This window comes from Acomys minous, assembly GCF_964271855.1.
Source record: "Acomys minous genome assembly, chromosome: 10".
Classification (NCBI taxonomy): domain Eukaryota; kingdom Metazoa; phylum Chordata; class Mammalia; order Rodentia; family Muridae; genus Acomys; species Acomys minous.
In genome coordinates, this window is record NC_140491.1 from 61,763,056 (window position 1) to 61,900,630 (window position 137,575).

At 49.0% G+C, this 137,575-nt stretch overlaps 10 protein-coding genes and 1 long non-coding RNA gene across 23 annotated transcripts in view; 7 read left to right on the plus strand and 4 right to left on the minus strand.

Annotated features, from left to right (window-relative positions):
* Positions 1–3,991: 3,991 nt before the first annotated feature.
* On the plus strand, positions 3,992–15,927 carry REXO4 (REX4 homolog, 3'-5' exonuclease). The gene is made up of 8 exons (XM_084799138.1): positions 3,992–4,518; positions 6,836–7,161; positions 8,808–8,948; positions 9,155–9,348; positions 10,912–11,000; positions 13,270–13,344; positions 14,494–14,568; positions 15,662–15,927. Exons 1-8 carry the CDS (start codon positions 4,321–4,323, stop codon positions 15,779–15,781), a joined length of 1,218 nt encoding a protein of 405 aa, XP_084655264.1. The 5' UTR covers positions 3,992–4,320; the 3' UTR covers positions 15,782–15,927.
* Positions 15,928–15,957: 30 nt separating this feature from the next.
* On the minus strand, positions 15,958–36,481 carry STKLD1 (serine/threonine kinase like domain containing 1). Of its 4 annotated transcripts, none has more exons than XM_084799135.1 (19): positions 36,192–36,481; positions 34,542–34,628; positions 32,309–32,353; positions 30,199–30,273; positions 28,747–28,851; positions 27,068–27,138; positions 26,256–26,371; positions 24,897–25,015; positions 24,526–24,689; positions 23,739–23,869; positions 23,146–23,229; positions 21,061–21,177; positions 20,134–20,274; positions 19,616–19,744; positions 18,719–18,847; positions 18,516–18,644; positions 17,496–17,636; positions 17,240–17,319; positions 15,958–17,009 (listed from the first exon to the last, which is right to left on the minus strand). In XM_084799135.1, the coding sequence occupies exons 2-19, from the start codon at positions 34,617–34,619 to the stop codon at positions 16,944–16,946; spliced, it is 1,920 nt and encodes a 639-aa protein (XP_084655261.1). In that variant the 5' UTR covers positions 34,620–34,628; positions 36,192–36,481; the 3' UTR covers positions 15,958–16,943. The 4 variants fall into 4 exon arrangements, with proteins under 4 accessions (XP_084655261.1, XP_084655260.1, XP_084655262.1 ...); XM_084799134.1 differs by having other exon boundaries at positions 36,185–36,480; XM_084799136.1 differs by lacking the exon at positions 21,061–21,177 and having other exon boundaries at positions 36,185–36,481.
* A 370-nt stretch (positions 36,482–36,851) lies between these two features.
* Positions 36,852–49,907, plus strand: SURF4 (surfeit 4). Its single transcript, XM_084799309.1, has 6 exons — positions 36,852–37,048; positions 43,322–43,508; positions 44,433–44,509; positions 45,433–45,476; positions 45,893–46,079; positions 47,820–49,907. Exons 1-6 carry the CDS (start codon positions 37,001–37,003, stop codon positions 48,084–48,086), a joined length of 810 nt encoding a protein of 269 aa, XP_084655435.1. The 5' UTR covers positions 36,852–37,000; the 3' UTR covers positions 48,087–49,907.
* Positions 46,086–47,717, plus strand: LOC311607526. Its single transcript, XR_014782627.1, has 2 exons — positions 46,086–46,990; positions 47,046–47,717. It is a non-coding gene; the product is annotated as an uncharacterized lncRNA (long non-coding RNA).
* SURF2 (surfeit 2) lies at positions 49,765–53,995 on the minus strand. Its single transcript, XM_084799310.1, has 6 exons — positions 53,871–53,995; positions 53,519–53,673; positions 52,675–52,778; positions 50,949–51,131; positions 50,673–50,839; positions 49,765–50,241 (listed from the first exon to the last, which is right to left on the minus strand). The coding sequence occupies exons 1-6, from the start codon at positions 53,946–53,948 to the stop codon at positions 50,149–50,151; spliced, it is 780 nt and encodes a 259-aa protein (XP_084655436.1). The 5' UTR covers positions 53,949–53,995; the 3' UTR covers positions 49,765–50,148.
* SURF1 (SURF1 cytochrome c oxidase assembly factor) lies at positions 53,957–57,271 on the plus strand (the record flags this gene model as incomplete). 5 transcript variants are annotated; one of them, XM_084799300.1, is made up of 9 exons in its annotated part: positions 53,957–54,113; positions 54,353–54,413; positions 54,597–54,750; positions 54,834–54,916; positions 55,848–56,036; positions 56,453–56,525; positions 56,612–56,774; positions 56,992–57,073; positions 57,150–57,271. In XM_084799300.1, 9 exons carry the CDS (start codon positions 53,957–53,959, stop codon positions 57,214–57,216), a joined length of 1,029 nt encoding a protein of 342 aa, XP_084655426.1. In that variant the 3' UTR covers positions 57,217–57,271. The 5 variants fall into 5 exon arrangements, with proteins under 5 accessions (XP_084655426.1, XP_084655427.1, XP_084655430.1 ...); XM_084799301.1 differs by having other exon boundaries at positions 54,362–54,413; XM_084799302.1 differs by having other exon boundaries at positions 53,970–54,113; positions 54,617–54,750.
* Positions 57,272–57,366: 95 nt separating this feature from the next.
* On the minus strand, positions 57,367–60,353 carry RPL7A (ribosomal protein L7a). The gene is made up of 8 exons (XM_084799314.1): positions 60,256–60,353; positions 59,959–60,079; positions 59,530–59,679; positions 58,733–58,873; positions 58,464–58,543; positions 58,086–58,216; positions 57,791–57,860; positions 57,367–57,517 (listed from the first exon to the last, which is right to left on the minus strand). The coding sequence occupies exons 1-8, from the start codon at positions 60,256–60,258 to the stop codon at positions 57,413–57,415; spliced, it is 801 nt and encodes a 266-aa protein (XP_084655440.1). The 5' UTR covers positions 60,259–60,353; the 3' UTR covers positions 57,367–57,412.
* A 24-nt stretch (positions 60,354–60,377) lies between these two features.
* On the plus strand, positions 60,378–66,395 carry MED22 (mediator complex subunit 22). Of its 3 annotated transcripts, none has more exons than XM_084799313.1 (5): positions 60,378–60,540; positions 60,672–60,802; positions 62,199–62,279; positions 63,434–63,642; positions 65,653–66,395. In XM_084799313.1, the coding sequence occupies exons 2-5, from the start codon at positions 60,680–60,682 to the stop codon at positions 65,840–65,842; spliced, it is 603 nt and encodes a 200-aa protein (XP_084655439.1). In that variant the 5' UTR covers positions 60,378–60,540; positions 60,672–60,679; the 3' UTR covers positions 65,843–66,395. The 3 variants fall into 3 exon arrangements, with proteins under 3 accessions (XP_084655439.1, XP_084655438.1, XP_084655437.1); XM_084799312.1 differs by having other exon boundaries at positions 60,379–60,540; positions 60,627–60,802; XM_084799311.1 differs by having other exon boundaries at positions 60,379–60,540; positions 60,644–60,802.
* Positions 66,396–67,804: 1,409 nt separating this feature from the next.
* SURF6 (surfeit 6) lies at positions 67,805–75,213 on the plus strand. The gene is made up of 5 exons (XM_084799767.1): positions 67,805–67,998; positions 70,771–70,965; positions 71,358–71,446; positions 72,265–72,465; positions 72,637–75,213. The coding sequence occupies exons 1-5, from the start codon at positions 67,905–67,907 to the stop codon at positions 73,114–73,116; spliced, it is 1,059 nt and encodes a 352-aa protein (XP_084655893.1). The 5' UTR covers positions 67,805–67,904; the 3' UTR covers positions 73,117–75,213.
* Positions 75,214–121,405: 46,192 nt separating this feature from the next.
* Positions 121,406–137,575, plus strand: part of LOC311607741 (histo-blood group ABO system transferase 2) — a 17,065-nt gene continuing 895 nt past the window's right edge. The window contains exons 1-7 of one of the 4 annotated variants that reach the window (XM_084799768.1): positions 121,406–121,593; positions 129,386–129,455; positions 130,083–130,139; positions 131,050–131,097; positions 132,885–132,920; positions 133,416–133,550; positions 135,423–137,575. The exon at positions 135,423–137,575 is cut by the window's right edge and continues 895 nt beyond it. In XM_084799768.1, coding sequence (XP_084655894.1) covers positions 121,518–121,593; positions 129,386–129,455; positions 130,083–130,139; positions 131,050–131,097; positions 132,885–132,920; positions 133,416–133,550; positions 135,423–136,110 — 1,110 coding nt within the window. In that variant the 5' untranslated portion in view covers positions 121,406–121,517 and the 3' untranslated portion in view covers positions 136,111–137,575. Of the gene's footprint in view, positions 121,594–129,385; positions 129,456–130,082; positions 130,140–130,687; positions 130,757–131,049; positions 131,098–132,884; positions 132,921–133,415; positions 133,551–135,422 lie in introns of those variants that run through there. The other 3 variants (XM_084799769.1, XM_084799770.1, XM_084799771.1) reach the window with 3 other exon arrangements.
* On the minus strand, positions 131,248–132,459 carry LOC311606458 (ATP synthase subunit g, mitochondrial-like; the record flags this gene model as incomplete). Its single annotated transcript, XM_084797751.1, has 2 exons — positions 131,248–131,654; positions 132,394–132,459. The coding sequence occupies 2 exons, from the start codon at positions 132,457–132,459 to the stop codon at positions 131,349–131,351; spliced, it is 372 nt and encodes a 123-aa protein (XP_084653877.1). The 3' UTR covers positions 131,248–131,348.

Genomic DNA, 137,575 nt, shown 5'->3' on the forward strand with positions numbered 1-137,575 from the left:
TTCTTGTCAGAATGTGCATCGCCATGTGACTACAGGTGCCTAGAGGCCAGAAGAGGGCGTTGAATTCCCAGCGTGCGTCCTGGGAACCAAATACCAGCCCTACGCAAGAACAGCAAGAGCTTTTGCCCGCAGAATCACTTCTCCAGCTCCTAGATTTTTAATTTGTATTTTTAAATTATGTGTACATGTGATGTCACTCTGTGGGATTGTGCACGTGAGTGCAGTGCAGGAAACACTTGAATTGGTGAGCCAGTGTTGAGCCCCTCTCTGATGCTTTGCTCCTTTGCACTCCTCTTCCCCACCTGCAGTTTGTCTCCGCCCCTCCATTCCATTCACCCACTCCTTTATCTATATGACATCCATCCATCTGAGCTCCTGAAATGGATAAGAAAGACACTGTACTGGACTCCAAGGAAGCAGCTATGAGCAAATCAGGACACTGCTGTAGCTGCTCCGGGAAGAGAATCAACAGCAAACTAACCAAATATACACACCATACAGTACACATAAAAGACCTCGGGCTGGACAGATGGCTCAGTGGTTAGGGCCTCTTCCAGAGGTCCTGGGTTCAATTCCCAGCAGCCACATGGTGGCTCACAACCATCTATAATGTGATCTGATGCCCTCTTCTGGACTGCAGGTGTATCTACAGTCAGAGCACTGTATACATAATTAAAAAAAAAAAAAAGACGTCAATAACACCTTACACTCTATCTGACCACTAAGATTAAAGCTAGGTATCAACAACAAAAGAAATGGCAGAGAGCCCACATGCTAGTGGAAGCTGAGCAGCTCACTATTGAATGAAAGTCGGGTTAAAACAGAGTTCAAGAAGAAAATGTAAACACTTTTACACAACATACTCAAGCCTATGGGGCACAATGAAGGTGACCATAATAGTCAAGTTCCTACCACTAAGTTCCTACATTAAAAACAAAAACCTGGGTATGTCTTATATTAGTAACATTGTGATACATCTAAACATCTGAAACCTGTAAAACAAACCAAAATTCAAGAAGTAATTGCCAGGTGGTGGTGACACACACCTTTAGTCCCATGACTTGAGAAGCAGAGGCAGGCATATCTCTGAGTTCAAGGCCAGCCTGGTTCATAGAGTGAGTTCCAGGACAGCCAGGGCTACACAGAGAAAGCCTGTCTTGAAAAACAAAAAACAAAAAAAAAAAAGGAAGAAAGAGCGAGCAGATGGGAAGAAATAATCAAACTCAGGTTGAAATCAACAAAATAGAAACAAAGAAAAATAATACAAAGAATCATAAAATGAAGAGTTAGTTCTTTGAGGAAAATCAACAAACTTTTAGCCAAATTATCAAAATACAGAGAGAAGATTCAAATCAATAAAATTAGACTGGCTGGATATGGGCACACACCTTTAATCCCAGCACTTGGGAGGCAGAGGCAGGCAGATCCGCTGTGATTTCTGAGGCCAGCCTGGTCTACAGTGTGAGTCCAGGACAGCCAAGGCTAACACAGAGAGAGACCTTGTCTTGAAAAGCAAATAAATAAATAAATAAATAAATAAATAAATAAATAAATTAGGTATGAACCGGTTGTGGTGACCCACACCTGTAATCCCAGCACTCAGGGAGGCAGAAGTAGGTGGGTATCTCTGAGTTCAGGGCCAGCCTGGTCTACAAAGTGAGCCCAGGACAGCCAAGCCTACACAGAGAAACCCTGTCTTAACAAACAAAAAGAAAAAAAAGTTTGAAGAAGAAAATAGGATGAATATTGAGATTATAGTCCACAGAAGTCAACAATGAGTTAAAATCCCAGTTCCTAGGCTGGGAGTATAGAGCTAGAGAAAATACTTGCATAGTATGTGTAAAGCCTTAGGTTTGATATCACCAACAAAAAAATTAAAGTAAATAAATCCAAGGCTTCACTATAATAACTATATGACCCTGAACACATTATTTAGATTTTTCTGACCTTCTGTTATTCCATCAGCAAAATTTAGTATTAAACCAGCCATTTCTGCAGGGTGTGGTAGTATACACCTTTAGCTCCTGCTCTTAGGAGGTAAAGACAGGTCTCTTGAGTTTGTTGCCAGCCTAGTTTACATAGCAAGTTCCAGACCAGCTGAGCTACATAGTGAGGCCTTGTCTCAAAAAAGGCAAGGAGTGCTGGAGAGATGGCTCAGAGGTTAAGGGCACCTCTTCCCAAGGTCCTGAGTTCAATTCCCAACAACTACATCAGAACTGGGATCTGATGCCATCTTCTCGCCTGCAGGTGCACATGGAGATAGAGCACTCATACATAAAATATTTTTTAGGTTGCTTCATGTATAATTGAGATTAAATAAATCAAAGTATGTAAAAGTAGTTCATTACTACCAAGAGGTCATACCCAGAGAGCATTCTGTAATGAGAAATGAGTATGGTAATTGTGAACTATTTTTTAAAAAAAGACTGTGTTGTAGGCATATAATATCTTGAGAAAACAAAACAACCAAAAAACCCACCTGCTTTGATTCTTTTGTAAAAACATAATTATTTTTTATTTTATGTGCAATGGTGGTTGGCCTGCGTGTATGTATGTCCGTGTGAGGGTGTCAGATCTTGGAGTTATAGACAGTTGTGAACTGCCATGTGAGTGCTGGGAATTGAACTGGGGCCCTTTTGAAGAGCTGTCATAACCACTGAGCCATCTCTCCAGCCCCCTGCTTTGATTCTAGACCTCAGACTACTACAGATAACCAAGAAAGTGGTAAATTTGCAATTTACAAAACTTCGTTTCTCTCCTAGTCATTGAACTCATGTAGATTCCCTAGGTCGGTCGATTGGTCTGTCTGTCTGTCTGTCTATCTATCTATCTATCTATCTATCTATCTAATGGTTTTTCGAGACAGGGTTTCTCAGGGTGCCAGCACTGGCTGTCTTGGTACTCGCTGTGCAGCCTGGCCTTGAACTCAGAGGTCCCCTTGCTTCTGCCTCCCAAGTGCTGGGATCAAAGTCATATATCATCACTGCCCAGTAATTCCCTGGATCTTTAACTTAAGAGAGAGAGAGGGGTGCCAAAAGTGTGTGGCACATGCCCCACCCCCACCCCGGAAAGGGACTCTGGCCAGTTTGAACATGGCAAGCATGGCTCTGGTAGGTCTTGTCCTTCTCCCTTATTCCCTCTGCCTTGCTGGAAAACACACACACACACACACACACACACACACACACACACACACACACACACAACAAACAAAAACAAAAACAAAAAACAAAAAAAATTAGATTACAAGCCTAATGCTAGCTACTAAGGTCTATTCCCTTATTTGGCCACTTCCTCCTCCTGAGGCTGACTATCAAGGTCCAGCTCTCAAAGTACTCAAGTCCAGCAATCAAAAGTCCCCTTTGACTCACCTAATTACATTGCCCAATTAATTTAAACACCTCATGCTAATACGGAGTTTCCCCTTGTACCATTTTCCTATAGGCCACATCTCCTCTCTATTGGGAGGCATCCTTTGTCCCCTGGGACCCGCCCCCCCCAGTTCCTTTTCCCTTCTCCTCTTCCATCTCCTGTCTTTGTCTCCTATTTCCTGCCCTATGAGGCAAATAAAGCTCCTTTGTGCTGAGAATTTGCTCTTGGGGGTCCTGGGTCGATATTTCTCCTAACAACTACCGCCACCAAGTGGCTCCCTGATTTTCCTAGGTGGTCTATTGGCTTGGTGCATATCTCTATGCAGAGAAACCCAAAGGTAAACTATTCGAATGTGAAGGACTCAACTGTGTTAAGTATCGCATCATCAGAGTCAAACATGGATTGCCGGTCGTTTACTAACACTACGGTTAATAATCTTGTTTTATCATTACGATCGAAAACTGTTGACGCGCCTTTGCAACCAGCTACCCGGTCTAAGCATGCCTGGGGAAGACCTCACGGCTGCGCCCAGGGAACCTTGCACAAGTCCGGCCTGCGCCTCTTCCTTCCTTTTGCGGAGTGTCACACCGACAGTACTCTCCCGAACCTTTTCCGGTATCCCAGCTTCTCCTCATTTCCGCCCTTCCCAGACTCCAGATCTTAGTGAAGGCCTAGGGCTCCCTTTTGTCAAATTCTAGGTCGTCAGCCGAGGCGCTGCCAGCCAGACCGGGCAGCCGGTAGAGTGCAAAGTAGCCGTCTGGCCGCCGAGTCCGTGTACATGCGGAACCAAAGATGCAGACTCGGTTTCTAGCAGGTCGCGAAAAGAAGAGCAATCTGGGCTGCCTCACGCAGTGTGTAGGTACGCTTGCCCCCTGAGTTGTGATTCCGCGGTTGCCACCGAATCCGAGTCTTTCTTCCCTGCTGCGTCGGGCTGCGGAGAGCGAGAAGATGAAGACGAAGGCCACCGCGCCAGTGCCCCAACCTGGGCCTATCAAGAAGCTCGCTCGGAAGAAAGCCAGGAAGAGGTTCAAGAAGATCAAAGCGCAGGGAGGGAGCGGAGCCCCCGGAAGCCGCCCGGCAGCTGTAGCGGTCCGACCACCGAAGGCCCCAGAGAACTTTTCTCAGAATTGGAAGGCGTTACAAGAGGTGAGACTGGCAACATGCCCCCTTCATCCCCATCCCGGACTTTTGGCTGGGTAGCTACAGACCCCGAAGGAGGAAGGATGCTATGGCAGGTTTCAAAACGTGGAGGAAGGGCCAGTCCACACTGTACGGACACCTCCGTAGTAATTTCGGCCTCTATAGACACGGCGGTCTAGGCCTTTTGTCAATTTTAGTAGTGGCTAATGCTTCTGTATGCTCTAAAGGTCGCTCTGCTTACACTCACATTCTTTTTCTCAATCGTAAATCACATCTAGGTTACCACCTTGCCACTGTCTTAAACTATGTCCCTGAGTTCTGGCCCAGACTGCTCTGGAACTCATGTAGCCAGGGTATACCCCAAACTAGTGGTAATCCACCTACATTACGTATCCTCCCAAATCCTGGGATTACGTGTGTGTGCCAGTAAACCCATGCTCATTCATAATTTGTTTGTTTGTTTGTTTTTCGAGACAGGGTTTCTCCGTTTTCGCCTTGGCTGTCCTGGACTCGCTGTGTAGACCAGGCTGGTCTCGAACTCCCAGCGATCTGCCTGTCTCTGGCTCCCGAGTGCTGGGATTATAGGTGTGTGCCACCACCATAGAATAAATTCTTATATTCTAGTTAGGTGCTTTTACCTTCCTGCTTCTTAGATGAGGAAATTGAGACAGAGCTTAAGGAAGGTCACATAGCATGTTAACAGCGGAACTGGCATATTGACCATATCTCTGCACCACTGACCTCTAGGTAACCCTCTGGCGTGTATGTCATGGAGCCTCGGGTAATACAAAAGAGTAAGGAACTTCTTGAGTTCCATAACACTCCACCTTTGTGTGGATTTTCCTATCTGGACACACAGAACCAGCTAAACCCTGTGGCCATCCAGGCTCTGTAAGCTGGCTCTTGTTCTTTCTCCCAAGAAAGTACAGTAAAATTAAATGCATGGAATGAATATTTACTATAGGAAACTTGGAGTTGGCTCTGGTTTCTACAAGAATCTAAATCTTTCAGGTCTCTTAGCTCTTAACGGAGTGGGTAAGTAGAAATTCACTGCACCATCTCTCAGTTGGTTGCCATCTTGCTGGGTCTTAACTGGGGATTTGAACACAAGGAGGGATTGCTCTCCTGGACCTCCGCACTGCCTGGATAAAATCAAAGCTATGGCTGTGCTCATCAACCATCTCTGGTTTGACAGGAGTTTTTCTTTCCATTGAACTCCATTCCCACAGGCCTTCCTCAGGCTCTGACATTTAGCCAACCTCCAGCGACAGTGTAAAGGAAGTGATCATTATGTCCCAGAGAATTGACCCTGGAAGTCACTTTAAATGCAACTCCAAATTTAAAAAGTGAAAGTGGTCCTCCTGCCCTCCGACTCAGTGCAAGACTCTAGGCTGTTAGGGCATTCTGGTGCGTGTGGTATAGAATATGACTTTGAAATGTGGAATGAAGAAGCATTGTAAGAAGCAAAGGAAAAACATCTCAATGTCAGTGACTTAAAAGTATAAGCAGTTGCCGGGCGTGGTGGCGCACGCCTTTAATCCCAGTACTCGGGAGGAAGAGGCAGGCGGATTGTTGTGAGTTCAAGGCCAGCCTGGTTTACAAAGTGAGTCCAGGACAGCCAAGGCTACACAGAGAAACCTTATCTCAAAAAGCAAAAAAATTAAATAAAAATAATATAAAAATAAAAATTTTAAAAAATGTATAAGCAGTCGAGTGTGGTGGAGCACACCTGTAATCCCGGCGTTCAGGAGGCAGAGGCAGGCGGTTCTACAAAGTGAGTCCGGGACAGCCAAGGCTACACAGAGAAACCCTATTTCAAAAAACCATAAAAGGGGGGGGGGTTGAGGTGGGGGTTAGGATGCCCTTCCAAAGGATCCTGCTTGAATTCCTGGCACTCACATGGCGGCTCACAACTGTCTGTAACTCCTGTTGCAGGAGATCTGATGTCCTCTTCTGTCCTATGGGCACCAGTCATGCATGTGATGCATAGGCACACATGCAAGCCGAACACCATACATGTCAAAATCAATTTTTCTTGTGTATAGCCCTGTCTGTCCTGGACTCACTTTGTAGACCAGGCTGGCCTTGAACTCACTCCACCTGTCTCTCCCTCCCAAGTTTTGGGATTAAAGGTATGCACCACCGCGCCTGGCAAAATAAAATTTTAAATGGAAAAAAAGGCTTTTCCAAATAATTCCCTAGTAGTGATGGCGATGGGAAGTGTGTGCATATATGTACATGTTTGTATATACAAGTTTCTTTAATCTGTAGTATGTCAGTTCAAAATTTAAATGTGGCTTATATTTAATTTTGATTCCATTAGCTGCTGAAACAAAAGTCACAGACCCCAGAAAAACCTCTTGTCTCTCAGATGGATGACAAAATGCATCCTCAAATAGTCCAGCAGAACAGAAAAGGTAAACCAAAGGGAGACAGAAGGACAGAAGACCAGACCCCTGGGAGTTCTGTTACATCTGCAACTAAGAAGGACAGGAAGACACTAGTACCTCCCACAAAGACCTCTGAAACAGAGCAGAAGAAAGCCAAGAAGAGGACACAGAGTGACATCTCCCCTCATCAAGGGGATATCAGGCATAAGTGGAAAGCTAAGGAGGCAGCTGTCGCCTTGAATCAGTCCACGCCCACTGAGTGAGTATCAACTCTGCTGTGGTGACTGGTACATCCACTGCTACTGGGGCCACGGAAACAGATGGTCCTAAAGGCACATCTAGCCTCCCCTGTCTTCACCACCAAGAAGAAGGACCACGTAGTCTTTGGCCCTCCCTGGTGGTGTCTTCCTTACCAGCCCTGTGATGTTTATTCTGTTGTTCACCTGTCACCTGTTTCCTCTAGAGTGTGGGTTGCTGAAGGCAGACCCTATTGTATAGTTAATGCTGTGTCTTTGGGCCCCAGCATAGGGCTTGGCACAAGGTAAGTGCCAACAAAATGTGTGATAGATCCATAAGGGGTCCCTGTGCATCCCAGCTGATGGCTTTGAGCAGATTTCTGCTTCCTTTCTTTCTCAGTGTGGCCGTCTGTATGATTAGAGGTATTGAAGTGCAGCATGTGTTGCTTAGTGTCTTTGGCTACTGAGTGAGCACTGTGGTGACACCTTACCTGGAGGGCATATGCTTACAAGGCAGGCTGGCTTCCTGCTACCTGGGTCTTTCCTTCCTTCCCTTCAGCCTAAGTGCATTGGTGGACGTGGGCCCCAAGAGGAAAGAAAGCTTCTCCTTGGGAATCAGCTGTGTTAAGTCAAGCTAACTGAGCCCACGACAGACTACAGGACACAGCTGCTGAAGGGTGAAGGGACATGGGTTTGGCTGCCTCTTCTGAGTCATACAGCAGGCTGGATTGGAGAGGCAACAAGGCCCCTCTCTCCTAAGGCTGATATAAGCAAGGGAGACACACAGATGTTAGCTTTAGCATTTGTATGTGGGGTCAGGGTAGCTTAATGAGGAAGGCAAAGGAACACACAGCAAGAGGTCCATCAGTTGATCCTTTTTGAGTAATGACATTGAAGTCGGGCTAGAAAGCTGGAGTACCAGATAGGCATGGAGCGCCAGTCTCCACTCTGTCTCACTCTCACTCTTCCAAATATGAAGACAGTGCAAGCTACAGGTCCCTTCATGTCTCCCTGTCTGTTGTTTTATCTGTAGTTCCTAAGTCTTAGATAATAGATATATTTGCACATTTAAAAAAACAATGGTGAGGGGCTGGAAAGATGGCTTAGTGGTTAAGAGCACTGGCTGCACTTTTTGTTTTGTTTTTTAAGATGTATTTATTATATGTACAGTACTTTGTATGCATGTGTGCCTGCCTGCCAGAAGAGGGCATCAGATCACATTATAGATGGTTGTGAGCCACCATGTGGTTGCTGGGAATTGAACTCACGACCACTGAAAGAGCAGCCAGTGCTCTTAACCACTGAGGCATCTCTCCAGCCCCCAGAACTGGCTGCTCTTGAGGCCTGGGTTTAATTTCCAGTTCCCACATGGAAGTACACAACCTTCTGCAGCTCCAGGAGAGCCAATCCATGCCCTCTTTTGGCCATCATAAGTACTAGATATGCAAATGATAAGTATACTTACTGGCAAATTACTCAAACAAATAAAATATTAAGGAACGAAAGAAGAGTGCAACAGCAGGTTTATCTGGACTGAGTTTGCAGGGGGAGCAGTCCTGCCAGCCCTCACGTGCTGCCCCTCACCGCCAGCCCTCCTGCTTCTCACAGCCTCCCAGCTGGGCAGAGGTCCTTTCAGTAGGCATCCGGTGCTCTCATCTTTACCTCATAGGGAAGACATCTGGTTTGATGATGTGGATCCTGATGATATTGAGGCTGCCATAGGCCCAGAGGCAGCCATGCTGGTACGGAAGCGGCTGGGGCAGAGCAAGAGTACCACCATCACCCTGGTGAAGGAACAGGCCTTCAGCGGGTAAGCTGGGCTTGGGCCATGCCTACTGGGAAAGTCTTGCCTTGTAGGGATGGGATCTTAATCTTAGGGGAGGAGGAGGAGTAAGCACTGAGCCATGAGTGCCCAGCAGCTCTTAGGGGTGCAAAATGGTAACAAATGGGCTGACTCACTGGCCTGGAATCCCAGCCCATGATAGTTATTACACTGGGGCCTTTGGTTCCCCTCAGCTTGACAAAAGCCTTGGCCCTGGATTGTGAGATGGTAGGCGTGGGCCCCAAAGGGGAAGAGAGCATCGCAGCCCGAGTGTCCATCGTGAACCAGTTTGGGAAGTGTGTTTATGACAAGTACGTCAAGCCAACCGAGCCCGTGACTGACTACAGGACAGCGGTCAGTGGGATCCGGCCTGAGAACCTGAAGCAGGGTATGATGTCCGTAAGACTGGAGCGGCAGTGGAGATGCCGGAGGACTCGTTTCTCTCCTACTTCCCCTTGTGGGTTCCTGAAGACGGCAAAGCAGGGGTCCTGACACTTGTTAGCTCTTCCCTAGAGTTGCATAGTTTGCAGATACAAAAGGTCCCTTTCCTGGCTCTCGTGCTTTTGTGCTTCTTTGCCTCCTACCCAGGACAGTGCTCTCGGATGGCAGTGGCTAATAAAATGGAGTGTTGGGGATCGGGAGGAAAGCCATGAAGGGTGGGTAGGCTGCATGGTAGCTGGACAAATCACAGGGTCTCTTTGGGAAACTCTAGTGCAGTTTTGCCAGTGAGGCCTTTAGCAGGGTCCTTGTGATTATGACGTTGAGAACAGGGTGGCGGCCAGAAGACTGGTTCTGAGGCAGGAGCTAGATGGGGAGATAGTTAGAAGAAGTGACCCAACATTAGCAGAGGCTGGGTCTGATTTGTAATAGGAGAGGACATCTAGGATGCTCTGAGCCTGCCTTCTAGAGGGACCTTGAGAGCATAAGGGGTGCAACCTTGTGGTCTCTTCCCACTCCTCACCACTGGTGATGACCATGGCCAACAATGTGGCTCCTTGAACCATAGACTGGCTGGCTCTTGCTTTCTTTTCTTTTTCATATTTATTTATTATGTATACAGTGGTCGGCCTGCCATGTATGCCTGCATGCCAGAAGAGAGCACCGAATCTCATCATGGATGATCATAAACCACCATGTGGTTGCTGGGAATTGAACTCAAGACCTTTGAAAGAGCAGACAGTGTTCTTAACCTCTGAGCCATCTCTCCAGCCCAGCTCTTGTTTTCTGTCTCAGAGGGGAGGCTGGTCCTTTTAGCTCTTAACAGAGTTGGGCAATAGAGTGGTTTTAAGCCCTTTCTGGTAGGAGTCAGGTTCCCAAAGGATGTCTGCTGGGACAGAGCAGTAGAGCAGACGAGGGTCCATATAGCCATCCTTGCACTGTCTGTGGGAGAGATTCAGTCTGAGTCCACAAAGGCAGTCCTAAGTAGAAGTTGTATTGAGCGAGAAGGTGTCCCTGAGAAAGTCTAAATGCTCTTGTGCTTCTAGGGTTAGCAGTAGGAATTTGCTAACTGGTGCTTGGCTTTGTTGTTGTTGTTTTGTTTTTTGTTGTTTTTTGTTTTGTTTTTGGAGACAGGGTCTCTCTGTGTAGCCTTGGCTATCCTGGACTCACTTTGTAGACCAGGCCAGCCTCAAACTCATAGCAATCCACCTGCCTCTGCCTCCCGAGTGCTGGGATTAAAGGTGTGTGCCACCTCGCCCGGCTGGTGCTTGGCTTTAAATAAAGCTCTTGTCTTTTTTTCACTGTCCCCAAAAGTGGGAGCAGGCACGAGGCACAGTGGAGTCCCTCCTAGCTTTCCACGTCCTGGCATCCAGAGAGACACTTCTAGGGCCCTACCTCCCATCATGTGTATCATTAAGGGCTTGACCTGTTACATTAGGGTGGCTGGGCATGGGAGAAACTCAGAATCTCGGTGAGTTATGAGTTGTTAACCACTTCTTTGTCTGGTTTTCAGGAGAAGAATTTGAAGTTGTGAAGAAGGAAGTGGCAGAAATGTTGAAGGGCAGAATCTTGGTGGGGCATGCACTGCACAATGATCTAAAGGTACAGGGCTTGGGGCCACCAGCTCTTTGGTTTTTTCAAGACAGGGTCTCTGGCTGTCCTGGACTCACTCTGTAGACCAGGCTGGTCTCAGTCACAGAGATGCACCTGCTTCTGCCTCTCCGAGTGCTGGGATTACAGGCATGTGCCACAGCACCTGACAACCCCCAGCTCTTTTTTTTTTTTTTTTATCTTGACTTGGTAATTCTCTAGGAATAGTGTCAGGGTACCTGAGCTCTGGCTGTGTCCAAAAGACCACATGAGGTACATGTTTTTTGAGTCCTGACTACACTACTCCAGTGCAGAGTGTTGACAGCTCTGTGTAGGGGGCTTTGAGTGTCACCTATCTGACCTGGCAGGTGGCCTGTCTGTGTGTCTCATGACCAGAGACAAATTTCTTGACACTGTCAAAGCCCCAGGGTTCTTGTTATGTGTCCATTTTATATTTAGGCATTGCTGTGATGCTGGAAGCTCGGCCTCCTGTTCTGCCCTAGCAGCTGAGGAAGACCTAGCCGGGGTTAATTACATGGGTCACTTTAAGTTCACAAGCCAACTGCTGTCTGGTCCATTTGAAGGTGCAGCAGGAAAGGGGGAGCATAGTCTACTCGGCAGAAGGGACACCTCTGCTGTCTTCTAGTGTGGTGGGCTGGTGTTTGGTTTGTTTTTACCCCCAAGACAAGGTTTCTTTGTAGCTCTATTGTCCTGGGACTCACTCTAGACCAGGCTAGCCTAGAACTCAATCCACCTGCCTCTGCCTCCTGAGTGCTAGGATTAAAGGTGTGCACCACCACTGCCCAGTTAAGATTATTTATTTTTATTGGTAATTTACCTGTGTATATGTCTGTGAGTATGCCAGATTCCCTGGAACTGCAGTTATAGACGGTTGCAGGCTACCATATGGGTGCTGGGAATTGAACCTGGGTCCTCTAAAAGAGCAGCTAGTGCTCTTAACCACTGAGCCATTTCTTCAGCCTCAGAACTTTTTTTTTTTTTTTAAGATTTATTTATTGTGTGTACAGTGCTCTACCTGCATGTACACCTGCTTGTCAGAAGAGGGCACTGGATCGCATTATAGATGGTTGTAAGCCACCACGTGATTGCTGGGAATTGAACTCAGGACCTTTGGAAGAGCAGCCAGAGTGCTCTTAACCTCTGAGTCATCTCTCAAGCCCTCTCCTGAGGATTTCTAGTGCTAGACATCAGAGCCTTGCTGAGTGCCACCAGCAGTTACACAGTGTAAACAGATCTTATGTAATCCTTTGAATCCTTTAAGGATTAGGCTTTTGCGGGTAGCAATGCTGAGTTTTAAGGTGTTGGCAGCAGGTTTCAGGAGAGCAGTGGGTGTACACCCAGATGCCCTCCCACAGCTGCTCAGTATCTCTGCTTGGCAGAGTTAACGCTGCTGCTTCATCTGTCCCTACAGGAGAGAACTGGATGGGCTGTGTTTCCTCAGGGTGTCACCTCTTTCCAAGGCTGGCCACAGTCAGCCAGTTAGGCAGTTGAGCTCAGAAGACTCCACCTAGGGCATGTGACATCTAGTTTCTGCCTTTTAGATTCCTGATGATTAGACAGTGGACATTGTCCTTCCTGGGTGTGATCTGTAGTGTCACTGTGTTCGTGTGTTTCAGGAACCACTAAATGGGAGTTTAATTCCCCATTCAGGGTTAGGGATGTAGCTCAGTGGCAAAGTATACGCTTCATGTGTATAAGGCCCTGGGTTTCTCCCCAGCACCAAAAAGAGAAAAATAACACATGTTTAACAATTAAAAATGAACCAAAGTCACACATTCACTGATATGGTGAGTCACCTAAGAGAAGACTGGCACACTTGTTTCCTCTAGTGGGTCACTTTTGGGGGCTGTATAAACCTAGAAGTCTACTAAATTGCAGGGTGAGCTGTTAGATTTCACTTCTTGCTTTCCCATGAGCAGATCCAGCTCAGAGAAGTTGGTTGCAGGTTAATTAACTTTTTCTCAACATCTTTGATGTCAAGAATTTATTTTACTTATTGTTTTTTTTTTTTTTTTGAAACAGGGTCTTACTGTAAATTCCTGGCTGGCCTGGAACTCACTGCATAAACCAGACTTGTCCAGATTTTATGTTTATTAACGTGGTTCTGAATATTGGGCATCACTTTAAGTCGGGCAGTTAATTTGAGAAGCTCTCCCTCTTTTGGGGGGCTATACCCTGTGGTGCCCTGTGAGTCATTCTTTGGAAAGGGGGGTCCACTGCTGCAGATGAGATGAAGATGTTTGTCATCATTTCCTTCTAGGCTCTGTTCCTTGATCATCCAAAAAAGAAAATCAGGGACACTCAAAAATTCAAACCGTTCAAGAGTCGAGTGCAGGTACGTAATGACAGGTGCTGAGCCGTGGCTGGTCCCTGGCTAAAGGGATTTAGTTTGTTTTGGCTTCTCATTTTAACCTTTAAGAGTGCTTGCCACATAAATCTGACATCTGAGTTTAATCCCTGGAACTCACATGAAGGCAGGGGAGAACCAGCTCCACAAGCTTTTCCTCAGACATGGCTTGGTGGTTAAGAACACTTGCTACTCTTGCAGAGAACTCCGTTAAATTATCAGCACTCGTGTCAGGTGACTCTGTCTTTATTTTTTTTTAATTTATTTATTTTTATTTTATGTGCATTGGTGTTTAGCCTGCATGTAAGTCTGTATGAGAGTGTCAGCTCTTGGAACTACAGACAGTTGTGAGCTGCCATGTGGGTGCTGGGAATTGAACATAGGTCCTCTGGAAGAGCAGTCAGTGCCCTTAATTGCTGAGCCATCTCTCCAGTCCCGACTCAGAATCATCTATAACTCCAGTTCCAAGGGCCCGGATGTCTCTAGCCTTCTCAGGTCCTACAATTATGTGCACATACCCACATACAGCTAGACATACCTATTTATAACTAGTAAACATTGAAAAATTAAGCCTGGTGTGGTGGTGCATGTCTTTTATCCCAGCACTCGAGAGGCAGAGGCAGGCAGATCTCTCAGTTTGAGGCCAGCCTGGTCTGCAAAGTGAGTTCCAAGACAGTCAAGGCTACAAGGAGAAACCCTGTCTCTATAAAAAAGCAAAAAAAAAAAAAAAAAAAAATTAAGCCAGGCAGTGGCGGCGCATGCCTTTAATTGCAGCACTCGGAAGGCAGAGGCAGGTGTATTGCTGTGAGTTTGAGGCCAGCCTGGTCTACAAAGCGAGTCCGGGACAGCCAAGGCTAACTCAGAGAAACCCTGTCTCAAAAAACAAAACAAAACAAAACAAAACAAAAGCAAAACTTAAATTAAAAGCACTCCACCACACTTGTTCTATCTCCAGTACCCTCCTCCAGTGCTCCTCCTCTGTCGCAGATGAGCAAGTTGTAAGCTAATGGTTGCAGCCTTAAGTGTCATAGACACTCCTGGTGAAAGGGAAATTCAGGTTACCTGGGTGTGCTCCATAGCCAGTTTCATCCTCCTGCCTGTGGAAGCAGCACATTCAGTGTATCCTTCTCTCTACAGAGTGGAAGACCATCTCTGAAACAACTTTCTGAGAAAATTCTAGGGATCAGGGTCCAGCAGGCAGAACACTGTTCAGTAAGTATCAGTGGGTAACAGCCCCTGACTTAACCCGTAACCTAAACCGCTAAACACATGTCATTTGACCATAGAAACAGAAGAGAGGACCCTAGGCATAGTGGGTTTACAAAATGTTATTGTATCTTAAATATTTACGTTAAAAATGATTTATTTATTATAAATATAGTGTTCTGCCTATATGTACTCCTGCATGCCAGAAGAGGGTAACAGATCTCATTGTATCATTGTAGATGGTTGTTAGCCACCATGTGGTTGCTGGGAATTGAACTCAGGACCTTTGGAAGAGCAGCCAGTGCTCTTAACCTCTGAGCTATCACTCTAGCCCCTTAAATATAACATTTAACTTGAACTCAACACAAAGAATATACAGTAAGAATTTGGAACAAAATTTACCAGTCTATTTGAGGGCTATTTGTGTGCTTCTAGTTTTTTACTAAATACCTGAGGTTGGGGACTTTATGGTGATGAGGATTAGCTGATTGGAGAGATGCCAAGGAGAAAGGGATAGTTCACTCCTGGCAGAACTGACTGGTGCCCCAAGAATTACCTCGTGTGTTTCTAGAATCCCAGTGCTGAAAAGTTCCACTATCCTACACTGCCACCCTGATGACATAGGCTCCAGCACTTGAGGCATATGGGATGGAGCCTTTCCAATGAGCAAAGGTGCTAACGGACTTTGTGGCTTGGAGTTCTCAGTCCCAACAGGTCCTCTTGGCCAGACAATCTGCTTAAGGAGAACAGGTTCTCCTGCAGTGCAGCCTGATTCTTTGAGCCCTTGTGCCCGACTCAGCTATGTCTGCTGTGGTGCTCCAGCTTCCTCCTCCTAAGGGGTTTCCCTTCCTGCCCCTGTGAACAGAGTGGCTGAGTCTGAAGCACAGGAGTAGCTTGTGCTCTGATGCCCCAGCCATTTTTCATGGTTTTCTCCTTTACTGCCCCACCCTAGTCACCCTGTGAGGTGTGTCTCCCTCTTAGCTTTACAGCTTCAGTGCTGTGCCTATCATGAAGACTCAGGAGTCATAGGGTTGCTTCTGTGGCCTGTGGTCATGTGTTCTCACTAGCTGGGTGGTTATTATTGTTGTCTGTCACTCAGGTCCAGGATGCCCAGGCAGCAATGAGGCTTTACATCATGGTAAAACGTGAGTGGGAGAGCATTGCTGCAGACCGGCGCCCCCCAGCCACCACTCCAGACCACTGCAATGAGTACGCTTAGCACCATCCTGCTGCTGTCACCACCACCCCTATCCTTCATGGACTCTTCAATCCAGTGGCAGTTGGGATGGTCTTATGGAGGCCCAACAGGTCTTGGGACAGAAAGGACTCCCTCTGGTGAGCATTCTCAGAGCCACGGCTGCAGGGGTGTTGCCTGTGAGATGCTGGAACTTCCTCCTTGACTCTGCTACCACGGCCTGTCCTGCACCTGTGTGCTGAGGTGGACTGGTCAGATACGGGGCACAAGTCAGCAGTGTGCTGTAGGTGCAGAAGGAGAGCGCTGGAACGGATGGGTGTACCACAGAGTGCCTGTGACCACCTGCGCTGCCATGCCTCTTGACAATGAGCAGAGCTGGATTCAGCCTGGGCACTCAGCACCTTCCCTTAAGGAGCAAGCAGCAATTTCTCCTCTTACAAGTAAGGGGATAAGCTCTGCTGGACCTAAGGGAAGCTGGAGGTACTTTTTCACTCATGTCCTTTGCTTGGCCCAGAGTCATCTAAAATGCCAGTGTCCAGTATGTTGTTTTCCACACAGCCCTTAGGGTGAGACTTAGGGCACAGGGACATCTGGAGGGCAAAGATCCTACCACCTGGGGCAGTGTAAGAGAAAGACCATCTGCCCACTGTGCTGCCAGTAGCTTTTCTGGCTAACAACGAGTACAGAGTGGCGAGTGAACTTACAGACCTGACAACCCTTTGAGCAGGTGAACCCAGGTGTATAATGATGGATGTCTGCTTTTAATGCTGCTGCGGACTGGAGCGACTCAGAGAGCACTTGTTCACTGTGTGTGAGACCCTGGGCTCCATTTCCAGCACCACCAAAAATAAATGGATGGATGAAAATGGAGTTTGTGGGAGCTCAGTTTCTTCCCGTCGTCTAGAGTCTTCTGAAGCCCTGCAAGGCAGGACCAGTGGTCCCACAGCCAGGCATTCCTGCAGCAGGAAAGGCCAGGCATGCCAGGAGCAGTCTTAGGGCTTCTTTATTAGTCGTGTGGAATGCAAAATAGAACACTGGTCCTGGCGGTTCTTTCCCTTACCCCAGGATCAGAAGGGCAGCATTTCAGGGCTGGAAGACAGGATCTTCCTACAGTATGTGTGTGTGTGTGGGGGGGGGGACGGACCTTGGGGACTTCCGGCTTTGCAGCAGGTTCAGGCTGCTACTCCTAGGGGCTGAGGTGTGCAGCTGCCTCCAGTGCCTGAAGTACCACGTCAGCATAAGAAATCAGCTCCTGGAAGGAGGAAACAAGTAAGCCGTTGGTTACAGTGACTAGGCTCCAGGAGCAATTACTCTGATGCCATAACTCCCTGACTAATGGAATCTTTGAGGGGGTCTGGCTGCACCTCCTACTTGGCATTGAGTTCAGCCCAGTCACAGGGGTAGTGTAGTAGAAAAGCATCGTGCGGAGCTCTGGGTCATTGCCATGCAAGTGTCCTTCATGGAGGTGTCACCATGACTTACCAGGCTGGAGGTAAAGCGCTCCCGGATCACTTGGACTAGGTGTTTGATGCCTCCAGACTCCAGCTCTGGCAGGATCTCCTCTGAAGTGGAGCAGAGAAGATGGTGAGGCTCAGGATCCCTGCCCACCAGCCACCTAGGCTGGTCAGGTGTCAGTTAGGCTTGGTGTGAATGAGTGGGAAATAACAAGGCTTTGAGACCAGGCTCCAGGGCTCCTTCCCTTTCTGCCAGAGAGAGAGGACAAAGTAAGGGTCCTCACTGTAGGAGGCCAGGTGGGCCAACAGCATGCAGATATTCTCCACCACCTCAGGGTCATCCTCATAGAGCTGGTAGATATCTTGGAGCACGTAGAGGCCGCTGCTGCCCTCTTCCAGTACTACCACTCGGAAGGCCGCCAGTTCTGGAGGAGGGGGCAAGGGAGTTTGTGGCTATAATAGAGTCTTGTATAGCCCCTTTGCAGCTGCCCCTCTCAGCCCACTGTGCCCATTGTCCCTGTGGTCATAGGGTTGCTGGGAGAGTACGCTTCTGCCAGGAATCCCAGCCTTCTGTGAAGGGAGCTGCTGAAGTCAGAGCTGTCCCCTGCTCTGTGTAAGATGTGGAAGAGGTGGTTTTATCACTTTGCATTTCTACAGCATAGCTTTGCACCTATTGGCAATGAGCACCATGCTCAAAGGGAACTACAGCACCTAACTTCCTCTTTGCCTCAGAGAAAAGGAGGTCCTGGTGTGGCACTGAGGAGAAGAGCCTCCTGTACAGGTGGCCCTCTCACCCGGCATCAGTTAACAGGCCCCCAGAGGGGCTGAGCCCTCCTTCACCAGGTACTTAAGTTAGGAGAAGCTAAGATCCTCAACCACCAGTTTGAGTAGCCCAGTAGACTGGCATGAGTCTGAGCAAGAGTGAAACCAAGGAAACAGCCCTTGGAGCAAGGGACGTGGGCCATTGCAGACCAGGAGTGGGAACATCCCTACCATACACTGCTGGTGACCACAGCCTGTGCCTGGGCTCAGGGTTCTTTACAAAGGACTGGTTCAGTGCTTAGTGTGAGACCTGACCTAAGTCTGGACTTGGAGACAGATCTATATATAGGAAACCATGTAGCTGCGGGGTGTGTATAGGTGAGGAGGAAGTGGCACCAGGACACCAGACACGGAGGAGTCCCAGTGATGTTCCTGGAGGCTGGGTTTTCCTATTCCCGTTTGGAGTCACCAGAGAGACATCACTGGAGGGGACTAGCATGTGTCCCACCTCTAAGTAGCGGCTTGTCTTGTCTCGGACTTACCAGACACCTTTGCAAGGCTGGCCAAGCCACGGCATACGTTGTTCACCAGCAGCACTCTGCCAGGGAACAGCTGGATGCTTCTCAGGAACAGCGCTACCACCTGCTCAAAGTGACTCTCCTTTGTGCAGCCTACGGAGCACAAGCCTTGTTGTCTTATGTGTACAGGGTCACCCTCCCTGTTACCAAGGCCTTAGCCTGCTCACCCAACAAGGACAGCAGCCAGAGCACCCCACAGCCAGCCTCAGCGACTTCCACGTCCTCCAGATGAGTAGCCAGCACACAGGTGACTATGGCTGCGAGGTTCTCCAAAGGCTCTTTGTTCACTGTGGCAGCTAGAGCCAGGACAAGGACGGTATGAACAGAAGCACATGCTGTATATGTGCACCCCTCCCCCCCAACAAAGGAGAATGGGGGGGTGGGGGGGGCAGATGTCCTCAGACATGGAAAGTGGGGTGTCCGTAGCAGAGTCAATAGAGATGGAGACTTTCTGCATTTGTGGTGTTGGCAGGGTCTCTGCGGTATTCTGGGGTTATCATGACTTGGAGCCCTCTTTTCTTGGACAAGACAGTTAACTAGGAGGGGAAGGACAGTTCTGGGAACCCCCATTAAGAAACAAAAACCAAGATACGGCACCAAGTTGTCTGGCTGACCTGAAGGCCTTCCTCTCTTACCCCGCTTGTGTCTCCCTGTGCCTATGTGCTGAGCTCCCAGAAGAGCCCCACAAACAAGGCCTGTGGTTGCTCTTCTGTGCTTAAGCAACAGGATAGAGAGCAGCGATTCTCAACCTGGGTCATGGCTGGCTGGCGAGAGCTGCTGCTCAGAGGCTCTAACACAGTGGTTCTCAGACTTCCTAATGCTTTAATACATTTCATCCTTTAATACAGTTCATATTGTGGTGACCCCCAGCCATAAAGTTATTTCTATTGGTACTTCTTAACTGTAATTTTGCTACTGTTATACATTATAATGTAAGTATCTATTTTCTGGTGGCCTTAGGCAACCCCTGTGAAAGGGTCGTTTGACCCCCAAAGGAGTCAGGACCTTCGGGTTGAGAACTGCTGCTCTAACGTGCACTGGGACTTGCAGAGGGAGGGCCTCACCATCCACCAGGAGGGACCAGAGCAGGCTCAGGATAGCGAGGCAGATGTCCCTGTCCTCCTGGAAGTGGTCCAGATGCTCTTGGGCAAGCTGATACAACCCCTCCTCCTCCAGCTCCTCCGACACCAACCCTGTGGGCAGCCATAAGCACTTTGGAGGAAAAGTCTCCAAGAAGCCTTCCCCACAACTGCCTTTTTCCTGTGGGCTGATACCACACCTAGTGTGCCTCGCTGGTCTAGTTTATGCCTATTCCTAAGACCCCTCTCACCCAAGTGGGCTTAGGGGGGGGTGAGAAGTCAGAATGGCCCAGTGCCTAGCCTTGACTTAACCCGCTAGCCAGCCATTCATTTCTCGGCCACTGTCCCTGACTTCCAGGCAGCGCCCATGGCTGCCATTGAGAGCAAAGAACTATGGCTGTCCGTCTTGGGAACGAGCCCTTCTGCAGCCCAGCTCCCAAGGCCTCTGTTCTGTCCCTGGCTTTTTAACGCAGAAAGGAAGGGCAGAAGGCCAACACACTCACCTTGGCTGGAGATAATGGCGAGCAGGTTGTAGACCTTGGAGACGAGCTTCTCGGAGTTGGGGTGGCTACGCAAGGCACTCATCAGGAAGGAGATGACGGATCTGCTCCTCGGGGTCTCAGCTTCTGAGTCTTGTGTCAGTGCTGATTGGGCCAGGGGAAGAGCATGGGCTAACCTCACAGCCTGGCCTCAAAAGTGGACAAGTACCTCCCTCCCCAGCTGGGGATAGCATCACCTCTTTGAGTTAAACAGATGTGCCTGTTCTCTAGGCACTAGTAAACATGAGGGCCTTGCTCACCAGCACAGCTAGCCTAGAGCATCTTATTCCAGTTCTGGCCTCCAAGATATTGCTGGGCCCTTCACAATGACTAGACGTGAACGTTTAGTGTAAGTATTTGAGGGGTTTTGCCCAGTGTTAGTGTTTGCCTGCCATGCAAGACGGCCTGGATTTGACACACACAGACCCTGGAAAAAGACCCAGTCTGTTAGGTGGTTAGGCCCTCAGGGTTAAGACTGAGAAAGGTAAAGGAGTGATTAGATGCTCCAGGCTTAAAGATGGAGCTAGGTAAGTTTCCTTCCTGTTTCAGAGAGCTGGGGCAGCTCAGCAGCAGAGCCATCTATCTCCTAAAGACTTCAGTGCTGTTTCCTGCTGGCAGTCACACCCTCCAAGCCTTTCCTGGTCAGTAAAGCCCAGAAGACTATCCTGCCCGGCTCCTACGACATAGCACAGGAACTCATCCAGGGTCCCAGCAGGCTGGTCAGGCCCCAGGTAGACCCGATATATGCAGACTTGTAACTATGCCCTCTGTCACTCAGGGATGGAGTCATATAGGCAGGGAAGGGAGCAACAGACTGGAGAGGCAGATGCTGGGGATGGCTGGGAAGGTGAAAGCTGGTGAGGCAGAGGGCCTGGGAGGGAGGGTGTCCACCTTGGCCCAGAATACGCAGCAGCAGGGAGCAGGTGCTGAGTAGAATGTCCAGGATCCTCTCGTGCTGCCTCATGATGTTGACCAACTCCTCCACCAGCTCTGTGGGCCATGGCAGGCCTATGGAGTACACAGCCCAGCTGAGGCACAGGAGCAGCTGGGCTGTGTGACCCAGATGTGCCCAGAGGCTCCTGGGAGTCCACTAGTGAATCCATAGGATCCAGGTAGGTGAACATAGGGGCAGAGAAGGATGACCAGCTCACGTGTTCACAGAGAGTGTGAAGTTAACTGTTTGTTTTTTGTTTTTGTTTTTTCGTGACAGGGTTTCTCTGTATCCTTGGCTGCCCTGGACTCACTTTGTAGACCAGGCTGGCCTCGAACTCACAGCGACCCACCTGCCTCTGCCTCCTGAGTGTTGGGATTAAAGGCGTGCACCACCACACCCAGCAAAGTTAACTATCTGACAAAGTCTACATTCTGGGTTGCCCAGGCTAATTTGGAGTTCCTGGGCTCCACCGGTTCTCCTGACTCAGCCTCTTTTCCCATGACACCATGCCCAGCTCTACCGAGGCATATACTTGGAGCAGCTGTGTGAAGCAGGTCTTTCCTTGCAGCTCTCACTTTCAGACGACAAAGCGGAGAGTCCGTAATGAGCACCTGGCATTGAATGGCTGTGTAAGCTCAGCCTGTGTAACCCCAGGGCCTGTGGCTGTGACTGAATTGAGACTTAGCTTGTGATAAGGATGTCAGATTCGGAACACTGGTACCCAGGAAACAGCTACAGCAAGCCCACTCTGATGAGGGTGAGGAAGAGGCACCTTCCTGGTGGTGTGTGAGGCTCATTGTTGGGCAATATAGCCCATTTCCCAGATAGGCAATATCTACCCTGCCTCTTAGAGGCTCATCTCCACAGCCTACAGCCGCTCACCGTTATCTCCAGCCAAGGTGAGTGTTTTGGCCTGGGCTGTATTTTGGTCACAGTTTAGCTATAAAAAGGACTTTGGGAGAGTAATGGCCAACATGAGGGTCTGTTAACTCACTAGGGGTCCCAACTCAGCCTGCATGTAAAGATTCCCACTGCCCTAGCCACCAGTACAGGGTCCCGGTGTCCTTCAGATGTGTCCTCTGGATGGACAGGAACATAGGTGGAGGAGTGGATAAGATGGTGGGCGGGCAGATGAAATGCTGCAGAAGGGAGGGTGTATGGATGGCGATCACGTGTGTTACTTGAGCAGGAGAGACAGGAAAGCATGCCTGCAGAGTTTCCCAAGAAGCTTAGCACCAGCATCAAAGGTAATACTTGGACAGAACTGTTCTCAAGCCTTCTGGTAGGAGGGCATGGTGGTGTCGCAAAGAAGGATGGCATGAGGCAACCACAATCTACTAGCCAGAGGCCCGTCTGACAAGCACTACAGACAGTGTGACAAGTGACCAGCATGGTGGTGTTGATAAAAGTGGAAAATGAGAAGCGACTCAGATGCCCACTCTAGACGTGGAGGAACAGATGGCAGGATCCCTTCAGCCAGGTGTGATGGTGCAAGCTTGTAACTGCAGTCACTCCAGAGGCAGAAGGTTCTTAAACTCAAGGACTTTCTGATTACACAGCAAGTTTGAGACCAGCATAGGCAACTTAGCAAGAGCCTTTTTCAAACTAAAAACAAACAAATGAATGTAACAACCACCAAAGCAGAGCTGGGAAGGCAGCTCAGTTAACCAGCATTGTACAAGGCCCTGGGTTCAATCCCTAGTACTCCCGTGACCCCAAAGAAGTGGTCTATTGTTTTATTTATCTATCTAAATACGGCCTCGTCTCCCTGTAGATCAAGCTAGCCAGCTCTCAATCCTCTTGCCTCAACCTCCCTAATGATAGATGGATTTTCTGTTGGCCCATTAAAATCATGCAGAGAAACCAGCCCGTCTCCCACCATCCTTTGCTAGTAAGCATGGGGTCAGGAAGAATTCCAGTTAGTAGCACTGACCAGGAGAGCCCACAGTGAGAGGCTGGCAGTTCCTACCTCTATCCACCCTGCTCCATTCCCACCTCCCAGCCTTTCCCAGGAACCTCCGGGGAAGGCGCAAGACCTTTACCTAGCTCTTCCTCTGGCACTGTCAGAAGCTTCTTAATGGCCCTGAGCTGGACCTCTGGGCGGGTAGAGAAATTCTGCATGACATCTGCCGGACCAAGGATATGGAGAACCCTACTGAGGACCACGGGAGCACAGGCCCTAGCCTTGCAGCAGTCAGGCCACAGGGGCAGTACTCCTATTCTTACTTTTCAAAAGAGGTTGCTCAGGCCCAGGGGCCCACCTAAAGTCAAACCCAGGACTCTGGGAGCCTGTCCCTGAGCTATGGTGCCTGCTGTCGTGCACTCTGGCACACAGTAAACATACAGCTTGAGTGAGGAAGAGACCTGGTGTCCAGGGTGTGGAGCCAAAGGGCACAGGACTCTAGAGAACATGAACAGTGAGTGAACAGGCCTTAACTGCCTTAACTACACAGGGGGTCTGTGCGGTGAGAACACTACAGAGCAAGGGAGGGCACACATCACGCACAGGGCAGGAACCTGGGACTGTTCCCACTCACTAATCACGCATGAGTAGCAGGTCTAGGACCAGGTTGTGGGGAGAGATACCAAGCCAAGGCCACAGCGGCACCCAGGACTGCCCTGTCCCCACCGTCACCTAAGGTGTTGGCTATGTTGCCTTCTAGCAGCACATCGGTGATGAAAATGGGAATTGCCTGCCGGTGCATGTTCAGAGCAACACAGGAGTTTCTGAAGGAGGCGCTCATGAAGGCTGTTTGGATGACATCCCTGGCAGAGGAGCAGAGAGAACAGGTGGCTTCCCATAGGACCCTTCCTCTGCCTCGGGCTGTGGGTAAGCCACAGCGGCAGACGCTGAACCCCAGCCCTCCTGGAGGGGATGGGCTCTCTGTGTCCCATGCACGTCTAGTAATGTAGTTCTACTACTAGGGACCTATTCTACGGTGGGAAGTCACAGGACTTCCTCATGGCAGAGCCCCCAAGGATGGTCCTAAGTCATCCAGCACTTTTGCCCTCATGACCCCTTCTTTAGAAACATTACGAGCAGGTTTTCTGATTGACATTATTAGAACAGAAACTTTTCCTGGGCTTCTGGAAGGGATACGTGTCCTTAAGGTTGTACTCCTGCACCCAGTGGGAAAATAAAGCTGCCTGCATCTTTTTCTCAGAGACATGTATTCAAGCCACATAAACACACCTGTAATTCCAGCAGTCAGGAAGCAGAGGCAGGAGGATCACTATGGATTCACAGCTAGCCTGGGCCATAGGATGAGACCAAAACCAAACCTCCCCCCACCCCATCCCCATATATTTACGGTTAATGGCTACCATGTGTGTAAGCATCGGGACAGCTCTGTGTGGAGGTGGGAATATGCTCAAAGGTTTGTTTATTGATAGGTTAAAGGAAGGCCCAGCCCTGAGCTCACCTGATGGCTGGTCGGTCGGAGGGGTTGATGTGCAGCATGGAGGACAGCAGCGAACACAACATATCTGCACTGGGGACCTGCTTCTCCTCTATGGACTTCAGCATGAGCTTCAGGTTGCCTGGGTGATGGCGGATGACCTTCCGCAGGTGCATGGCTTCTGTGTCCTTAGAAGAGAAAGGGCGTCTGACCTAGGCTTTTCTTAGCCGTGAAGGTGACTGCTGCCATCAGTGCTCCCTCAGCAGGCTGAGCAAGAGCTCTGAGACAAGGGCCTGAGGAGAGTGAGCACACAGTAGCCGACATGGAACAGGGCGAGGGGCAGGGTGGCATGGTAGGTAGGATGAGGGCAGGTGGCTTCCTCACAAGACGCTCACGTTCAGGAAGGAGCAAGTGGCCACGTCTAGAAAAATGCAGCCCAGGCACCAGATGTCAGATTTGCAGGAGAAGGAGAATTTAAGAGATTCAGGAGCCATCCAGGACTTCTGGCAGGGGTCTGTGGGCAGCATCAAGGTGGGAAAACCACTGAGTCCTATGCTCCCTGGGGACAGGGAACTGGACAGAGCCAGCTTGTACCCAGCACCATCACTCCCCTTTCGGGTGTTTTGAGAGAGGGTCACCTGTATCCCAGATTAGCCTTGAACTCCCCATCTTCCTGCCTCCACCCCGCCCACCAGTGCTGAGACAGCAGCCTTGCTCCACCACACTCAGCTACATTGTCCCCATTTTAGTGTTCCTTTGGGAGGGCTTAGGACAGGAGCCCTTTAGTTACCTCTTTGGGTGAGGTGAGAAGTGCAAGCTGTAGGCAGTGAGGCCACTGTCCTGACAGACCTTAGTCTCCACCAGGGAGGCTTGTTCATCTGAGCAGGTGTCTGCCAGGCTGGCCTGAGTGTCTGCCTGTCTGTGTGGCAACAGACAGGAGATAGGAGAGACATGTTCCAGAAGAGCTCAAGTGTGGCCCTCTTTGAACAGTTTCTCTCTAAAGGGTAGAACCTTAGGGCAAGGGTCTGTCTGACCTACCTTAGTCCTAACCCAAAACCCTGCAGAAAGAATCAAAGTTGCAGGGCGCTTGCCCTGTTCTGTCAGCGTGCCTAGACTCAGGGAGTCACTCCATTTCCAAACCTCTGATCCCTAGCCAAACAGCAAAGGGCTAGACTCCAGGGACACACACCACTGACACCTCCAAACAACCCTTCCCTGCGCCCCCTTAATCACCAACACACCCACCCATCTGTCCACCCATTCATCTACTCACCTATCCATCCCGTGTGTGCCAAGGACAAGCACTGCCACCACAGGACTCTGAAGTCTCTTCCTGGTTGCTCTGTCTGTCTGGGATGGCTGTTCCGGGCTTGATATACTCCACCCCTTTTATCCTACCAGCTTTCTATCCCCTGGGCTATTTCAGGTCTCTGTCTAACATGCATGGGCAGTGCCTACATCCCCAAAGACTTCTGTACCCCTACATGCAACTTCTGTTCCTCTTGGGTACCCTCTTCCTCAAAAGAATTGATGTCTTTAGGGTACCACAGCTATTGCTTTGTTCCCGAAGGCTCTCTTTCACCTGTTGGTGTCATTTGGACCTTACCCACTGTAATATGTCTACTGTGTTGTGCCTCAGGAAATTGGTCTCTGGTCAAAGGGCCCAGTCCCAAGAGTAGCCACTGCCCTCTTGGTGCCAACCCACTACCTCCCTTGCCGCTCATTCTTAGTCCCCCTCCCCTGCCCCCCCCCACCTTCTTCTGCTCGGACATTCCACTTGGCTTCGTGGGTCATCAGTGCATGGGAGCTGAAGTCTTGCAGTTTATAGTAGCTGTTGTTGATAACGGCAATGTTGGAAGGCTTGAGGTTCCTGCAACCAAGAATAGCGACCTCTGGTGCCATGCCGCTGCCTGGGGTAGGGCTAGTGCACGCCTGAGCCTTAAGCCTGCACTTCCAACCCAGTTCCAGCCCTCTTTACTCCTCATGGAAATGCTCTGCTCAGCCCACCTGTTAAATGTTTCCTAAAACATGACATACACTCAGTTTCTGTACATTAGGGAAGCCCCCCACTGTGACACTGTCACTAATGTTCCTCATTAGACAAGGTATTCATCATTCTGTATGTCTGTTGACATTAACATGGACACTCTGTTCTCTTTGTTCATATGGCCCATGCTAATGGAAGCCATTTCCCAGATCTTTCCCAATACAGGGGTCAAAGGTTAGCTTGGATTGCAGCAGTTCTTACTCGCTTGTCCAGAGACTGCCACCACATGCAACCTCACCTTTCCTCCTTGGCATCTTATCTCTGTGTTTCTTTGCCCTTTAGAACCACCCTGCCTGGCCCCCACACTCCCACAGCTCTGGGCCTTTGGGGTGACTCAGGCACTCAGAGGCTTCATGACGAAGTGCCCTGTTCTCTCAGCCAAGAGGAAGGGATGTTCACAGAAGATGCCCAACCTGCCAAGATCTGGTTCCCCCCCAACCCCCCCCCACCCCCCGACCTCCCCGGCTTTGGCATCTGGACCTGGGGGTTTTGTCCAGTCTCCAGAGGAGGCCCCATCACCTGTGAATGATGTTCAGCTGATGTAGGTACTCGATGGCATCCAACACCTGGCTTAGCATGTTGTTTATCCACTGAGGAAGAAGCAGGGGATGTGGCATTGAAAGGGGCATCTCTGCCAAGCTGCATATGATCATACAAAGCAGTCAGTGTGGAATATGCTGTAGTGTTGGGTGCCCTGGGGCTGCCAGTGGCCCAACTCTGTGGACCATGCTGTTTGTGGGTACTGCTGATGCTGAAGCCCCTGCAGTGCCTGTCAGGATTTGCACTTCATGCCACCAGAGTGAAAAGGGCCTATGAGAACACCATGGGAGACACAAAATGCAACCTAGCACTCAGGGCTGCCATTTTCAAGCCATGTACCTAGGACTCCCGAATCTCACATCAGGATTAAGAGACACCCTGAGGTGCCAGAGACTGGCTAGGTAGCAGGAGACCCTCATCCTCCTGCGGTGGTCCCTGTCCTGATAGAGGAGCTCACTTAATGGCTTCTGTGAACATTTCTGGTTTCAAGATGTCTGCCAATGACAGAGGTATGCCCAACTCCAGAGCCTGCCCCTGAGGTGCAGATAATGAAATGAGCTACATGCTTCCTTCCTGAGCCTCTGAGGAGTTGGTGCCTGGCCGACAGAAGCATAACACTTCTCAGAGGAGAGCATGCTAGGTCATCTTGGGAGGGTACTGGACCCAAAGGTAAAAGTGAAAGTTTAAAAACTTCTGGAAGAAAACTGAGGAGAGCCCTGTGACCTTGGGGTAGGGAAAGCTGCCCAAGCCAGGACCAAAGGCCCTGGCCACAGGGAGGTCATCCATCAACTGGCCTCCATTATACCAAGAACTGCCTATTACAAGGTGGTATCAAACAAGTGAACTGGCAAGCCCCAGACTGGGTAGAGATAAATGGACACTAGTGTCTACCCATATGTAAAGAATGTCTACAAATCAACAAGAAAACAATTTGAATGGGCAGAGGAATTAAACAGGCAAAGAAGAACTCCAAATGGCCAAAATGCTTCTGAGTGTGGTGATAGAGGCCTGTTAGCACAGTTCAAGGTCATCCTTAGCTAGTGAGTTCATGGTCACCTCAAAATAAAATAAAGCCACAGCATAAGAAACAGAAACATATCCAAAATGTGCCAGGACTACTGACGGATAGGGAGATGCTCCTGGCAGCCTTACTCTACAGCCCTACACTGGGGGTGATTGAATGCTCCCCAGTGCAGGAGAGGCAGATCCACTAAGCACATCCTTGCCATGAACAAAGGCAGCAGGCTGACCACAGGGAGCATCTAAGCACAGGTAGACCTCAGGGGCAGCGGGGCTGAGTGGACATCCTGTGCTCAGATTTGAGCCACACACCCTGAACTCATCTGGATGCATTTTCGGAACTACATTAGTCTCTGGAGGCAGAACCCTATCAGTTACTTCTGCCTTGGAACCTTCTGGGTCCTAAGAATGCCTAACTCTTAGCACAGGACAGTGGCGGGGGGCTGCTGCTGGTGTGTGCACACTTGAAGCGCCTCAAGATATGCAGCTGAGGTAAGTGCATATAGCGCTGTAAAGACTCCCACACATGGAAGAGAAGCCCAAGGCCAGACCCTTCAGTTCCTGTCTCCTACTGCAGGGGCCTTTAGGGGTATAGGTTTAGGTGACTCCCAAGCCTGGTGGCCCAGAGTGTCTCTTACCTCAGAGTCAATAGGCTCTTTTAGCTTCCTCTTATTCTCCAAGATATCCTGGAACGTTCCTTGAGGGATATAGTCCATCACCAGGCAGAGGAACAGAGAGGAGATCTGTCAAGAGTACAAGGCCCCTTACTCAGCTGCTCAGACCCTGGGCCTGGGGCCTTCGTAGGACCACTTGCTCTAGGGCATCTTTCAATGGCCATCATCTGTGGTGGCATTGGCAACACTACCCAGTGGGGGACTCCTTACTCTCTTGTCCCCATTCCTATGCCCTATAATACCAGGCCTTAGTGTTGGTTGCAGAGCCTTTTATGGAACTGAATTTACCCCTCAATTGCAGCATAGTTCCTCTCTTAAGACTCTGGGAGCTTCTCTGAAGATGCTACCCTCTTCAGGGTCCAATATGTGGCCAGCGGCCAGCTCTGTCCCCGCACCCCCACAGAGAAAGGTCCTCTCTGAAAGCACTGGGGTACTTTGGGAACTCTGGAAGGTACATGCAGTGAGGGCCCTCTCCTAGCCCCAAGTTGTCAGCTCAGCAGGGAAACTGATGTAGAGATAGAGCAGAGGCCTCAGCCTGCTCAGTGACCTTCTTCCCCTCAGTCCCCTCTGACACCTTTGGAGGTGGGACTTAGGAAATCCCTACTCATTGCAAAGACAGGGAGTCTTATTGCCAAGAGGACACAAGCCTGGGAAGCCCCACTCAGGATCCACTAACTGTGAGGCACTGGGGCCTTAGATGGGTCATGATGAGAAAATAGTGTTCCGTGGCTGGAGAGATAGCTCAGAGGTTAAGAGCACTGTCTGCTCTTTCAAAGGTCCTGAGTTCAATTCCCAGCAACCACATGGTGGCTCACAACCATCTACAATGAGATCTGGTGTCCTCTTCTGGCCTGCAGACACACATGTGGGCAGAATACTGTATACATAATAAATAAATCATTAAAAAAAAAAAAAGAAAATAGTGTTCCCACCTTGCTCTCCAATGGCCCTGGGGAGTAAGGGGGCCACAGCTTTGGGACAACTTGAGGAGGCCAGAAAAGCAACTTCTGAGTACCAGCCCCTTCTACAGAAGCCAAAACCCCACCATTAAAGATGCAGCCTGGAAGGTTGGCACACACCTTTAATCCCAGCACTCGGGGAGGCAGAGTAAGGCAGATCTCTGGGAGTTTGAGGCCAGCCTGGTCTACAAATGAGTCTAGGACAGCCAAGGCTCTTAAAAAAAGATGCAGTCTGGAGCCTGGCACCTGGCCTCCTGCTTCAGGTGAGTTATACCCGAAGAACACGAAAGTGGTCGCTCTTAGCCTCAGCTTCCTACTTTGTGAATGAGCTGTTAGGCCTCCTATGATGAGGTTGCTGAGGAATCATTAGAGATCACACATAGGACCCAGGCAATGCCTGCCTCTCAGGGTGTACCCTGCTGTCAGCTGCTGGGCTCTGGGAGCTCTAAAAACCCACCTCATATTTCCATATGATGAACATCTCGTGGTACAGAGAGATGTTGGGGTGCTGGAGCTTCAGCAGGGGCATCAGCTGTACAGAGAGGGAACGGAGTGTCTCAGCCAATACTGCTCTGTTTCACAGTTCAACCAAGAGATAGGCTAACGGCTTTGGGCAGGGCATGGTGTGGGTGCAAGGAAGCTGTGCGGATCTCCAGAAGGGGGTGATTGTGCTGTGTGACCAAGACTTTTCTTCAACCTTTCTGAGTCTCACAGGCACATATAAAAATGGTAATAGGCTTGGGGTATAAGTTCAGCAATAAGAGCCCCTTTGTGGTATGCATTAAGCCATGGGGATTGATATCCAGCACAACCTCCAACCCCCGGTCAACTGGTGCAGACCCAGGGCGTTGCCAGGAGACAGTCATGCTGGGCTGGAGAAGGGGCTGTGCCCAAAGGCAGAATGAGACAGTACTTAGGAAACAAGCCCAATCAGGCAGCAGAAATGGCCACCTGGACACTATGGCCAGATGGGCGATTGCTTTGATTGGGTGCTGGGTAGGAAAGCATCTGGCCTGGTACACCTGAATGGGAGTGGACAGTGTGGCAGTGACGGTGGGACCTCCTACGCTTTTGTCACATGTCAGCCTATGACAGGGCCCATCTGTGCCCCGCGGCACTGTGTGTAACACAGGAGGTGTTGACTAGTAATGTGCAAGGGCAGGCAACTCTAAAAGGAAACCCACACACAGGTGGCCATCACGGAAGAGGAGACACCTTAACACCAGGGTGAGATTTCTAGAGAGACCCAAAGAAACTGCTGAAAGCCGGTGTCTATAACGCTGGTAACTGCTGTCACCCGTGGCTCTGTGAAGCAATTTACAACTCATCGGCCTTACAGCCTTCCCTGACTCTTGTTTGTTTCTTGTTTTTCAAGACAGGGTTTCTCTGTGTAGCCTTGGCTGTCCTGAACTCACAGAGTTTATTTTTATTTTATGTGTATGTGTTTTGCCTGAATGTCTGTCTGTCTGTGTACCTTGTCTGTACCTGCTGCCCAAAGGCCAGAAGAGGTTGTCAGATCCCCTGGAACTGTAGTTACAAACCTGTCTAAACTGTAATGTGGGTGCTGGGAGTTGAACCTGGCCCTCTGGAAAAACAGCTAGTGCTCTTAACCACTGAGCCATCTCTCTAGTCCCATACTGTTCTTTTATAACTAGAAGGAAAATTGAGGCACATGTCCCATCACTGAAATGAACTACAGCCACAACTCTGAAAAAAAAAAAAAACTCTTCAGAAATTGTGAGATGGTTCAGCAAGGAAAGGCACAATTAGAGAACCAACTCCGCAAAGCTGTTTTGTGTCCTCCATACATGTGCCACAAGTCATGTCTGTGTCCATGTACATACACACTAAACAATATAAAATATAGGGCTGGAGAGATGGCTCAGTGGGTAAGAGCACTACTGACTGTTGTTCCAGAGGTCCTGAGTTCAATTCTCAGCAACCACATGGTGGCTCACAATTTGATTCCCTTTTCTGGTGGGCATGAAGACAGCATATTCATATACATAAAATAAATAAATTTTAAAAAATATATAAAATATAAACAAGACCAGTTTTTTTTTTTTAAAAGATGCTTAAGGACAGTTGGCAAGATAGCTCAGTAGATTAAAATGCTTGCTTTGTAACTTGTCACACGCCTTTAATCCCAGCACTCAGGAGGAAGCAGAGACAGGCAGATCTCTGTGAGTTCAATGCCAGCCAGGACAGCGAGAGCTACATAGTGAGATTCTGTCTCCAGACAAACAAACAAAAAGGGAAAAGAGAGTAAACCCCTCCCCAGAACCCACATAAAAGTGGGAAGAGAGAACTGATTCCACCAGTTGTCCCTGACTGTCACACATAGCTGGGCTATCTGGTGTTTGTCCCTCTCCAACACTGCTAATAAATAAATACAATTGTAAAAGACGGTTGTGATAGAGCAGCCTTTAGGGGACAGGTCATATCCTGAGCATGGAGTCCCTTTATGACCACAGCATGCTTCCTTTCACCCTGCCACTCAGTAAGCGGCACAAACATAGTTCTGTTTGTCCAGTACTGATCCTCTCAGGAGAACCACTGCTCATTACCTCCTCCAGGGCCTCATTGGCATGATGCTCATCAATACACTCCACCTGTAGGGTGCAGGAAGACAAGCTCAAACAGGAAATGTGTAGTGGGCAATGGCTCCTACCACCACTGCTGTCATGTTCACTTTGTCATTAACACAGTCATCACCACCACCACCCTCACCCCCAATATCACCACCACCCCCCTCACACCCAATACCACCACCACCACCCTCACCCCCAATATCACCACCACCACCCTCACCCCCAATATCACCACCACCACCACCCTCACCCCCAGTATCACAACCACCACCACCACCACCTCCAACACTATTATCATCATTGCTACCACCACCATTTATGGGAAAGTTAGCCAAATACAGTAAAATCCCTCACTGAGTGTGGTGGCTTGTGCTTATAACCCCAGTGCAGAGGCAGAGGCAGGCGGAGCTCTGTGAGCTTGGGGCCTCCCTGGCCTCATAAAAAAACCTAGTGCAATACTGCCTCAAGAAAGTAAAAAGCAAAACCAAAACATTCTAAAATAACAAGGAATAAATTGGCTGGGTGGTTCTGGCACACACCTTTAATCCCAGCACTCGGAAGGCAGAGGCACATAGACCTCTGGGTTTGAGGCTAAAAAGAGGGCTGGAGAGAGGGCTCAGAGGTTAAGAGCACTGGCTGCTCTTCCGAAGGCCCTGAGTTCAATTCCCAGCAACCACATGGACTTCTAACTAAGAAGAAAAAAAAAGAAAAGAAGTTGAACCAGCAATGCTGGGGATGGGATGTAACTCAGTGGTGTAGTGGTACACTCTTTTAATCCCAGTATTCTGGAGGAAGAGGCAGGCAGATGGATCTCTGTAAGTTTGAAGCCAGTTTGGTCTACATAGTGAGTTCCAGGACAGCCAGGACTACCTAGAGAGGTCCTAAAAAAAAAAAATTGAAGAAAAAAAATTTTTTTTTCTTGAGACAGGGTTTCTCTGTGTAGCCTTGGCTGTCCTAGACTCACTTTGTAGACCAGGCTGGCCTCAAACTCACAGTGATCCACCTGCTCTGCCTCCACACCTGGCTTAAGAAAATATTTCAATAGTCTCTGAAGTCCTATCCCATGGATGTTCCCCCCAAGGAAGTCATATATATGCTCAAGTGGGAAAGACCCTATAAAGATCTTTAACGATGTTTACCACAGTTGTTTATGCTGGTGAAAAACAAAGCAAACTAAAGCTATAGGAAAGGACAGGCTGGCCGACCACAGCACAGGAAGCTACAGAGAGGGGAGGAGGAAGCTGTGGTGACGACATGTGACAATGTTGATACATGAGATGTTATCAACTTCAACACCAGTCTTACAAACATGTAAGAAACTGGAAAGGCACACAGACTCCTGCCTATAACCCCTCACCTGATTTTTTATTTAGAAAAAAAAAAAACCCAAATGTCTAGTTTTGCTTTTGTTTGCATTTTAAGACAAAGTCTTACTGTGAAGCCCAGGCTGGCCTTGAACTTGAGTTCTACTTGCCTTCCTCCCAAATGCTGAGAATATCAGAGTATGTCATCATGCCTGGTGTGGCTAGCTTCAAAAGCAAACCACGAAAAACACAGGTACAAGCAGGCGCTCTGGCCACTGGCCTGTGAGCCAAGGCAGCTGACTCCACAGCTAACTAGCAAAAGAGGTAGATAAAACCTCCAGGTCCAGTCCCTGGGTTGAGGCTGCTGGGAGGCCTGGCAGAGTGTGGTCAGACCCCACTCCCAAGGTCCCTGTCACCATGCCAGAGGAAGGTGTGCAAGGGACTTGTACATCAGTGCTCCTCTCTGTGGGGCCTGTGCCTCACCCCAGCCTTGTGCTCAGCCTCTGTGACCCTCTCTGGGCCTTGCCCCCCTCTTTCCCTTTTGGTAAAACCAGTGGCCATGGACTAAGCAGTACCATGCGACCCCTTATTGACCCCCTGAGTTTTGCCCTCTTTGGCTGTGAAATTGGGGTTGCTGTTCTGGGCTGGCAGAGTTGATGGCTTCTGTGAGACGATGGTAGGCAAGCAGACGGGCATTGTGGCTAGCAGATGAAAACTTAGCGTTTCTCCTCACCAAAGTGAGGGGAGCAAAGAGGGAACTCCAGGAAGCCTCATGCTCCAGCCTGCCCCAGCCACGCTCGTCTGGGGGGTGTGAGAACGCTCTCCAGCTGGGCTGGTGAGCTTGGGGTTGGGAGAGCCACTGCTACAAAGCTGTACCCCATGGCTCCCAGGGCTCTGCACCTTACCTGTTTTATCACGTACTTGGCGTCAGTTTCTATCTCCTCCACCACCAGGTTCACTCCTAAGGCTCCCGGTCTGAGCATTTGCAAAATCTACCCCCAAGGAAGAAAGCGACTTTGAGGAAGTGCACACCTGCTCTGGGTTTCCCGCATGTGCTGGCTCCACACTAGGCCCCCTCAAAGCAAGCAACTTTGCTCAGTTTTGCTGTAGAGAAAATGGCCTGAGGTAACCAAGCAAGAAGCCCTCCATGGCCAGGCACGGTGGCACACGCCTTCAATCCCAGCTGTCGGGAGGCAGAGGCAGGCGCATCGCTGTGAGTTCGAGGCCAGCCTGGTCTACAAAGTAAGTCTAGGACAGCCAAGGCTATACAGAGAAACCGTGTCTCGAAGAACAAACAAACAAACAAACAAACAAACAAGAAGCCCTCCATGGTGGAGCCAATACAATGGAACCCGCCCATTCTGGAGCCCTTAGTTTATAGCCTCATGACCCTTTCCCAGCCTGCAGGGGCAGCCTGACAGTTAAAGAAAAAGCCGTCCTGGGACAGGGGGCTTGGAGGTTCTAAACCCCACTGCTAGCACCTTCCGGCATCCTTCCAAAGAGAACATCCAAACTTGGCCTTTTAATTGGTGTAACTGGTGCTGTCACAGCCAGGGCTCAGCCCTTGCAGGAAGTACTACCCAGATACTCGCTGTGGCTGCCACTGCTGCTACCTACAGTTTACCTGAAAGATACTGAGGCCTAGGAGCAAGGTCCTTTTCTGAGACTATGGCACTCTGGGGTCTGAGCCAGAGCTTGTGGTGGAAGCCACACACACCTTCAGAACTGGCTGTGGGTGAGAGGGTGGCTGAGATACCTGAGTGCTGAGATGGTTATCAGGGTGGAAAAGGGGACAGGATACACAGAGGCAGCACAGGACGGACAGAATCAGGGAGTCGTTGGAGCTCAGCTCAGGAGTCAGTCTACCTCAGCCCAGGCCAGTGTGCTGGGCATTTTGTTTTGTTTTGATTTCTTTAACACTTCTGGCCACCGGAAGTGTATCTGCTTGGCTAATGCCTATAACTATGCTTTCTCTCAGAATCCTGCAAAAGGGAGGAAAAAAATCTAAGAGTACCAAAGTGAAGCTTTTATAGCTTAGGCTAACATTTAAAGAGGCTGAAATGTCAGGAAAAAAACTGTTTAAACGGCCACCGGCCGTGGTGGCGCACGCCTTTAATCCCAGCACTTGGGAGGCAGAGGCAGGCAGATCGCTGTGAGTTCGAGGCCAGCCTGGTCTACAAAGAGATTCTAGGACAGCCAAGGCTACACAGAGGGACCCTGTCTCGAAAAACCAAAACCAAACCAAAGAAAAACAAAAACATCCATTCAGATGTTTTGTTCCTAGCGTTCTGCCTCTAAACCCCAGCATACACGGAAGGAGGGGCGCATGCACCATTCTCCAACCAGAGGTAGATTGGGGGGTGGGGTGGGGGGGTTGGTCATCATTTTAGAGAGGACAACTGAGGTCCTTGAAGGTCCTGTAGGGCTGGCTAGGAAGAGGACACTTCAGGGTCAGCCTGTGATGGAGCCTGGCCCTGCCTGTGTGGCCCTCGGACCTGACCCTGCTGCCCAGGGACCCTGAGCCTTGGGAATGGGGACAACTCAGCACCTCATACTTTTCCATGGTATCTTGAGGAGATACTCTGCCTCAGTGTCCCTCTGTCAGGTACAGGGAAGCTAAACTCTCGAGCCAGGCCGACAGTTGAACCCTCGACTGAGCATGCTCAGTAGTGACTGCTCCTAGTGCCCACCCCACCTCCTTAGCCCCACCACCCGACTTCTAGAACCCACAACCCAGGGCGTGTCTGCCTAGCCCTTAGGCGAGCACGCGGCGTCCTTGCAATCCGCCCCTTAAAGCGGCCGCTGAGAATAGGGCGCCACGGGCTGGACGAAGGGCGGGGCCAAAGGTATTGGGGTCGGGGGTCGGGGAAGGGTGGGGGGGGTTGGGGTTGGGGGCTGGGCAGGTAGTGTGATGACGACACGGTAGGCGGTGTCTCAAGCGCCACCGGCTGGAGGTGAGGGTGGCCGGAAGTCTACTGGTGCGGTGGGCGGGACGCGCTTTTTTGGTGAGGGTGTAAGGTGGGCAGGGCCTCGGGTTCTAGGGGTTAAAGGGCTAGGGGTGGTCCGTGGGAGGGGCGGGGCCTGCGGCGTGGGGGCGGGGCCTGCTCCCGAAGGGCGGTGCGCCTGCGGAGGGCCCTGGAGCGTGGTGGGCGGGGTCTGGAGCGTGAGGGCGCGCAGCAGGCGGGGCGGGGCGGGGCGCGGCAGGCGGCGCGGCCCCTTTAAGGCTTGGCCTACGTGGCAGCCGCTAGAGCCGCCGCGGCGCAGCGAGGCCGGCCGCCGGGCACTTCCTGTGGAGGCCGCAGCGGGCGCGAGCGCCGAGGACCAACCAGCTGAGCCAGCCGCCGCCGCCGTCGCCGCCGCCGCCATGGGCCAGAACGACCTGATGGGCACGGCCGAGGACTTCGCCGACCAGGTGCGGCCCGCCCCGCAGCCCGCTGGCCCTCGCGGCCCCACGGACGCCCGCCCTCGCCGTCCTGCTTAGCTCTACGAAGAGATCCGCGGGAGGCTGGGCTGGGGGCGGCCAGGGAGGCTCCCCAAGGGTCCCCGCGGTGCTGCGCTCTGCCCTCTGAACCGCGGCGGCCTCTTGGGAGAACCTCTGGGGAAGGGGGGTTACTCTGTGTGCGCCCCGCTGCGTGGCCCCTCCGCCCTCTGTCCCGGACCGTCCTGCCCCCTCCCTCCTCGCGTGGACTCTGCTCTGGTTGCCGGGTCTGGGTCCCACGCTGCCTGTCCCCCGGCCCCCCCTTCCCTAGGGTACAGGTGGCATGCGGACCGCAGGGAAGGCCTGGGACGAGCCTGGGCCCGAGCGACAAGCCGGCCAGGGTTAGAGCCCGAAAGAGGCGCAGGTGGCACCCACTTGTAAAAATTAAGTTGGCCAGGAGGCGGGTGGGATTTGTGTAGGTGTGAGCCTTTGACTTCTGAAATTGCCCCGTTAGGTCTGCGAAGTAATTACAGAGCCTGAACTAGCCCCGTAGGCGAAGTGGGTGCGGGCCCACCCTCCAGCTTGCTCTGGTTCACTTAGTAGTGTGTTCGTGGCTGTCGGTGATACGGTGATACGACGAGGCGTTTTTGTGGCCTAGAGCACTAGAAAGAAGGCTTGGGTGTGTGTGAGCATCTTCAGATGAGCTGTGGGTCGAATGAACTTCTCTGCCCCTCCTCCTCCTCTTCTTTCATCTCCCATATTCTCACACGCTTCTGTTGAACTACTTTTCCTGTGAGCTGATGTTTGTGAAGTCATCTTCACCCCCTTTGGAAAAGTTTTGCCAAAGTCGTGGCTTTGCATTAAACACACAACTTTGAAAGTTTGTATTTATCACAAAGGGACAGAAAGTTCTCCGGGACCAAGGTCTTCCTCGTGTGCTGGGTTTCATTGACATTATTCTCATTGGCCCAGTTTTGTCTCCCTGAGTAGCCAGATGTCTAAGAAGATGGCTCCTTACACAGCCAAGGGAAGTCCGTGAGCTGCTCACCTCACGATCTTAAGCTGGGAAACGCTCCATTTTGCAAGTGGATTTCACAACCCGACCCAGATAAAATATCTCCAAGAAGCTGCCAACTATGGACTGATAGATTTCAGGCAGAGGAATAGTTCAGTTTGTATGAAGTTCTCCACGTGTCTTGTTTTGATTTAAGTGAAAAGAAGGCAAATCTTAGGACCAGACAGGCTTTTGTGGGGAACACAGTGCCCACCTTCACCAAGTGACTGGTTTGGGCTCCTGGACTTGCCAGTGGCCACCACCCAGGAAGAGACCCTGGGTCTCCTACTGCAGGGCTGGTGACCAGGGCAGCTTGCATCTCAGGTCTAGAGTTAACATTTCAGCTACACATCAGTGGGGAGACCCCAGTGCTGCTGACAGCCTGTTGCTTAAAACCAGAGTTCTCAGTGAAAGTCCCTGCTGGCGATGATTAGCCTCAGACTCCACCTGGAAGATAGCAACGGCGACCACAGGAGCTTCTGTGTCTCAGAACAGACAACAGGGAGCCTTCCAGTGGTCTCATTGTGACCAGTCACGGGAGCTCTTGTGTTGAATATTCAGCTGCAGCATTGAAAACACATTTGCCAATGAGGAAGGTGCTGATAGTCCGGCTTTCTAAATGACAGGATCTACTGTGTTAGAAAATGGAGAAACCTCTATGGTGTTGTCAGATAGTGTCACACATCCATGACTTTAGAAAACAAAAGTAGAATTGACATTGGAAAAAAAAAAGATTTGCCCAGAAATTGCCAGTTGAGATCTGGAAAAGGTGTTTCTGACAATGATGACAACACTGAGCCATTAACTGGGCGTCCTTACCTGTGAGGCTGGCCACCAGTGCTCCATCTTCCCAGGCCCACAGTGAAGTTGGTCATGATGTGCATCGTGCCTGACTTGTTACCCAGAGGTCAGCGTCCCCCTATGTTGGTAGAACTACAATCTTTCCTTTTAGTGTGGTGGAGGCTGGGGCCCTGCTGGCAGGCTCCTGGGCGCTACATTTCTGACCTGGCATTAAGCTCCTTGCCCGTTGGCAGCTGGAGATGGTGTCTTCTTGCTCCCAGGAAAACCAGGCCCTGAAGAAAGTGGTGAGATGCAGGAGGTAGGCTTTCAGAAGCCATCAGAAACCAGGTGGGAACGAGCCAGGAACTCAAAATCATGCCTGTGTCCTGTGGCTGCTACTTGATTCAAGTTAAACAGATTGTACAGTAGCTTCCAAGTGAATTCACACCAGGAACCAGGAACATTAGTGCTTAATGGAGTCTACCTGATGGCTGTTACCAGGGTGACAGGAAGGCCACAGGAGGCCTTGCTTTTCCCAGTGTGGACTTTGGTGTGTTGACCTGACCTTAAGAGTGGCAGAACTACGGCAGTGATGGCGCAAGCCTTTAGTCCCAGCACTTGGGAGGCAGGCAGATCTCTGTGAGTTCGAGGCCAGCCTGGTCTACAGAGCAAGTTCCAGGACAGCCAAGGCTACACAGAGAAACCCTGTCTGCAGGAAACAAGAAGACAAACAACAAAATCATGGGAGAACTAGACCAAGGCGCTGGTGTGGGCCTTTATTGAAGTAGTGCCAGAGTGGGCCTGAGAGAGCCTGGTGCCGGGGGTGGGTGTGGGTCCCTGAGCCTTTCCTTTTCCAGTGCTTTGTCATCTTGTACCTTTACCTTAAGGCATGGGAAGCTGACTCACTTTTCTGCTTGCTGCTTGACTGAAGTTTGAACAGCGCCCCCTTCTGGAGAAATGAAGTAGAGATACTGGAGACCAGTTAGCCCCTTGAAGATGAGGCCCAGTCCTCACAGGCTGTGGCCTCTTTTCACTGCTCTAGTTTTAGAAGAGGAGGGTGGTCTTGGAGCTCCTACATCCATGATGCACTGAGGATCTACACGGTGCTTGGAGGATACTTGCTGGGGGCCCTAGAGTCCAGGGGAGCCACCAAACTTGAGCTGACCCTGCCTGCCTGTTGCCAGTCTCAGTTCCTGAGCTTGCGGATCTTTGAAGAGGGTATACCAAGGCAGAAAATCTAACCTGCCATTTCCTTAAAGTTCTCCCAAAGTGAGGGCAGCAGCTGCCTTGGATCCAGTTTTGTCCTGAACACAAAAGAGGAGGTTGGTGTTTCTGCTCTGCGTGTTGCTGTGTGTGTTTCCTGGGCTTTATCAAAGGACAGATGGGATTATGTCCTAAATCTCCTCAGTCCTTTCAGATGATAACCCTCTGAGACAGACTTAAGCCTTCCTCATTTTTTTTTTGTATGTGTATTGAGCCTTTTGCCCACATGTATGTCTGTGTACCACTTGTGGGCCTGATGCCCAAAGATGCCAGAAAAGGGCATCAGATCCTCAGGAGCTGGAGTTACCCAGTTGTGAGCCATCATTTGGGTGCTGCGCGCCAAACTTGGGGCCTCTGAGCGCTTTCCTGCTGAGCCATTTCTCCAGCCGCTCTTCTCCCATTTCTTATGCTACTGGGATGCTTCATGCCTGTGAGCATATCGTGCTTGTTTGCGACGCTCATGAGATGCCTGTTTGTCAAGGTGGCTTGGCTTCACTCCCTTCCCCCGTTCACAAGCTTTTCTCATCAGCAGCCATCCTGGCTTTTGCAGGCTCCACAGTGAGAACCATGGTTATGGGGTATTCATGGCCATCGTGAACTAGGACGAGTACCGTGGCCTGTAAGCACAGGGCCGTGGCTGTGGCAGCACTTGGCCGCAGAAGCTGTGAGTGACGTATACATGAAGGATCTGGCTTTGCTGTTAAACTTGGCTTTTCTCCTGTGCATCAAAGGAGGGCTGTTGACTGGTGCCCTGTGTCCACGTGACAGGTAGTTGTCCTTTGAAAGCAAAGCCCCGCAGGTATGCTTAGCTCAGCACATTTTGCCCTCAGTTCTGTACTTTTTTCTCCCAGAAGGAAGTCACCGCACCAGTCTCCTAGCCATGCTGGTGTGGCTCTCCTTCCCTCCGTTACTGTCTCTTTAATCCTCTGGACCCAGACACTCCAATTAAGAGTAGCAGACTTGTCAGGACTTTAACTACATCTAGTGGATTGTGCTGGATTGGGTGCATAGCAATTGGGTGTCTGTGATGAGATTCTTTGAGGGAGGAGCAGACTGCAGCAAGGCTGGGCTGCTTCACTGGTGGGTGCAGCCCCATTGTAATTGTGTGGGGCACAGTTCTCATTTGGAAGCAAGTCAGAACACCTCCGGTGTCTGTGGCTGCCCGAGTGTGCACACCCTGCTGTGGTCTGCACAGCTTCCTTTAGATGCTTGACAGTGTGAGGGTCAGTTCTCAGCATAGTGCTGAGATCCACGGTGGTGCTCTTTACCTTGTTCATAGAACTCTGGTGATTGCCTCACTGCTAGTTATTTTTTAGAACATTAGGGCCATGAAGCGGAAACTGAGAGGGTGAGTAGTGTCACTTTGTCTTCTCACCTGACAGGGTGTAGTATGTGTGTTCTCTTCCAGGGCCTAAAACTCAAGCACATTTGCACCTCTTTTCCTTTTGTAGTTACTGTAAGATTGAGTCTCTGTGTTGCCAAACATGATCTTGAAGTACTAGGCTCAGGTGACCCTCCTGCCTCAGCCTCCCTAGAAGCTGGTGTCAGAGGTATTGTCACCATGCCTGGAGTACATTGGTGGCCAGGGTTAGACAAGGTTGGACAGGATGAAAGCATGTGGCCTGAGTGCCCAGAGCTGCTGGCTAGTCTCTGATGATGCCAGTGTGGCTTCTGCCATCTCTTTAGTGAGGCTTAGTAAACACCTGCAGATACACACAGGGGCACAGGCTGTGTGTCTGAAGGATGTGGGCATCAGTGCTGTGACTTCCTGTTCCCTGCTGTAGTGGAGCCTGTCTGCACTGCTGACCAAGCCAAGCCTGGGCAGCCCTTCATGGGCAGAAGGCTGATCCGACCCCCCAGCTGCTCTGCACCTGAGATGGCAGCTTTAGCAGTGTCTTGGGCTCTGAAGCAGCTTTTTAAAGTGCTGAGAATTCGGGAATACTCCTTATTTACATCCTCATCTGTTTCAGCAGCAGGTTTAGTCAGCCCGGGGAGGGCCTGCACGTCCTTCCGCTGGCCTGGTGGGGTCAGACTCTGCCCTTTAGACTCTTCTTGACACGTCACTCCATGGGTGGCTCCTTGATCTTTCCCCCCCGGGCCTTGGTGATATCCTTGGATTTCTTTCACCTTGACGCTCAGCTCTGAAGAGTATGGAGTCCACCTGCATGGGCGGGATTTGCACGTAGCTTCAAGAGTATGTGCCGGCCTCCTAATTAAGCTGTCAAGTGCTGTCTGCACAGGCACAGAGGGGAGCCATGAGCGTGCATTTCAGAGCTGCCCTTTGCGTGATTTGCACACTTGAGTTTCACTGCAGTCATTGTCAGTCTCATATTTGGCAGTTTTTACCTTGTTTTGGGTCATACAGGCTGTGAGGACATCCCAGTGTGTTCTTTCTAGCCCATAACACAGCTGTTCATCTGTACTATGGTTGCCTCATAGGGCATTAAGCTTTCTGGAGGAATTTTGTTGGGGTGGGAAAGGGTGGAAAAAATAGAGGCATTATTTTGGTGCCACAGTTAGAAATGCTGTTTGAGGCATCTTGTGGGTGGGGGTCAAGGGTGCTTTGCTGGTCTGTATCCTTCACTGCTGGGGCTAGCCCTGCATGTGAGGGGGCTGAGGTATGGGAATCCCTGGGCTGGAAGATATCTGAGAGCCTTTCAGATGGCTTCTGTGTCTCCTACTTGTTAATGTGCCTCACTGGGCATAGAAACTTGTGTCTTGCGGCATTTCTCCCTTGATGGCTGTGGAGGTGGAGCAAAAGTAGTAGATAGTATTAGATGTCACCTTACGGTTTTGTGCCAGGTGCATGTGACACTGTCTTTGCCTCTGGGACTGAGTGTTGGATCATCATGTGTTTCCAGACTTAAGAGGGGAACACCTGGGCTGGGCAGTGGTGGCATACACCTGTAATCCCGGCATTCAGGAGGCAGAGGCAGGTGGGTCTCTTGGGTTTAAGGCCATCCTGGTCTACGGAGTAAGTTCCAGGACAGCCAGGACTACACAGAGAAACCCTCAAAACCCCTTGACCCCCAAAAAAGGGAACACCTAAAGCAGGTACTGAGTCCTACATCTGCCCTGGGAAGACACAGGAGGCCTGGGAAGGACTCCTGACCTGTTGTCCTCGTGGTGAGGTTGCAGCTAGCTCATCAGAGTTTTCTGTGGCCCTACAGTTCCTGCGAGTCACCAAGCAGTACCTGCCTCATGTGGCCCGCCTCTGCTTGATTAGCACCTTCCTCGAGGATGGCATCCGCATGTGGTTCCAGTGGAGCGAGCAGCGGGACTATATTGACACCACCTGGAGCTGTGGCTATCTGCTGGCCTCATCCTTCGTGTTCCTCAACCTGCTGGGACAGCTGAGTAAGTGGCTCTGAAGCCTCGCTGGTGTACTTCTGGGGCATCCTCTTCCCTAATGGTACTCCCAAACGTGTGGTTGTTGGCCATTGAGAAGCTGTGTGTGAACTTGAGGCCTAGGTGTCCCTTCCTGTGCTGAAGGCTGATGTGACAAACACTTAGGAGCTTGTCCGCTGAGATTATAGCCCTGGGCTTTGAAGCATGCCAGCCATGGTTTGGTTCTCTGAGCTTTCGGATGGATGTTGCATACCCAGTCCCCTTGCACTCATTACTTTAAACTTGTTAGAGAGATTGGACACAAGCCTGGTGTGAATCACCCCTTTAATGCCAGTATTAGGAGGCAGAGACTGGTAGAGGCTATCTCTGAGTTCAAGGCTTGGTGTATCTAATAAAACAAATTTCAGGGCAGCTGGGTCTATATAGTGAGACCCTGCCTATAAACAAATAAAAAAGAAGTTGAACACAGTCCCTGTTTGTAAATGCAGGAGGAGATGCTAGGCCCTGGGCAGTTAAGGAAGTCAAAGATGCTGTCTGGAAAGGACAAATGGTTTCAGCCAGCAGAGAACTAGGGCATTTGGACTCATATCAATCTTGTGACAACCCATCTTCTGGTGGCAGCTTTCTTGCCTTTGCATGTTAGGAGGTGAATAAGAACTTGTGCTTCTCAGCATTGTTGGATGTGCTCCGTCATAGAACATTGAGTCCTGCGCTGATAGCCCATGGCCCAGACCTGTGGCTCTCCACAGCAAAGTGTGGTCTGGACTAGTGTTCTTGAGAAGCTGGGCAGGCTGCACGGCACAGGCCTTGCCTGCCAGTCAGGCCCTGGGAAGGAGCTTTGCTTGGTTGGGGTGCAGCAGCTCAGCAGCACGGGAGCAGAGGTGTCTTGTTGCCCGGGACACAGCGTAGACCTTAATTCTGTCCTCTTTCTAGCTGGCTGTGTTTTGGTGCTGAGCAGGAACTTCGTGCAGTATGCCTGCTTTGGGCTGTTTGGAATCATCGCACTGCAGGTACACAGTCACCTAGCGGTTCTCACTTTGGGCACTTGGGGTGTGGGGTAGGTCTCACTGCTTTACTTTGGTGGAGCTATACTTGGCCCAGCATCACTTCCCCTTCAGCCCTCCTGTGGATCTGGCTGTCCAGAGCTGCTTTTTGTTCTGGAGAAATGGCTAGGCTTCTTTTTTAGCTAGGATTTAGGAGCAGATAGCCCACGTGGGTGCTAGCCTTAGGTACTGAGCCATCATTCCTTTTTTCCTGAATTTCTTGAGGATGGCATGCTTGAGCAGGCTGGCGCCACCCATATGGTGGTCTTGTAGTCGATTTGTGCTTCAAGACACCACAGCGTAACTCTGATAGTCAAACAGACCCAGAGCCTGTACTGTTAGATATACTGAGCCAGGAGGCTGGAGAGATGGCTCGGAGGTTAAGAGCACTGACTGTTCTTCCAGAGTCCTGAGTTCAATTCCCAGCAACCACATGTGGCTCACAACCATCTGTGATCTGATCTGGTGCCCTCTTCTGGCCTACAGGCGTACATGCATGCAGGGCACTGTATATATAAAATAAGTAAATAATTGTTTGGGGCTGGAGAGATGGCTCAGAGGTTAAGAGCACTGGCTGCTCTTCCAAAGGTCCTGAGTTCAATTCCTAGCAACCACATGGTGACTCATAACCATCTGTGAGATCTGGTGCCCTCTTCTGGTGTACATGCAGGCAAAACACTGTGTATATATGATAAATAAATCTTTAGAAAAAAAATGTTTAAAAAAGAAAGAAAGACTGAGCCAAGTGGTTCCACTGATCTTCCCTCAGCCTCTCAAGTAGTTTGTGTATCTTATGTTCTTACCCTGTGGGACAGTCTGCTTCATGCTGTTATGAAATCTTTACATACTGGTGTGAAATGCTGATTGAATTTTTTTCTCTGTTCCTTTAGACAATCGCCTACAGCATTTTATGGGACTTGAAGTTTCTGATGAGGTAGGTGCATTTTGAGTGGTAAGAATACAGTCCTAGGCCCTCTCCCCCGAGCACGTGTTGGCTAGTGCCTGCTACCTTCTGTAGTCCCCACTGTGCCTCTAAGAAGCAGGGTTTCAGTGGGCGCAGTAGGGTTTCGCCCACAACTAGAATCCTGGCTTGATGGTGAGGGGCTCTGTCTTGTAGCCCCACATTGCATGAGTGGGTCTGCGTGGAAGTGGATAGAAACCACTGCATCCAGGCTTCATGTGCTTTGAGGCTGGTCCTTTGTACCCAGCCTGGCCTGGTCCCATTGAGTGTTGGTTTGTTTTGGAGAAAGGGAAGAGAAGGGTGGGCCTTGGTGTGTCCATGCCAGGCGCTCTTGCTCTGGCCCGGTGGGCAGATGCCTGGTGAGTGTAGCTGACGTTTCTGTTCCTCAGGAACCTGGCTTTAGGAGGAGGTTTGCTGCTGCTCTTGGCAGAGTCCCGCTCGGAAGGGAAGAGCATGTTCGCTGGTGTTCCCACCATGCGCGAGAGCTCCCCCAAGCAGTACATGCAGCTTGGAGGAAGGGTCCTGCTGGTCTTGATGTTCATGACTCTCCTTCACTTTGATGCCAGCTTCTTTTCTGTGAGTACCCGAGCCCCGTGCTGCCTATTGGCCCAGCTGTTCCTGAGCACAGCCTGAGGAGACAAGCTGTCCAGCTCAGCTAGGGAGAGTGGCCAATGGCCTCTCTGCAGATTCCTGTCTTCTTTAGCGTTCAGTTCACACTGCTGGCCAAGACAGCCTAGTTTTTATATGCCACATGTTAGAAGCAGAGCTGCAGGAGGGCATTGTTGGAGAGCCATCGTGGGGGGCGGGGTGGGTGTAGATGAACTGAGCGCTCAGGGGTGGGATAGAGACTTACCAGGGTAGTACTTTGGCTGTTAACTCTTCTTTCCCAAAACTTTTACACTGAAATATGGTGCTTGGGGGCTGAGAGATGGCTCATTGGTTGACAGTGATTCTGCAATCACGAGGACCAGAATTCAAGTTTTAGCATGAGAGTAACTGATCTGTAATACAGCAGCTGTCTGTAATCTGCCCTTTGAGGGGAACAGAGGCAGGAGGATTATTCAGAGTGCTGCTTCCACCCTAGCTGAGGTGAGCTCTAGGTTCAGAGAGACCTTTCTTCAAAAAGGAGTATCTGGAGAGTGACACTGGCCGCCTACCTCCACATAAGCACAAATACAAAGAAATCTTTTTTTTTTTTTTTAAAGTTTATTATTTTTTAAATGTTGGTTGGCCAGATGTGGCACAGACCTGAAATCTTAGTGCCTGGGAGGCAGAGGTAGGAGGATTATAAATTCAAGGGCGGTCTGGGTTACATAGAAAGACCCTGAAAAGCCATCTTTCATTTGCTACCACATGGCCAGAGAACTTCACGGTTTTCCACATTTTATTTTTATTTTTATTTTTGCTGTGAATTCAGTCTTTGCACCCTTGTCTTATGTTAGCAGTCAGAATCCAAATTAGCAGCCTGAATGCTTTGCTGCTGATAGGTTTCTTCTGCCGTGTACAAGTCCTGCAGGGTCCTAGGGCATGGGCTCATTGCAGCTTTCTTCTTTTCTTTGTTCTTTTGTTTTCAAGTCACAGTTTTCTCTGTATAACCCTAGCTGTACTGGAATTCAGTCTGTAGACCAGGCTGGCCTCGAAACTCAGAGAGTACGGGATTAAAGGTCTGTGTACCACAAACCCTGGTCTTCACTGCAGTTTTCTAACACGGATGGCCTTTGTCCAGCTTTACAAATAAAGTGCCAGTCTTTCCTTTGTCGTATCTTCTCAGCTCTTCTCAGAGAGGCCTTCACGGCTCCATCCATGACAGTCTGCTTCTCTAAAGGCTTCCAAGTCTGACGTCACCCCAGTTCAGGGGCAGGTGCTTCTTTAGCAGTAGTCTCACCTCCTGGCACCAGTTTGTTTTCTGTTGCTCTAACTGAGTACCACAGAAGTGACCATTTATAGAGAATGATGTCTTATTCAGCTATGGCTCTGGAGACAGGGAAGCCTAAGGTCAATAGGTCATATCTGGTGAGGGTCTTGTGGTAGAGTACCAAGAAAACACAGGGATTCACGTGGGAAGATGGAGGAGCAAGCCTCCTTTGGTGGCCCAATCACTCACCAAATTCCTACCAGGCAAACACCACCGCTAGGATTTGGGAGAGACATGTAAAGCCATAGCACCTTTAACATAGAACTCTTGCAAGTTCAGTACTCACTATTGGAAACTCTTACCAAGTCCTGGTGAGAGTTATGTGAGCCTGGCTCAGATGCAGGTGTGCAGTGCTTTCTTCTGACCTTCAGTCTGAATGCCTTTTCTTTGTATCTCTGCAGATCATCCAGAACATTGTGGGCACAGCTCTGATGATCTTAGTAGCCATTGGTTTTAAGACCAAGCTGGCAGCTCTGACACTCGTCGTCTGGCTGTTTGCCATCAACGTGTATTTCAACGCCTTCTGGACAATCCCGGTCTATAAGCCCATGCATGACTTCCTGAAATACGACTTCTTCCAAACCATGTCAGTGATTGGAGGCCTGCTCCTGGTGGTCGCTCTTGGCCCAGGGGGTGTCTCCATGGATGAGAAGAAGAAAGAGTGGTAACAGACAGATCCCTCCCCTCCCTGGCTGAGGCACAAGGCCCTGGACTGCTTCAGGGCAGAGTCAACAAACTGCCAGCGTTTATGTGTCCTCCTCCCTTCCCCTCCCTTGGTAAAGGCACAGATGTTTTGAGAACTTTATTTGCAGACACCTGAAAATTGAAGGTAAAATCTTCTTTGGAAACAGTCTGGAGTCTGACTGTCCAGAGCTAGCCAGCTGGACGGTCTTTCCTTAACCAAGGCTGGGAGTAGACAGTGTAGTGGGCTATGGCCTCAGTCCTGTCTTTGAGCTCCTTTTTGGGGGTGAGGGACTTCAAGTTGTATTGAGCTGTACTTTATCATTCAAAGCAGTTGCCCTTTTTTAGTTTTAAGTTTACATCCTTAGTTCAAACTACTAAATGACTTAGGATGGTCCAGCCAAACACCAGACAGTTAAACCTCCAGCAGTTCAAAATCCCACCAGTGGCCCCAGCATTGCTTCTGCCCTGTATTTTATAGCACCAGTGAAAATGTTAGAAAACAGTACAGTATTGGAGAGGCGGGTGCTAATGCTGGCTCAAGTCCTGAATAGCAGTGGGCTGGATGCTGTTTACTGGGTGAAAGGTACCTTGGGAGTTCTCATGGCTCCAGGCAGGGATGGGATGGAGTCAGGGCCAGGAAGTTCTTAGAAAGCTGCTGGTTTGGGTACTGCTATCCCAGAAGCTCAGTGGTGGGAAGGGCAGGAGAGCTCACAGAATGGCCCTCAGCCACCATAGAACCAACCTAGGAAGCAGTTATGCTGTGGGGCCCATTAGTGAGGAGCCCCAGTACTGGAGACACCCAGGCTCAACCCAGTTACCTCACACTTGACCTTCTCAGAGCAAGGTCTAGACCCCACAGGCCATGCTCCAACCCCCCATGCCCCAGCTTAACTCCTTGCTCCAGGCTGAGTTTACCCCATCGACAGCCCCGATGCCACCATTTCCCTGAGACTGTTGCTTGCTCAGATTTTTGTCAACTTGCTCTGCTGGGTGCAGTCAAGATCCTTTCTACAGTCTGTGATGCCTTACCAATTCGATCTCAGTCCTGTATGTAAAGTTTTCTAACATTGCCTTACACCGTGTTTCTCTTTTTGGGGGTGGGGTGTCTAGTGTGTGGTCCTGCTCATTTGCATGGTAGTGCCATGAGGGTAGTTGGGCTCCTCCTGGACCTCTCTCAGGCTCAGAACCCCTGGAGGGAAGCTGGCGGCTTACCTCACCCTTGGCTAGAGTCCTGGAGGCTCCTTTCTGGCACTGGCTGGGTAGGCAGGACTGTGTCTTGAGTCACCTCGGGTCAGTCCTGTCTCTTTCCCTTGCCTCGCCGGCCCTGGCTCTGCAGTCTGAACCCACCTTCTCAACACCTGGCCCGAGTTCTCCTGCAGCCTTACAGCCTGCCTACTCCCCCACGTGAGTTCCAGCAGTGGCCTCGGCCATGACACTTGTTACCACTCAGCCGCTTGACAAGCAGTGCTGCTTCAGTGCACACCGTCTGCTCCGTTACTTGCAGTGGCAGCCCCATGACATTCCAGTTAGGAGTGGGGCAGGCCCTCGGAGGCAAGTGCATGCCCTGCAGCAGCAGCAGCCCTCACCCCAGGGGTGCCCTGGCCCATCCACCAGCTCTGTGGGCTATGCTTGGGATGGGAGATAAAATGATCTACACATTGGTTTGGCAGAGGTTTCTGAAAATGCTTTAGCTTTATGTGGGAATAGGTAAAAACCTCATTTTTATGCTGTATTTTATATCTTAGTTGTGTTTGGAAATGTTTTGATCTTTGGAAACATCAAAATAAATAATGGCATTTGTGGTATATAGTGTGATCCTATGTGGTGACCAGCCAGGGTGGGGACCTGGCCAGGCTCGGATGCTATAGTGAGCTACAGCAAGGGTCACTGAAGACTAAAAAAAAAAAAGACGTGCATGGAGAAGAATCTTCACGTCTCTGCTGCTGTCATCTTCAGAACAGAACCTCCAGGCTCACTCTGGGCAACAGCCAATGTCAGGACATCAGTGGCCAGTCCCAAGGACACCCAGAGGCTTCTTTGCAGGCTTCATTCCCCCAGCTGCTTAAAGGAACTGAAGTTCTTGCGCTTGTGGTGATGATGGCTCTTGAACTTCTTCTTGGTTAATGAGGTGAGCTGCTTCTGTGAAAGCAGAAAATGCTGAGCCCTCTGCAGGTTCATAATGTGTGCCTAAGGCTGAAGAGCAGTCTGCTTTCTTGCCAGTTTCCCCTTCTTTGCTGGGTCAATGTGGGGCCTGGGAGAGGGCAGCACAGCTCACTACAGCCTTGGCCCACCCTGCCCCTCTCTGACAATCCTCACTCCTGACTCATAGAGAGGGAGTGGGGCCCAGCAGATAAGCTCCTGAATCCTGTGTTGTAGCGTGGGGCTACCCAGCTCAGAGATGACCTACGCCTGGAGATCTTCTGACTTGGCCTTGGTTTCCATATTTATAGGATGTTACCTGACAGTGCACTTGCAGAATTTGCTAAAGCCGTGGGGAGCACTAGCTATCCAGCCTCGGCTTGGGCCGTGTAGCCCTCCTGGCCCGCTCAGCACTGCAGCACACCACTCACCTTTCTGAGTTTACGGCTCCTCTTGTGGTCCACTTTTTCCTCTCCTCTCTCTTCAGTGTCCTGCTCTCTTGAATGCTTTGGTTTCTCATCGTCTTGGTCTGTCAGAAAGCCTTCAGGAGTGTCACTGTTCTCAGGCTTGCCCAAATCTCTCTTTGTGAACAGCTCAGCTGGAAGGAACAAACACTGGCTGAGCTACACCACAGGGAAAAGTGGCTAACAGAGCAAGGATCACAAGATACCTAACAGGAGGGTAGGGAAAGGGCTGTGCCTGCTTACGTGGGTATAGGTCTGTCATGCTGTCATCACTCAAGGCTCCTCCCTCGTCACTGGAAGCTGGCTCCCAGAAGGCTGTTCTCTGGCCTGGCAGCTCATCTCTGTCCGTCTGGTCCTCCTTCTTCCTCCTCTTGTGCAGTAGGCAGGCAGGGACATACTCCACACCTTGTTTCTGACACTCTTCATCTAGGAGACTAGCAAGCTCATCACACTGGCGCCCTCTTGAGGCAGCGCTAAGCTATGGTTCTACTCCTGGACAGGGCTGGGCTGGACCCAGAGGCTGTGGAGGTCAGGGGAAGCTGACTGGCCTCGCCTCTCCTGAGCTTAGAGCTGGAATGAGGCTTCAGAGAAGGTCCTTAGCTAGGGTCACCACTGAGGTACTGTGGGGTCTGAGCTTCTTGGGCTTCCACTTGGCCTAGCACCATCTTCTGGTTGGGGATCCCAGTTTTAACCTCCACTGCTCACGAGGTGACAGTCTGACTGGGACCCGGCATCTGATGGAACTAACTGCTCTGCCCTCTCCAGGACCTTTTCGCTATTTCATCTCTGCCATCTGCTCCTAGGACCACTGAGCGTACCAACATGAAGTCGCCCAGTGCTCTCAGCAGGCCACACGATGGCGCCCATCCCACCACCCTGAAGTGGCCTCACTGCATTTTGGCCCCAACTCAGTGCACTTTGGTACATCTATATAATCCTCATGGGGATTCCTGCTCAACAGCTCCCTGTCACAATCCAGCAGATGGCAAAGCCAACAAAGGCGCATCCAAGCCTTAGCTGCCACTTGTCAGTGCAGCCCAGATGCCAATTCCAGGAGTAAGATGTGTGGGAGGATCACGCTGTGCTGGGCCAGGATACAGCCCACACATTCCTTACCTTCCCAGCCTCTGAAGCCTCTGTCCTCCCTGCCAAGGCTAGGCTCTGCCTGGTTCCTCCAGGTTACCTAATCTCACAGTCACTTTCTTACCCTCATTTTCCTGTGGTGGCCTGGATGGGAGACTGCCCTTCCCCCCCATCCTCATATTCAAGTGGGCCTTCTCCCTCCCTCCCTCTCTTGTTTTTTGAGACAGGATTTCTCTGTGTAGCCCTGGCTGTCCTGGACTCAATTTGTAGACCAGGCCGACCTTGAACTCACATAGATCTGCCTGCCTCTGCCTTCCAAGTGCTGGAATTAAAGGCGTGCATAGGCACGCCTGGCTCTGCCCTCATCTCTTAACTCTCCTGGCCTGGCACCATTCATCCTCCCTAGCTCATCTGGAAGTTAAAATAACCACAGGTGTCTTCATTCTCAACCACTTGGGATGCCTTCCGACCCTTAGCTGCAACCGACAAATACCTTCCCCGCTCAAATCACTAACCCCTAAACTGCAAGTCCCCTCATCCTCTGCAGCCTACAGGACTGTTTGCACTAACCCTGGTCCTGATAACAATTCCCAAGGCCGTCCTGCAGTATCGGCTGACGTGGACCTGTCCTATAACTACAGCAGTTTGGCCTCAGCCTGGGAACCACTCTGCAATTGTCCCTGCTATGCACTAGCCTGGTATGGAGATACCACTCTCTCCCACCTACTCCTGCCTTTGTAGTGGTAAGGTCAGGAGCCACTGGCCTCCTCACTGTGCAAGACCAAGCAAGTACATCGACAAAGGATTAGGGTGGCTAAGGCACCCTTCTGGCTTTTGGAGGCAGGGGGCATCCATCCTAAGGCCTGAGCCTCTGGGGGTGACTTACATTGCTGAAGTGCTCTCTGATACCTCCGGCCCTGGGTGTGCGTCAGCACATGTTCCGGGAACTTGTTGATGTGCCTCAGGGTGAGTTTGCAGAACAGTTGGTGCCTATAGACAAATAGATGGGTATGGAGGAGCAATACATGCCACGGACTTAGACACGTCGGCTCCCACCATGGCTACATGCTGTAAAACAAGTCAAGATCTGTTGGGGATGCTCTGCATTTAGTCTCAATGTCTGGACTTTGAAAAGGGCGTGGTGGCCTTTAATCCCAGCACCCAGGAGGCAGAGGCAGGCTTTGAGGTCAGTTTGGTCTACGTTGTAAGTTCCAGGCCAACCATGCTACTTTGTCTCCCCACCCCAAGATTTCTCTGTGTAGCCCTGGCTGTCCTGGACTTGCTTTGTAGACCAGGCTGACCTTGAACTCACAGCCACCAGCCTGCCTCTGCCTCCTTGAGTGCTGGGATTAAAGGCGTGCACTACCATGCCCGCCTTAAAGGCTTACTTTCAATAACAGTTTCCCAAATAATTCCACTCAGTATCTGGGATTAAGGACCAGCTGGACCCATATTGTCACACAAGAAAAATAAACTGTAGTGTCACGCTGCTTCATGCTTAACGGTGGGTTCTTGGGGAGATGGCTCAGAGTTCCATGTGGGGATATATCAACCACACAACCATAGCTAGGGTCCTCAAACGGTGAAAGTGGCACTGCCAGCTTGGCCTTAGGTGACTATATTCAAAGGCCACAAGCCCTAGTCTTCTGAAGTGTCAATGGGAGGCCACTACATGCTCAGTGAAGGGGGCACAGGCGCTGTACCCAGGCGCTGGCTGGCAAGCTACGTACGGATTCTTTGTGCTGGGCACGATGTGTGGCTCGAAAGCTGTGTAATCAAAGGCAGAAGAGGTACTCGACAAACGCTGGTACTTCTTGCCGCTGGTGTAGACCTGAAGGTCCGGCAGACGGCAGGGCAGCTCATGGCCGGATAGGGAGCAGCGCACCTGTGGATGGACGGCCTGTTAGAAGGTGGTTCTTGCCAGCCCCGCCCATCCCCTGCACTGTCCTCCCGAGTTCCACTGCTCTCCAGGAACGGGGCTCCCGGGCTCCACTCCTCTCTCGTCATGATCCTCCGGGGACCCACTCCTCCCAGTCCCGTGCCTTCCGGCTTTACTCATCCCCGGCACGGTTCTCTTCCGACCTTGTTAGTGTTGGGCAGCAGCCTCAGGCTCGGGTGCTGGCGCAGGAAGGCACGCACATCAGGGGGTGGTTCGCCCATGGTCGGAGATGCCTGACGCCGCTGTCACCACGTGGGGCAGAGCGCCGTCCCGGAAGGAAGCAGATTTCTCGGTCCCGGAAGTTCTCAAAGATGGCTGCTATGACAGCTTTGGCTGTGCTGCGGCGACCGATGATGCAGTGGCCACAATGGGCCTGCGCGGGACCGGTAAGCGCGGGCCTGGGGAAGATCCTGCCCATGAAGAGGGGCCGGGAGGGTCGAGCCTGGAGTAGAGTGGGGCCGGGGAGGACCATAGCCAAGAGGATTAGCCCAGAGTAGAGTGGCGGGAGGGAGGAGCCTGCCCAAGAGGATCTAACCCGAAGCTGAGCAGGGTTAGGTTGGCCCGCGCAAGGTGCTCGCCCTTGTCAGGCATGGGGTCCCTGGGCTCAGCCCTGCGGCCTGTCTAGTTCCCGCAGGCCCGGTTCTGCGCTGCCGAAAGGAGCATCCTCGGGCTTTCTGTTCGCTCAGGTGAGAAGGGATGTGGTTGGGACACCTGTCTTCATTCGGCGCGCCGTGGTCTACTGGGTGTTACACTGGGAACATACAGGGAGAGGGCTGGGCACAGGAACATAACCTCTCCAGAGGACTGAAGTCCTCTCGAGGAATCGCCACCCCGTTCTGTCTGCTCTCGGGCTTCTGACCCCATGCCAGTGTTGTGAAACCCCCTCCAGGGATGGTCTGTAGGCCAAGCAGGCGCTGCAGTTCTACGGCTGAAGCAGCCGCCGCCAAAGCAGAGGACGACTCTTTCCTCCAGTGGCTCCTGCTTCTTATCCCTGCTACTGCTTTTGGCCTGGGAACTTGGCAGGTGAAGACTGGTCTCTCATTTGGGTGGCTCTGAGCCTTGCCCCCCACCCCCCGCCCCCCACTCATACGCATGCTGTTTCGTAGGTCCAGCGTCGCAAATGGAAGCTGAAACTGATTGCAGAGTTAGAGTCCCGAGTCATGGCTGAGCCCATCCCTCTGCCTGCAGAGTGAGTGTGGGCTGCCCACCCAGTCACTCCGTCCCACTTAAGAGCAGCAGTTGGGGCCCTTCTGTTTGGTGTCTGTAATTTCTCTGTCCTTTAGCAGGAACCTTCAAAGTTTCATGCTAGATTGGCTGCTGAGTGCCTTTATGAAGCTGCCGAAGGACACAGAACAAAAAGAAAAGATGTTATTTCTGGTGCCAGATTTCCCTTTTCAGGTCTTGAGGATCCCCCGTAGCTGTGACAGTTCCATGTAGCACTGGTGGGTGATACTGTAGGTCTCAATATGAAGGTGGTCTTTTATTTATTTTTAAGTTTTTCGAGACAGGGTTTCTCTGCATAGCAGCCCTTGCTGTCCTGGACTTGCTTTGTAGACCTGGCAGGCCTTGAATTCAGAGATCCACCTGCCTCTGCTTTCCGAGCGCTTGGATTAACACGCCTGGCTGGGTGGTAGTTTTTAAAACTTGTCCTCCTTTAATCCCAGCACTCGTGAGGCAGAGGCAGGTGGATTACTGTGAGTTCGAGGACAGCCTGGTCTACAAAGTGAGTCCAGGACAGCCAAGGCTAACACAGAGAGACCCTATCTCAAAAAAAAAAAATAAATAAATAAAAAGAAAAAAGAAAAAAAGAAATAAAACTTGTCCTCTAAACTTATTGTACTGCTCTTTGATCAAATTTCAAAGTTCTGTCCTTCAGGGTAAGGAACGAGTTTGGACTCATTATGTTAATTTATACAAAATAGCCATATAGAAACCCACACTTCCCTTGAAAAAACTGGGCCCAGGTAGCACAGTTCCATTTGGCATCAAAGGCTGCCTGTCTGAAGATCCTCACTGGGCCTTTCTTAACCTTTCTGCCTGGTGGGCTTGGTAGTGTGCGATGCTTAGCCGATCGATTCTACAAGCTTGGCTTGCCCACAGCCTTTCCCTTTTTCTTGTAGCCCAATGGAACTGAAAAACCTGGAGTACAGGCCAGTAAAGGTCAGGGGACACTTTGACCACTCCAAAGAGTTGTACATGATGCCTCGGACCATGGTGGACCCTGTCCGAGAGGCCCGTGACGCTGCCAGACTATCCTCAGCTGAGAGTGGGGCCTATGTAGTCACTCCTTTCTACTGCACTGACTCGGGGTGAGTAGGCCATGGCTGGCCTGTCAGCCTCCCCTCACCATGCTCAAGTGACCTTCAGATGCTGCAGAATCCATGAAATCCAACTAATACTGCCTGGTAACTTCCAAGATGTCTTAACACTGAGCAGCTTTCTTAGCCTTCATTGATAGGGTTTGAGCCACTGAGGCTTAGCAGTGACAACTGGGTCAACAGAACAAGTTTGTTGAAATGCACAGTAGAGCTGTAATGACCCTTCCTCACCCAAAGGGAGTTTTTCCCCAAGACAGGGTTTTTCTGTGTAGCCTTGGCTGTCCTGGGCTCACTTTCTAGACCAGGCTGGCCTTGAGCTCAGAGATCCACATGCCTCTGCCTCCCAAGTGCTGGGATTAAAGGTGTGTGCCACCCCTGGCTAAGGGACACTTTTATTATTGCTCCAGAGTCACCATCCTGGTTAACAGAGGGTTTGTCCCCAGGAAGAAAGTGAATCCAGAGACTAGGCAGAAAGGCCAGGTAAGGCTCTTCAGCCTGGGATATGAACAGTAAGCCATCCAGTCTCCAAGCAGGATCCTTGTAAAAAATCATGCCTTCCTTTGTAGGTTCCTGGAGAAGTAGACCTAGTTGGCATAGTGAGGCTAGCAGAAACCAGGAAGCCCTTTGTTCCTGAGAACAGTCCAGAAAAGAACCACTGGCATTATCGGGACCTGGAGGCTATGGCAAAGATCACAGGCGCAGACCCCATTTTCATCGATGCAGATTTCAGTATGTTGTGGTCAGCCTGCCCTAAGAGCACTGCTGGAGACTGTCAATAGGGTCCCACCTCCCCTTCTTTCCTGTGGGCTTTCGTCCTGGCATTTAGCATGGGGGAACCTGACAGGTCCCGAAGAGAAACACCCTGGGGAGGAATTTAATAGGGGTCTCACAGGAATAAATGGAAAGATCTTCCCCGGAGGCAGGTACTGAATCCCCTTGTTTCCAGAGAGTACAAGCCCCGGAGGACCTGTTGGCGGGCAGACCAGAGTGACTCTGCGGAATGAGCACATGCAGTACATCATCACCTGGTCAGTCCCGCTGCCCCTCGGTGCCCTCCCCACCCAGTGCCCCCACAGGATAGACCTGAGTTTCTTTTAATTGCAGGTATGGACTATGTGCTGCCACATCGTATTTATGGTTCCAAAAATTTGCCCGTCGGACACGTGTGTGAACCTGCTCCTCACCAAAAGATCTCCACATAAAATAAAGATTCTGATTTGTAAAAACCCTGGCCTTGGTCTTAAAACATTTTACAGGGAGGGGACAGTGCCAATTTGACCATATCCTTGCAGCAACCTAAATAACCAGAGACAGATGAAGATAATTTCGTAATTATATTTATGTACAGAAAACTTAGCAGTGTACATTTAGCCCAGCTTAGTGGCGAGTTCTTTAGCCTTTGCCTTTTCCAGCTTGGCAATGCGAGCCACAGATTTAGGACCCAGGACGTTGCCTCCCCAGTGGCGACGGATCTGAAATGACAGAAACAGCAGTCAGTTTGGCCTAACACCCTACCTTTAATTCATAGATGAACTATTCTGTACTCAGTGGTTCTATTTTTTGACTTAGAGGATTTCTCTCATAGCCCTGGCTGTCCTGGACTCGCTTGGTAGACCAGGCTGGCTTTGAACTCAAGAGATCCACCTGCCTCTGCTGGGATTAAAGGCGTGCACCACCACGCCTGGCTATTCAGTGGGCACCCAAATCCAACTAGCCAGTCCCGTGTTCTGTATAGAGTTGCTCACCTCATCATATCTGTCGTTGTAATTGGTCCTGATGGCTTCCACCAGCTTAGCCAGAGCACCCTTGTCTTCCCTGGCAAGGAAAAGGGGGCGGGGGGGGGGGTTTAAAGGATTTTATTACTCTTAGGGAAGCCAGGTATAAATTCCCAATTATTTAATTTTCGCCTCAGATACAGTGTGACCACATAGTTGATTCAGGTGAAGAAATTCCTAACCATCACTGGCAAATGGCCCCAAAGCGGGGAGGGTAAGGTGTGGGTAGGGAAGAGAAGTTTTAGGGACAGTCCCGAATACTCACGAGTTAACCTGTGTGAAGGCAACAGTGGTGCAAGTCTTCCTGTGGACCAGCCGCCCCAGTCTGGCCTTTCCCTTGATGATGCAGTAGGGGACCCCCATCTTTCGACACAGGGCAGGCAGGAAGACCACCAGCTAGAAGCAAGCATGAACTGTAGGTGCTTGAGGTGAAAGCAGTACCTGCACTGCTACTCTGTGGCAATTGCTCAGGGTTAAAAAGCTCAGGTAATTGCACTTCAAGGTCACTTCAGTCAAAGATTTTCATCACTGCAAGAGCCACACAAATCTGGTCTGTTCCCCCAACTTAGCAAAAACAGATCCACCCTCCAGAAACAAGGGACCCTGGTTCTGCACGTGTTGCTCAAAAGCCGGCCAGACCTACCTCAATGGGGTCTACGTCATGGGCAATCACCACCAGCTGAGCCTTCTTGTTCTCCACCAAGGTAGTGACTGTATTGACCCCTGGAATACACAACCACTTTGCCTGAATGCTTGGCCTACTAACGACAGTCACCAAAAAGGCAGTTCCACCAAGCTGTGACTCAGGGTTAAAAAGCTCGATTTCACTCTTCACAGTAATTTCAGGTGAAGAAATTCACACATCATTGCACAGCCTGCCCTATTACCCTCCCTTTCCCAGGGGCTACCAACCCGCTCGAAGGACAGGTGGTCTCTTAGTCGGGACGTCCCCTTTCCCAGCGGCTTTCTTCTCCGCTCGCGCCAGCAGCCTTATCTTCTTCTCCTGCTTTGTCTCTGGCCTGTACTTGTGCGCGAGCTTAAGTAACTGGGTAGCTGGAGGAAACATTCTTCAGTTAGACACTAAGCTTGAGATCTGAGCTCTGCTGTGTAGGACAGGTTAGCTTCCCGAGTGCCCAATTCTAACCTTTGTCACGTAACATTAACAGCCTGGCATTAAAAAGTTGTGTGGTGGGCCTCTGAACCTGCTGTACAGCTGCGGCATGCACCTACACCTGTAACAAACTAAACTAAACTAAACCCCAAAACCACCCTGGGGACATATGGCTTTAATCCCAGCACTTGAGAGACAGGGGCAGAAGTCTCCCAGTTCAAAGCCCGCCTGATCGAGCTCCAGACAAGAGACCTTGTTTTTCCTACAAAATCTACCCTTGTATGGGATGTGCGCCGATGAGACGGCCAGAGGTCAACGTTGGGCACCTTCGCCTGTGGCTTCCCCACGTCACCCTGTTTTGTAGGCAGCGGTTACTAAGGACCACCCCCCCCACACCTCCAGTTATGTATGTACGGGCGCCGACGAGTCTCAGCGCTCGCGCCCACACAGCAAGCACCCTTTTCCTACCGAAGCCACACCTCCCAGCCCCCATCACTTGTTCTAACGTGACATGCGCTGTAAAAAACCGACCAACTCAGCACCCGCCGGATGCTCTGGGGAGCAAGTGACCCGCCTCCGTGCCACGGAGCCTCCTCACCTGTCTGCCGGTCCAGGGCCTGGGTGAACTGGTTAATGGCGGGAGGTACCTTGAGCCGCTTGTAGAGGATGGCCCTCTGCCGCTGCAGTCTGATGTAGCGGGGCCATTTGACGAAGCGAGTGAGGTCTCTTTTGGGCTGGATGTCCTGCCCTGGGAAGCGGAGAGAGAGGGGGGGACAGATGCAAACGGGGCGCCTCCGGGCCGTGCCGGCCTCACGCGGGGCGCTCAGGCAGGGGGAGGACGGGACGGGGAATCGGCGCATCAGCGATCTTGGTGGTTCGGATGTCATCACCGTTATTTCCGATAGCAAATATTCGTTCACATCATCTGCACGCCATCACCGCTCTCCCTGGCAACGGGGGGCCCCGGGCGGCCAGCTCGCACCAGCACGCCCAGCGCCCGCCGCGCCCACTCGACGCCATTTCTCACCGATGCCGAAGTTTTTGGGCCGCTTCTCAAACAGAGGGTTGACCACCTTCTTGGCCTCCTGTTTCTTCACCACGGCGGGGGCCGGGGCCACCTTCTTCCCCTTGGCTTTCTTTCCCTTGGGCTGGGCACAAGAGAGCATCCCCGTGAGGCTCTGGCTCCCGCCATCCCATCGGGCGCCGCCACTCCCCGTCCCCGCGTGCCGCCCGCTCCCGCTCCCTTCCAGGGGAAAGGGTCCGAGGCGGCGGCGGCGAGGGGCGGATGGTGGCGGATGGCGCGCGGGTACCCACACTCACTCACCATCTTGCTGGGCTGGAGGAGAGAGAAAGAAAAGGGAATTGTGGGTATTATGTAAGCGGCCGCGGAGATCGCGAGAGCAGACGCCGGCGCGGGATTTCGGATTTAAAGCGACAGGACTCACTCCTCAACTCTTGTCGGCGGGGGCGGGGCTTGAGGAGCCGCGGCTGCGCGTTGGCGGAGGCCGGCGGGACCAGAGGTGTTAAAGGAGCGACCTGAGAGGCGGCGGGCGGCGGGAGAAGGGAAGGAAAACGGGGCGCGTTAGTGGGTGCTCTGCTCTCCTGAACGGTAAGGAGCCGTAGCGGGGCAAGTGTTCGCGGCCGGGGGCGGGGGAGGGGGGGGCAGCTGTTCTAGCGAACCTCCCTTTTACCCAGCTGAGTGCTCGGTTCAGGTCGCACCGGACTGTGGCTCTCACCCAGGGCTCGCCATGGCCCAGCAGAGAGCTCTGCCCCAGAGCAAGGAGACGCTGCTGCAGTCTTACAACAAGCGGCTCAAGGACGACATCAAGTCCATCATGGACAACTTCACCGAGATCATCAAGACGGCCAAGGTACGAACGTGGTCGCAGTTCCGAGGCCATGGGAGAAGGGGGGAGCTGGCTTTCCCTGGGGCCTGGGTCTCGACTCCGCTACAGGGATGGGGATAGAAAGAGAATGTGACAGACCTGTCAGGTGCGTGTGGGAGCAACGAGGCTTTAAAAGAACAGATCGGCAGGTAACTAAAACAGCTACACAATGACAAGCGCGGGTAGAGCAGCGTAGAGGACTGTAGGCCAGTTGCTAGGGCTCTACTTTAGTTACTGGGCACTAGTCATCTGGGCTGAGTTTCCCCCCTGCCGTAGATTCTTTTGATGACTAATGAGTTTGACCTTTTATGCTGACCCCCAGCCATAAGACTATTTTTGCTGCTCCTTCTTCATTACTAATTTTGCTACTCTTATGAACTGTAATGTAAAGATGTTTTTGATGGCCTTAGGCAACCCCCCATGAAAGGAGACCCACAAGTTGAGGACTGCTGCTCTATTTAAAGAATTTTGAGGTGCCTCAAGCCCACTGAGATGTGTGTCAGTCTCTAGCGGGTCCATCTCTAAGATGGACAGTAAGAACAGCAGTTCAGGCGTTTGTGAGGGAGCCTTGCTTAGTCAGCTGCTCAACATGGTGCCTGCCCAGGAATGGTCCCTTGAAAAGACACTTTCTGGCTGGGGATGCTGTTGAGATGGTAAAGTGCTGCCTAGCAGCCACAGAGCTCTGCTTTATTCAGTCCCTAGCACCGAGTAAACCAGACATTTGCACAACTCTTTAATGCCAGACTTAGGAAGTGGAGGTAGGAGAATCAGAAGTTCAGGGCTATCCTTAGCTACATAGTTGTGGCTAGCCTGGGTTACATGAGAGCCTTCCTTTAAAACAAAGATCAAAAGTTTTGTCTTTTAGCCAGGTGTGGTGGTTCACAAACCTTCAGTCCCAGCACTCAGGAGACAGAGACAGGTGGATCTCTGTGAGTTCGAGGCCATCCTGGTCTCCAAAGCAAGTCCAGGACAGCCAAAGCTACACAGAGAAACCCTGTCTTTAAAAACATATATATATATATGTTGTCTTTTAACTCCTTTATTGAACATCTTTTTTTCCCGGAGACAGGGTTTCTCTGTGTAACCTTGGCTCTCCTGGACTTATTAAACATCTTATTTCATGTAAACTTTCCCAAAAAGAGTTGGCAGTGTCCTTTTGGCATGAAGTCACCTATTGGTACCCACAGAACAAGAGGGGGTTGGAGTGGACATTGCAAGCTGTCTAGATAGGAAATAGCATGCTGGGTCTGCAGGAAGGCCTGGCAGACAGGCTGTGGTGCTGGCATGGGGTGGTGGCGGCCGTTGGCTGTTGGGTTCCTGTGAGCCAGGCTAAGCCAAGTGGCTGCGTGTGTTGACTCTAGGCTTTCTTATTTGCCCTCAGATTGAGGATGAGACACAGGTGTCGCGGGCTACTCAGGGCGAACAGGACAACTACGAGATGCACGTCCGAGCTGCCAACATCGTGAGTGGCCAGGGTGGACGACACTGTGTAGGGGTTGTGGATGGAGTCCAGAGCAAAGGAGCACAGGGCACAGTGGAGTAGGGCAAAGCAATCTCAGGAGACTGCCCCTTGTGGGCAGTGGGAGGAGGGCACACAGGTGGCCATGGCCATTCTGTGCCGTAGCCATTCTTGTGACATGAAGGGTGCCCAAGGTTGGTTGTGAATGGAAAGGTAAATGGCTTAATGTGTGAGGGGTCATGTGTGACGTGTGAGGATGTGTGACGTGTTGCAGGGAAAGCCCAGCAGGCCAGTGTCTGTGCAGTGGGTATAAGCTGATGACGATGTGGGGGCCCCAGACCCCAGTGAATCCTGCCCAACTTGCAGTTGTGCCATTCCTGGGAAAGGAGGAAGCTTGGGGTGTAGTGTGGGCGTTGAGTGGGATGCACAGGTGGTGCACATGGTGTGAGAGGGAAGCTCCTTACAGTGGGCAAACTTACCCCGCCTGTACTCGGGGTAGATGCTCCTCCTCCCTCCCCACACTGCTGTGCTCGGGGTAGGTGCTCCTCCCCCCTCCCCACACCTCCTGTGCTCGGGGTAGGTGCTCCTCCTCCCTCCCCACACCTCCTGTGCTTGGGGTAGATGCTCCTCCTCCCTCCCCACACCTCCTGTGCTCGGGGTAGATGCTCCTCCCCCCTCCTCACACTGCTGTGCTCGGGGTGGGTGCTCCTCCTCCCTCCCCACACCGCTTGTGCTCGGGGTGGGTGCTCCTCCCCCCTCCCCACACCTCCTGTGCTCGGGGTGGGTGCTCCTCTTCCCTCCCCACACCGCCTGTGCTCGGGGTAGGTGCTCCTCCTCCCTCCCCACACCTCCTGTGCTCAGGGTGGGTGCTCCTCCTCCCTCCCCACACCGCCTGTGCTCGGGGTGGGTGCTCCTCCCCCCTCTCCACACCTCCTGTGCTCAGGGTGGGTGCTCCTCCTCCCTCCCCACACCGCCTGTGCTCGGGGTGGGTGCTCCTCCTCCCTCCCCACAGTTGGCCCTATGCTGGCTGGTACTTTCCTCTGTGGACCATGAACCTGAGACTTGCAGAGAACCCACTGTTGGCCCAGCCCCGGCCTCACAGCGCGGTGCCACTGCCTCTGCCTCCTCTCACATTTACCCTGATTGCCATGGTGCAGGTCCGAGCTGGCGAGTCACTGATGAAGCTCGTGTCTGATCTCAAGCAGTTCCTGATCCTCAATGACTTCCCTTCAGTGAACGAAGCCATCGACCAGCGTAATCAGCAGCTCCGCTCCCTGCAGGAGGAGTGCGACCGCAAGCTCATCACCCTGCGGGATGAGGTCTCCATTGACCTGTATGAGTTGGAGGAGGAGTACTACTCGTCCAGGTACAAATAGGGCAGGACTCTGTGCAGGTGGTGCCTGCTGCCCGCCCAGCCCAGCCAGGGCCTGCAAGGGCCTTGTGCTTTTCCAAGTGTTCCTTGGCAGCAGAGCCCCTGACTAGAGCATTTGATGGACAGCCAGCCACCAGCCGGGGCCCAGGCCTTCCCCTCAATGAAGAGGGATGAAAACACAGAACTCCGTGTCAGCAGCTGAGGCCAGACAAGGGCATCCCCCAGGGGGCCAGGAAGCCCTCCTGGGCAGCGCAGTCTCTGCCTTACTGCTTTAGATCTCTGTCTGTCTAGACATTTCAGCCAAGGCTGGATTGGCCCCTTGTGGCCTTCCAGGTCTATAACTCTGTCCACTCTCTGGGACACCACTGCCCACTTCTTGCTGAGAGATTCAGTTCCATGTGGATGCCATCAAACCCCTCAGGGTAGAGGTGGGGACGCTGGGAAGGAGGAGGACGGTGCTCAAGCAGAGTGGCCTGGGATGCTTGGATAGCCTATTCCTGGTCAGCTTAGCTTCATTCATGGAGCTGGAGCCTCCTGGGTGAGACCTACGCTGGCCCCAGAGGATGGCAGCAGGCAGGATCTGTCCCTGGCCATCCACAGGGCCACTCAGATCCTGAAACCTGACACTTTCCCATCCAGAGAGGCCAATGGGAAATATGTGGGAAACTGAGGCTGGAGAGTGGAGGCCTTGCTCCCACCCCCGTAGCTTGCAGTTTAGGTTCCGTCCAGAGCTAACCTGGTTTCCTCTGGCGGTAGATTTGCTGACAGTGCACAGAGGCTGCATCAGGAGCTGCAGCTGTCCAGAGCTGCTGTGGGTGTGGTCCCGGCTTCCTTTTCCCGTCTTAGACTTGGTGTCACTGCCCAGCTGGAGCAGTTCTAAAGTTGTCCAGAGAGTTCTGGGGCTCTCCTGGGTCCCAGTAGTCATCAGCTTAGCATACAAGTGGGAGCATCTTCTGCACTCCAAAATGGCAGACACTTACACCCACCCAGAGTGCGTCCCTTCCTGTCTTCCTGTCACTACCCTTTAAACAGCTACTGCATCCAGGGCACTTGGGGGGATCGGCCCTGTACAGGGGTTAGGGAGGAGGGGATGAAGTTGCTAAGACAGGAACCCAGAGTGCCAGGTTTCCAAAGCCTCCGTCCCTCTGTGTCACATGCATGAGTTTCTGGGACAACCTGAGTCCCCTTTGGATAGTCACCTCTCTGATGGTAAAGCAGCTGTCCTCTGCCTATGACTTACCTTAGGTGGTCTCACCTGACCTTACTGGCCCACCTGCTGCCCGCTGCCCTGCTGCCCCACTGCATGGCTGTTCCTGCCTTTTGACTCGCTGCTTGCTCCTCCTGGCTTTGCCTTCCCTCCACTGTCCTGGGGATGCTACTCTTTTTGTCTTGGGTAGTTCTGAGAGGGACTGCTGGGGACAGGCATGGGGGAAGGACAAAGCCCTGTGCAGATGAGACAGCTGTGGAAGCAGCTGTGCTCCAGAGAGCCACTGCCATGTCCGCGGAGGCACAGTCCTGGCCTCTTCCGCCCTCTGGTCTTCCCCGTGTAACATAGGGAAATGAAGCGCGGAAGCTAGGGCTGGAGCAGTGGTCGCAGGGAGCTGCCCAGGCGTCTGTTCCTGACTGTTATCCAGTTAGGCCAAGACACTGGTAGGGACAGACAAAGGTCTCTGCCACCAAGAGCTCTCTAATAGTTTTATCACTACCCTGCTGGTAAGGGGTGGGCAGTCAGGAGGAGACCCACGGGGACAAGGAGAGTCCCAGGTGCCAGGAAGGACATGTGGCCCATGGGGAGCGCTTCCCTAAGTCACATGGCCTGTTGATGCCATCTTTCTTTGGAAGCAGGGGTGGCCAGAAGTGCTTAGCAGAGGGGCCAGTGCAGGAGAGGAAGGGGAGGCAGTCAGGTGATGGTCATTTCTTAACTCTGCATCTGTCTTGCTTTCCCCTCCCTGGCTTTCCTCTGCCTGCTCCTGTCACTCCTGGGGGTTTCTTGTGGTGGCAAAGCTCAAGTCTCTGCGAAGCTAATGACCTGCCTCTGTGCGAAGCTTACTGGAGGCTGGACCTCGACACAGATTCCGCTGATGGCCTCTCAGCCCCTCTTCTGGCGTCCCCGGAGATTGGTGCTGGTCCCTTGCAGTCTGCAGCCTCTGCCCACTCGCATGGTGGTGGCCCTGGTCCCACGGAACACACCTGAGCCTCTTGGGGGTACCTTCTCAGGGCAGCCTTCTCCAGGGCCCTCGTTGATCAGAAAGGATGCACACCAAGCCTAGCTTTTTGCAGTCTCAGCTCCCACTTGCAGACTTTGGGATCAGGAGACACTGTAGCCTCAGGAACCTGGCCAGGCCAGGGCCAGTTCCCTGTGATAGCTGGGGAACGCCGTTCATTTATTTACAGGCAGCACGCCTTGCATCTCTAATAGCTGCCTTCCTGGCTGCCAGGTGAAACTGTGTCCCACTGAGGACCCTGAGTGAGGAGGGTGGCTGGTGAGAGGAAGACAGTGTCAGCTTGTTATTTAGAATTGTGAGGTCCTCGATGGACCTTAGCCAGTCCAGTCACCCATCCTTAGGCTCCTGTTCCTATGTAGAGCCCTGTCCGCTGCCTGGTGCCTGGAACACAAATGTCTGGGCCACAGCTGACAGTCCTAGCAAGACTGTGAGAGGCAGCTAGCCAAGCCGTCTTGCTGGATTCCACCACCATTTCCGTTCTGTACTTTCGTGATCAGACTGTTGAATAAAACAGTACCTTTTTGTGTTGTTCATCTTTCTTTCCCAATCAGTCCATGATTGCCGGTGGGTCCCCCACTAGCGTCTTGGTAAATGAATGAAAAAAAAAATTTGCCTGTGACTGCAGCACCTGCACCTCTGGTGCCACCCCAACTTTGCACTATCTGTCATGCCTGAATCTTAGAAGCCATAGGCTTGGAGGGGCAAAGTTAAGTGGCAGATACAACTAGGAACTCAGGACCCCACTGTTCTGGGGCAGATGTGTGCTGTCAGCTGTCACTCTTAACTACCATCAGCATGCTTCATTCATGAAAGTGTCTATGAGGAACATGGGCTGGTCGCCAGGCACCTACAAAACCAAACAGAATGTAGCGCACACATATGTGGCAGGGGGAAGTCACTGCTCTCAGTGAGGGAATTTACCATTAGTGATGTTTGCAGAGGTAACTGTTGGAAGAGTTTGTGAGTGCTATGGAGCCACAGGCTGGAGGAGTTGAGGAAGGCACACCCGAAGCAATGGTTAGGAAGGGTTTCCAGCCAGGCGTGGCAGTGCGCAGCCTCCCAGCACTTGGGAGGCAGAAGTAGGCAGATCGATGTGAGTTCGAGGCCAGCCTGATCAACAAAGTCCAGGACAGCTAGGACTACGCAGAGAAACCCGGTCAAGGGAGGGTTTCCAAAAGCCTTAACGGAAGACAGATTCCTTGGTCAATTCTCTTTTCACATTTAAAAGCGAAGCTTCTCAATTTGGGGTACCGCTGCCTTTCTCTCCAGCTTGTGCAGCTGGGAATGTAGCTTTTGTATCCCCTCGCCCCCCACGATCATTAACTTGTGAGTGGCCAGGACCCACGCAAAAAGCTCTACTTAAAGCAAGGCCTGTTAGTGGTCCGACTTGTGGCTCGCTTTTCTCTCCATTTTCTCGTATAGAAGCAACTTCAACGCCATCTGTATGCCTGCAAAGGGTTTCTCATCCCTAAAGGCCCAATACCATCACTACATGTCTCCAGCTGTTCCCCAGGGCTTTTTATACCTGCTTGTGTTTTGCTCTGTGTGGGGAGTGTGGCTGTGGGGTGCTGGGCACCGCCTTGCAGGCCGGGTTCTGGGCTCAGCCCGACAGTAGGGAAGGAACTAGAGTGGCCCTCGCTATGCCGGGCGCGGATTGGGGTCTTGAAGCTCGGTGGGACCCGAACACTCTCAGATTGCATCTTTCAGAGAATCGCCTCCGGGTTAAGGACTAGCCGGCCCCTCAGGCCTTGCTAATCGAGCTCCGGATGGGCAGCGGCCGCCTACGCCGTGGCTTCAGGGTCTGGCTGGCTAGGTTGCTAACAGAGTCCTGACTTGGAGAAACACTTCGGTGGTGGCTTCCGGTGCCCCGGAGCAAATAGCGACCGCGAGCGTTGACCGGCGGCGCCTGCGCAGGAGACACTTCCGGTGCGGTCAGGCTCGGCAATCGATTGCTCGGCTGGCGGCGCCTGCGTGCACGGTGCTTCCGGCTTGGGCTCGGGGCCGCGGGAACCTCCGAGTGTGTCGCCGGCCATGGCCTCTCTGCTGGCTAAGGATGCCTATCTGCAGGACTTGGCCAAGAAGATCTGCGCGCAGCCTGGCCCTGAGCGTCAGAAGAGCAAGTGGGGTAAGGCTGCCTACCCGAGAAGCCTTTGGGGAAGGACGCCGTCGCACGGGGCCCGCTGCCTTAGGTCGGGTCGGGACCCAACACGCGGGGTGCGAGAATCAGCGGGTGCCGGCGCGGGGCATGGTGGAGGGGAATGGAGTTAGGGAACTACCAGGCTCGAACGGAAAGAAAAACGTGCTAGTTACTGCACGAGTGAAGAGGTCGCCGAGTTTTCTCCCTGGCTTGTGTTGTTCTTCGGTTCTTGTCTGTGTGTGTGTTTCGTGTGTTGAAAGAGCGCACACTCCGTTCTTGGCCTTTTAGTTTAAAATGCTAACATTGCCTCATCGTTGGAAGTGGAAGTAAGTCTTACATCAAAAAAAAAAAAAGTTAATCGCGCTTGGGACTGCTTGGTGGGGAGGCTGAGGAGAAGAATCTCGAGGCCAAGGCTTGCCGGCCCGTCTAGGTTCCTCTCTGCGTGTGAGCATCTCTCAAAAAGCAAAAAGAGGTGGAGAGATGGCTCAGGGGTTAGGAGCAACTTGTTACTCTTGCACGGGACCCGGATTCGGTTCCTGGTACCTATGTGACAGCTTACAACAGTGTCCCTGACTGTAGTTCCATGGGCTCTGTACCCGCTTCTGGTGGCTCCAGTGGTTCCAGGCACTTAAAAAAATTTTTTTTTTGATTTTAAGATTTATTTATTATTATGTATACTATCAGATCTCATTATAGATGGTTGTGAGCCACCATGTGGTTGCTGGGAATTGAACTCAGGACCTCTGGAAGTGCAGTCAGTGCTCTGAACCTCTGAGCCATCTCTCCAGCCCCCCAGGCACAGTGTTGATGCACAGACATACATGCTTACCAACACTCATAAAATTCAGTGAGTCTTTGTGGGTGACAGTGGTGGTCCACGTGCCTTTAATAGCAGCACTTGGCAAACAGAAGCGAGGCAGATCACTGTGAATTCCAGATGGCCGAGACTGCGAAGTGAGACTCCATGGTTTTATTGTTTTTCGAAGTGAGACTCCATGGTTTTATTGTTTTTAGAAACAGTGTTTCTCTGTGTAACCCTTGGCTGCCCTGGAATGGTACTTACTCTGTAGACCAGAGTGGCCTTGAAATCAGATCCACCTGCTTTTGCCTCTGGAATGCTGGGATTGATTAAAGGTGTGTGCCACCACTGCTGGCTTGAGATGCTGTCTTAAACAAACAGGTAAAAAGAGAGAGCTGGAGAGATGGCCACAGCTCCTGGGAGGGGGCCAGGACCAGATCAGTTCCCCAGTATCCACTCCCTTTTGGTCTCAATGGGTACTTTCATTTATGGTGCACATACTCCGCACACTCACGTGATTAAAATACAATAAAGAGAAGCTCACAGAAAGGAAAAACGAGGGTTGGAAATAGGAGTTAGTGTCAGAGCACTTGCCTAACGTGAGTGAGGCTTGCTGTATGATACCATGTGAGACGACACAACAAGCAGCCACTCAGCCATGATGCACTGAAACCCACAGCTCTCACTCACCTTAAACAGGAAATCATGGCCTGGGAACATGGACTTAGGTTACTTTTATAGAACAAAGAAAGTCAAGGCAAGTTTAAGATACATTGGTGTTTACATCAGCAAAATGAAGAAAGCTTTTACAGGCCCAGCAGCTGGTGACATTTATTTATTTGTTTGTTTATTTATTTATTTGTATTTATTTGTTTATTTATTGGTGTTTTGAGACAGAGTTTCTCTGTGTAGCTTTGGCTGCCCTGGATTTCACTTTGTAGGGCAGGGTACCCTCACACTCACAGGCATCCCCCTGCTGCTGCCTGCCGAGTGTCGGGTTACAGGTGTGCACCACACTGGCTGCTGCTGACATTCTTAACTTTGAGGTCAGTCTGCTAAGCTAATAGACTTCAAAGGGTTTGTTATCCATTAGTCAGCTAGAGGTGGGCAAGGAACAGCGTTTTCACGGGGCCAAAGCTGAGCAGAGGTGAGGTAATCAGTGTCAGACCTGAGCGTTTAACCCTCTCCACATCACTGCAGTTCTAAAGAGTCAGTCAGTCTGTGCAGACATGGCTTCTTTCCAGGGATTCTCATTGACAGAACCAGCGACAGGCCAAAGTATCCCCAAAGCCCACCCCAGTGGGGTGATGGATCCTAAAAGCTGGAGACCTGGAGTGCACTGTACAACTTGCAGCCAGACCAACAGGTGGGAGAGTACCTGTGCTTTACTAAGTGTTGCTCGGCCTTCCTGCTTGACGAAGAGGATTTTTGGGAATCTGGTCAATTTCAGGGACTTCCTGAGTTTAAGGAACTTTCTGCCAAGATGGAAGGTTTTATTTAGGAGGAAATTGCCATAGCTGAGCCCAGTGATTGGTTTTGAACAGTGAGGAGAAAGTGTCTTAGCAGCACCATTCCTGGAAGTAGGTGTTTATGTTTAGCTAATGGGGTGTGACCACCCTGAAGCCGGAGTTTCTTTTCTGTTCCTAGTATAAATAACTGCTGGGCCAAATGTATTTTGGAGTTTTAAAAAACTTATTAATTTTTTTTTTTCATTTTTAGACAGGATCTCACTGTAGCCCAGCCTGGCCTCAGATCTCAGCTATCCTAGTGACTTAGCCTCCAAATGCTGGGATTACAGCTGTGTGGCCACATGCTGCCCAGGCAGTTGTTGGCTCTAAGCTCTGAGCAGGTGGTACTGGCTTAGCCACTTGGTCCTTTGCATCACTGGGGTCAGTGCCTTGTAGGACCTTTCTTTCCTGAGCTGGTCAGAGGGAAGGGATTCAGCTTGTTTTGTATTTCAGGTGTCAGAACCAAAGGCTCAGAAGCCGCCGAGCCCCTAAAAAAGAAAAGGAAGAAAACACAAAAGAAATCTCAGGAGCAGAAAGCTACTGAGAAGAAGACTAAAGCCCCGGAGAAGAAGTCTCCCACCTCTTCTAGGGCCAAGAAACCAACGGAATCCAAACAAGAGAACTCCAGCTCCCCGGAGTCTCCTAAAGGTAAGGGGCTCCAGGACGTGCCTGGTCAGGGCCAGCGTGGGCCTGGACACAGAAGCCCCCACTGTTCAAAAGTACTAGCAGGTGCATGGTAACGCTACAAGACTTTTCGGGGAGTGAAGAGCACAGGAGCGCAGTGGCAAATGGGGCATAAGAGCTCATGATGGTCCTGTGCTGCATGACAGCCAGGTGGCGAGGTACATTTGTTTTGCTAATTGTCATAGGGACCAATCTCATAATGCGGTTGTTAGTAACTTGTCTTAAAGGAACTGGGGTCGACCTTACTGGTGGCCTGTGCATCCATAAGTGGCCCTGGGGAAGGAAGGGGAGAAGTGGGGTGAGGTGGGGTGCAGGGGTGGACAACTCCCCCTTCAGCCTAGTTTCCTTTCCTGCAGAAAGCCAAGGCACAGCGCCTGATTCTGTCTTTGCACTGGATTTCCTGCGGCAGCGGCTACAGGAGAAGATCCAGCTGGCCCGGGGCCAGGTAAATGGGGCACCCTCCTGAGCAAGGCTTGTAGAGTTTTGCCCTCCCCACTTCTGTACTAATGTGGAGTGTGGGCATCTTTTGGCTGAGGTGGCATGTGTAGTTTTTTTTTTTCCTGGAGTACCTCAGTCCCCAGGGTCACCTGCCTCCTGGACGCTCTATATCCCCCTGAAGTGTGGCCTCTTTCTTTTGGGGAGCTGCCTCCACTCGTACCACATAGCTAAAGTGTAGCCTGAGTTGTCCCTCTAAAGGTCAGTGTCCAGAAGTGAGGTGACCTGACGAGCCGTGGCTCTGCTGCGTTGTGCTGGCTTCCCTGTCCCCCTTTCTAAGGCTTTGTTCTTGACCTTTAGCGTCACCCTCCCAGGATAGGCCAGTCCCTGTCTCCAGGTTCCTAAGATGGGAGCATCAGGGCTCGCGGCCCCCTGTCCTGTGGCTTGGTCAGATACCCAGTGATCTCTCTGGTGGTGGCACAGGATGGGAGGCCGAGAGCACTCAACCCCTGTGTCTCATGAGCAGAATATACAGTGCTCAGGACAGGCGCCCCATCTGAACTCTAGCATGGTGGATGGCCATGAGCAAGATGGGGTGCTCTGCTCCTCTGGGGGCCTGAAAACCGGAGCCATCTTAACCCGTGGATCCTCACCACACTGGGGGTGTTTGCATCTGGGTAACAGGTCATACATTGGTGAGACATGGACACCATGGACTTGTGGCCTGCATGAGGGTTTCCTCTCAGGTCAGCCATATTGCAGACAAGGGCTTTGAGGGTGAAAGAGCCCCGTGGCTGAACCCGCCCACCTTTTCTATTTTACCCTCAGGGCAGCACCAAGGTCTTGTCAGCTGCCACTTTAGAGAAAAGACAGCGGAGAAAGCAGGAGAGGGAGCGGAAGAAGAGGAAGCGGAAGGAGCTCCGAGCAAAGGAAAAGGCGGAAAAGGCTGAGAAAAAGGAGGAACCAGCCAAGGAGCCCCCAGAAGTGGCCTGCAAGGAGCTGCAGCAGCCGGGGCTGATCTTTAATAAGGTGGGGGTCGCCTGGGCTGAGTGCCTTTGGCCAACTTTGCTGCTTGCTGATGGTGTAGGTGCGTGTTGGTGACTCCCATCTGAGGGGACAAAGGCCATGTCAGTGGTCTCTGTCACTGGTGGGATCTGGGGGTCCTCTGTGCTATCGCTTTGTTGTGCCTCTTACCTGTAGGTGGAAGTGACTGAAGAGGAGCCAGCCAGCAAGGCGCAGCGCAGGAGGGAGAAGCGGCAGAAGGTGAAGGGGAACTTGACGCCGCTGACGGGCAGGAACTACAGGCAGCTGCTGGAGCGCCTGCAGGCGCGGCAGGGCCGGCTGGAGGAGCTCCGCGATCAGGATGTGGGCAAGGCCCAGGAGCTGGAGACCAAGATGAAGTGGACCAACTTGCTGTACAAAGCTGAGGGGGTGAAGATCCGCGACAACGAGCGCCTGCTGCAGGAGGCCCTGAAGCGCAAGGAGAAGCGCCGGGCACAGCGGCAGCGCCGCTGGGAGAAGCGCTCAGAGCATGTGGTGGAGAAGATGCAGCAGCGACAGGACAAACGGCGCCAGAACTTGCGCAAAAAGAAGGCAGCCCGGGCCGAGCGGCGGCTGCAGAAAGCCCGCAAGAAGGGCCGGGTGCTGCCACAGGACCTGGAGCGCGCTGGCCTCTCCTGAGCTGCTGGCACCTGCCGGGTTCCTGGCTGGGCACCGTCTCCACCCTTGCGGCGTGGGGTGGCATGCGGTGCCGGCGCAGAGTTAGGTGACAGCTGGGTCTCCTATGTGATGTCAACACAGTTCCTGCACCCTATGCCAAGATGTTTCAGCAGCGTCTTAAAAAGCAGGACAGTGTCCTCCAGTCCTGAGAGGGAGGAAGAGGGTCTATGCTGTGCCCATGTTTTGTGAAGGAAGGGTGGGGGGGGTACCCCACTGTCGGGTGGGGGGGGTACCCCACTGTCTTCCTGCCCACCAGTATTTCCAGTGGCCATGAGAACAAAGGGCCGTGACTACTGATTCTGTATGCACAAGTCCCTGGGAACAGGAGTTCTTGGAGAATCAGATCTAGGCAGGCATGGTTCTGGGCCAGAACTCCAGGGCTATCTGCATGGTCCTCCTGCTGCTTGTCATTTTAGTCTCATTTTCTTTTTTTTTTTTTTCGAGACAGGGTTTATCTGTGTAGCCTTGGCCATCCTGGACTCTCTGTTTAGACCAGATTGGCCTCAAACTCATAGTGATCCACCTGCCTCTGCCTCCCAAGTGCTGGGATTAAAGGCATGCACCACCATGCGCGGCTTAGTCTCATTTTCTTATAAACCTCAGAGTCTGCAGGATATGCCTTGGGTCACATGGCCACCTGTGGCTGAGGCTTAGGGTGTCGTGGTATGCTGGCTAGTTTTACGCCAGTTTGACACAACTTAGAGTTATCTGACAAGAGGGACCCTCAACTGGAATTCCCACTAGATGGGCCTGTGGGCAAGCCAGTGGTACATTTTCTTTACTGGTGAGTGATAAGGCTAGGGCCCAGTCCATGTGGGCAGTATCACTCCCGGCCTGGTGGTCCAAGCTAGCCATGGGGAGGAAGCCAGTAAGCAGCACTCCTCTACGGCTTTTGCTTTAGTTCCTGCTCCAGATTTCCGCCCTGGCTTCCCTTGATCATTACCTGGAAATGGAACATGAAGTAAACCCTTTCCTCCCCCAGGGTGCCCTTGCTCAGGGTGTGTTCTTTTATCACAGCAGGAGAAATCCTAAGATAAGTGTCTGTGCTCTCAGGTGGGGAGTCAGAGCGGAGTGGCTCCTGGGATGCTGGCCAGGGTGAGGTTGACGGTGAGAGCTTGGGTGTGGGAGTGTGTTGGTAGGGCTGGAGTACCATAAAAATTCCTAAAGGCTGAGCAGAATTAAATGATTTGGGTGTGGTGGGACACACTTTTAGTCCCAGTACTAAACATGTTTTGGCATACTCCTTTAATTGCAGCACTGAGGCAAAAAGATGGTGAGTCCATTACAGAAAGAGTTCCAAGGTGGCATGATTTTCAGAGGGAGACCCTGTCATAAGACATGAAAACATTTGGGGAGATGCCTCAGTGGGTAAAGAGCGGTAACTTCCTAGGCCCACTTTAATTTTTGGAACCCTTTCTAAAATCCAGATGTGGTGTGCACCTACAGCCCTAGCATCCCTTGAAAGATGAGAGCTAGAGACACAGTTGCCCTGGGAGCTCCTAGGCCACCTACCCCGGACTGTGGTAGCAGAGGTGAGACCCTGCGCCGACAAGCTGGAAGTCAAGAGCCAACTCTTGTGGACTTACCTAGGCACACATATACACCCCTCCACCCCCACAGAAGCCAAAAGCAGCTGGTGAGGTGTCTGTGTGAGCCCAGTGACCTGAGCTTGGTCTTGATCCTGCAGTGGAAGGAAGGCATTGGCTGTGAGGCAGCCTGGGGCATGCCATTGAGGTAAAAGTCAGTGATCTAGAATGTTGGGTACATATAGTTAGGCAGGTGACTGGAGTTCTAAGATTATGGAGGGGTAAAGAGTATGTATATTCTAAAGTATTCCAAGAAACCACTGGTTATGTTTGATAATAATGTCCTCAAAGGCTGTGTCTGAGAATTTGGGCCCCCAAGTGGTACAGGGGCTTTTGGGAGATTGCCTTGTGAAAAGTCTTCCTTTCCCTGTTCCCCTAGCACTAGGGCTGCCATCTTCCCTCCCCATGAAGGGGCTGATGGTCCAGGCTCTGAGTTTGACTAATAAACAAGCCCCTGTGTGATTTGCATCCAGCTGATTCCTGGTAGTCCTTGGGGGGGCGGGGGTTCACAACTTGGGCATTACAAAAACAGTCACTGTTTTCCAAAAGAATTTTCTTTTCAAGGTCTAAGTACTTAGAAAAAACACTCCTCCATTGCTTGTGGGAGTGTAAACTTGTACAACCAGTTTAGAAATCCATCTGGCGCTATCTCAGGAAATTGGGAATAGGGCTACCTCAAGACCCAGCCATACCACTCCTGGGCATATACCCAAAAGATGCCCCACTGTGCAAGGACATTTGCTCAACTATGTTCACAATAGCCAGAATCTGGAAACAACCTAGATGTCCCCGCAAGTGAAGAGTGGATAATGAAACTAGTATATTTACACAATGAAATATTATTCAGCTGTCAAAACCAAGGAAATCTTGAAATTTGCAGGCAGATGGGTGAAACTAGAAAAGATCACCCTGAATGAGGTAACCCAGACCCAGAAAGACACACATGGTATATACTCACTTATAAGTGGATATTAGACCAACGTAGATGTCCTCTGAGAGACTTCACCTAGTGGGGGGTCGGGACAGGTGCTGGGACTTGCAGCGGGACTCTGGGTGGGGAGCTCTGTGAGTTGAATGGGAAGAGTTGGGGCATGGAAGGGGGGAGGGGTTGTCAGGAGCTCCACAGGGAGGCTATCAAGGCTGGCGAGTCTGGTCCCAGGGGAGCCTGCACAAACTGATGCACTAACAAAGGACATTGCAAGCAGAGAACCTAGACTCCACGTTCAGATGTAGCCAATGGACAGCTCATTCTCCACGTGGGAGAAGAGTGGGGGACTGCCTCTGGCATGAACTCTGGTCCCAAGTCAGAAACTTTTCTACATAGGTCTTCAATTTTTTTTTTTACTTTTTTTTTTTTTTGTGTGCTAAAAATACGAATTCTAAGATACTATCTTCTCTTTGCCTTAAGAATCCCTGTGAACTGAGTATGATGGTGCACACCTTTCATCCTGGCACTTGGTGGCCTGGCAAGTCTACAAAGCCAGGGCAACACAGAGAAACCCTGTCTCGAAAAACAAAACAAAAATCAAGAATTCCTGTGAGAGAATGAGTAGAGGGCAAAACAATCCAAATACAATCCAGCTTCGGATCCAAGCAGTCCACATGTGCACCCTGTAATTTCGACCAGAGTCAACTCTCAGCCTCAGTGGATAATTTTCTTGGAGCATTTAAGTCCTTATCACTGTGTAAGGTTTGAAACAAATTACTTAGCTCTTGAATAGTTAATCCAATTGTGGGCTGTAGCCAGTTAATATCTTCCAGCAAAAATTGAAAATCATTAAGAGTTTGTAATTAATGTCTCCTGATTTGTACTTTCTGTGGCCAAACTTTCTGTAAACCTACATAATGTAAATCCTAGATAATTGATAGAATCCCCGTTTTGTTTTGTTTTTTGTTTTTTGTTTTGTTTTTTTGGTTTTTTGATACAGGGTTTCTCTGTGTAGCCTTGGCTGTCCTGGACTCACTTTGTAGACCAGGCTGGCCTCGAACTCACAGCGATCTACCTGCCTTGCCTCCCGAGTGCTGGGAATAAAGGCGTGTGCCACCATGCCCAGCTTGTATTTTTTTTTAATTTTGTATTTTTTACTAGCAATTTGTAATCCCCAGAAAGGCAAGTTACTTCATCAAACATTTTTTTCTTAGAATCCCAGCACTCAGGAGGCAGAGGCAGGCAGATCACTGTGAGTTTGAGGCCAGCCTGGTCTACAAAACGAGCTTGGACAGCCAAGAAAACATAGAGAAACCTTGTCTCAAAAAACCAAAACAAACAAAAACAAACCAAACAAAATGGAAAAACCCACATTTTTCTAAGGTATCTGCATCTGAATCAGCCAGTAAGATATCATCCATATAATGATAGAATTATAGATTAAGGAAATTATTTATGAATTATTTCTAATGGCTGTTGTATAAAATATTGGCATAAGGTAGGACTTTAATATTTCTTTTAGTAAGACTTACCAATGATATCTCTTTATTGGACCACTGAGAAAGCAAACCTTTTCATATCCTACTCATGCAAAGGGATTGTGAAAAATCAATCTTTTAAATCAATTACTATCAAAGGCCATGACTTAGGTAATAAGGAAGGCAGTGGGAGCCGGGCGTGGTGGTGCACGCCTTTAATCCCAGTACTTGGGAGGCAGAGGCAGGTGGATCTCTGTGAGTTCAAGGACAGCCTGGTCTACAAAGTGAGCCCAGGACAGCCAAAGCTACACAGAGAGACTGTGTCTTGAAACGGCAACAACAACAACAACAACAATTCTGGCCATTGCTGGGGCCTTCTTTTTGGATTATCTCAGAAATAGCATTATTTCTCAGAATTCCTTGCCTACAATGGCTTTTCAAATGACCTGGCTTACCCCAATTAAAAATCTTGATTTCTGAGCCGGGCGTGGTGGTGCACGCCTTTAATCCCAGCACTTGGGAGGCAGAGGTAGGCGGATCGCTGTGAGTTTGAGGCCAGCCTGGTCTACAAAGTAAGTCCAGGATGGCCAAGGCTACACAGAGAGACCCTGTCTCGAAAAACCAAAAAAAAAAAAAAAAAAAAACTTGATTTCTTTTCTTTTCCTTCCTTCCTTTCTTTTTTAAAAAAGATTTATTTATTTATTATGCATACAGTGTTTTGCCTACATGTACACCAGATCTCATTATAGATGGTTGTGCGCCACCATGTGGTTGCTGGGAATTGACCTCAGGACCTTTAGAAGAGCAGACTCTTAACTTCCAGCTTTCTTTCTTTCTTTCTTTCTTTCTTTTTTTCCCCCAAGACAGGGTTTCTCTGTGTAGCCTTGGCTGTCCTGGACTCACTTTGTAGACCAGACCGGCCTTGAAAACTCACAGTGATCCCAAGTGCTGGGATTAAAGGTGTGTGCCACCATGCCTGGCTCAACATTTTGATTTCTTTCTTTAAAAAAAAATACATTTATTTATTTATTATTATGTATACAGTGCTCTGCCTGCATGTACACATGCAGGCCAAATGAGGGCATCAGATCACATTATAGATGGTTGTGAGGTACCATGTGGTTGCTGGGAATTGAACGCAGGACCTCTGGAAGAGCAGTCGGTGCCCTTAACCTCTGAGCCATCTCTCCAGCCCAACATTTTGATTTCTTAAAACTTTCAGAATTTATTCATTCTATCAGAGTGGTATTGTAAATGTGAGATCCAATATCAGTCATATTTCTAATCCATTCATCTATTGGTGCTGATAATACTGTTATATATATTATATTGTTATGTTGTATTATACATATTGTTATATTTATATAATACAATATATTATATATAACAATTATATATCATGAAAAATAAAGATATATGTTGTATTGCATTTTATAATACTAATAAATAGATACAATACAACATAATATATAACAATGTTATATATAAAACAATATACAGCAATAAAAATATATAACATATACCGTTATGTATTATATATTTTAGAATATGTATGTATGTATATATATTTATATTTCAAACTGATGACAAATGGCTGAGTTGTCTATTTAACATATCAAATAGGTTCTCCTACCTCTTATAGGTCCTTCTGGCTGGCATACCACGCCTGCTACCGTAAACTTTCCAGCCAAGAGGGCTGTGATGCTCTCTTCCCTATATAATCCAACCATTTTGACTACTCACTCTCTTTGTACCTTGGGGCCTCCTGGCTGCGGCACCTTGACCTCTCTCTCCCCTCTTCCCACATGGCCTAGCTCAAGGTCATATCTACTTTGGGCTCTCCCATATATCCCTGCCTCTCCCACATATGCAATAGACTTTCTCCTCCACCGTACCTAGAGGCAGCCATGTCTCCCCGCCCCCTGCCTCTCTCCCTGACCCCTCTCTCATTCACAAAGCAAAAGCCTGACTCTTGGGCACCAGTGATCAGATTAAATGATGAACGGGTGAATAAACTCATGGGAAACTGGGAAAGAGCCTCACTTCCAGAGTAGCTGAGCTGGAGGGCAGGCCTGAGGGCTGTCCTTAGGGTGTTGACGGCCACCTTGAAGTTTGTAAGTACGAAGGAACAAGGACAAAAGTGGACATGGTTTTCATAGCTCAGAGTCAGGGGATGAGGAGTTGGGGAGGACAGTCTTGGGTTGGAGAAATTGCTTCTGCTCATGGGAAGTCTCCATTTGCTTCAGGCTTGCATATGTTCCCAGAATCCAAGCTGAACTGGGAGGAAGGGCAGTTCAGAAACAAAACAAAACTCATGAGATGCAGACAAACGAAGACGGCCACACCCCAGCACCACTGTCGGTGGTTTCCTGCCTCTGCTGGGACCTCCAGTCAGGGAAAGCTGGACCCTGGGGCAGACTGCAGAAAAGAACTTCAAGGGGAGTCCAGTGAAGTCAAGTTAGTGAGCTTATTAAGTATTTAGGAGGCTGGAGAGATGACCCTACTGCATTTGGAGTGTTTGCTGGTGCTTGCAGCAGACCTAGGTTTATATCCAGACACCAGCATCAACATCACAACCACCATTACCTGCAGTTCAGGTGATCTGATGACCCCCCTTCGGCATGTGCACACATGGGGTTTGCACACAGAATAGCAGGCATTCCCACACACAAACAAACAAATAAAATTAGAAAAAATTTAAGTATTCAATAAGATTATAAAAGAAAAGGCTAGTATACATGCTCAAGTCACACATAAATAAAATTAAAAACATTTTTAAGTATTCAATAAGATTATAAAAGAAAAGGCTAGTATACATGCTCAAGTTACGGGTATGGGCTCAGGGAGAGTGTCGTACTCAATCCTGTGGCTCTCTATGTTACCTTGCTCAAAAGAATGTATTTTACAAGAAGGTTCTGGAAGAAGAAGGTAGAGAGAGGAGGAGGTTGCCATGAGGACAGAGAGACACAGGAAAGCAGCCAAGGAGAGACTGAGATGATAATGACTACAAATTCTTGGGAAGAAGACAGTTCAATATGTCACTCAGGAGCCAAGACATGAAACGAAGAGGGAAAAAACCTGAAGGAACAACATGGCCACAGGATGCAGCATGCCTGCACTTGAAACCTGGCCCCTTCCCTGCAGCACACTCTCAGGAGTGCTCACACCAAAACAGGTTTCCTCCACTCCAAAATAGACAAACTATTTTCTCCCTGTTTTACAGGGTTCAGGCATCAAGACAAGGCCTAGCTTGGGACTTGTCTACAGTGGTGGCCGTTACAGCCACCGGGAGTGTGCGCCACGGGTCTCAGATGGCAGGGTCACCGTGAACTTGTTGCCTCTGAGATGCTTTGAACTTACTGTTAGCCACCACAGACATGGCTTTTAGGACTAACAAAGCTAAAAGGCAAAACTTGAATCCCTTCCGTCCAAGCACTCTGCGACCATCTGTAAGTGCCCCTGGTTAGTTCTACTTAACACGAGCTAGGGCCATCTGAGAGGAGGGAACCTCAGTGAGGAAACGCCTTTGTAGGCAAGCCTGTGGAGCATTTTCTTAGGGATGGATCAGGGAAGGCCCAGCCCATTGTGTGTGGTGCCATGCCTGGGCTGGTGTTCCTGGTCTCTATAAGAAAGCAAGGCACATGGAGCAGCTCCCCTCCATGGCCTCTGCATCAGCTCCTGCCTTCAAGTTCCTGCCCTGTTTGAGTTCCTGTCTTGACTTCCTTCCATGGCAAACAGTGATATTGCAGTGTAAGTTGAATAAACCCTTTCCCAGAGTTGCTTTGGTCATGGCATTTCAACAGCAATAGTAACCCAAACTAAAGAAGTATGCTACACTTAAACAACTACAACAAGGTTTGATAAAGCAAAGCTTAAATTTAAATAAAATTTAGGGTCTGGGGAGGTGATGGCTCAGTGGTTAAGAGCATTGTCTGCTCTTCTAAAGGACCTGAGTTCAATTCCCAGCACCCACATGGCAGCTCACAACTGTCTGTAACTCCAGTTCCAAGGCATATGATACCAGTGCACATAAAATAAAACTAAATAAAGGTTATTAAAAAAATTTAAATAAAATTTAAAAGCTAAGTAAAAATGTATGAGCTAGTTTACTAATTTTTTTTTAATCTTAAAGCATTTCCTTTTGAAATGAAATTTTGACTGATTGGGTTGAAAGAGGAGTGGTGTATATTAAAACTCACAATTACAAATGTCCTGGTCTGCAGGAAGCCTATTTCATCAGTCATTTGCTGCTTTTAAACTTTTTCATGATTTATTTTTCTTTACTTTATGTTCATTCATATTCTGCCTGCATGTATATCTATAGCAGACCTGATAGACTCCAATACAGCTGCAATCTTCCAAGCATGTGTTTGGGGGTAACCTGTTTTAGACCACCACAGCCCTACAGATAGCTCTTCGTATCCCAGTGCTGTCTGATTTCCAGACCAATCTATTATAGGATCATCAGCTCCAGAAATACTAAATATCATGGGTGTGTTTTTATAACATTTTCTCCAATTAATGGAATTTTAAATGCCAAATCTTTTTTAATGTCTATTTCCAACCCACATGGTCTAAGAGCCTGAGGGGGAGGAGATGATATGTCTAATCTGTTGAAATTTGGCATGTTCATATTTACCTTTTGAGTAGCTGGTACTAACATTCTTACTCCAAACTTGGGGATAAACAGTCATAAATCAGATTTAGTTTCATTTTTAATGAAACAAATAGGCATGTCTAATCCAGATCCAGTATAATTAAAGTTCATGAAGTCCTGTTTGTTAGTCTTTTTAATCTGTAGAAATCCCAACAAATGAGTGTTATTTGTAGCAACTGTAACTTCAGGCCTTTCCCGTATTGTCCGGTGTAACATGGCAGAGTGGTGTGCTAGGGTGGTTGGTGTCTGGAACATGGGCCCAATTAACTTTGCCTTCACTAGTCTTTCACAGGTTCATCAGGGATACTAACAGGAGAGTTGTTGACATCTGCATGTTGGACCAGCCTTTCAGGAAGCCATTGAACATTATCAGCATCCTGTGGAAAAACACAAACATGCCGTCATCCCCATATTAACGCAGGGTTGGGGCTATTCCATAAACCGATAATAGGATCTTTCTACCTCACTTTAGCATAAGTTCTTTGAGTAGTTGGATGCCAAAATTGGTTAGCTGCCAAAGGTCCCTGAGCATCCAAATTTAAAAAATTGAAAATAAAAAGAGCATGGTGTAAACTATTATGTAGGGAGGAGGGGTATGGTTCCCTGTTCTTTATTTTAAGTAGATGATTTTTTAAAAGTACTGTGGGCTTGTCTAATAATGCCCTGACCTTGAGGATTATAAGGTATTCCAGTTTTATGTATAATAGAAAACTGAAAGTCGGGCGTGGTGGCACATGCCTATAATCCCAGCACTCGGGAGACAGAGGCAGGTGGATGGCTGTGAGTTCGAGGCCAGCCTGGTCTACAAAGCGGGTCCAGGACAGCCAAGGCTACACAGAGAGAGCCTGATTCAAAAAAACAAAAACAAAAACAAAAACAAAAAACTGAGAGCAAAAGTGTTGGAACTTGGGCCCAATATACCCTGAACCATTATCAGTTTTAATCACTGATGGCTGACCTAGAGCAGTAGAACTTTGTAAACAATGGGCAATGACATGTTTAGAAGCCTCACCAGTCTGAGCTGTGGCTAAGATGAAACCAGAATCAGTGTCAACGGTTACACGAGCGTATTTGAATTTACCAAAATTTGCAGTATATGTGACATCCATTTGCCATAATTGGTTAGGAATCAACCCTCTAGGATTAATTCCATAGTTAGATACAGAAAAAAATTGTGGAACTGTTTAGCAATTTGTCAGTGGCTTCTCGAGTAATATGGAATTGTTTTCTTAAACTCTGACCGTTTTGATGGTGCAAAGCATGTGAATTCTGAGCAGTTCAATTTGAGAAAGAAATATTTGTCGAGCCGGGCGTGGTGGCGCACGCCTTTAATCCCAGCACTCGGGAGGCAGAGGCAGGTGGATCGCTGTGAGTTCGAGGCCAGCCTGGTCTTGACTTTGACCTGTTTCTTGTAAATGAGTTATGGTAAACCGTTTAGGACAATTTTGAGGCCATTAATTAGCAGAAATAATTGATACATCAGCCTCAGTATCAAGCAAACCATAAAGTTCTTTTCCATTTATAATTAAATATAACTCAGGCTGCTGGGACCCAATAGCTTGAATCCAGTAAGGACCAGAAGAACCAAATCCTTGATTTCTTCTTTTTTTTATTATGACACATATTTTTTGTTTTGATCTGGGGGATTAATATTTGCCCTATATGCTGCCCCATAGGAATTACTGAAGTAGTAGTAGGTGAATATACCATAACCTTAACTTACCCACTATAGTCATTGTCAATAACTCCTGGTTGTACAAAAATGCCACTCATGGTGGTACCACTCCTCCCAAGAATCAAACCCACTGTATTAAGTGGAAAAGGCCCCAAAAAATCCCAGTTGCGCGGGTTTGCGTTCCCACATCAGGAGTTAACATTGTGTAGGAGGTGAGACTGAGGTCCAGTCCTGCGCCGCCGGGCGTTGCTCTGATGAAATCCTTGCTGTGGAATAACATTCTGTATTGCCCCATGACACTGTTGCAAGGCCTGAGGCAGGCCCCTCCACCCGTATCCCTGCCATAAAGGATTTCCTTGTGCATCTCTCTCTGGTCTGCACTCCTTTGTCCAGCGCGTCCCCCATTTGCATCTAGGACACACACAAGGTGATTTTTCTCATTTGGACATTCTATAACACGATGTTCCATCTGACCCCATCCAAAACAACTACCTGGAGGGCCTGATCTATTCTGTTGAAATAAAGCCTCTCTTACCGTTTCCCCTCGCAATGCTGTAGTCTTAGCGAGACCCTGGCTATAGGAGGGTCGGCTAGAGCCCGGTTGAGAGCCAGAGTCCAGAGTAGATGTAAAAGCAAAGGAATTTTATTGAGCTAAAGTGCTGGGGTCCAGCTCAGAAGAGTTGGAAGACCCCGAAGAGCAGAAGCATGGGCTATTTATGCTCTCACAGAAGCAGGACTAGCAGGGGATGATTAGTACCAACATGATCGAGTGGGAGAAAGCGCACGCGCAGGAGAAAGCGCAGGGGCAGGAGAAAGGGCACGGGCAGGAGAAAGGGCACGGGCAGGAGAAAGGGCACGGGCAGGAGAAAGGGCACGGGCAGGAGAAAGGGCACGGGCGGGAGAAAGCGCACGGGCGGGAGAAAGCGCACGGGCAGGAGAAAGCGCACGGGCAGGAGAAAGGGCACGGGCAGGAGAAAGGGCACGGGCAGGAGAAAGGGCACGGGCAGGAGAAAGCGCACGGGCAGGAGAAAGCGCACGGGCAGGAGAAAGCGCACGGGCAGGAGAAAGGGCACGGGCAGGAGAAAGGGCACGGGCAGGAGAAAGGGCACGGGCAGGAGAAAGGGCACGGGCAGGAGAAAGGGCACGGGCAGGAGAAAGGGCACGGGCAGGAGAAAGCGCACGGGCAGGAGAAAGCGCACGGGCAGGAGAAAGCGCACGGGCAGGAGAAAGGGCACGGGCAGGAGAAAGGGCACGGGCAGGAGAAAGCGCACGGGCAGGAGAAAGCGCACGGGCAGGAGAAAGCGCACGGGCAGGAGAAAGGGCACGGGCAGGAGAAAGGGCACCGGCAGGAGAAAGCGCACGGGCAGGAGAAAGGGCACGGGCAGGAGAAAGGGCACGGGCAGGAGAAAGGGCACCGGCAGGAAAAAGCACAAGGGCAGGAGAAAGCGCAAGGGCAGGAGAAAGCGCACGGCTTTCTGAGTGAGCTAAAAATAGTTGTGGACTTTCTCAACTAGGAGGGGTAAGCACATTCCTGAGGTAGTGGAAATTTAAATACAAGCTGGCCGTCCTTAGACCAGGCTGGACTCTTTGTTCCCTCATTTTCTAATGTACCTATTTCAATCCTGGAATAAAGGTTATAGTTCATTCGTATCATTAAGTCTAGAGTACTGCTGTCTCAGAACCATGAAAAAGGCCACCATGACTCGATACACAGGGTCCTGTGTTACGGGCTCAGAGCTTCGGATCACCATCCTTCCTGACGCAGCAGGATAGGAGAGTGATACCGGAGCTTCAAGGGTAATGGGTTTATAAGGAAAAACTGTAATTAGGGGTTGGGGTCACTGGGAAGTAAGGAAAAAACCGTAAGCAGGGGTCATGAGTCTCAGGAATGTGGACCTTCAGGCAGGTTGGGTCCAGGAGGCTGAATCTCCAGGGAGGTTGTTTATCTCAGAGGATCATTGGGCGTTAATTGTATCTAATTGTTCCGGTGCAGTTTCTGGAGAGTGCTGGCAGGTGTCATTCCCAGAACACAGGGAGAAGGGCACCTAGAGGACAACTTCTCATACAAACCATCATTCATTGCAGAATATAAATTACATATAGGATATGGCATTAATTTTGCCCCTACATTCCCCCTTCTGACAAGTTCATTGAAGACCTAATCATGGGTTTTTCTGAAACTTATTTTTCTGAGTTGGCCTGTTGTAGGGCCAAGCGCTTTGTCCTAATGACTGGATGGCACCCAGTCTTTGCTTGGTATAAGGGAGGACACAAAGCATGACTGGTTTAGCCAGAACTAAGAGTCTGTTTTCTTATAGTCATTTGTCCCTCGTGCCAAAGAGTTGCCCTTGACTTAGCATTTCAGCCTATAAAGTGGGGTAATGAGTGAAGTCATTCTTTTCTTCTGTAGCTCCTTCCTGCTGACATTAGGGGCGCTGTTATCAGTGACCCCAGGGAGGCTGAAAAGCTAGTCAAAGGCTAGGCAATGGGGGCACTTATCAAAGCATCTGTTTAGCTGATCCAGCTGAAGAGACAGGGAGTAGTCACATCTGCAGAACTGGTTTACATCAGCTTCCAGCAGGTCCAGCTTCTCAGCAGCTCTGGATAGGGTCTGTTAGCCAGGTAAAAATCTGCTGAGACAAGTACAGACGAGGGACAGAAGTTAAAATTGTGTCTATAAGACAGCTGGAGTAGGCTTATGCCTTTGGAACCCAGTAAAGGCATGAACATTCTTTTCTCAGTCCAGAGGATTTGATATACAGGTTGGACAGACTCATTTTTAGCATGATGAGAAGCAACCCTAAGTCTATATTCAGAATGCAACCAAAGGGAAATTAGAATCTTGAGCTTGGGACTGATTAATAAGCAGCCAATATTCTACCAGTTTATTATAACCATTGATCTCATTTTAAATCTATAACTTGGATGGCCGGGCGTGGTGGCGCATGCCTTTAATGCCAGCACTCAGGAGGCAGAGGCAGGTGGATCGCTGTGAGTTTGAGGCCTGCGTGGTCTGCAAAGCCAAGTCCAGGACAATCAAAGCTAACACAGAGAGACCCTGTCTCAACAAAAACCAAAACCAAAAACAACAACAACAAACAAAAATAAGCGACCAGTACTCTACCAGCTTATTATAACCGCTGATCTCATTTAAAATCTATAACTTGTACTTCCGTACCTTAAAACTTCTCTTAAGATCCTTTAACTTTTGTAACTTGCACTTACCAACATTTAAACACTTTCTTAGACCCTTAAATATTAAACATTTTTTCAGACTCTCAAACACTAGCATTTCACCTTGAAACTCTTATAGACAACCTTAAAACACCTTCTTGGAACAGTTTCTTAGACCTTTTAACATTCTTATCTTGCATGTATCAACCTTTCAAGGATTTCTCAAGCCCTCAGATGCTTTACTTGCCTAACTTAACTTTCAGATCCTCAGACCTTATAAAAACCACACCCTTTTTAATCCATTTATTCACTAAGAGACACAGGCAGTTGCGTTCTCTAAAAACTTTTTTATTTAACATGAAACCTATGAGCAAGGCAAGCCTGTTGTCTGTTTGTCTTTTTAAATAAGAAAAGAGACCTAGTACCTAGTAGTTCTAACTAGCTAATGAACTGACTAGTGTACTAACAGAGAGACCTAGTACCTAGTAGTTCTAACTAGCTAATGAACTGACTAGTGTACTAACAGAGAGACCTAGTACCTAGTAGTTCTAACTAGCTAATGAACTGACTAGTGTACTAACAGAGAGACCTAGTACCTAGTAGTTCTAACTAGCTAATGAACTGACTAGTGTACTAACAGTAGATCTAATTGCCTTCTAGCTGTCAAGCTACCATTAGCTCAGCCATCAGTGTAATCAGAGACCTGAGAAGGATAAATTGTAACCTAGACAATATTATGTACCAATCAAAATGGCAGAGGTGACTAGCTATCTCCTGGTCCCTAGACAGTTGTCCCAGTCATCTCCTGTAGTAATATGACACCATGGGCAGAGACAGTCTGGCCATCAGGCACAGAGGCACAGAAGATGAGAGGCTGTTTCTGTGGAAGGAGAACACAGAAGAGATTGACCTCACCTCGTATTCAGCAACGTGAGACAATGACTCTCCACGTGTCCAGTTTGCTCACAGCACATGCTGGGCCTAGCAGCAACTGAAGCGTTGGGGCAGTTTTTCCCAATGGTTAGAAACCACAATCCAGAGTTGGAGTCATCCGCCATGACAAATCTTCCCAGAGACTATGGGAATTACCGCTAGGATGTACGTAGGATTTTCTGTCATAATTAGTTTAAATATCTAATGTCATATTCAGCAGATCTCTGATAAGCTTGAGGACCAGCATATCTGTGCTCAGTCCTTGTCTGTCTTTAGCTTTCTGCTCGAAACCACATCTTACAAACATAAAACGGAATGTAATAATCTATAATCTGCAGATAAGTTCTAGAGGACCACATCTGTCTAATTTTAGTATATCTGAATTGCTTGTTTTTTAGCTGTATATTGGCTTATTATTTTAGAAAATACCTGTGATTAACTGAACTAGTAACTAAGAAAACCATAAGCTTTAATTATCCTAAACAGTTTGTGATAGTAGCTTTTAAAAAGGAATGGAACTGCACACAGCATTTTGAGAATTACATAGGCACAATCCTTTAAAAGAGTTGATATACAGAATACTGTAATTAAAATATAACCCTAATTTTGTATCAATATACAAAGTTTTGAACAACCAAAAACCATCTACCCCACCTAGGGAATGAGGCATCATTCTCTTGGAATTGTTTCATTAACTATCAGGCAAATGATTCACTGATATAGCTGACCATAAACTGTATCAGTTATTAGTACAACTTTAAATATATTTCTGAACTAATATCAAAGCAAAACTTTTAATCCTAGATGCAGTTCATTGATGGACTGGTAATCTTGCTGATTTTGTCACATTTTATCATTAAGATTGAACAGCAAAAAAACAAAAAACAAAACACACACACACACACACACATACACACAAAACTAGCTTAAAAGACAGAGGTTGCTCTTGGTGCTGAGCAAGGCAACGGAATGTAGTTGGCAGCCTTAGAGAGGTGTGAGTCTCCCACAACTAAGCTGGCTTCCAGCCTTGTGACTACCCTTAGCCAAAATGGCTGAAAGGCTGTGGTGGGCAATTAAAAACATAGCCATATTCAGAAAATAAAGCCAAATATATTCCTAAGGCAGAGATTTTTACCTTTTTGAGAATAAAGACAGGACATAATAAATTTGGAAGACAAAAGCCAAATTTTAACAGTGTAAACAATTTAGTTGATTAGCTCTAAAATGAATATTTTTAACTTAAAAGTATCTTTTAAACAAGCATTTGAACTTAAATTTTAAACATCACACCCAATAAGAAAATTACAAATCTTTAGGTAAGAGTTCACAGTACATAGCATGGATATGCAGCTTTAATACTTTATTAAAGAAACATTGTTTTAAACCTTATCTTTTATAAGTCTAGTTTTAAATCAGCACAATAATTACACAAAAACCTTAATTTAAAAGTACCTGTAGAGACCATTATCCTTATGTCATTTGTTGCTTAGAATGGCTCTAACTTAAAAGTTTAAGTTAACCTTTTTCTTACATATGTTAAAGAAAAAATTTTTGTTAACCATCTTTAATAACTAGTAATTACTAGTTATTATTACTAGTAATTGCTAGTAATAACTAGCAAGGCATGCAGAACATAATAAATTTATACATTTAAAATCAAACATACAGTGGCCACATACATTAATACATTTTAAGACAGGCAGACAAACCGTGCTTGGAGAGCCAGGCTTGTGAGCAGACTGCAAGCTGGGAAAAGCCTTCTCCAAGGCCAAACAGCAGCCACCCCAAAAACCCTGCAGTTCCAGTGTCATTTTGGTGCTTGTTCAGCACAAATGGCGGGACATTTTAAAAGATAAGGTGGAAGTAGGCAGACCTTAGCAATCCTGTTTCCACGTCTCTCCTAGCGCTACACATTCAAGCCAGAGAGGGCAAGCAGGTGGGGAGCAGGGCGTGCCTCAGCTGGCTGAGGGCTCAGGTATTTCGAACCAGCAAGGATCTAATGGCCTCAGGGGTCCCCAGAGTGCCGTTCGTACTTGGGATAAGCCTCTCTACCAAGGACTCAACAGCAGTATTCAAGTGGGAGGTGGGCGGCACGGGACTCAAGCTGCCGTGCTTGAGACCTGGCCTGTTTCTAGAACTGAGATGTTTACAAGCAAACAGAAAGACAAACCGAATGTTAAGAGCAAACAGAAAGACAAAACAAATGTACCAGTATGGCAAGAGAAAAGGACCAAAATTCAGAACTGCCGTTGTCCTGAGAGCCACCAGGCTCCGTTCTGCCAGAAACCAAATTGCAAGCAGCCTATCCCATAACCGGGCTCTGCCTGAATCAGAAAACCAGACCTGGTCTGAGACTCCTACAAAAGATTCTTAGTCACAAGAGTCATACAAAGACAAAAAAGGAAACAAAGCACCAACCGACAAAAATCAGACTTCCTGGTGCACACAGGTAGTGAGACATCTGCCATCCTGTGGGAGCGACCTGCTACATCTCCTAAACTTGAGATTGTCTGTCTCTTTTTTTCTGTCCATCAGTCTCAATCAACACTACATATTACAAACCAGTGGCCCTGCCATGGGCACAGAAGAAACCACACACAGGTGAAACCACAGAGCCAACGCCCCTGCCATGGATGCTGCAGAACAGACAGGCAGGGAAAACCACACCCAGGCCACGCTTCTGCCCTCGTGTGGCCCGGACTTGCGAGCGGAGTCTGGTACGCTCTCTGGCAAGAGCAAAGCACAGGTTGGAGAGAGGCTATTTCATCCTGCTCCTGGGACTTACAGAGCAACCTCTGAGTCCACCCAGGCGGGGACACTATTCCCCAGTGCGGGCAGCTCTTGCTGGGGACCCCGACTTTTGCAAGGACACAAGGGCAACACGATTGCTTCCTCGATCTAGGTGGAGACGCGTAAGCTGTCTTCCTTAACCTAGGCAACGTGATTCCCCATATGTTGTTTCCTCAGCCCAGACCGATCGTTCGTGAACAGATTCAGAGTAAAAGTGAGGGGTAACAGAACCACATAGACACAGACAAGAAACAAGACAAGCCGTGGCAGTACCTGATATTTCTTCTTTTTAAAAAATATATTTTATTAATTTATTCATATTACATCTCAATTCTTATCCCATCCCTTGTATCCTCCCATTCCTCCCTCCCTTCCATTTTCCCCTTACTCCCCTCCCCTATGGCTGTGACTGAAGGGACCCTCCTGCCCCTGTATATGCTCATAGAGTATCAAGTCTATTCTTGGTACCCTGCTGTCCTTCCTCTGAGTGCCACCAGGCCTCCCCATCCAGGGGACGTGGTCAAATATGGGGTACCAGAGTTCGTGTGAAAGTCAGATCCCACTCTCCACTCAATTGTGGAGAATGTCCTCATATTTCTTATTCCTCGGCTGGAGTCTGGTCCTCAAGGGGTTTCAGACTTAGGTGGGACCTCCGTATGCTAGACTCCTATCGCCTGAGTCTATTCCTGGAAGCCGAATTGAGAGCCAGAGTCCAGAGTCGATGCAAAAGCAAAAGAATTTTATTGAGCCAAGGCGCTGGGGTCCACCAAGCTCAGAAGAGTTGGAAGACCCCGAAGAGCAGGATCATAGGCTTCTTATACCCTGACAGAAGCAGGACTATCAGGGGATGATTAGTACAAACATGATTGGTTAGTTAACCTTTACAACAATTGGCTAAGTAATGGCGCGGGTGGGAGAAAAAGGCGTGGGCAGGAGAAAAAGGCACAGGCGGGAGAAAGGGCGCAGGTGGGAGAAAGGACACAGTTTTCTGAGTGAGCTAACAATAGTGTGGACTTTCTCAACTAGGAAGGGCAAGCACATTCCTGAGGTAGTGGAAATTTAAACACAAGCTGGCCGTCCTTCGATGAGGCTGGGCTCCTCAGGTCCACTATCAGAACATAAACATATGTAATCTGTGATAGTTCCTTTCTTTTTGAATGGGTGGATAGCAGCCTGGCAGGCTACACTGGCATTCTAATAAGCTGGCTGTTTAACCAACAACAAGGCACTATCAGAATCTCCTAATAATTGACTTGCCGTTTTTATTAAACGAACCACAAAAATCCTGGAAAGGTTCATCTGGTCCCTGTCTGCTTTTTGATAGATCTTCAGTTTGCCTTCCTGGAGAGGGGAGTTTATACCAAGCTCTTTTGGCAGCTGCATTTATTTGAGCACAAACTCTTGGGTTAAATCCAAGCTGTTGACCCAGTTCCCTAAATTGACCTTCTCCTGCCAACATCCCATAAGTAGTTTCCATATTTTTGGGCTCTATTCAAATCAGCAGTATTTTGGCAGTGTTCTGCAAGTGTGATTCCCATGGTAAAAAAAAAATCAGCTCCTGAGAGGCAGGCTCGAGCCATTTGTTTCCAATCTCCATGTGGTAAAGCCTCAGTAGACAAAGATTCAAGGGAAGCCTGAGTAAAGGGGGCGGTAGGTCCATCCACACTGAGCACAAGCTCCTTTAACTGCTTGAAAGGAGTGGGTCTATGAGACCTTGCTCTCTCATAGCCTGAGCATCAACATCTTCAAAAACTGGCCATGCCAACTGAAATCCTTGAGTGTCCTCTCCTTTATCGTTAGCTTTACTTGAAGCGGCTTGCAGAGGAGACATGGTTGTAGGTCTAATAGACATGGGCTTGGAATTCTGAGCATTTTCAATCATGGCTATGGCAGGAGGAGAATCCTCAAATGAAGGAGGATCCAATCATGCTAGCTGGAGATTTCTTTTATCTGCAATCTAGAAAGCCATTCCGATTGATTTAAGGGTATAATTTGTTCTTTAAAATGTTTCATCTGCACTGCTAGCGCTGAAAAAGCTGTCTGGAGAGCCTGCGTATTACTATCCTTTTTAGCTAATTATTAACGAGAGGAGGGTCTTCGTTACAGTATTTACCAGGCTCTTTCTCTACATCGTCAGGATCCAAAGAATCCTCCAAATCCTCAGAGAGCAACAGCTCATTAGCAGGCTCTGTACACGGAGGCTCAAGCGGAGCAGAAGGCTTAGCTTTACTTTTTCGGAGCACTGAAGCATCCTTTGTAATTTCAGTTTCTAAGTCTTCTTTCTCATGCCTAGAGTCTAAACTGTCCCTTATAAGTGGCCAGAGAAGAGGTGGGCGTGGTGGTGCACGCCTTTAACCCCAGCACTCGGGAGGCAGAGGCAGGCAGATCCCTGTGAGTTTGAGGCTACCCTGGTCTACAAAGCAAGTCCAGGACAGCCAAGGCTACACAGAGAAACTCTGTCTCAAAAAAACCCAACAACAATAATAGTAGTAGTAGTAGTAGTAGTAGTAGTAGTAGTAGTAGTAGTAGTAGTAATAATAATAATAATAATAATAATAATAATAATAATAATAATAATAAAATTTAAAAAGTGCATAGAGACAAAAGGCATCTGTTGGAACCTTACCAGGTCTATGTACATCATAATAATCTTGTAACTTTCCCTCCACCTTTTTCCAGGTTTCTATATTTACGGCATCTTCTTCCAGAAACCATGGACATACTTGTACAACAAAATCTAAAAATTACTTAACTGCTGCTGTCCTATTTTCACTCTTCTAGGCTGGAGCATACTTTTAAGCATATGTACAAAAAGCAAGTGACTATTTCCATTCCATTCCATAGTCCCAAAGATTCACTCACAGCAGTTTTTTAAAATTATATATTTATTATGTATACAATGTTCTGCCTGCACATACACCCGCAGGCCAGAAGAGGGCACCAGATCTAATTATAGAGGGTTATGAGCCACCATGTGGTTGCTGGGAATTGAACTCAGGACCTTTGGAACAGCAGTCAGTGCTCTTAACCTCTCAGCCATCTCTCCAGCCCTTCTTAATTGATCTGAGCTTGTATTTGCCATGATGTCCTTCATGTACTCCCTCGTGTCTCAGGTCTCTGTTTGGTTGTCACTTGCCGGTGCCAGCTGGCAGACTCAACCAGTACCTGGATATGGGGGGTGATGATGGAGAAATAAAATAGATATAGGAAAAGATAGAAAAGACATGGCAAAGGAGATAAGGAAAAAAAAAAGACAAGTATTCATGAGGACTAACAGTAAATACTGTAGTCTCAAGAGTTTTTCTCAGATCTTTTATACAGTACTCGTCCGTGTAAACCAGAAGATTCTTGGAACAGAAACAAAGGCTACCAATCACTTTAGTTATCTATATCCTTAGGCTTCTTCTATCTCAAGGCCAAAGAAGTACATCAAGCTCACACCTTCACCTGGAATTGATAATAAACTTTCTTTCTTTTTTTTTTTTTAAGAGGGTGTCTCTGTGTTATCTTGGCTATCCTGAACTTGCTTTGTATACCAGGCTGGCCTTGAAGTCACAGAGGCCCAGCTGCCTCTGCCTCCTAGTGCTGGGATTAAAGGCGTGCGCCACCACGCCTGGCAATAATAAGCTTTCTTTCTTTCTTTCTTTCTTTCTTTTTTTTTGCTATTTAAGTAATTTTTTTTAATTTAATGAATTTCTTCAGATGACATCTCAATTGTATCCTCTCTTTCCTCTTTCCCTCCCGCTGTCACCCTATTCCCTGCTCTATGTCTGTGGCCGAGGGGTACCTCCTCCCCCACTATATGGCCATAGGCTACCAAGATGAGACTTGGTAGCCTGATTATTCTTTCTCTGAGTGCCTTCAGGCCTCCCCACTGTTGGGGACAGTGTTCAGCCACCTTGTCAGAGCCTGCACCTTTAGGCTTCTGTTTCTCCAGCAGTCTGTCATTTACCAGAAACCAGCTGACTCTGTTGTGGTTCGTGGTTTGGCAGTTAAACTAAAGATAAGATTAAGATGGAGCCACCCTCTTATGGCTTATCAATTAGACTAGATAAAGATAGAGCAAAATATTTGGTGTGGCAGAACGTTGTGAACCTGCCTGGAATTCCCTGTGTCTTGAGATAGCCTGCAGCTAGGTATCCATAGCAACCCTCGCTTACACAAATACCCATGCCCCCGTGCTTATAAAAACCCTGTGAAAATTTTCAATAAATGGGGTTTGATCAGAATTCAGACCTGCCCCCATTTCTTCATGTCTTGTGTTCTGTCCTTCATACAGGTTGATTCTCCTCTCGAGCTTTAGTCAAACCCTGGCTGGCTGGGACACCCCACCACAGGGAAGTGATCAAATATGGGGCACCAGAGTTCATGTCCGAGTCAGTCCCAACTCTCCACTGAGCTGTGGAGAATGTCTTGCCCATTGGCTAGATCTGAGGAGGGTTTTGTAAACTTTCTTATCTAGGAAATTAGCCAACACAAGTATCTTAAGTATCTTGCCAAGTCCTCAAGGCTGCGCAAGAATTGGCAATCCAAGGTCGTAAGTTCTCTGGCCTGCTTCTGTTAAGCACTCTAAAACAAAAAACAAAAACAAAAAAAAATGGCTCCCCATACTTTCTCAATGATTAGCCAGTCTTGTTATTCTTCCACAAATGGGAAGAGACACATGCAGGATAAAAGTCAGAGGCTGTCATAGTCACTGTTCTATTGGCATGACAAAACAGCATGGCCAAGACATTTATAGAGGAAAGCATTTAAACGGGGAATACAATTTCAGAGATTCATGACTATCATGGTATGGAGCATAGCAGCAGGCAGGTAGGCATGGTGTGGGGGCAGCAGTGAGAACTCAGATCCACTATCAGGTGGCAGAAAAAGACAAAGACTCAGAATGTAGCAGGCTTCTGAAACCTCATAGCCCACCTCCAGTGGCATGTCTCCTTCAATGAGGACACACCTCCTAATCCTCCCAAAACAGTTCCTCAAAGACATGGGACTACGGAGGCTACTCTCACTGGGACCACTTCAGAGGCCGTCTTGGCCATACATGCTTATTGGCTGGGTTTGGATTACGTCACACTCTTTTAACAAAGGAAGTGACTTTGTTGAGTTACTTTCACTTTGTCTTTGTGTTCCTTTATGGTACTACCTGCTCATTCTTTCCCAAACTGGGGTCGAGGGCACAGACCTCCCTGTTGGTTCTCAGTTACAAATTCCCTCTAGGGTACACTTCTGCACCGTGTTGCACAGTCTCCCTACTTTTCTGCTTTGGTGATTGTGTGCCTCAGACCATTTGCTCTAGCTCCACTTGACTTTGGTCATGTGCTAAATCTATACTAATGTAACTATCATGCTTCTTCCTTCCTTCCTTCCTTCCTTCCTTCCTTCCTTCCTTCCTTCCGTCCGTCCTTCCTTCCTTCCTTCTTTCTTTCCTTCCTTCCTCCTTTTTCTTTTTTTGAGACAATGTTTCTCTACATAGTCCTGGATATCCTGGAACTCGCTCCTCTGTAGACTAGGCTGGCCTCAAACTCATAAAGATTCACTTGCCTCTGCCTCTTTGAGTGCAGAGATTAAAGTTGTGTGCCACCATCTCCTGCTTTTTCAAAAGGAAGGTGGCTGTACTAGTGTTTTTTTTTTCCCTGAGACTTTAAAAATGCCATGTGACAGACTTGGTGCATTTTGTGTACTGACTCGAAGGATGCATTAGTTTATTTTGCTGTTGCTATGATAACATAGCCTGACCAAAGCGACTTAAAGAAAAAAGGGTTTATTTTGGCTCACGGTTGTAGGGGTAGAGTTTATATTGGTGGAGAAGTCCTGGATGCAGAGACTTGAGGCAGCTGGTCACATGGCATCAGCAGTCAGTAAGAATAGAACAGTGGATGCTCCCAAACAGCCAGCCTTCTCATGTTCATGTCATCTAGGCCCCAACCCTAGCGCATAGTTCTATTTTAGAGTGGTTCTTCCCACAGATGGCATGGTGGCACTTCCCTCTTCTCAGCACTTGGGAAGCAGAGACAGGTGGAGCTCTGTGAGTTAGATGCCACCTTCATCTACATAGTGAGTTCAGGACAGCCAAGACCACATAAAGAGACCCTGTTTTGGGCTGGAGAGATGGCTCAGAGGTTAAGTGCAGTGACTGCTCCTCCAGAGGTCCTGAGTTCAATTCCTAGCAACCACATGATGGCTCACAACCATCTATAATGTGATCTGGTGCCCTCTTCTGGCCTGTAGGTGTATGTGCAGCCAGAGCACTGTATACATAATAATAAATAAATAAATCTTTGAAAAGAGAGAGAGAGAGAGAGCCCCTGTCTTAACAAGGAGTCAGCTATCCTGCCTCAGACAAACCAATCAGAATAAACCCTTACAAACATGGTCAAGCCCAGTTGATTAAGATAACTATAGATGTGCCTGAGGCTAATCTCCTAGGTGACTGTTAAACTGACAACACTAACACAAGGAGATAATACCAGATCTCACAAGGCAGGGATCTCTCTGCTGTTTGAGGCACTTATTTTGTACAAAGTACCAACTGGGTCCTTCAAGACAAAAACTAAGCAATCCACTAGACAAAGAGAACCCTAAATCAAATCTGAATCTCAGGTTGGGTTTGAATTTGGACGCCACTATGAGGTAATTATAGGACTGGGAGGGAATGCGTCACACGATTGTCAGGAATCTCATACTGGGAGAAGGAAGATGCTGGGAGCCTGTATCCAGAGAGGGAACGTGTCTCCAAGAAAGTAAGTTTCTCACAGTTCTGACTACTTATTGGACCACTTCACTGCAGACTGGATCCAAGTGATGAGCTGGACTAGAGATAACAACTCCCATGGACCCTTGGAAAAGTCAACACAAAAGTGACTTTAAATATATGCTCAAGGGCTGGAGAGATGGCTCAGCCGTTAAAGGCTAGGCTCACCACCAAAAATAAATACATGCTCAAACAAGCAAATAAATCAGTGGAAAACGCTGCCTTGATGCCTGTGTTTGGTTCTGGCCATCATCCTCTTCCCTCGTCTTCCATCCAAGATAAAAGTCATTCTTGTGCAGGGTGTGGCAGGGCACGCCTTTATTCTCAGCAAGTCCGGGGCAGAGGCAGGTGGATCTCTGATTTTGAGACCAGATTGGTCTATGTAATGAGTTCCATGGCGGCTAGGGTTACATAGTGAGACCCTGTGTAAGACAGAAGGACAGACAGACAGGCAAACAATCAGGTAAATCCATTGTGACATGAGTGGAAAGCTGTACCCAATTTATATATAGTAAATAAAGCAATGTCTGGGTCTGTGGACTCCTTCCTACTTCCAGTATTTCTGGAACAAGAACAGTACTGGAACTACAACAGAACAGTAACCCAGTGGGGCCTAGTTCTCTGTCTTAAATCTGGTTGCTAGAGAGGATACTTGCTGATGACCTAATAATTCAACTCAAAAGCAAGGGGACCAGGGAGAGTTTGACAAAAGCATAGACAAACACCACCTGAGACATCTTCCTATCCAGTATGCCTGTCTCATCCGCCAGAAGAAAATCTCACAGGCATCAGGGTACATACTCTCAAATCCTGTATGACTGGGATGGGTGGTTACAAGAAAAGGCCATTCTGAGGGGCCAGCAAAACTATTTTCACCCATTGTATCCCAGTAAGTGTGAGTTCCAGAATAGATCTCTCCTGACTTGCTTCAAACACTACTGTATGTTATTTTTGTAAAAAATAATTTCTTTAATTTCTATTTTATGTGCATTGGTGTGAGGGTATCAGATCTCTTGGAACTGGAGTTACAGACAGTAGTGAGCTGTCATGTGGGTGCTGGGAATCGAACCCGGGTCCTTTGGAAGAATAGACAGTGCTCTTAACCACTGTGCCATCTCTTTAGACCCTATTGTATGTTATTTATCAGATTGGTTTGCTATTGAGTGGTCACGAGGCCAGTGTTATGCAGCATAGCTTCTTTGCACCCAGTGACTCTGTTGCGCTCGCCCTTGTCCCTGACTATCCCCGGGATGGATTTGGAGATGCACTCTAGGAAATCCTCAGACACTGAAGTACCCAATGGCACTTCACAGCCATCTGTGACCCCAGTTCCAGGGATCTAGTGCTGGCTTCTGGCTTCCATGGGCACTAGGCATGCATGTGGTACAGAGACATACATGCGAACAAAACATACATACACACAATTTTCTATAAAAAAGAAGGGGGTGATGGGGCCCAATCCTTTCCTCAGGATTTACATGTTGCTAGTGGTTGAAGGGTTAGAGAGAGGTATTCTTTCTTTTCTTCTCTCTTTTTTTTTTTTTGAGACAGGGTTTCTTTGTGTAGCCCTGTCCTGGACTCGGATTTGCTTTGTAGACCAGGCTGGCCTCGAACTCACAGTGATTCGCCTGCTCCTTTGCCTCCCAAGTGCTGAGATTAAAGGCATGTGCCACCACGCCTGGCTTGAGAGAGGCATTTCTTTAGTGGTGTAGCCACTGGTAAAGTGCACAATCTCCTGTGAAGAAATTTTTACTGATACTTCTATAAACAACCCTAGTTAAACCCATTCACACACAGAGAAACACACACACACACACAAACACATGATGAAAGTAGAGCAAGTGTTAGTTGGGAGGAGGAAGGGATCAGTAGGAGTGGGAGGGGCTGATAGTGTAGCAGAGGTGTGACTCAGATAAAATAGCATTGTGTATATACATAGTTATATATGCAATTAAACCCACCATTATGTATAATTAATAAATACTCATAAAATCATTTTTTTCTTCTTCTTTTTTTCCCTCCGAGACAGGGTTTCTCTGTGTAGCCTTGGCTATCCTGGACTCACTTTGTAGACCAGGCTGGCCTCAAACTCACAGTGATCCACCTGCCTCTGCCTCCAGAGTGCTGGGATTAAAGGTGTGCATCACCACGCCCGGCTGAGACAGGGTTTCTCTCTGTGTAGCCTTGGCTGTCCTGGACTCACTTAGTAGACCAGGCTGGCCTTGAACTCACAGCGATCCACCTGCCTCTGGCTTCCAAGTGCTGGAATTAAAGGTGTGTGCCACTACCACCCAGCTCATAAAACCATTTTTAAAAAAGGACAGAGCTGGTGTTCTTTAGAGCTGGCCAGGCTCAGGCCTCTGGGGAGGATCTGATGCTCTCTTGTAGTCTCTTTGGGCAATAGGCATGCATGTGGTTCACAAACACACATGCTGGCAAAAGACCCATATCAAAACCCAGACAATCAAACCTCTCAAAACAAAGTAAACAATGAAAAATGAACAATTAGCCGGGTGGTGGTGGTGGCGGCAGCTCATGCCTTTAACCCCCGGAGGGGGGGTGGGGGGGGGAAAGAAAAGAAAAATAAAAAATTAAAAAGAAGTCAGAGGGGTAAAAAAAACGGCTAGGGGCTGGAGAGTTGGGTCCATGGTAGAGAGCAGTGCTGCTCTTGTAGAGGGCCACGGCTTTTTTTTTTAAGAGTTAGAAACAGATCTTTATTTTAATCTCTGATCTACCAAGTTAGCGTTTTCCACCAACTCGGGGAGCAGAGACCTTCGCAGTCTTTTGCTTAGGTGCTGCCTTTGTGAGGGCCTTGGCAGCAGCCATTGCTGTCTTCTTTGATGCCTGCTTAGCCTTTTTCCTTGGCAGCCTCGAGCGCCTGCTCTCGCCGAGCTTTCCTAACTTCTGGTTCCTAGTTCCTCTTGGCATCCTCAGCAAGAGATGCACCAGTGATGGCCCGCCGGAATTTGACTGCACAGCGAGTTCTTTTCTCTTGAATCTCTTCCGACTGTCCCTTCCTTTGTTTTCTTCTGTAGAGGACAGTCCAGTTTATCTTGGAAAGGAATACGAGTCTTAGTTATTTAGAGACTCCCTGAACTATGGACTTTGATGGATTAGGTCTTTGTTTTTGTTTTTTCCAGGTAGTGCTTTTCCAAGTAGTTTTATGGCCTGAATCGTACTCCCATCATGGAGTCAGTTGTGCTAAGGCCTGGGCCTGTTACATCCCATACTGGTCTTAGTGAGCAAGTCAGGTCTCGGACTCATCTTGCTCTAAGCAGGAATGGTTGGTCCTAAGGGCCATGATTTTACTGAGCTGATACACTATTGTTGATATCGTTTAAGATGCAGGGCTCCACCAGAATTCTATCAGAATGAGAATTAAAGGTCCAGCAAGTGCTGCTAGCAGAGTAACTAGCCAGGGGGACCAAAAGAACAGGGACTGGTACCATATATTTGATTAATGTTCTTGCTTTCAGTTTTTTTTTTTAAATCCATGGCAAGGTTTAAAAAAAATTACTCCTGATCAATTAGCATAAAAACAGCAGGTTTTCCCTAAATCCAGACTAAATTTCCTTTATCTCATGGGATGTTAGTGTAAGTCTCTCCAATTTTGTAGGACACTTTCTGCAAGGGAATCTAACTAGTGTTTTAATACCTCTAGGCCTTGATCAAAGGACCAGAAGAGGCGCATTTAGTCAGACCCTCAGTAATTGCCCAGCAAGTAGTCTCAGGGTGTGGGTAATACTGCTGTTATCCAAATGAACTAATCTATAAGGCAGAACAGCCAGCATCAGAAGTAGGAGAGATGCCTAGGTTAAAGGTTTTGGGTACAGACAAAATTTAGCCTCTTGTAAGTCCTCTAATGTTAATTTGGGAGGCCCCAGTCCCAATGTGGCTTGCCAGCTAACGGGCTGGCAGTCTGGAGGCCCCGGTCCCAGTGTGCCTTGTCAGCTAACGAGCTGGCAGTCTGGAGGCCCCGGTCCCAGTGTGCCTTGTCAGCTAACAGGCTGGCAGTCTGGAGGCCCCAGTCACAGTGTGTGTTGTCAGCTAACGGGCTGGCAGTCTGGAGGCCCCAGTCACTGTGTGTTGTCAGCTAACGGGCTGGCAGTCTGGAGGCCCCAGTCACAGTGTGTGTTGTCAGCTAACAGGCTGGCAGTCTGGAGGCCCCAGTCACTGTGTGTTGTCAGCTAACGGGCTGGCAGTCTGGAGGCCCCAGTCACTGTGTGTTGTCAGCTAACAGGCTGGCAGTCTGGAGGCCCCAGTCACAGTGTGTCTTGCCAGCTAACGGGCTGGCAGTCTGGAGGCCCCAGTCACTGTGTGTTGTCAGCTAACAGGCTGGCAGTCTGGAGGCCCCAGTCACTGTGTGTTGTCAGCTAACAGGCTGGCAGTCTGGAGGCCCCAGTCACAGTGTGTCTTGCCAGCTAACGGGCTGGCAGTCTGGAGGCCCCAGTCACAGTGTGCGTTGTCAGCTAACAGGCTGGCAGTCTGGAGGTCCCAGTCACAGTGTGCGTTGCCAGCTAACGGGCTGGCAGTCTGGAGGTCCCAGTCACAGTGTGTGTTGTCAGCTAACGGGCTGGCAGTCTGGAGACCCCAGTCACAGTGTGTGTTGTCAGCTAACGGGCTGGCAGTCTGGTCAGTTCTTATCCTATGTGGTGTGGGCCTGGGTGACTAAGCATAACCAGCAATTCTGGCCAATTTCTGGCTGGCAATGATTAGCTCTCTCCCCGAGGTCCCTTCCTGTGGCATAGAGACTGATCACCCTATTCTCCCTGTTTCTCAAAGACCAGAATATTTCAAGAAATTCCCAGATATTTAGTTTATGGTCACTGGATTACACTTTTCCATTGTGCATCTCCTGGGAGGGGCTTTCTTATATATATTAATCTGTGGGTGGTTTTAGGAAGCTTTTGTTTCACAGTCTCAGTGTTTGCCATGGGAACTCCCTTGTCAACCAGGGGCCCAGCTGCGGGGCAGGCACGGGGACTGCTAACTCTGTACTCCTATCTCAAAAGATAAATTACCACATCAGTAAAACCAGACATTTAAGGTGGGCATCAGTAAGCTAAGATCGAAATGGAGCATGGGTTGCTGGTCTGTAGCCATATTAGCTATCTTGGCCTGAGGGTAGTAGGTGCTAGACCCTAACCCTGCGTTCATAACTAAATACAAGTGTCAGGAGGAGGCAGTGGGGCAGGGGATGGAAAGGCCTGGCGTCTCAGTGAAACTATAAGTTTTAAAAGGGCCATAGTCTGGAAACAGGCCACTTGGCAGCATCCATGGCTTCCACTTTCTTGACCTGGGTGTGGTGGACCAATGATATAAAGCCAGCTACAGACCCAGCTATAGGAGGGGAGAGAATCATTACGTAGGGTCCTTTCCAAGTTGGTTCCAGTGGCCCCTTTGGCTACCTGCTTGACTCAAAGAGTATCACCATACCCAAACAAACGGAAACCGATGGTGGTGGTCTCTCGGATAGTCTGAGAAACAGCCTTTATAGAGAACTGGAGGGCCTGTCGTGACTTGAGAAAGGAATGGTTGGAGACGTCTGCTAACTCGGATCTGTAGTTGGGGGATCAACAGCTGCTCTCTGAGCCGGGAAGCAGAGGAGGAGATTTGTCTCTCAAACATAATCTTATAGTAATCTTACAGTAAATCCTTTCTTTCTTTCTTTTTTCTTAAGATGTATTTATTTATTAGGTATACAGTGTTTTGCCTGCATGCACATCTCACTATAGATGGTTGTGAGCCACCATGTGGTTGTTGGGAATTGAACTCGGGACCTTTGGAAGAGCGACAGTGTTCTTAACCTCTGAGCCATCTCTCCAGCCCCAGTAAAGCCTTTCTTTCTTTCTTTCTTTCTTTCTTTCTTTCTTTTTTTTTTTTTTTGGTTTTTTGAGACAAGGTTTCTCTGTGTAGCCTTGGCTGTCCTGGACTCACTTTGTAAACCAGGCTGGCCTCGAACTTACAGGGATCCACCTGCCTCTGCCTCCCCAGTGCTGGGATTAAAGGCGTGTGCCACCACGCCCGGTTAAGCCTTTCTTATATGGACTGCAGCGGCCCACATCAAAGCAAAGAACTCTAATAGAGTTTTGTTAGAGTTCATTATTATTATTACTGTTGTTGTTGTTGTTGTTATTTCAGAACTCTGATATCTATATCCAATGAAGTTTTCAATCTATGTGTAAAACTTTAGCAAGGTTTTGGTTATGAAAGCCAAGCCATTGTCAGACTCATTGCTAGGGGAGGCTAAATTGTAGGACCAGTTTCTGCAGGACGTCTTTAAATACTATTTGAGCTGCTCCAGTCCAGGTGGGAAATGCTTTTACTCACCAGGAAAAGATATCTACAAAAACTAGCATGTATCCTTGTATCCTCCCCTGGCATGCCAGACCTTGGTGAAGTCAGTTTTTCTAGAGACTGCCAGGATGTTGGTCTCTTATTTGGACCCCATGCTCGGTAAGGGGTCACTGTTTTGGATTCACTTGAGCACAAACCAGCCTCTGCCTGAGACATCCTGAAGTATGCTGTCTAGCCTAGGACTAACATACCTTGGTCTGAAGAACTCAGAAAGTTCTGTGGACCCCAGATGGTGACCCTGGGGAAGGTCAGTTAGCAGAGACCCGTCAGTGGTTTGGGGAGAATGGTTTCTCCCTCTGGTGTCCTCCATCAACATGTGCCTATGTTCTTTACCACAGCCTCAGGCAGCACTTGGCCAGGCTATGTCCTCAGAATATTAATCAGCTCCACTGGTCTTAGGGTCACTTATCATTTGTCAGGCAGCCATGTCACCATCCTGGCAGTGGAGGACAATTTGTAGAGGAAGCCAAATAGTCTCTAGGAGGGTCAAGATTTTTCCCTGTTTTTAATGTTTTCCCTCCAACAGTGAGAAGCTCTGTCTTTTGTTTTTAAATAGATCATGCTATATGGATGTGCCCAGTCGTAAAAGCATAGTGACTGTCCATGTGTATGGAAGTGGACTTCACATTTCCCCATCTGAAAGCTGGGGTCAGATCCATCACTTGTGCTCTCTCAGCTGAGGTACCTGTCTTCAGCCCAAATCATTTCAGTTAAAGTAACTGTCATGTACCTGGTTTCATCTTTCATCTCGTGACAGTCATGGATGAGCACCTGTGTCATTAGGAAGAAGGGTAGCAAGACTGATTGCAGTTAGTTTCTCAGGTGGTGAAGGAGTAGGGCCTGGGTCACACCATCATTAGACAGCAAGCGTTGTAGCGTCCCTCGGAGGAGCGCCTCAGCCGTGTCATGGGGTGCTATGGGTATAAGATTCTCATCCAGCGGCTGGGTGTGGTGGTGCACACCTTTAATCCCAGCACTTGGGAGGCAGAGGCAGGCAGATCTCTGTGAGTTCGACACCAGCCTGGTCTACAAAGGGAGTCCAGGACAGCAAAGGCTACACAGAGAAACCCTGTCTCGAAAAACCAAAAAGAAAAAGATTATTATCCAGAATTAACTTGTTTTTTTAAATTTTTTTATTTTTGAAGACTAGCAGTAGCTGCCACAGCTTTTAGACAAGTGGGCCAAGTGGGCCATCCTGTGGCAACAGGGGCCTATCATTTGAACAGGTATGCACAAGGTGTTACCATGACTCCAAAGTTTGGGTGAAAACCCCCTCTTTTTTGGGAGGGGGTCAAACGGATGAAAAAGTTTTGAGACATCTGGAAGTATTAGGGCTGGAGCCAAAATCAGAGCTTTTTTTAAAGCTTCCAATGTGTTTGGTTTAGTCTCGGGTGAGCTTAGGGCTCAGTGGCTCCTTCTGTGCTGGCGTCTTGCTGATGTCACAAACTCCGGTATCTAGAGGCAGCGATGTCCAGCTGCACCTTAGACCACTTGAACCATCTCTTAGTCTTCACAGCTGGCATCTGAAGGACGATGGCAGCAACCCTACTCTGAGAAAGGCCCCTGTTGCCTCCCCTCATGTGGGAGCCAACATAGGTGGCCTCTGATGTACAAAGCTGGGCTTCCTTAGCTGACATTTGTAGCCCAAGGCCTGTAACTCTGGCAGCAGCCCCTCAGCGATCCCTTTACAATTATTTTTTCCAGGAAAATCCCTCACAGAAGAGCCAGAGGTCAGCATTTAGTGTCTCATCAAACAGAGCTGAAGAAAATGTAAATCTCTGGGACAACCTGTTCCACGTAAGCTGCCTGCTGTGGCCTCCTTCTGTCTCTGTCCACCGAACAGCAAAGAATGGGTGACTCATCTCTGCCAATGGGAAGCTGAAGACACACCTTTCAGGTCCAAGGCACTGCTGTACCCCCATTTCTCCAGAAGAATCCGGGTCTTGAGAATCAGAGGCCCCAGGTTTCTTCACAGGTAAGAGACGTGTGGTCCAGGTGACTGGCAGGGGGCCAGGAGGCCTGTCTCTTCAAGCTAGGCAATATGGACAGCAATTTCCTCTTTCATTTACAGTGTTATTCAGTGTTTGATCTGAACAATGGTAGCTGAACTTCTTAATTGAATAATTATAGGTGCTTAGTGTTTGGGGCTTCTTTTCTGCCTATACCCCTAGGAATCTTTGCTGTCAATCTGAGAGATAGTATGACTGTATCTTTTGACTGGAGGCAGAAGACACCAAACTTTTGCTGGGTATCTGTAAGTGTAACTGAGTCTTATTATCAGAAAAGGTGACAATAACTTTCAAAAAGTCTTGTTTCAATTAGTTCTATGTTGTTAAACATAGAGACAAAAAACAGACAAAACCATTTGGGTCCCACCCCGGGGGCTGTACAGGTTTTAAGCCAGGGTGTTCCCACACCAGAGAAAGCTGCTATACAATACAGACAAACAACTTACAGAAACACAAAGAAAGACACACAGACACACACACACACACACACCACACACACAGACACACATAGACACACAGACACAGACACACTCCACACATACACACACCACACACCACACACAGACACATATAGACACACAGACACAGACACACACCACACATACACACACCACACACACAGACACAGACACACACCACACACACAGACACACATAGACACACAGACACAGACACACACCACACATACACACACCACACACACAGACACACACCACACACACAGACACATATAGACACACAGACACAGACACACACCACACATACACACACCACACAGACACATACACACACCACACACACACCACACACACAGACACACATAGACACACAGACACACTCCACACATACACACACCACACAGACACATACACACACACCACACACAGACACATATAGACACACAGACACAGACACACACCACACATACACACACCACACAGACACATACACACACACCACACACAGACACATATAGACACACAGACACAGACACACACCACACACACACACATATAGACACACACAGACAGACACACACCACACACACACACATATAGACACACACAGACAGACACACACCACACACACATAGACACACATAGACACACACACATAACACACACACACACCACACACAGACACACACACAGACACACACACACCACACACACACACACACCCCATGCAGAGACATAGACACCCACACACACACACCACACACAGACACACGCACAGGGGGAGAGACAGAGACAGAGACATATAGTAAAGAGAACCAGGGGCTGCCAGTGCACATTCATCCACTTGAACAGAGGAAATCCAGGGATGCCTCACATGGTTCCCAGACACTGGGTCAGCAACCTTATGTGACTCCTCCTATGTGTCCAAACAGAAGGCGCAGTGACTTTCTTTCTTTCCTTCTTCCTTTCTTCCTTTCTTTCTTCCTTCTTTTCTTTTCTTTTTTTTCTGAGACAGGGTTTCTCTGTGTAGCCTTGCCTTTCCTAGACTCGCTTTGTAGACCAGGCTGGCCTTGAACTCACAGAGATCCACCTACCTCTGCCTCCCTGAGTGCTGGGATAACAGGTGTGTGCCACCCTGCCAGATGACCAGGTGACTTTCTACTTTGTATCCTTTAGGAGTGGAGGGGTCAGACCTCTCCAAAGCATTAGTCATCAATTGATCAAAGGGGGCATGGAAACCTGGGACATCTCAGGTCGTATGCCCCCTAGGAGTCTCCTGACAAACACGGTCTTCTTTGCTTTACAGCGTTCTGAGACCTGGTCTCTTGAGGTCTTGTCTCTGGGATCATGGTGGGGCTCCTAGAAATGTTGCATCATCGCTAGAGAGGAGTGCACAGACATAGATTAAAGGCAACAGGAAGTCTTATTAGCCAGCAGGTGACTACACTGGGTGTTGTGGATCCCAGTGCAGCACTGAGCCTTTCTCAGGGTGAACTTTTAAGCATTAAAAACTGTGTTTTGAGGTAGACATGCTTTAGTTATTAATCAGAACAGTTAGCCAGAACTGGAACTACAGAAGCCAAAAAGCGAGGTTAGTGCCTGTAAAGATTTCCCCAGATCTATGGACTTGGATGGATTAGGTCTTTGTTATTCTGTTGGCAGGTGGTGCTGTCTGTATGCTGACTTTTATGGCCCGATGGTGCTGCCATCATGGAGTTAGTTTTGCTTAGGTCTGGGGCCTACTATGGTCTGGGGACCCGATACGCATGTACAGAGTCAAAACAGCCACAAACATAAAAACAAAATAAGTCTTAAAAAAAAAAAAGCCAGGCATGGTGATACATGTTTTTAATTTTAGCACTTTGGAGGCAGAGGGAGGTAGATATTTGTGAGTTTGAGACTCATCTGGTCTACATAATGAGTTCCAGGCCAGCCAAGGCTACACAGTGAGAGTTTGTCTCCAAAATTCCTACAAAGAAACAAACAAAGAAACAACCCCACATAAAAAACCAACCACCGCCCCCCAAACAAAACAAAGCAAAACAACAACAACAACAACAACAACAAACCACCAAGGTGCAAGACCAACTTGTTTTGGAATTCTAGAGAATTAGAAATTATCAGCTATGTTCATGGAAGGCGAGGACCATGCGACTGTGGGGTGTCTGGTCGTTTCTGTGGTTTTTGGCTGTTGCCAGGTCGAAACTGACTAAGACACTGATATCCTCCAGAGTGTCTTCACAGTGGTAGCTTCCTCTTTCACACTCTGGAACCTCTGCTGGAAACACCTCTCTTGGTTGTCTGTGGGCTGTGCAGATTCTTTCACCCTCTTTCCACTCCCCTGATCTTACCACCATTCTAGGTGGGGCATTGTCTAATTTATTAGGAGTGTGGGAGCAACCACATCACTGAAGTAGATTCAGTTCTGAGATGAATATAATATTGAGTAGACAAAGTACTGAGTATGTGCTGAGTAGGTACAGTATTAAGTAGACACGGTACTGAGTAGGTACAGTACTGAGTAGACACAGTACTGAGTATATACAGTACTCAATAGTTATAGTACTGAGTATATACAGTACTCAATAGTTATAGTACTGAGTGTATACAGTACTCAATAGTTACAGTACTGAGTAGATACAGTACTCAATAGTTATAGTACTGAGTAGATACAGTACTGAGTAGACAAAGTACTGAGTATGTACAGTGCTGAGTAGATACAGTACTGAGTGGACACAGTTCTGAGATGGATACAGTCAGAGGACTTGACTCTGAACTTTCAAGACCTCCTGAGCCTTAACCCTGTTGTGGGAGGGTTGCAGCTCTGGACATCATGCACACCTCTGGATCCTCAGAGTTTCTGGCTCTACAGCAGGGAATGCCAGAGAGACAGGTTCAGAATTGAGCCCATGCTGGCCTGGGGCTCAGAGCTCTCTACATCAAGGTTTATGCTCAGGTGATGAGATCTGTCCCTGGCCCCTGCTGTGGAACCCTCTCAGCCTATGCACTGCCCAGCTTAGGCTTAGCTTCTTGCTGCGCACAACCCTTGATTGTCATTGTCTGGCTCTCCTGTTTTCACAACTGAGGCTCCTACCCTGTACACTCTCCTGGATTCAGACCCCGAGATAGCGCAAATTTAAACACCATATTCTTCACTCAAGATGGCACCTCTTATGGCCTTCTGAGTCAGAATGGCCATGTGGGGTTTCTCTCCACCACTGACATGAAATCTGGGGAATTAAGCCGGCCATGGTGGTTCATGCCTTTAATCCCAGCACTCGGGCGGCAGAGGCAGGTGGATCACTGTGAGTTCGAGGCCAGCCTGGTCTAGGGAGAGAGTCCCAGGACAGCCAAGGCTACACAGAGAAACCCTGTCTCGAAAAACAAGCAAACAAAAAACCAACCCCCTCAAACAACACAACAAAAAACCCAAAAAACAAAAACAAACAAACAAACAAACAAAACTGGGGGATCACTGTCTCCCCAAACCCCGAACTGGATGAGTCTTGTGAGGACTGGAGGCTTCTCCACAGGACAGATCTGATCGTTATCTGGCTTGCCTCTTTGAGCGGTTTCTCTTCCCTCTTCCCTGGCCAGAGGGCTGCCAGGCTGAGGCTGATTAGCTTGCTTCTTCCTTAGCATGTCTTCCCCCACCCCACCCTGACCTTTGGCCCTTTTCTGTATCCTTTCACGAGCTTCCCCAGGTCTTTCTCTTCGCCTCTTGGGATAAAGTATGTTTTGAACTTTTATTCTGGTTCGCACAGAGGAAGCCTGTAGGCGGCCATCTTACTTGGAAGTCTTCACTTGCCCCCTTTCTTCAGTGTGGGACCCCAGCCCATGAAATGTTGCATTTTGTTTTTGCTTTTGAGACAGGGTTTCTCTGTGTAGCCTTGGCTGTCCTGGACTCACTTTGTAGACTAGGCTGGCCTCGACCTCCCAATGATCCACCTGTCCCTGCCTCCCGAGTGCTGGGATTAAAGGCGTGCGCCACCACGGCCGGCTGGCAGCTAGATTTAGAACTGGCATGTAAGGCAAGTGGTCTCCAGGCTAGTCTTGGCCCCCCGAAGCCTCCTAAGCTGGGCTTTCCCTGGCCACATTTCTCTCTGCATTCTTGGTCTTCCAAACTTCAACCAAAATGGCCTGCAGAGCTCTATGTACAGCACTGCAGGGATTCTCCATCCCCCATCTCCCCTTCGTTCACTCTTCTCACTCAAATTAGTTCCAAAGACCTTTGAACCACAGGGTCAGGTTGGTTAACAGGACTCATCATGTGTTCTCTGAGCTCTAGCCACATGGAGCGATACATTGAACACTCATTGATATGCCTTGGGTTTGCGGAACAGACTCCTTGCAGGGACCATGTGAGGAACAAAACCAGAAATCTACCTTTGATTACCAAATTCGTACTGTGAGACTCTGATTGTGAGAGTCTATTCCAGGAAGTGACCGAATGAGAAGCAGAGGTTGGTTCGATGCAAATGCAAGAGGAAGTTTATTGGTCTGATGCGGCAGGGTCCACATGCACCCAAGGGAGAGGAGACCCAGAGTAACAAAAGCACTGAGTTTTTATACTTTTTTGAAGGCAGATTTGTAACTATCTAACATGACCTTTAATTCTATTGGGTGGTTCTAAAACTATGTCTCAGCCAGGAGGTAATTGTCGTGGGGTAGTGGCAAGTGAGGTAAATTCCTGTGTGTGCAGAGGTCCCAGAGGGTGAAAGAGGAAGCTACCACTGTGAAGACACTCTGGAGGATATTAGTGTCTTAGTTTTGACCTGGCAACAGCCAAAAACCACAGAAACGACGAGACACCCCACAATCGTATGGTCCTTGCCTTCCATGCATATAGCTGATAATTTCTTTTCTTTTTTTTTTCTTTTTTTTGGTTTTTCAAGACAGGGTCTCTCTGTGTTAGCCTGGGCTGTCCTGGACTTGCTTTGTAGACCAGGCTGGCCTCAAACTCACAGCGATCCTCCTGTCTCTGCCTCCCAAGTGCTGGGATTAAAGGCGTGCGCCACCACGCCTGGCCATAGCTGATAATTTCTAATTCTCTAGAACTCCCCATGCATATAGCTGATAATTTCTAATTCTCAAGAACTCCAAAACAAGTTGGTCTTGCTTTTTTTTTTTTTTTTTTGGTTTGGCTGGTTTTTTATTTGTTTGTAGGAATTTTGGAGACAAACTCTCACTGTGTAGCCTTGGCTGGCCTGGAACTCCTTATGTAGACCAGATGAGTCTCAAACTCACAAATATCTACCTCCTTCTGCCTCCAAAGTGCTAAAATTAAACACATCTATCACCATCTCTCTGCGTCAATCTCTAAGGCTTTACCCTGGGAAGGATGGAGGAAAGCCTTGCTTTCCTGAGTTTGTTTAGAGCAACCCACAGTCCCAAACCTGTGCATATGTGCTGTGGGGGTTGAGGACAGTGATGTCTACATTCCATGGCAAGTCCAGGGCTGATGGGAGAGGTGAGCAGGGCAGGCTTTCAAACACCAGACAGGTGAGTGAAAGCCCAGCGGGGAGATGGCTGCTACAAGCCTGATACTCTCTGATGACATTCTCAGTCTTTTGGTTGGTAGATTGGTAGAAAGAAAGCTGTGTTAGGCTAATACATTTACTTTTTTTTATTATTTACTTGTTAGTCACAAAGATATTAGGCCAGACACAGAGGTGGGCAACTAATAGCTACTAAGGAAGGTGAAGATAGCCCAAGGTAAATTGTAATTAGACTCTGGCACACAACTTCCAACTTCTCCATAATCTGTTAATCAGCCTTCAAGAAGGTTCTTTGGGTGTGGGGGGGACTCTGGTTCTTTTAGGGTCCAGAGCGCACTGAAGGAAAACTGCAGACTCGGACAGTATGCAACCAGCAAAAATCATTTACGTCTGCAGAGGTCCAGCATGCGGAGGCCACCACTCAGGCAAAATGGCGGTTCCAAGGTGAGTGAGCAGGCTCTTTTAAAAGCCAGGAGAATTCCAGAAACAGATCATCTTCATTTTGATTGGTGTAAACCAGAAGTGTGTGTATGGGTGCACTGGGGATTGGTTGGTGCCGAATCAGGAGTGTGTCATGAGTTAGGGGCTAGCTAAACTGGCAGTTGAGCAACCTTACCTCCTCTGGCAACGTGTCCTAACTTTTGTTAGCCAGACCCCCTGGCCAGTTCTCTGTGTTTCCCCTGTAACTGAAGTTTTTATTTCTGAGAAACAGAAACATAGGCCTATGCTGGATCACTGAGAAAATGAAGTCTCCCATGGAGTCAGTTGGCTTATTTAACTAGGTCCCCTTAGGGTTTTCTAAACTAAGTTGACGAGATTAGGCAGCACTTGGGAGGCGGAGACAGGAAGATCTTTGTGCTTTTAAGGCTGGCGTGGTGTACAGAGAATGAAGTCTAGGTCAGCCTGGGATACATGACACCCCGAGAGAGATAGAGAGATAAAGAGATGGGCTGAGAGAAAAGAGATAAAGCGTTGGGAGAGATGAGAGCAGGAAGAGGAAAGAGAGGAAGAGATGAGCCGAGAGGCTGGAGAGATGAGAGAGAGGAGGGAGGAAGAGAATGGGAGAAGAGACAAAGAGATGATAAAAAGAGGGAGAGGAAGGAGAAAGAGGAGAGAGATAATACCGTAAAACAAACAGTCGGATGAGGAGAGCTCGTGGGAGGGTGGCTAGCTTAGGAAGTAACCTAAGCTGAGGAAGACAGTGAGGACAGGTTTGGGGGACCATAGCAAAGGCAGCCTGGAGCATGTCAGCACGGGGAAGCATCCACAATCCCTGGGAGATGAAGTGTGGGTGAGATGCTGCCTGTGTCCTTGGGGATATCTGGCCGAGGACACCTGCTTCCTGTGGTCACACCTAAGCAAATCAGAAGTCTGCAAGAGCTCTTCCCCCGCCCACAAGTGTTCAGGGTGTGTATTATCTCTCCCGAGGGCGAGTCCTGCTGTGTGCATGAGGTCTGAGCTGTGATTAACGAGCTATAGTGAAGAAACTGAAGCATCCTGGGCCCTACCATGGACCTCAGAGGTGAGCTGGAGCTGAGGAAGGGGCTGTAGGAACCTTCCATTAATTCTGCCCCATCTGGTTGGGGCTTCATTGTTGCTGGGTCCAGAGGCTCAGGCTGGGGGGGCAGGGACATGCATGTTGGGGTGTCAGGAACCCTAAGAATGCCTGGATCTGTGTGTTTGTGCATGTGTACTAGTGACAGGTGGGTAAGTGGGGCAGAGGTCTGGCTTCTAGTGGAAAGTCCTGATCTGACTAGGCCAGGCTGCCATGGAAGGACACTGAATGCCAGTGACCTATCTGTCCCTTTACTGGGCATCCTCTTCTCCCCCTGCCTAGGTATTCCAGGACAGAGGTGGTGGTCAGTGGCCATGAACCTGGCTTTCCAGGTGCTCAGAGGAGTCTGGACCACCTGTCGGGAGAGAGGGGAGAAAGGGGGTCGGGGAAGAGTCTCTAGGTGGATGAATGTTTAGTAATATTTCAGGGCTGGAGAGAGGACGTGACAGGACATAGGGTGGGGCTGGCTCCCCAGCTGTCAGCTGCTCAAGTCAGGATCATTTTGTAAAGAAAAGAATATTCTTGGTATTATACAAAGAAATACACAAAGAAAGCAAATTTAATCCAGGAAGGGATTTTTCCCCCCAAAAGTGCTGGCTACCTGTGACCAAGACCATGGGAGAACAGAGAACAAAGCCCACTTAGTTTTTACTGCAGCTCAAATGGTCACTGCATCTCACCCCATTGATAGGAGCTGGACTTTACGAGTCTGATGCCATTGGCTAATTCCTCATCAGCACAAAGGATAAGAGTGTGAGAAAATCAACAGCCATGTACACAAAAGTTTTACAAGTTTGGGGAGTTTATGGAGCACCCACCCTTGACAGCTAGCTACCTTAGATGGAAAACAACTTTCCTTCTTTTCTCCCTGTGGTAAAAAAAAAAAAAAAAAAAAAAGAAACAAAATGACCATCTTAACTGTTTTTCTCTTCTCCAAAACAAAGAAGACAGTTTAAAATTTTATTTCTCTGTGTGGTTTGTACAGGTGTGAAGAGGTCAGAGGGCAACTCTGTTGAAGTGTTTCTCTTTTACCTCATGGGTGCCAGAGCTCAGATTCAGCTTGCCAAGCTCATGCAGAAAGGCTCCACCTACTGCGCTATCTTACTGGCCAATCTTAGCCATTTAAAGTGAAAGCTAGTGTCTTTAAACACAGCCACACTAAGTGGGACCTCCCCATTTTCTATGTGGCAAGGTGAATTTGGTGTGGGGAGGAAGCTCAGTGCTGCCCACTAAGGGAGGCTCCTAAGGGAGTTACCGAGGCCTGACAGGTTCTCTAGTGTGCGTTGTAAGATTGAGACCTCTAGAGAGACCTCTAGTCTATTTCCGGAGTCCCCACTAAGAGACAGAGTCCGTTGTCGATGCAAATGCATACGAATAGGAATTTATTGAGGCATCGCCATGGGGTCTGTCCAGCTCTTTCAAGCTGCAGACCCCGAGAAACAGAGGCATGGGCCTTTTATACGTTTTAGACAAAGAAATGAGGTTCACAGTATGTGATTGGTTGGCATTTGGGCAGAAAAGCTGCAAGCAGGGAGCTACAAGTCTTGGCGTTTGGTGGTTGGATAATGGGTGGAGGGGCAAGCTGACTTATGGGAAAGATTGGTCGAAGCAGTCACAGGGGGCGTTTAGGAACTTTTTTAGTTGGGGAGGGGTAGTGGAAATTTTAAACATGGCTGGTTGTCCTTGAGTCTAGCTGGACCCTGAGCACAGACTGAGACCTTGAATCAAGTTGGACTCTCCAAGGTTTTTCCTGTCCCTGCCACACACATATACACAGTGATCTGATATCTGTCTTTGGTTCAAGCTGGACCCTCTAGAAATTTACATGCTTTGGCCTTAAGGGAGGGGGGTCTTTAAGGGAGGACTGAGTAGGCCGACTTCTACATTTTCCCAGACTTTGGCCTTAATGGGGGTCCTTAAGGGGGCTGGCTCCTTCAGTGTGGGTGCTGCAAGACTGGCATAGTTTCATGGCAGGGCCCAGGTATGTTTAATTCCTGGTATGCAAGTTTGGATGAGCTTGAGGCTGGGTGAGTAAGCAAGCTGTGCTGTTAGGCCCTGGGTTGGGGAGTAGGAGTGAGGCTGAGATGCCCCAGGAAAGCACAGAAGGTAGAAAGTAGTGACCTGGGAAGCAATGGCAGAGGTGTGTGGAGGAGCCAGTCTGTCCTCCATTTGGTCAGCCATGGCTGCAGGGTAACCTCCCAGATGACAGAAAAGAAAAACCAGGTCATGGCTGCCCAGGTCCCAGGGCAACTGGGTTGGAGGCAGATTGGGAGGATGAGCAGATGGGGAAAGGCTGGGGCTCCTGACCTGGGCAGAGTTTTCAAGTTTTTCTGCAAAGGCCAGGGCAGCCATGGGTGGAGGTGGGTAGGCGGGAGGAGAAATGCCACCATTTCATGTAGGGGAAGGAAGAGTTTGGGATGCTCATGAAGCACACACAGGTTCATGACTTGTTTTGATGGTGTGAGAAGCTATTAGAACAGCAGATTCATCAAGACAGAGTGACCGCAGCCTTCACTGGACTGTAGCCCAGGTAAATAAAAAGTCCGAGGCACCAGAAAGAGGGGAAGAGAAAGGACCCACAGCAGCCACAAGTGTGCTGTGGGCACTGTAGAACATTCCTATTGGGGCAATAACCTAAGGTAAGTCCTGTAAGAGGGGATAGCTGTGATTGTTATGGGAGACCAAAAGCATATAAAGAAGTAAGTTGGGAGGCATAAAAAAAAAAGGACAATAAAATCTTGGCTTCCATAGTTGAAAATGTCATTTACTTCCTTTTCTTATTCGATATGAAATTAAATTAATCTAGGGGGTAACAGACCTTTGGGATTGAGATGGCCAATTTGTTCATCTTATGACGCTAGGGGGGGCAAGGGTGGCTTGAGCCAGAAGTGCCTGTAGGAATTCCAAGTGTATTCAAAATATAAAAGGATACAATTAAGTCACAACAAGCTCTTGTCTGTTGAATGTTTTGGATAGCTTTCTCAATCGTTACACATGGCATGAGACTTAGCAGTGAGGAGACACACAGAGGCTACGTCACAATCTCCATTAGCAACATCAAAAAGAGGCTGCTATTCACCTGTGGAAATGTGTTAACACCACACAGTAGTTTTTGAAAATCATTTAAATATTTTTAAGGATGAGGTTTGAAGCTGTGCCTTTTGAGGGTGTAGGGTAGCTAGCTCACATGGGTCCACTATGTATCTCTTCTATTCCAAAGGTGGTATTTGTTTTATTTTATTTTTCTGGTGCAATTTTGAGGCACTGGAAACCTTTGAATAGTAGAGGGTTTGTTTTGTAAGTGAAAGGAATATCATTCCTGTAAAGTATAATGTAAGCTTGAAGGCCTTTCTGCCACATGGGCAATGAGGCCTCTGCCACACATTACTGACCCATGTTGGAGCTGTTAATCATCCCCAGAGAAGAAGTTTCCACGGCTCTCCCTGTAGAGGTTCCTTATTATTAAGTGCAGGTACTGAAATGATACACTTGTCTTTTTTGTTTTGTTTTGTTTTATATTTTATTAATTTATTCATATTACATCTCAATGGTTATCCCATCCCTTGTATCATCCCATTCCTCCCTCCCTCCCATTTTCCCCTTACTCCCCTCCCCTATGACTGTGACTGAGGGGACCTCTTCCCCCTGTATATGCTCATAGCGTATCAAGTCTCTTCTTGGTAGCCTGCTATCCTTCCTCTGAGTGCCACCAGGCTTCCCCATCCAGGGGACGTGGTCAAATATGGGGCACCAGAGTTCGTGTGAAAGTCAGACCTCACTCTCCACTCAACTGTAGAGAATATCCTGTCCATTGGCTAGATCAGGGTAGGGGTTCGAAGTTTACTACATGTATTGTCCTTGGCTGGTGCCATAGTTTGAGCAGGACCCCTGGGCCCAAAACTGCCTATCATAATGTTCTTCTGGTAGATTTCTAGGACCCTCTGAATCATTCTACTTTGTCATTCTCCCATGCTTCTCTCATCTAGAGTCCCAATAGGATGTCCTCCCCTCTGTCCCAGTTTCCTGGTAAGTGAAGACTTTCATGGGACATGCCCCTTGGGCTAGTGTGCAGATATAAGTGAGTATATACCATTTGACTCTTTCTGCTTCTGGGTTAACTCACTCATTATGATAATTTTTAGTACAATCCATTTGCCCACAAATTTCAGGAATTTCTTGTTTTTAATAGCTGAGTAGTATTTCGTAGTGTAAATGTACCCCGTTTCTTTATCCATTCTTCCACTGAGGGACATTTAGGCTGTTTCCATGTTCTGGCTATTATGAATAAGGCCGCTATGAACATGGTTGAGCAAATTTTCTTGTGTGCTGGAGCATCTTCTGGGTATATATGAAGGAGTGGAATAGCTGGGTCTTGAGGAAGCCCTATTCCCAGTGGTACACTTTTCTTTATCCGTGTAGGCTAAAGGGATATTTTAAAAAAGCAGTCTTTTAAATCTTTCAGAAGAGGATAATCTGGAGGAGTCTCCGTGGGTGAGCAAAAACCTGGTTGCAAAGGCCCATGGGCTGCATGCAGATATTGTAGGAGCTGTCATTTTTCTGCTCTTGATGGCATGGTGAGGATAGGAGGATTCCAAGCACTGTTGGAGGGTTATCCAGGCCCTCATTCATCTGCTCCATTTCTGTCTTTTTTTTTTTTTTTTTTTTTTTTGGTTTTTCAAGACAAGGTCTCTCTGTATTAGCCTTGGTTGACTTGAACTCACTTTGTAGACCAGGCTGGCCTTGAACTCACAGCGATCACCTGCCTCTGCCTCCCAAGTGCTGGGATTAAAGGGGTGTGCTACCACGCCCGGCTTTATTTCCTTCTTTCGTTCACCACTGATAAAGCCAGACTGGGGAACAAGTCAACCCTACGGTAGGAAAAGCACACATCTAGGTTGGTGTATTACCAGTGACTGTTTCTACATATTTCAGAATTCTAAACCAAATTAAATGTTTTAAACCAGAATATCAAGGAGTGACACTAAACTGTCTTCATTTCCCACAATTTTAGGGGCATAGGAACCTTAATTCTGTTAGAAAAAATAGTAATGCCGTTAGAAAAGATAGTAATGCCTATGAGAGACAGCAAATCTCATCCCCTTATTTTCATAGGAATGTCTTCCCTAAACAGCTGTATAGATTCTCTATGTCCTTTCTGACCTCTTTATTTTAGCGTCTCCGTTTGGGGTCCAAGAACAACCAATGTGGAGGACTGTGGCGGAATAGGCCATGTTTGTAGCCAAAGGGTAAAAACAATCAGGATTGTAAAAACAATCAACCAGGATTGATAAGACCAGAAACGGTTTCATCACATATGTAAAGAGTGAAAAAGGGGGTTATTCCCAGATAATGAACTGTGACCATATGATGTGACACTTTCCTGTACTTCCAATCCCCTGGAATCATCATTCTAAATGTTGTTGGTTCATGGCAGCATAAGGTTGTAAAGGCAATTGAGGAATACAGCGTTCCTTGTCAATAGACAAACTCATCTGGAAGACATTAACACCTTAATTTTGCCAGTATAATCTTCATAAATTACACTAGCAGTAACTCCCTTTACAATGAGACTACCTTCCCTCCAAACTAATCCCACTGTGCCAGGCACTGTTTGTATGCCCACTGCAATTGTAAGGACCACGTCCTCAGATGCTGGCAGGTCTGGCTCTGCACTCCCTGAGGTTGCTGCTGGGACAGGTCAAACATTCCATTGCCCAGTGGGGGTATGCCTCCTGAGTTGTTGATAACTGCAGTTATCTGCAGTTCTGGTGCCACAGGCTTAGAGGAAAGGAGTTATCAATCTTTATCAAACTTGTTCTCCAGTAATTAGCCAACAAGTGCAGAATCTGGAATGTCAAAATGACTGTTAGTCTGCTGGTGTCCCAGCTTCCCACATCTAAAGCAAACTGGCCTGGCTGGTCTCAGTGCTTGCCCATAAGAGATAAAACTTTTGTTTTTTGACTGAGTAACTACCTACATTTTTACTGCTTTTTTTAAGGCAACCAAGAAAGTCAGCAGAAGATTCCGAAAGGCCCAGTAGGTTTCAAAGTTTTTTTTTTTTTTTTTTTTTTTTTTTGCCATGCTCACAGTGTAGGCAGTGAAATGTGTTTGTTTCTGGGATGAGGCTGTTGACCACAGGCAGTGATGGTGGCAGTGGTAGCTCTGAGAGAGGCACACTTACCAGGAAGAAGCTGAGGGAGGCTAGCATGCAGCAAGCTCTTCCCTGAACCCCCCCTCCCCACTGAGTCACAGATGCTTTTGCCCACACAGTAAATACTCCCTGCAGATGCCTTCCCAGAGACGTGTCTTAGTTGATTCTAGATCTTTCCAAGTTGATAGTTAACTTTAACCACCACAGTATGGTTGGCCCATTTTATTTGGTTGGATTGCATGAATTTTTTTTTTTCTTTTTTGGTTTTTCGAGACAGGGTTTCTCTGTGTAGCCTTGACTGTCCTAGGCTCACTTTGTAGACCAGGCTGGCCTTGAACTCACAGTGATCCACCTGCCTCTGCCTCCGAGTGCTGGGATTAAAGGCGTGCACCGCCACGCCCAGTGCATGAATTTTTTAAAATGTACTTTGATACTCTTTCATCAGATAATGTCTTCTGCAATCCATTCATGGCTTGTCTTTTCTTTGCTTCTTTGTTAGAGCAGAAAAAAAAATATTTTTAAGGAAAGGTAGCTTTTAGTCACTTCTTTCACGAATCTGCTTTTGGTGTTGTATCTAAAAGGGCATCACCCAAATTCTCACGGTCTCCATTCCTCTTTCTGGATCCCCTTGGAACTGATTTGCACTTAAAGTCTGTGAGCTGCACCGAATTCACATTTGTGTAGCTGGGCAGTGTCTTGCTTGCCTGCTCTGTAGGTAGGTGTTCAAAAGCACTGTCATTTCTCCACGGTACTGGGCTGGCTCCTTTGTTAATCAGTGGACTGATAACTCTGGGTGTGTTTCCGGGCTCTCCATTTGGTTCCTCTGAGCTATTTGTCTAGTCTTTCAAATACCATGCAGCCTCAGGTGGTGTGAGTGCTCAGGCTTTATCGCTCGCATGTGTGTTGGCTGTCCTTCGGGCTTTCACTTCCACACATAAATTTCAAACTCAGTCTTTCGTTGAGACAAAATCTCTTAGGCTGCTGTTGGACTATGTAGCCAAGGATGACCTTGAAATCTTGATTCTCCTGCCCCCACGTACAAACCGTTGGAATCTAACTCCAGCCTTTTGTGCATGCATGCCAGGAAAGCCACTCTACTAACTGACACGAATTCTCTGCTCTCAATCCACCTTTCAATACTCACAAAATAACTTGCTTAGGATGTTGATGGTGCTCTATTGATTCCATATTGTAGGCTGGGCCAGGCACGCATCTTCACAGCTTTGAGTCTTCCTGTAAATAAACTGTGATTTCTCTCTCCTTAATGGGCCAAGTGCTGGGAGGAGGGAGGGTGGAGCACTGCAATTTGCTTGGATGGTTTCCAGTTCCCTGGAAAGCGTGCTAGCTAGTTCTCAGCTAGGTAATGGAAACCTGAAGAGGAGTGAAGTAGGTCGATGATGAGACACCATACTACGGCCCTAAGGCTCCAAGTCTTGGGAACAGTGTACTCCTATGCAATGCAAAGCTGAGGCCCTGGGTCCTGAGCCCAACAGGGGCGGGAAGATGAAAGCAGACAGAGACGAGATGACAGGGGAGTAAGAAATATGAGTTAACATATTAATAAGCCGGGCGTGGTGGCGCATGCCTTTAATCCCAGCACTCGGGAAGGGAAGCGGAGGCAGATGGATCACTATGAGATCGAGGCCAGCCTGGTCTACAAAGCGAGTCCAGGACAGCCAAGTCTACATAGAGGAAACCCTGTCTCGAAAAAACAAAAACAAACAAAACCCAACCCAACCCAACCAAATAAATGATATTAATAAGTTGTGGGGTCACAAACTCCATCCTGTTATCTTTGGGTGTTCCTGTGTTCTCTGCTAAAAATGGATTAGAACACCGCCAAGAAGCAGAAGTGTGAAGCGGTCTCTTACAGGCCTGGACGCACCATCTAGAACAGGGCCCCTGCTGGCACGGTGGTCCTGGGCACTCACTCCTCCTCCCTGTAGGTACCGTGTCCTTTATGGACCCCGAGGCTCCACCAGCTGTAGGACAAAGCCTAGGGCGTAGGCTAGGACTATGGACCGGGAGGGGTGCGCCTGAGTCCTCACAATTGGAGTTTCAGGTGTAACCAGCTGCTTGTGTTAACAACCTTACAGGGAGCGGAAGGTCTGTCTACACAGGAACTGCTAGGACGCTCCGGGGTGGGACCAAAGCAGGGAACACGGGTGTGTATGTCCCAAGGCTGAGTGTGTTCCCCTGGATAATGGTCTGGACTCCAATGGCCGGGAAGGGGCGGGGCTTCTCGGCACCACCCGGACCTTGGGTTCCAACTGCGAAACGGTAGTCCTTAGGAGGCTCTGGCATCGGAGCGTCTGTATTCCCGGATGCACCCTTCCCTGCCTGCATCCTTGGGGCGTTGATGCCGGATGCTGCGGCGAAGGAGTGCAACGTGAGCTGGAGCGGGTGCGGCCGAGCGATGGCAGAGCTGAGGTTGAGTGAGTGACTCCACCCAGGCAGCTTTAGGCAGCACGGTCCTTGGTCACTTGTAGGAGGCCTCAGGCATATCTGATCCCCTCCACACTCCCCTCCCTTTTCTACTCCCACCCAGGCACAGTCGCGGGTAGCCTCCTGGGGAAGCTTCTGGTATTTGCCGGGAAATGGGAGCTACACCCGGAGTGGGCAAAGAGGAAGGGAGAGGAACACAGGGGGTTCCTGAAGGTGGGGTGAGGTCCCGCTCCTGCCCGGGGTGCGGCAGTCTTTTGTGTGTGTGTGTGTGTGTGTGTGTGTGTGTGTGTGTGTGTGTGTGTGTGTGTGTGTGTGTGTGTGTGAAACTTTCTATCTCCTTGAGCACCGGACTTAGCTCCATTACATTTCTCTTTGTCCAGCTTGCTCCTTTCCTTTATAGATCAGCATAAGTGATTACTAATAATCATAGCACACAGTCGATACAAGGCTGTGTGGAAATCTCCACTTCTACACCAAAACGTTTCCATTTAGCCTCAGGTCTATATTTTGGACAGGGGCAGAAAGCAGCCACATTCTTTGCCAAAGTATCACAAGAGTGGTCCTTATGCCACTAACTAATATTCTCCTCCTCGGAACCTTGAGCTGGGCCCTCCTAAATTTAATGTCACTCTCGGCACTTCCATGCTCCTGCTAGGTTGCACATTAAACCCGCCTTAAAGAGTTCAACCGCTTTTCCAGTCCAGAGTCACCGAGTTCGAACTCCGCCAACAAGCAGTGTGGTCAGGCTTGTCACAGCGGCGCCCCGTTCCCTGGTGTCAGCTTAGGGAACTTAGGCAGTTTAGTCACGACCTCTGTGCTGTGAAGAATCACCACAAGCGCAGTAACTCCAATAAAAGAAAGCATTTAATTGAGGCTTGTTTACCGTTTCAGAGCCGTAGAGTCCAGGATCATCGTGGTGGCATAGGTGACACTGGAGCAGTAGCTGATAGCTTCATCCTCATCCCCAGGCAGGCGACAGACAGAGACAGAGACAGACAGAGACAGAGACGGGGCGTGGCATGGGAAACCTTAAAGCCTGTCCCCAGTAATACACTCCCTCCAGGAAGCCCACACCTCCTAATCCTTCTCACGCAGTGCCCCTCCCTGATGACTAAGCATTCAAATATATGAGCCCTTGAGGGACATTCTTGTTCAAACCACCAAAGTTCAGTTTCTATAGGACAGTTGAGACTGTCCTTTTTATTCTAGCAATAAAAAGCCAGAGCCTGGCTGAACACACTTAGCAACTCTTCATTCCGTGTAGAAGTAGTGACTGACACTTGGCGATACTTAAACAGAGCAACGCAGCAGCGTAACCCTGGCTAGTCTGCAGCTCACAGGAATCCACACCTGGCTGTTATTGTGGTTTTGATTTGTGCTTCCCTAATAGTAAGCACTGCTGAGCAGTTTATGTTTCTTTGGTAAAATACCTTGGTGGTTTTTTTTTTCCTTTTAAAGAAGTTAAGGTACCCCTTTTTGTATTTCTTCAGTTTTGAGAATTCTCTCTCTCTCTCTCTCTCTCTCTCTCTCTCTCTCTCTCTCTCTCTCTCTAACTCCATCTCTCTCCCTCTGTACAATTTTTTTCCTTCTTTGAGACAAGACCTTGTATTCCTGCCTGTCCTAAAACTTAAGCTCTGGGCTGACCTTGAACTCACAGATTTTCAGGCTTCTGCCTCAGAAGCTCTGGAATTAAAGGTCTACACACACACACACACACACACACACACACACACACACACACACACACACGCCCAGCTCTTCATATATTGTTCATGTGCATGAGGTGTATATGAACGCTGATATATTACTGAGAACTAGTTCCTGCCCTCCCTCAGCGTGTCTTGTTCCTGAGGCTAGACATTCTGAGTGCTTATTGGTTGCAGTTATCTGCCCCTTTCTGCATATGCATCTGGGGCCACATCTGGGCGTCCCGGCTTCAGGCGGTGTCTCAGAGATTCAGACTTGCGATTGAGCATTTGCTACTGGCATCCGTGCTGTTCTTTCATTTTGATTTTAACCCACTTGTTTCTCAGCATTTTTTTTTGTCTGTTTTTGTTTCTGGAGACAGCATTTCTCCGTGTGGCTGTGGCTCTCTTGGAATTTACTTTGTAGACCAGGCTGGCCTTGAACCCACCTGCCTCTGCTCCCGAGTGCTGGCATTAAAGATGTGAGCCACCTCTGCTCGATCGATCTGAGTCCCTACACTCCTTGTAGGGAGGGTAGATTTTGAGTGGAAGGTTCTATGAGTGGGTTGGTGCTCCCCTCCCCCCACTGGCTACAAGAGGTGGCGACTTCGGGCTCCTTAACCTCCACGGCTAGTGGTCTCAGCTAGGGTCACCCCCACAGATTCGCAAGAGCTTCCGCTATCCCAGAGATGCTCCCCAGCAGTTTCCATTCTTTCTTCTGGTCCTCCCCCACCCCTACCTGCTCTCCCCATACTTGATCCTCACCACTGTTACTCTTCCCACCCCGTCTGTCACCCAGATCCCTCCCTCTCTCCACTTCAGATGTCTATTCTATTCCTCTTCTGAGTGAGACTCAAGCATCCTCCCTTGGCGTTGGGCCTGTGGATTGTATTATGGTATCTTGTACTTTATGGCTGATATTCATGTCTTTCTGGGTCTATGTTACCTCACTCAGGATGATCTTTTCTAGTTCTATCCATTTGCCTCTAGATTACATGGTTTCCTTGTTTTTAATAGCTGAGTTGTATTCCATAGTGTAAAAGTATCATATTTTCTTTATCCATTCTTCAGTTTAGGGACATCTAGGTTGTTTCCAGATTCTGGCTATTATGAATAAACCTTCTGTGAACATAGTTGAGCAAATGTCCTTGCGGTATGGTGGAGCATCTTTTTGGGTATATATGTCCAGGAGTGGAATAGCTGGGTCTTGAGGTAGAGCTATTCCCAGTTTTCTGAGAAAGCACCAGATTGATTTCCACAGTGGCTGTACAGGTTTGCACTCCCACCAACAGCGGAGAAGTGTCCCCTTTCTTCACATCCAAGCCAGCATGTGCTGTCACTTGAGATTTTGATCTTAGCCAATCTGATAGGCATAAGATGAATCGCAAAGTTGTTTTGCTTTGCATTTCCCTAAGGACTAAGGAAGTTGAACGTTTCCTTAAGTGTTTCTCAGCCTTTAGAGTTCCGGAAATTGAAGGAATAGCAAACCAGTGACTGGCTCCATTTGAGACCAACCCTGTGGGAGAGAACCAACCTCTGTCACTATTAATGAAACTTTACTATGATTGCAGACAGGAGCCTAGTATAACTAACTGTCTTCTGAGAGAGCAGCTGATGGAAACATGCAGAGACTCACAGCCAAGCAATAGGCTGAGCTCGGGGAGTGCTGTGGAAGAGTGGGAGGAAGGGTAGAGGGAGCCAGGGGCAGGAGGGGAGCTGGGGGTGGGTGGGAGGGGGGCTGGGGGGGGCAAGGACATCACAAGGAGACCTACAGAGTCAACTAACCTGGGCCCATGGAGGCTCACAGAGATCGAACCGGTCAACCAATGAGCATGCATGGGCTGGACCTAGACCGCCTACACATATGTAGCAGATGTGCAGCTCGGTTAACACTTGGGGGTCCCTAACAGTAGGAGATTTCTCTTATCTGTCTCTGAGTCTGTTGCCTTTCTTTGGATCCCTTTCTCCTAGCTGAGCTGCCTTGTTAGGACTCAGTGGGAGAGGATTCATTTAGTCCTGCTGCTGTTTGAGGTGACAGAGTGTGTTGATACCCTTTGGGGGGCATCCCCTTCTGTAAGGAGGAGAGGGGGAGATTGGGGGAGGGGCGTGAGGGCGGGACTGGGAGGAGAGGAGAGGGGAGCTGGGATCAGGCTGAAAATGATTAAATAAACAAACAAATAAATAAATGAAAAACAATTTTTTTAAAGGTGTGAGCCACCACCACCTGACTTGCTTCCCAGCATCTTATCAGCCAGTGTTTTCCTCATTTTTGTTAAATGTTTTCAAAGAATTAAGCTGTAGTGTTTTTGATTTTGTCTTTGTCTCTGGTTTGTGGAGTTCTGCTCTTTATTGTCTGTTTCCCTCACTTTGCATATAATTTTCTCTCTTTTTTGTCTGTAGTGATATCAGAAGGGGGCTTGGCTGTTCACTGGAGACGTTTCTTTTGTTTTTCTGATCCTGGGTTGCTGTCCTCAGGCCATTAACTGTGGCTGTAGCTACTCGCAGCCATCTCCCTTATCTGTGTCTATTTCCTCTGTCTTTCTTAATTTTGCCACAAATGTTTGTCTATGGTTTTAGTGTCACGAATGTTCACTTATACACGTTACAGTGTGTTGTTACTGCTTTTCAAATCTATTTCTTTTAAATTCAGTATGACGAATTAAGAAAAATACCCCTCTTAGTCTTTTTTTTTTTTTTCGGAGTCTTAAATTAAACTGTGCACCCACTGTTTGCTTTTTTTGCATTTCTTCTCTTCAGGCGTTCCCTCTCTGTGCTGGGGCCTCAGTTTCCCCTGATCCTTTATACTTCTATTTTTATGTCTCATCCCTTTATGTGTTATAGGCTCTGCAACTAAGTCAGCTGAACAAGGTTTCAGGAACCAAAGTCAACGCCTAAACTAGTTTTATTACTACAGTACTTTTACGAATGCATTACACATAAAAATAAAAGGTACCATTTTCATATTTTTCATTGTGAGCCTAGCCTTTGATGGCTGAACCATCTCTCCAGCCTGAGAGATGGCTGAGAGGTTAAGAGCACCACGGACAAATTTGTCACATTTGCACCAAAGCTTTATTCAGTTAAATATTACTTATAGAAAGAAGACCATAGACACATGTGCACGGATGAGGAGACCTGGTGTTGCTAACATGGCCTCTGCCTGGGCTGGTGGTTGTAGTATGCATAACGACAACTCCAGAAGACTTTTTATAGAAATCGACAAGCTAATTCTAAAATTTCTATGGAATTCAAAAGCACCAGAATGAGCCAGAACCACTTTGAAAAACAAAACAAAACAAAACAAAAACAAAAACAAACAAACCACAGCTGGGAAATGCCCTCCCAAGGCATATCACACATTCAGAGTTGTTAGTGTAGGTTAGCGTTAGGGTAGACCCACAGCTCATAGACTGGATGCTGAGTCCAGAAGTGGACCCACCCACATGTAGTTAAGCGGTTTTTTTTTTTTAAAGATTTAATTACAATTTCAAAAATTATGTGAGAGTGTATGCGCCTGTGTGTGGGGATGTGTACAGGCACCTGCAGAGGCCAGAGGTGTCATCGGCCCTTCTTAGAGCTAGGTTTTCAGGAGTTTGTGAGCCACGTACTGTGGGCATTGTGAATTGCTCTCTGCTAGTGCAATGTGCTCTCTGAACCGCTGAGCCACCTTGTCAGCTTGATTGATTGCTTAGAGGAAATAATCTTTCCTGTTCTAGAGCTACTTTTTGTCACTTGAGAATTTCATAATACATACATGTGTTTGGATCTAATGTACCCCATATCCCACCAGCTTCACCCCACCTCCCATCCCCCTCAGCCACTTTCCCCACAAATGAGTCTCTTTTAGAACCCATTTAGTTGACTGACTGCTGTCTGCGTGTGCTTGGGTGTACGGCCATCTACTAGAGCACGCGTAGCTCCTGAGGAAAGTGGATGCTTCCCTCCCCAGCAGCTGTGAGGTACCAATGGCTCCTTAGACAGGAGCGGGACGTCAGGAGCCCTGCGCCGTCCATGCTGGGATTCTGAGTCAGAATGATTTTTTTAAAAAAAATAAAAGGTGTGTGTGTGCCTATGAGTGCCAGTACAGAGCCCAGAGGAGGGCATCAGATGTTTTCCCACTTAGGCTGGAAGTCAGAAAACTGTAGTGATTGTCCAAGAATTCACACGATACCCTGTGGTGAGTCTCAACAGCATCGTGTTATGTCAGCAGCCAGACAAAGGCACATGCGTTTTGTGCCTCCTTTGTAGATGAGGAGGGAGCATAGAAAGCAGCGGGGGGGGGCTGCTCCTCATTCAAAGTTTACCAAACTATATCTAAAATGTATACATTTTATTACATATAAATTATACACCAAAAGAAGTTTTTTTTTTTTTTTAAAGGTGAGTGGTGGTGGTCTTTAATCCCAGCACTGGGAAGACAGAGACAGGTGGATCTCTGAGTTCCAGGACAACCTGGTCTACAGAGCAAGTTCAAGAGCTACACAGAGAAATGCTGTCTCAAAAGACCAATTGAAAAAAGATTTGTTTTTCAACTTTTATTTTTATATTTTGTGTATGAGTGTCTTGTCTGCATGCAGATCTGTGGACCATGTATGGCCAGTGCCCATGGGAACCAGAAGAGGGCACTGGATTCCCTGGGACTGGTGACAGCTGTGAGCTGACAAGTGGATGTTGAATTTTGGTTTTCCGGAAGAGCCATCAGTGCTCTTACCTGTTGAGCCATCTTTTCAGCCTGAAAATGAAAAAAGGAGCAACTATTTCAAAATTGGGCAAATGTTACTTCCAGTTATATTTCCCTATAGCTAAACTAGTAACAAAAAAAAGAGGGACAGGAACATAATGAGAAAAAACAAAGTTCAAATGTCACCTTCTCATTGTCTTTCTGGAAGCTTTTGGAATTAGTTGTGCCATTGTGGGAAGATTTGGAGATAGGGAGAGAAAACATAAGCAGTGACAATTGAGATGGCTCAGAGGGTAAAGGTCCTTGCTGCCAAGCTTGATGACCTGGTTTTAATCCCTAGAACCCACATCATAAGGGAGAGCGCTGACCCCTGCAAGTTGTCCTGTAACCTCCACTTGGGCTCTGTGCTGTGCGCAGATGGGCACACATACAACTAACTAAATGAGTAAAATGTAAAAAAACAAAGTACTATACCAGGTAGTTGAAAAGGGAAAATAACTGCCCGAAACAGGGAGAAGCAACCCTTTTTAGATATAAGCCTTAAAATCCATATCATGTGAGTGTGGGTGAGCATGTGAGGGTCCGAGAACAGCCATTGCTATCAGCCCTTACTTTTCACCTTGTTTGAGACAAGGTCTCTTTTGTTGTTCTTTACTGTGTATGCCAGGCTAGCTGCCCTGTGAACTAACACGGTCTTCCCATCTGCCCCCCAGCCCCCATCTCATCTCATCACAGGCATGCTGGGATACAGATGCCTGGCTCTATATAGGCTCTGGGAATATGAACTGAGGTCTTCATGCTTCGGTGCCAGTGGTAAAAGCTTCACCCACTGAGCACTTTCTTCAGAGACTACATATGAGTCTATTCAAATAAATGTCTTTTAGGATTATATGGACTTGATTATGAGAATACATAACGTCTAGAGACATAAAAGTCAGTTGAGGTATTAGGGGCATAGCTTAGTGGGGGAACACTTACCTAGTATGCATCAGCCCTGGCTGTCAACCTCAGCATGAGAATTCACTAGAAAAGGCCAGCTGCTGCCCCTGTGGATGATGCAACAGTGGCTGCGGAGAGCTGGTCCTGGCCTCTGTGATGGAGCCAGCAGTGATGCCAAGGAACTCATTTTGGTTTATTTCAGTTTACTATGGGAAGGAATGCTCAGTGGCATAAGAACATGGGGACCCAAGGGGACTCCGAGGGCCCAGGGGAGCAGCTGCAGTCATGAGCTGAAAGGAAACAACCTGCTCTCCCCTCTGAGTGCTCAGCTAGGCTGGAGCTCCAGCCAGGATTGGGGCTGCCTGAGATAGAGCGGTGGCTGCAGGGCACAGGGTGACCTCTGGGTCTCAGGAGAGGCAGGAGGGGAGTCAGGCCCAGGAAGGGTGAGTAACTACATCCTGTGCTGCTGTTTTTCAGGAAGACCCAAATGCTACTCACTGCACCTTGGACTCCTTTTCCTCATAGTGCTTGTCCTAGTCTTCTTTAGGTAAGAGTCGGGCTGGTGAGCAACAGCTGAGACCCTGATGGGGACCCTGAGCTGTGCACATCCCTACTACCACAGCAGTGATGGAGGTGCTCTAGTCTCCGCCCCCACAGTGGCATGGCCAGCTTTTGCTTGTCCACATAGTGAATGAAGCCTCTGATTCCACAAATGGGACCAGGGGATGGATGCCCATCCATTTCTCTCCAGCTATGAGGGTGGGCCCCAAGAAGGAGAGGAAGGCAGGCCTAGGGCCTGGACTTAGGTCCTCACTCTATGCAGATGGCTGTGAACCCTCATAGGGCAAAGACACTGCCTTGTCTGCTGGGGCTTGTGTAGACACAACCAGGAAGTACTCCATGCTGTGGCCTTGGCTGTGGGTTCCTGGCCCTTTGTAGGGGCTGTCTGCAACTGCTACAGGGGTCCAGATACAGGCCTGGTTCCCAGGGGCCTTCTTGCCATCTCTTTTTCCAGTAGGGTGAGCATGCTAAGACCTTCACCTGGCCCCACATCTCCACTGGGAAAATGTGTGTTCACTGTCCTGGGTACAGTAGTTCATTTGGAGGGAGGGACAGACATGTGGTTTCAGGTTCGTGTCCTGAACAGACGCCCCTATGTCTGTCTTTCCCACAGCTATGGGTTCCTGAGCCACAGAAGTCAGGAACTGGGAGACACAGGAGCTGTGACTAGGTGAGTGGGGGTTGAAGTGTGTGTGTGAGTGTCATGAGTGTGTGTGATGTTGACCCCGTGCAGCAGCCTATCCCTCTCTTACCGCAGCACAAGCCATGCATGCCGCTGGTCCCCAGGGCTCTGGCCTTGATCTTTGTCTGTGCTGTGCTCCCCACTAGATTACACAGTCCCCACCTGCTCGTAGTTCTCACCAGTTTCTTGTTGAGTCAACATTCCTCTGACGCAAAGCACTGTGTTCCCCAACTGTGCTGGGAGGCAGTTACACCTTTGATGACTGCCAGAGTCATGGGGTGGCTATACAGAGATGGGTGGGTCTCCCTCAAGGTGAGGTCTCTCACATAGTGGTGGAAGGTGGCACTGACCTGAGGTGACCTGTTCCTGGGGTCTCCCTTTGTGGGCTGAGCTTCCTTGCAGCCTGCTGGAAAGTTCTAGACTAGTGATCTATAGCATGTTATCTCAGACACCAAGAACATGGGTTTAAAGTCATCCAGCAAGACTGCTGCCTCAGTTTATCTCTTTAAGGACAGGAAGATAGTCCATTTCTTGATTTGATGGGGCTGAGAATCTTCTGTGTTCTGGAACTCCTTTTCTGCTCTGGCTCCAGTTAGGAGTGCCTGGTGAGTGTGGGGCTGTGAACATTGATTGCAGTGTTTGCCTTTTGTGTTTATGTTGTGGCAGTGTTTGACTGCAGTGTTTGTTTGACTTTTCTGTTCATGGTGTGGCCGTGTTTTACTTTCCATGCTGTATGAACAATGCCAGGAGTGTCCACCATGGTGCTGTTCTATAACTGTAACAGAGGTAGTAGACGTAGTGCACCTTTAGGCACCACTCTGCCATTGCACCAGGCACTGTGTGCCTGAACCCTAAGCGCTCCTGGGATAAACCAGTCTTCTGTGTTCTCTTTCTGCAGCATGGATATCAGAAAGCTGGATGTTCAGGAAGTTGTAGCCCTGTCAAGGTATCCACCCCTCACATGGTGCTCTTCTGCCCTGGATTGAGGGGTCTGGATCTCTCTCTCTCTTTCTCTCATGTGGTGTGTGTGTGTGTCCAGCATGAATATCTGGGAAGGCTCCTTCTGTACCTGAAGTGGAGCACATAGCCCTACACGTTTTTTTTTTTCATAGCTAGTACTTTATTTGGATAGCAGTCTCATTACACATGATCCAAGAACACCCAAGTAAGAGCTCAAAATCAGATAAAAATTGGTCTTCAAACATCATAGCTGACAATGCCACGTTTGCCTATGATCTCTCCGACATAAAACCACATCCACACCTCAGTGGCCACCAAGCCATTCAGAACAGCTTCCTTAACTGTAAGCTGTTTGAAGCTACCAGTTTTAGCACTTTCAATTATTTTTTTAATACTCTGAATAGCTGTAGGGATTTCAGCAGGGGTTGGGGGAACCAGCTCAACCTTGGCGTACTGCCAAAATGTGGCCAATCGAGGCTTCGAGTAAGTCACGGCAGCGGTTGCCAGCGCCGGAGCCTTCTCTACGAAGTTGCGGAGCCTTCTCTACGAAGTTGCGGACGAACTTCGCCATGGTCTAAGGTGGAAGGTCCCGCCCTACACGTTTTAAATAACTGCACGTCATGTGGCTTTTAAAGAGCCATCCTGGCTCATCTAGTAGAGAGCTGAGTTGACATGGGTTCAGCACCATTTCCATGGCAACACACAGAAAACATGTTTACCCTATTCACCACTGCAAGAGTTCAGTGCAGTGAGCATAGTCAATCTGTGGAGCAGCCATCACCACCATCCATCTCTAGAATGTTCCATCATGTAAACTGTGCCCATTAAACACTGACTCCTACTGGAGGTCCTGACACCCCCCTTGCCTCTGCAGTGTTGGTCTTCTGAGCATGGCAAGCCTAGAGCATTGCCTCAGTTGAGGTGGGGCTCAGTAGGTTTTCTCTTCTGGCTACTGGCAAGAATCACTCTGTAAGGTGAGATCAGGCCTGGCTCTGGTGCAGAAATTTCCTGTGCTATTTTTAGGCTCATTCTGTGCCTTAAATAATAACTAGTTCTGTTTTTATGTGTATGAGTATTTAGCCAGCCTGTTTGTCTGTGTACTACATTTGTGCCATTGTCCAAGTGGGCCTGAAAAGGGCCTCAAGTCCCCCAGAACAGACTGTTGTTGGTCTCCCTGTGGATGTTGGGAATTGAGTCCAGTTGAGCTGCAAGAGCTTTTACTGCTGAGCATCACTCCAGCCCTGCACTCTGGTTCACACACCATCACAGGCATGCAGCTTACTAGCAGAAGTGGCTCCTGTCCCTGGTGGCTTGACATCATTTGTGGGGACAGCCCATTGCCACACATTGTCCTGGGCGTTTTGTGGGAAGCACTTTACACTGATGTTTGGATTGGTCTCTGAGGGAGACAGAAAGCCAAGATTCTGTGTGCCACCAGCCAGGAGAGGACCAGTGCAGGCTGCAGGTGCAGGTGGGATGGTTGCCATCCACAGACATGCCCAGTATCAGCTGGCTTTTGAATGAGAGTAGTCCTTCGGTGTCCCTGCTCTAAGTGTGGGGAGGGGCGCTGTGATTTCCTCTTCCTACCTGATGTCAAGTAGGACTCAGATCTTTCTGCTTTGGCTCATCCTTGGATCCCAGCATCATGGGCAGACAGGGTGGCTTGGTTGACACTGATCGTGCAGGTCTGTTTGCCTGGTGCATGGCTGCTAGTTACATGCGTCCAATGACCTTCCTGTCAACCTGAGTTCTGGAAGTGTTTTCTTTTTTCAGGATGACCTATCCCCAGCCAAAGGTGCTAAAACCCAGGTGAGTAGATTGAGTCACTGCATGTGCAGTGCATGGGTCCTGAATGCACTAAAGGGTGATTTGTTTGTCCTGAGCGAGTGACTCAGAGCACACCTGAGGCCCTGAGTCAGGCTCTAGCACTAGAAACAACAAAACTCAGAGAAAACCAAAGACCTGTTTATAGTTCTCACTGACCTCTCTCAGCCAACCCTTTCAGAACTCAGGGTCGTCTGATTCAGTCTGGAGCCCCAGAGCATCTTCTCCATCTCCTTTTGAATTTGGGCCTCAGCTCCTTGTTTCCCGTCTCTGTCATCAGGGCCCTTTAGAGCTAGTGGGTGTGGTGGTGGTAAAGTCAATGTCTTTTTATGGCTGGGGGTGGGAGTAGTCACTGAGAGCTGCTTCTGATTGGGCCAGGCCCTGGTGATCAGCTCTGGCATCATGTGTGGGTGTGGCATCTGAGAAGGGCTTCTGCAGGCACGTTGGGTCACGTGCTCCCCTGGCTCTCTCCTCCTGCAGTAGGAAGGATGTTCTTGTCTTGACTCCTTGGCTGGCTCCCATCGTCTGGGAGGGGACCTTCAACATCGACATTCTCAATGAGCAGTTCCGGCTTCAGAACACCACAATTGGACTGACCGTGTTTGCCATCAAAAAGTAAGCAGAGGAGGCTGGAGAGATGCCCAGTGGGTAAAGCTCTTGCTTCAGGGCATAAGGACCTGACTTTGATCCCTAACACCCATGTAAATGCTGGGCATGGTGGCATGTGCCTGTAACCCCAGCACTGTGGGTAGAGGGGACAGACAAGGGGATCCAGGCAGCTTGCAGGATAGGCTAGCTGAACAGTGAGCTTCAGAGTAAATGAAGAAGGGACTGTGTCTGAAGAACGAAACAGATGAATGGCAGAAGACAGCCAAAGTCAACTTCTGCCCTTCACACATGCACACAGGAAAGTAAACATGTATATGTACAATACGTGAGCACCCACATGCACATATACACACACGATGGTTAAGGTGCAGGCATGCAGGCATACTGAGCTTCATGCTTGTATTCAGGACGCAGTGGAGGATGGGGCTTGTCTGTCACCTTCCTGAGCTGTGGCGGCCTCACAGGTGAATGAACCCAGCTCTGCCTCCTTCCAGGGCCTCAGGCAGCTGTTCCTCCCACTCAGCAGGTACCATTGGCATCCCTCTGCACACACTTCAGGTTGGCATCCTTGTCCCCAGGGCTGAAAGCAACGGCCAGGATGCCAGCAGCAGTGTGACCACTGAGGTGTCCTCAGATGCAGGACAAGGTGGACAGGAAGGCTTGGGTGAAACATTTAACCTCAGCCCTGGGAGCCGTGCATAGTAGACCTGTGAAGCCCAAGATGCTGGGTCAGGCCGACTTATGCCACAGAAATGAAAGGTGTCCCGTGGGAGCCTGTGGGAAGCAGAACAGGGCAGCGTGACAGTGCGGAAGGCTGTGAGACAACAAGAGAAGCCATCTGTTCTGCCTGCATATGAGAAGGGCTTTGTGCTTCCCTGCAATGCTGGGTGAGGTCCAAGGATAGCTCTGAGGCCTTGGTACCAATCAGACCCGAGAGAGGTTTGGGGTCCAGCTGGAAGGATCTTAGGCCCCTTGAGAATACCCGATTCCCCTGGGAGCAAAGGACGTCACAGAAACAAGACTCAAACACTAGTTGTCTCGGTGCTGCTGGGTACATGAGCAAGAACCCTGCCAGGCGTGGGGAGGTGATCTGTCTGTGGGAAGAAGGCCTCTGAGGGAATTAGCTGAGAGACCCATGGTTACCATTGCACAAGGGAAAACAGGCACTTGCCTGTTGATGACATTGAAGTGGGGCCTTGGCATACTTGCTGGGTGATGGGGACATGTGGGCCAGGGGATCATCAAGGGAGGAGCAGCCATCTGAAGCAGGTGAAAACTTCTTAGGCTGGGTGATGACATAGAAACTGGGTTATAAGCTTTTTTAGGGTGCCTATCTCCTTAATACCCCCCTTTCCCTTAAGACTGAGTCTTGCTCTAGAGGAGTTCATGAGGGGTGACTCTTAGGGACATAAGTGAGTTACTGCGTATCTTGCCCACTTGCACCTTCAAACCTCTGAGGAGAAAGGTCTAGGATATAAAGACCCTTTGTTCTCCTGAGACAGAGCCCTAGAGAGTGCCACAAAGGAAGGGTATGGGCACTAGACCCTTAAGAATTGACCCAGTTCCACCAGGGTTTAGAAAGTGGGGCCTTATGAGCACAGGGTCTGCTCAGGCCAATGCAAAGGAGTGAGGTGTGGCATGTTTTGGGATGGAGCTGTCATTATTGAAGGGAGGGTGACAGACTCACGGAGAGGTGGCCTGCTGAGGAGCTTCCCAGATAAGAGATGCCTGCAGGGGATCTGCCTGGAACTCCAGGTCTGGAGTCACCCCTGCTAACTGGCTGAAAGTATCTAGTTCTCTGTCAGTTTTCGGTGTTAAGATAGGGTGCTGATGTTGCACCCTTCTGCACTCTCCATAGCCCTTTGTCCCCCCTCACAGGTATGTGGTGTTCCTGAAGCTGTTTCTGGAGACGGCAGAGCAGCACTTCATGGTGGGGCACAACGTCACCTACTACGTCTTCACTGACCGGCCAGCTGATGTGCCACAGGTGCCCCTGGGGACAGGACGCAGGCTGGTGGTGCTACCTGTGCGCAACTACAGCCGCTGGCAGGATGTGTCCATGCACCGGATGGAGATGATCAGCCACTTCTCAGAGAGGCGCTTTCTTCATGAGGTGGACTACCTGGTGTGCGCAGATGTAGACATGAAATTCCATGACCACGTGGGTGTGGAGATTCTCTCAGCACTCTTTGGCACCCTGCATCCTGCCTTCTATCGTGGTAGCCGAAAGGCCTTTACCTATGAGCGCCGACCAAAATCACAAGCCTACATCCCTTGGGATGCGGGTGACTTCTATTACATGGGGGCCTTCTTTGGGGGGTCAGTGGTGGAGGTGTACCATCTCACCAAGGCCTGCCATGAGGCTATGGTGGAGGACCAGGCCAATGGCATTGAAGCCGTGTGGCATGATGAGAGCCATCTGAACAAGTACCTGCTCCATCATAAGCCTACAAAGGTGCTGTCCCCAGAGTACATGTGGGACCAGCAGCTGTTGGGATGGCCATCCATCATGAGGAAGCTGAGGTTCGTGGCCATGCCCAAGAACCATCAGGCAATCAGGAACTGATAGCTGAACCCCTATTGGAGAAGCCAGGCCTATACACCCAGAGGAACTCCAGGCTGTGTTGGAGCAGGAAGGACTTGAGAGACATTGCTAAATGTCACCGTCTACCCTACCTCAGAGCCCGGCAGGCACAGAACCACTTGGCTTACCACACCCTTGCGCCCCTGCAGTGTCAACCACCATCTGTCCCTAAGCTACTTCTGTTCAGTGATATGGTAGACAGAGACTTCAGAGCATGGGAGAAACTCTGTCATGCAGTTACCTGAGGGCCTGTGCACCTTCACTCATGCTTGTCCCTTCTTCTGCTGGGAGGTTTGGCAGAGGGTCAGTGCCCTTAGGAGCAGGCAGGAGGAGGGCAGTGAGAGTCATTCTGCAGCGCACAGAGGTGCTTAGCTGCTGTTTGGCCCATTGGGGCCGTTTACCACCCTGTGCCCATCACCTCTGCTCATTTTTGCTTTATGTGAGAGCAGGTAGTTATCCCTTCCTGGGCATGCAGTCACTGAGGTGCATTCCCTGTCTGGACTCTATCTTAGAGAAACATGCTGACTGAAAGTGCTGAGTGTTAGGTCCTCCACATTATTTTTATAGTCTAGTTTTCATTTAAAGTTTCCAGTCTAAGGTGATTGTTGCTTTTTCCCCCCTTTGCAGCGTTGGAGATCTGACTCAATTCCCAGACTAAAAGTTTACACTTTTGGGGCAGTGAGGTTAGGTAATGGTTTTTTTATTGGTGTGGCATCCATAGTACTCCAGCTGGTTTCAGCCTTACTAGGTGGCCAAGGCTGGCCTTGAACTTGTGATTCTCCTGCCTATAACTCTGGAGTACTGGGATGATAAGCATGGCACTACACCTGGCTCTGATGTTCTTAGTTTTCTTCCTTCCTTCCTTCCTTCCTTCCTTCCTTCCTTCCTTCCTTCCTTCCTTCCTTCCTTCCTTCCTCCCCCTCTTATTTATTAGGTATACAGTGCTCTGCCTGCATGCACACCTGCAGGCCAGAAGAGGGCACCAGATCTCACTGTAGATGGTTGTGAGCCACCATGTGGTTGCTGGAAATTGAACTCAGGATCTTTGGAGGAGCAGCTAGTGCTCTTAACCTCTGAGGCATCTCTCCAGCCCCCTTAATTTTCTTAAAGCCCCATTGATTTGGTTCCAAAATAGTTTCTATGCCCTGAAGTTTTTGGTGTCCTTGGTTGGTTTTTCATTTCTTACATTGTGAGAATGGTGTTATTATTATTATTTTTCTGTGACAGGATCCCATGTATCTCTGACTGGCCTGGAATTTGCTACCAGTCACCACACCTGGCCAGAATATATTTTTAAAAACTTTTTATTGATTCTTTGTGAACTTCATATCATGAACCCCACTCCCACTCATCTCCCTCTCCCTCCATATCTGTTCTTCACCCTTGCAACCTCTCCCCAAAAGTGAACAAAAAATAAAAATTAAAAACACCCTCCTAAAACCAAAAA

Excerpts from the sequence above, each read along its gene's own strand:
- REXO4 (XM_084799138.1), top strand. The coding sequence starts at position 4,321 with ATGAAGACGAAGGCCACCGCGCCAGTGCCCCAACCTGGGCCTATCAAG. Across the intron at positions 4,519-6,835 it reads ATTGGAAGGCGTTACAAGAG|CTGCTGAAACAAAAGTCACA; the intron begins GTGAGACTGGCA and ends TGATTCCATTAG. Across the intron at positions 14,569-15,661 it reads AGCAGGCAGAACACTGTTCA|GTCCAGGATGCCCAGGCAGC; the intron begins GTAAGTATCAGT and ends TCTGTCACTCAG.
- STKLD1 (XM_084799134.1), bottom strand. Across the intron at positions 24,690-24,896 it reads CCACTTGCTCCTTCCTGAAC|GACACAGAAGCCATGCACCT; the intron begins GTGAGCGTCTTG and ends TTCTCTTCTAAG. Across the intron at positions 17,320-17,495 it reads GGCCCACCTGGCCTCCTACA|AGGAGATCCTGCCAGAGCTG; the intron begins GTGAGGACCCTT and ends GCTCCACTTCAG.
- SURF4 (XM_084799309.1), top strand. The coding sequence starts at position 37,001 with ATGGGCCAGAACGACCTGATGGGCACGGCCGAGGACTTCGCCGACCAG. Across the intron at positions 43,509-44,432 it reads CAACCTGCTGGGACAGCTGA|CTGGCTGTGTTTTGGTGCTG; the intron begins GTAAGTGGCTCT and ends TCCTCTTTCTAG. Across the intron at positions 46,080-47,819 it reads TTGATGCCAGCTTCTTTTCT|ATCATCCAGAACATTGTGGG; the intron begins GTGAGTACCCGA and ends GTATCTCTGCAG.
- SURF2 (XM_084799310.1), bottom strand. The coding sequence starts at position 53,948 with ATGGGCGAACCACCCCCTGATGTGCGTGCCTTCCTGCGCCAGCACCCG. Across the intron at positions 51,132-52,674 it reads TCAGAGAGCACTTCAGCAAT|ATGAAGAGTGTCAGAAACAA; the intron begins GTAAGTCACCCC and ends CTAGTCTCCTAG. Across the intron at positions 50,840-50,948 it reads CATGACAGACCTATACCCAC|CTGAGCTGTTCACAAAGAGA; the intron begins GTAAGCAGGCAC and ends TGTTCCTTCCAG.
- RPL7A (XM_084799314.1), bottom strand. Across the intron at positions 58,874-59,529 it reads GGCCCTGGACCGGCAGACAG|CTACCCAGTTACTTAAGCTC; the intron begins GTGAGGAGGCTC and ends TGTTTCCTCCAG. Across the intron at positions 57,861-58,085 it reads GCCTTCACACAGGTTAACTC|GGAAGACAAGGGTGCTCTGG; the intron begins GTGAGTATTCGG and ends TTTCCTTGCCAG.
- MED22 (XM_084799313.1), top strand. The coding sequence starts at position 60,680 with ATGGCCCAGCAGAGAGCTCTGCCCCAGAGCAAGGAGACGCTGCTGCAG. Across the intron at positions 60,803-62,198 it reads AGATCATCAAGACGGCCAAG|ATTGAGGATGAGACACAGGT; the intron begins GTACGAACGTGG and ends ATTTGCCCTCAG. Across the intron at positions 62,280-63,433 it reads ACGTCCGAGCTGCCAACATC|GTCCGAGCTGGCGAGTCACT; the intron begins GTGAGTGGCCAG and ends GCCATGGTGCAG.
- SURF6 (XM_084799767.1), top strand. The coding sequence starts at position 67,905 with ATGGCCTCTCTGCTGGCTAAGGATGCCTATCTGCAGGACTTGGCCAAG. Across the intron at positions 67,999-70,770 it reads GCGTCAGAAGAGCAAGTGGG|GTGTCAGAACCAAAGGCTCA; the intron begins GTAAGGCTGCCT and ends TTTGTATTTCAG. Across the intron at positions 70,966-71,357 it reads CTCCCCGGAGTCTCCTAAAG|AAAGCCAAGGCACAGCGCCT; the intron begins GTAAGGGGCTCC and ends CCTTTCCTGCAG.